Source organism: Podarcis pityusensis, assembly GCF_964106645.2.
Source record: "Podarcis pityusensis genome assembly, chromosome: 1".
Classification (NCBI taxonomy): Eukaryota; Metazoa; Chordata; class Lepidosauria; order Squamata; family Lacertidae; genus Podarcis; species Podarcis pityusensis.
The window spans coordinates 91926746-92070924 of record NC_138028.1 but is presented as its reverse complement, the minus strand read 5'-3'; the positions used below and the strand labels follow the sequence as shown (position 1 = coordinate 92070924).

The following is a 144179-nucleotide window of genomic DNA, read 5'->3' as shown; positions in this document are numbered from 1 at the left end:
AAGTGATGACTGCACATTTATTCATTTGAACGCACACATAAACAAATAATATGGAAAGCCCCCCCCCCCATTGACTTAAAATTTTGATAAAGTACCGGCTCATGATTCTCAATAAATAGAAACTGAAGCAGTTTCCCACATTTTTATTCCACTGCTCAGTATCTAAGACAGGGGTGGGAAAGCTGTGATATTGTTGGACTGCAACTCCTAGCATCCCTGATCACTGGCCATGCTGGTGGGAGCTGATGTGAGTTGGAATCTGACAACATCTGGAAGGCTGCAGGTTCCCCATCTCTGATCTTGTTGTTCAGAATCATGCCTAAATCTAGCACCAGCACTGCTGGATTAAACCCTGTGGAGGACCCAAGGCAGTCAAAATCTGAGGGGGGGGCACTCTAGTGGGATAACATTGAACTAAGAAAGCTTGATTGTAAGTTTATTTCAAGATCAAATCAATATTATTTTGATCCGTTGTCACGGGGTCCCTAAAAGGCATGGGGCTCATAGGCTGGTGCCTACTCTGCCTATTTGGTAATCTGGCACTGAAGACCAGGAAGAGACAATTTAGAGGTCCTTCTGGAACCTGTGGCTTTATGAAATCCTCACCTGCATCTTAGGAAAAGGGTAACATCCCACAGTGGAAATATACTTTGGAAGAACAGGGAAGCAAAATGGCACAAAGAACAAACTCCTCTACCATTTGCCGACTTTGATCTGGCATTGGACATGAAACCCTCTGACCTGATAAGTTGCAAATGTCCACTTACACCAATCTAGTCCGTACATTATGAAGAGATGCAATTTGCTGGAAGATAAAGCACATGAAAGAGACACTGTAAACAACCCAGGAGGTGCCTTTGGAAGTGCTTGGAGCACCCCAAGGAGACTGGCTCATGGGCTGAGCGACGCTACAACAACGTATGCCCTATTTCCTTTAGACATTACACTGGCATGAATGTTGATATTCCAGCAAGGACATAATGAGCCTCTTTTTAAAAATAAAGAAATCAAGTTGAAGGTGAAGCTCATTTTAATAATGTAATATATTCTGAGGGATTTATAGAGCGTGAATATCTCAGTAATAATATTCAACACATTAATCAAATGCTGGTCTATCCTCCCAAGGCCATGTACAGCAGATCCCTCAGGCTGACATCAGCCACTGCTCTGCCCCAAGCAGGGATGCAACTAGCAAGTTTTGTGTCCGTGGAAAGCTGCCAATTGTGTACCCACCCATCTCCCACAAACTTGCTTCACTCGCATTCAGAAATGTGGAGAAATTATATAATTTAGAGAAATTTAATTATATCTATTAAAAGTGGAGAAATAATATATATACTATAGGTTCAAGAAGTTAGAAGTATTTTTTAAATTTGAAAGAAATCATAGGATGCCTCTTTGAGGTCCTGAGCAGAACTGGATTTCGCCCTCAAATTCTACAACACCTCTGAAGTTACTAAGCCAGCAGTAGTGAAAATAAAAATAGCCAGTCCAAGTTACAAGACATAATTTCACAGCAGAGCAATGAAAAGACACACATTTCAGCCCTTCAGTCAGATGAAGGACACCTGGAACAGGTAGGTCTTGCATAAATAATGGAAAGCTTTCATTAAAATGGAGCAATTAGAATATGCGGCAGTAGAAGATAATTAGAAAGAACCATGGAAGGGAAGCTGATGAATAAATGTATTGTTTTTTCTTGAATAATTTGTAAATATTATAATTTATATAAAAATTTTAAAAAACCAAACCAAAGTACTGGAAAGCAATAGCTTTCCAGGTGTCTGATGGTATCGAGTTCCAGTGCTGCTGGGCCACCACCTCAAGCCTGCCAACTTCACTGACCTAAATAGCAGGCAAATGAGGAGGACATTCATTGTTGATCTTAATATGCAAGCAGGTTGGTATGGATTCAGTCTTTCAAATAGTTGACACCCAAGTCTCTTAAGGCTTGACAGGTTAAAACCAGCACTTTGAATTGGGCTCAGAATATGTGGGTAGAAATTTTGCAAGGCCCTGAGGCTTTGGCTGCAACGACATCTTCAGGATAAGGGTTTGGCAGGAAATCAGTTAGGGAGGGCATTAAGGCTTCCTCCCTCCATGATCCTGATCCAGATCACCCCTCTGGTGCTATTTTAAAATAGGGAGGGGGAATCAGCAGCCCACTCTATGTCATTGGACTCTAACTACCCTTCTCTCCAACTGCTGATTAAACTGGCTGTAGTTAGCAGGAGTTTAAGTCCAACAACATCTGGGGGGGCATGTTCTTCATCCCTGTCTATTTGTTCTTAAACATGAGAGACAATTACATGTTTACTGTCTGATTTAGCCTGATGCTGCATCTTTCTGAAACATCGCTGAAAGATAAAGGAATTACTATTTCAAAGGAGCAACCAAGCCTCACTAGCCTAGGCTCTTAAGAGTCTAGTTATCATTTAACTGACAGATCGGGGAGCAGGATTTGACCTGAAAAAATGTAGAACCACCCTATTCTGATCCTTTGCTTGAGAGCTTATTTGTCAGCAATGTAAGAACTGCTGTTTTGAGCCCTCTGAACAGAATCAGCACTGATGTGGGTTGATGGTGGTGTTTTGCTCGTGTCCCTTTGATACCGTTTTGCTTCTGAGTGGTTGAAAGAGACAGGGCGTATGCAAAAGCGCTGACTGGGCGATATGGAAAACACCTCCGCAGTGGCATTAAAAGCAAAGCTAAAGTCACAGTGCCAACCGTAATGAAAGAGTCTCCTTGTTAACTGTAGATCTGTTTGACAGGATGTCCATCCCATGGCAACATGATCAGTCACTTGGAAGATGAGGTTATAATTGTAAATCCTCCCCTCTAGCGGCAATCTCTTTCTCTTCCGAGAACGTATTGGCTTGTTTGGTAGTAATAAATGACTTTCAGTTCTTGGAAAGTTTTGTGGTGAAAAGGAAATGGAAAAGAACAAGGCCTATAGCCAATGTGGTGTAGTGGATGGAGAGCTGGACTAGGACCTGGGAGACCAGAATTTGAATCCCCCACTCAATCATGAAATCATTGAGTGATATTGGGCCAGTCACTGCCTCTCAACCTAATCTACCACACAGGTTTGTTGTGGGGATTAAATGGGGATGTGGAGTGCTCTGTATACCATCTTGAGCTCCTTGCAGAAAGGCGGGGATATAATAGGTAGGAAGGAAGGAAGGAAGGAAGGAAGGAAGGAAGGAAGGAAGGAAGGAAGGAATATGCTGAAATGGCCTTGGGTTCCCAAAACAATGGGACACCCAGAAAACACAGGTGTATGAGAATCACCATTTATTAATCCTTTTTACAGCGTAATCCATTACATGTCCACAATGAGTTCAAAGGAACTTACTGCCCAATGAATGAGAATAGGATGACATCTACACCATACATTTAATACACTTTTAACACACATTTAAAGTACATCACTTCCCCCCAGAGAATCATGGGAATTGTAGTTAACCCCTCAGAGAGCTACAATTCCCAGCCCCCTTAATAAACGGCTGTTCCCTGGGTTCTTTGTGACCTAGGATTGTAGCCCTAGTTGCATTCAGCCCTTTGTTCAAGGAGTTCAGGGCATTAGACATGGATATATATCTGATTTTATCTTCATGCCATCCCTGAATGGTAGGTCAAAAATAGAGATTAGATGGCCTAAGGTGGCCATCTGTACTACTTGACAGAATCCAGTCCTTTGTTTAAAGGGCTGTCGGAGTCCAGTTTAAAGATATGGAACCATAATAAGGACAGCAGGGACTTCGAAGTTTCTCAACTTCAACACCGAACATTGGGACAGCTGACTGGGGAAAAAATGAGCTATTGTACATTTACCAAACGGCAAAATGCAGGTCTTAATAAATTTGCTGATTAGCTAAGGAGTGACCATGTATTTTTAGCACAGATGGGAGGGGGTGGATTGGGACTTGTGAGAATAATAGTATTTCCTCCTTTATAAAAAAAAGTAAAATATTTTTCTCATGCATAGGTAACACATGAAGGCAATTGTAGGCGATTATTACCAGCCTTTTATGATCCAATGACTTTGCCTTAATTTGTCACATATCTGGGAAATATTGAAACAACAGCATTTGCCATTTCTGAAGAGGGGGGAAAAAAGAGCAACGTGGAATGTATAAATCATCAAAGTAATAAATTTTCTTCTGAGGATCAGTTTAAATCAAGAACCAAACGTTCAGCTACATCAGCTGGTCCGCATTGATTCCATTTCTAGTGAATGATTCTGCATAGCAGAGTGCATCAGTCAGTCTTTTCAATGCCCTTGTTTTTAAAATCCTGCACTAAACATGAACGCCACCTTATGGAACAAGCACAGCAAGTCACAAATGTACGTTTTAGATTTTACCAGATAGGCTGAGCCAAATCCCAAGTCCTCTTTTTGTTTTGTTTTTCCAAATCACAATCAAATACAAACACACACACACACACTGGCAGACATTGTAAAGTATCCAAAATAAAATTCGGAAACATTTCAAGGACATTTGGGCTAAGTTGCTTCCTGGATGAGTAATGATCGCCCTGAAGTGCAGTTCCCAAAATTGTTGTGTAATCAACATGCAGAAGGCTTCTCAGCCCCTACCAGACGTGATCTATCACTGTTGCATTCAGTGACCCTCAGCTGAAGTGTAGGACAACAACAAGAAGCAACAACCCCAGAGTAATTTGATGTTTGAGTACTTTTCTGGCCAATTGCCACCCTATGAGTATAAGCACTGGTCACAGATATTTCAAGGAAAACAGAGAGAAACATTCTTGGGTGACTTCCACATGAAGGCTTAATACTGCAAATGGGTTGTTTTGATGTCACAAACAGATTGTTGGCAACAGGTTGTTGTTTTTAAACTTATCGGATTTTCCACCAAAAGCATAAATCCTGATTAAATGGGGAAATACAGGATGGTATTTTCAATCCTACAGATGTGGATGCTGCAAAAGGTTTTTAAATTATTTATTTATTTCATCAATGACCAGCAACAAACCCACAATAAACACCTGTCTGGAAGAACCCTAGACTGGAGTAGCCAACTGGCACTCTGCAAACCAGATCCAGCCCTGAACATATGTGATGCAGCCCAACCTCATTCTAAATCTAACAGGTGGCAATTAAAAGTGTCCCTAGGGAGTATCATACATAAGGAAAACTAACGTGAGTATGAGTTATTACAACACATGGATTGTCTGCTGCTTTAGTGTGGCTTAGCTCCTATGACTTTTGTAGGTAATGCATCAGTTATACCTGAGCACATGCTTTGCATAGCTGTAAAACCCTGGCTGCTAAGTCGTGGCCATTCAGTTGGTGTTTTAAAATACCGTTGCACACTATCCCAATTTCCTTCAGGAACCAGTGTTGCATACTACCCCAATCTCCAAGCAGTGCAAGATTCCACGGGTTCCAGCATTTACCCAGGGTTTGTCCTTCCTTTTGGAATGAGGCACAGTGGGGAGTGTGGTGTCTCTATGATATATGGTTTATTTACACATATATACAACCTGAGCCTATGATGGATTCAAACAGAAATCGAATATTTCTCTCCCTCTCCAGCTTGCTGCTTTATCTGATGGGGGGGGGTCCCCACCCATCTGGTATATAGCACAATCCCTTTGATCCTTTGTTATTGGTCCATCACCCAGGAGGGTAGCCAGGCTTGATTAGCTTTTAGCACTTGCTGAATCAAGAGATTAGTAGTGCCTAGCATCCATCTTAACATCCCAAGCAGTGATTAAATTCTAACACTGACTGGATCCAGGAATTTAGGGAGGTTAGCACTCCCAAACTCATAACAATACAGATGTGACAAACTGGGAAGTACTTTCAGGTAGGGATGGGTGAACTTGTCAATTTCAGTTGACAAAGGAATTTCCCCTAACTCAATGCGTTTCTGTATTGTTTTTTGCTAGTAAATGCATCTTAACGCACACATTACCCTATAGATGCATTGCTTGACTGCAGAACGGCTTTGCAAAAATTGGAAATGTGAATGTTGAAGGTTGGCTGTTTTCCAGGTTGCTTATTGTTTCCCTCAGTGTGAATTAGGTAGGTTCATCTTTCAATGTGCGCCTTAATAATGGGTTGCTACTGCCACCTTCATGATCTCCTAACTATTGACAATGAAGGGCACTCTAATGCTATACCACAACAAAAGGGGGACACACACAAAAATAAATCCCTAGAATATTTGTGACATGAAAACTTACAAGATTTCAGCAGGACATTATGGGGCATGCAATGACTGGCAATGTAGCAGTATTTTCACCCCAAAACTGCAGGAAATACGAACGATATTGAAAGTGGGATCACGTATAACTGCCCCGACACCATGATGAGCACAAATAATCAAGAATGCACAATAAAAAAGACATATGGAGCAGCCCAGGGTCCTTGGCAGATATAGCGAAAAGTGGGTTGCTATTATTATTTATTTAATTTATATACTGCCCTTCATCTGAGGATCACAGGGCACTTTACAGTATAAAAACACAAAAATACATAACATAATAGCAAACAAAACAACAACCTCCTTGTACACAGTTTGAAAGGCCATAGAGTATTTAATTAGCCAAAGGTCTGCGAGAAGAGGAATGTTTTGCCTGGCACCTAAACAGGTGCCAGGTGAGCCTTCCTGGGGAGTAATAGGTAAAGGTAAGGGACCCCTGACCGTTAGGTCCAGTCATGGCCGACTCTGGGGTTGAGGCGCTCATCTCGCTTTATTGGCCGAGGGAGCCGGCGTACAGCTTCCGGATCATGTGGCCAGCATGACTAAGCTGCTTCTGGCAAACCAGAGCAGCGCACGGAAATGCTGTTTACCTTCCGGCCAGAGCGGTACCTATTTATCTACTTGCACTTTGACATTCCTTCAAACTACTAGGTTGGCAGGAGCAGGGACCGAGCAACGGGAGCTCACCCCGTCATGGGGATTTGAACCGCCAACCTTCTGATCGGCAAGTCCTAGGCTCTGTGGTTTAACCCACAGCACCACCCGCATCCTTCCTGGGGAGAGCATTCCACAAATGCAGAGCCACTGCAGAAAAGATATGTTCTTGTGTAACCGCCCTCTAAACGTCTTGCAGAAGAGGCACACGAAGCAGGGCCTCAGATGAGAGATGGTCTGTGAGGTATTGTGCTCCCAAGCCGTTTAAGGCTTTGTAAGCTCAAAGGTTTTATAGGGTTGAGGGTTTGGATTCCATTAAAACACATCAGCTTCCCAACCACCAACAAGCTGAAGTGATCTCCAATAAAAATGAAATCGGGATATTACAACAGACAGACAAGGTGTCAGATAGAGTTCTATTTAATGCATCACTTGTGTTTGTAACTTCATTACCAGCCATATCTGTGGTTCCGCAGATGCTGCATTGCTCTTTCTTACACAGCTGCAGTTCTTTGTCTCCATGAGCCCCCCTCAGGCCTCAGTCGTAAGCACCATTACCAGGGAATAAATCCCTAAATAAGCATCATGGAATTCAAACGTGTTTAGAAGGATCATGCTGCACATCCAAAGAAAAAAGAAAAAGCTAGCCAAAGTTTCTCCAACTATAACTGGTGATCAGCTGACCCTATTGAACCATTTAGCAATGTCAGTACAAAATTTGTATTACTCCAGACACAGTACATTCTTTTACTGCAGAATATTCCAGAAAATGGAATGTACATTCTGCTCCCACCGCTTGCCAAGTTATCGCTCCTGCATTTCAGCGCTGGTGCGCACCTTTCTGCCAAAATTTAAATAATCCCCAACAAGCCACTTCAATTCCCAACTGTTTCTCTCCCCAGCAAGGTTTCTTATACATGGGAACTGGCGTGGGAGGGCTATAGTGACAGCAGGATGCCAAAACTTTTATGACACAGTTGTGATGAATGCCACAGTTACTCCAGTCACAAAACAAAGGGCAAGGGCACAGGGCTCATAAACATCAGTATGTGTGTACATCAAACTCAGAAGTGCACCTTGTTTGATCTTAACCCTTACAAGGGAAGGTCATGATGGAAATTTTAAAAGCTTTACAAATTTAAAAGGATCTAATTGGAGAGGCACACAGACAAGCTGTCATGATTGTTGGGTTGCCATATTTCAAAAAGTGAAAATCCGGACACAAAACATGTTGAGCTTTTTAGGCAAAGTTGTTTTTCCAGACATTTAAGTGATTTCCACCAGGACACTGTTTCCGACAGCCGAATCCTGACAATTCTGGACGTATGACAACCCTATGTAAACTGCCCTTGAGAGTTTCATGTGCAATGTGATGTGTATGGACAAATATGTGGACACGTATGTCCTATGCTTTGATTCATTATATACCGTATTTTTCGCTCTATAACACGCACCCAACCATAACACGCACGTAGTTTTTAGAGGAGGAAAATCCGTAGGCATGCCACCCGTAGGCATTCCCTCCATAACACGCACAGACATTTCCCCTTACTTTTTAGGAGGAAAAAAGTGAGTGTTATGGTGCAAAAAATACGGTACATATTTTTAAAAACCTCTTATGGATAAGGCATCACATCAGAACAGGCTACGGTCAGTATCTGATTGTGCCAGTGTGACCCAGTACAGAAATCATACCAAGCATTTTCAGCACTAGCACCTGAGACAGATTAGAATTCATGAGAACTATTGGGTGTTTAAGGAAGAAGCTGAAATGCAATGATTCAGCCCTACAAGCATCCTGCATTTCATGCAAAATGTGTGTGGATTCTTCACATCTCTACTAGACAATTATTGCGTAATGTTCTATATCTGTACTCCGTGTGGCTTACTTCCACATACGCAATACAAAATGATGCTTTATTTATTTTAGATATCTGCATGCGGAAAGAGCTTTTGTGGGTTATATTAATGCCTTTGATTCATATTTCATATCATATGCAGTAGCATTGTATTCTAGCAGAATCATCTGAGGGATCCTCTCCATTATTTTCCAATAACCAAGGCTTATTTGCAAATAGGTGGTGTATTGAAGACACCTCTCTAGAGAAGTGTAAGGAATTCAGCAGATTAAGCTGTGCAGAGACATCCAGCAGGTGGCACCATTTTATTATTTTCAATCCTCTGGTGTGTAGAGTTTGGAAATTAGAATCATAGAATAGTAGAGCTGGAAAGGCCCATGAGGGTCACCTAGTCCAACCCCCTGCAATGCAGGAATCTTTTGCCCAATGTGGGGCTTGAACCCATGACCCTGAGATGAAGAGTCTCATGCCCTAACAACTGATGGCTGTATTCTAAGTTAAGTATACAATTACAGATAGGTAGCCGTGTTGGTCTGCCATAGTCAAAATAAAAAAATCCTTCCAGTAGCACCTTTAAGACCAACTAAGTTAGTTCTTGGTATGAGCTTTCGTGTGCAAGCACACTTCTTCAGATACACTGAAACAGAAGTTGCCAGATCCTTCTATATAGTGAGAAGGTGTTGCAAGGGAGATCCTTCTATATAGTGAGAATGAGTTGCAAGGGAGAACACTTCAATCTCCCAGGACATTCTATACAAGATCTCAAAGTAGCTGTTTTACTACAAAGGAATTTCAGAAATAGACTGGAAAGAGAAGCTGCTGAATTGCAACTCATTACCAAACTTAAAACCATGGAGAGACCTGGTTTGAACAAAGACATTGGATTCTTATCCCATTATACATGACTAAGCCATTTCTCACCTTCTCACCCCTTGCCTTTTCCTGTAAGACCTATTACAGTCGTTAAGAGTCGTCAGCAGGCTCATCTCAGCTATCTGCCAATCTCCCATTCCCACCACCCTTCTGAGTAATACCCCTCCCCACCTTCTCACTATATAGAAGGATCTGGCAACTTCTGTTTCAGTGTATCTGAAGAAGTGTGCTTGCACACGAAAGCTCATACCAAGAACTAACTTAGTTGGTCTTAAAGGTGCTACTGGAAGGATTTTTTTATTTTAAGTATACAATGCATAGGTCAGGGGTAAATGTTTATATACTGCAGCAAACAGCCTGCAGACTGTTCACCTTCTGTGTAAATGATAACAGGACAGATTGTCTTATGTTAAGTGGCTGCTTAAACAACTGGAAGCATAAGGAAGCAAATATCTAATTAAAGAAATAAGCAGCTAATGTTTCTCAGGGATCATTTAAGGGATTAAAGCTCTCTCCGCAAGGCTATTCCCGTCTCCATTTAATAGATGGAAATTAGATAGTGTACCTTTGTCAGTGGAGGGGCAGGGGGAGATGTTATCATGTCATTTGTAAAATGCTTTCAGTGTTCATGCAGAGAACACCTATGAGATGTTGAAGCCAACCCTGTCATTATGAGGAAAGAGGTATTTGAGTATTCCTTTTCCAAGCAATACAGAGAGAGAGAGAGAGAGAGAGAGAGAGAGAGAGCGCATGTTGGGGGAGCCTAAAGAAGGTTATGTGACAGAGGAGCAAGATTTTGCTGGTGTTAGCATGAGACCACAGTGGAATCTACACACATATAAAAAACATTCTGAAAATGCTTTTTTTTAAAGATGTGTTTTTAAAAATGCATTGAATTTTCCATTAGGCTCACCATCGTCATCTAGTGTCACATTGTATATTGCGCTAAAAACACACTTAAAATGTTTTATTTGCAGCTGTATAGCCGAGTGCCACATTTCTTGAACTAGCGGCAAACACACAGGTTTAATAACAGACTTACGTCTTTTGTTGTGGCATATGATTTCTTGCTGTCACATATTCATTCACTTTACACTAGATTATATTTCAGATAGATACCTTCCTCCCTTGAAAGTCAGGAAGCAAAACGAATGCCTGCTTTGTACCATCCATTTATGTGCTGTGGTTTTCGGTCAGTCAACTCAAGCCACACTGACTGCCAACCACGTCAGCCTGTGGTAAGGTGGATGTGCTGATGTCACTGGCTCAGACTGAAGTCAGACCATGTCGGCTTTGGGCACGCCACCAGAAACCCCGTGCTTCTTGAGTGCTTGTGGGGGGCTGCCAAAAAGCTAAATGACAGTTAACATGGCTATGAAGTCAGTATTGCCAGCTTAAACAGCTATGTGAACAGGCCCTTAATTTAATTCTTGGCCTGCTACATTTGAAGTAGATTTAGAATCCCCATGCAGGCAGCCTCTTTTGCTTACCAACCACAGCAAGAGGCCCAAACCAAAAGCCAACCCCATGTAGCTATTCCACCAACACTACCGCAAGACGATTTGTTTGGGTGTCCCCTTAAGAAACAAGGAGGACTGGTTTCACAAGCTTCTGCTCACTAGGCCTGGCTGGCCAGTCATCAAACCCAGCTCCTGCCAAGTCAGGTGGCAAGGCCAGTTGGCATGAACTAGGCCAACCTCAAGAGAAGCTAGGAAACATTAGCACGGTCCCCTTTTGTTCAGGCAGAGGCAGTGGTTTGCTGGTGCACATTTGGACTAGTAGGGTGGAAGGCAGTAGATGGTGCCAGAGCCAATGATAGGCATAAGCAAATAATTCTAACTTTGTCCGCATCATCCTTCCTGCTGAATTGTACAAGGACAACACTAAGGAGGAGGAAGCTAACAGGCAGTGGCACTTACAGGACTGGTTGAATATAAGAAGGCAGACAGGTGAGGGCAGGTTGAGGCTGGTAGGGCAGCACACCATTTGCCCTAATAGAACAGCCGCCACTGGGCAGAGATCAAGGCTGAACAGGAAGCTTTTCTAGTAACACCTAGATCATGGGTAGGCAATCCGGCCCAATCGCCTTCTAAATCCGGCCTGCAGTCGGTCTGGGAATCAGCGTGTTTTTACATGAGTAGAATGTGTCCTTTTATTTAAAATGCATCTCTGGGTTATTTGTGGGGCATAGGAATTCGTTCATTTTTTTCCTCCAAAATATAGTCCAGCCCCCCACAAGATCTGAGGGACAGTGGACTGGCCCCCTGCTGAAAAAGTTTGCTGACCCCTGACCTAGATCTTTTCAGCAACAGCTGTTTTATTATATCATATTTTATTGTATACTTTGGTCTCATAGGGATGGGGTGAAATTTGATTCAGTTCATATTTAAAGGGAAACCTTCCTAATTCACACTTTCCAAAACAAATACGAGCTGAAACAGGGCCTTCCTTCAAAATTCTCCAAATCTTGCAATGCAGTTCTCCTGTAACGTATTATGTACAAAAATACAAATACTGAGGTAAAGTGTGTATAAAAATGTATATATCCGTGAAAAGAACATGCAAAAATGCATTCTATTGGAGGAAATTGTTTTGCAAAATAGCATACAAAAATGGCACTAAAATGCTGGTGAATTTTCTTTACCTTTAAAAAAAAAAATCAGACTGAAATGAAATGTGGAGAACTGAACGTAACACTGAAACAATGAGAAACTGAGAAAAACCAAAATTGACAGATTCATCCATCCTAAGTTGGATGAAAGGTGGTTTAGAAAGCTTTAAAATAACTTTCGGGGGGGGGGGTACCACAGGACCTGTCTTCATCCATTATTGTCCAAATAAGTTATCCGCATACTGTGCTGTACTTCTGCCAAAGCTTGTTGACAGCACATAGGCCAAATCTCTGCCCGACAATTCTCTAAGTCCCAGATTCAGCAGCAGCTCCTCACACCAAGTTGCCAAGTTAATATATTTTGGTTCAGTTTGCTCACAAAGACCATGGACATGAAGTAAAATGGCTGCCTCTACACAGACAGTTGCTGACTCACCCATTGCATATCTGTTACATGCTTTTCTTTTGAGTGCTATGTTTTGAGAGGGAAGCATGTCAGCTCCTTGGGTATCTAAAGCTCTTACAGTCAAGCTGAAAGACTCCGGTGTGGTGTGACAATTATTTTTGTGCCTTGCTCAGCTCCTCAACCCTATAAATAGACCGAAAGACTTATTAAAAAGTTAACAAGTTTCACTCTCGGGGAGTTCAATATTCACCTGTGAGTTGGTGTTTCATCATCACCAGCAAGTGAGTCAAAGGAGAAAAGCCAGCACTCAGGGGATAGAGAAATTCAAAGAGTTCAACAAAGCCTTTGTAGAAAAAACAAAATATTCAAATTCATAGTTTGGGGTGTTTTTTAAAAAAAATTCCCAGAAGGTTTATGACATCCTGTCCAGATGGTACTCTCTAAATTGAGAACAATCTGGTTAGAAACATTCTATAAACATCTCATTTGCCGAAATGAGGAAGCACACCCTTGTCAATACATGATCCCTCAACAAATCGCTCATATTTTGCTTGGCTGATTAGAGCAGAAGGCAAACAAAATGTAGCCCAGCGCTGACAGTTGGGAAGGGAAGTTGTCTACTCCTCCAAAGTCCCTGTCCAGATGTGCCCTGGTTATAGAAGTAAAGAAATGAAGGGGACTTTGTAGGGCATCTAGTACAGCCCCCTGTTCACAGGAAATCCAGAGCTAGAACATCTGCAAGAAATGGCTGTACAATCTCTGTTTGGGATCCCATCAGCCGCCCCCCCAACATACTTAGGTAATGAATCTCATTGCCCAGCTGCTCTTACCTCTAATAAGTTTCTCCTAAAGTTCAACCAACATCTACCCTCCTGTAACTTAAGAACATTCTATATTTCCTTGCCCCTTAGAGTAGCAGAGAACAAGTATTTGCCTTGTTATGTGTGACAGTTCCTCAGGTATTTGAAGATTATTTTGACCACAGTCCCCATTGTCTCTTTTTCAGGCTATGGAAATGACGGCTTTATTCATGCAGTCCAAAATCACACCAGCCTTTTTTGCCGCTTTATCACATCTTGTTCTTCGGCTTATGATCAACAGCAATCCTAAGATCCTTGTCACATGTACTGCTGCCAAACTAGGTATTCCCTACAATACACATGTGCATTTATATTTTACTTTGTCATGCAGAACCTCGCATTTGTCTCTGTTGAATTTCCTTTTTGTGTGTGTATTGAGACCAGAATTACATGGTCATTTTGAGTTTTATTCCTCACTTCATTGTTGCTATCCCTATCAACTATAGATTGCCTTCAACCACTCGTCTAAGTAATTGATCAAAAAGGTTAACGAGTATTGAACAGCACCTGCAGCACCCCACTCAAAATTTCCCTCCACTTTAATTAGAAACCATTGATGAACACTCTGTGACTATGGTTTTCCAACCAACTCTTAATCCACCTGACTCATTTATTATCATGCCTGCTTTTCACCAGTTTGCTCGCCAAAAACTGTATAACAGGGGACTTTTGTGAAATGGCAAAGTACATCCATAGCATCCCCACAATCCACTAAACTGGTAACCCAATCACAAAAAGAAATATTATTAATCTAGAAAGATTATTGAAAAATCCATTTTGACTTCTACTAAACATTATCCAGATACTTACATACTGACTCTTATAATACCGTATGTTCTAGGGTGTTCCTTGTGGAAGTTGTCAGGAAGGCATGGCAGAAATGTGTTGGTGATTGCATGCTAAGTGGCATGGTCAGCCCCATATGGCACAATATGGCACCCTCTCCCAGGGGTCACCCATCCCTGCCCTAAGCTATCCTGCTGCACTCCAGTATGGTGGAGAATCCTGTCAGTGTTCACCTACAACCTGGTCAGCTTCCAAAGATAGAATGGAGAGTGCCATCTTGTCCTTCAACTCAGGTGGCCAAAAGTCTGAGGCCACCTTTGAAGGGCTGTGCTATTGGGAAATGAAGAGGGAAGGCAGGTTTGGGGAGATCCATGCCAACAGGGAGGACCCATGCAGATGGGCATCCTCACATGTGAATTAGGAACTTCCTATTAGCAGCAGGTATGCAGCGCCACAAACCCTCCTGTTCATTTCAGCCAGCTGTGTGGTAGCCCTACGGGAAGACCAGGACAACATCATAGTTGAGTTCAGGGAGACAGAAAGGAGGGTCCAAGACAGCATCAGCAGTGTGGGGCTTCAGCAGTTGCCAAATAATGATGCCTGCTGCTACTGGTCAAGAGGGGAAATCCTGACTCAACTGTTGGTTTATTTGAATATCTGAGATGGTAGTGGTGGTTGCTGAGTTTTTAAAATTTTGGGTGAGTGTTTTGTTTTTGTTTTTTGCAACGCTAGCTCCTTGGAGGAAGGGTGGAATGCAAAATGTAACAAACAAATCCTTAAGAGGAGAGCAGGTGCAGTTCAGCAGACAGAGTGTTATTACTATACCAGAGAGAGCAGGATTTTAATCACTGCTCAGTTATGGGCTCAGTGGAATTGCCTCTCACAACTCAATGCCCTCCCCCCATTAAAACGGAAGTGATGATGATCTACTCAGAGGGAAAAGAGTGCTGTGACTTGGGACTGAAATGGCATTCCTGTCCGCCATTTCAAGCAGTGCTTAAACCTGTCTGTTTCATATTGCCAACAGAGTTGTGGTGCTATTAACAAGTGCCAATGCCAACTATATCATCCCTGCAAAGCTCACCACAAAATATATTTCTAAAAAAAATTTGCATCACCTTTTAGTAGAGATTTGCTGTTTGTTATATAGAAAGAGCACTAGAGTAAGGGTAGAACAAAAATGAAAGAATAGCAGTCCCTGCTCAGTGTCTCTCTCCCCTTTTTGTGTGTGTGTGTGTATACACACACACACACACAGACAGACACACACACATGCAGGAGACAGTGTGAATGCATTCCAAACAGTGGAGGCTGGTTTCTTAGGGCAAATGGACACTGCACCTCCAACCTAAGTCTGCCGTCAGTCAACCCCACCTGTCTGCCTACTTTCTTACAACCTGCCTAGGGGGTGGCACTGCCTGTGGCAGCTTCCTCCTCCTTAGTCTCAGTATTGTTCCTTGTTGAACTCACAAAACTAGAATTAGTTGCCTTTGCCTCTCGTTGGCTCTTGCCTCTACCTACTGTTTGGGGTCCCTACCTTCCACCTTGCCAATCCCAATGGGCACCAGCCTCCACCGGTTCCTAAGCATCTTAAGAGAATAGAGCATGACAGACGTGAAGGGCCATAGCTCAGTGGCACAGCACCTGCTATTTCACAAATATATGCATTTTCATGTACATTTTACCCCTAGTATATGTGTTTTTGTACACATCACTTGGCTGCAGTACTGCCTTGCAAATTTCAGAGAACTGTGAATTTCAAAGGATGGCTGTTTCGATTCATGCACTGTTTTGGAAAGGGGAAATTAGTACCTTTAAATGTGAACTGAATCACATTTCTCCCCCACCCCTAGAAACCTGTGGGCAGTTAACCCACTTACATGAACAGCTTGCTTCCAAATATTCTAGCTTTTAAGAGTGTCTGTGGTATAACAAAATGAAGTTTAAGTCAACAGTCTGGGCCTTCAAGACACAGTTTTGAAACAAGGATATCCTTGAAGGGTGTGGTGAAAATGCAATATAATAATGACTATTCATTTTCTAAACCTCTTTGTGTGCTGAATTCAGCAAGGATCCTGCTTCAGGCTTTGGTCTGCTGAGGATTTCCACTAATTCTAGTGTTCATATATATATGTTTGGTTTGAAAGCATAATATAAGTGTCCAAAAAAGCTTCCTTTGTTTAAGGGCAGAGCATCTGTGTTTTCCCCTAGGGTTTCAATTACCTATAAGCCTATTTACTTTATCTGAACCTGTTTTTCTTCCATATGCTCTGACACTTGCAAAAGAAACTAAATATAACCAGTATGATAGAATGGTCAGGCTGTCAGGTTAGTACTGGGAAACCATGAAGCTCATTGGGTGAGCTAGGGCCAGTCACTTTTCAACCTAACCTACCTCACAGAGCTGTTTTGAGGGTAACATTGAGGGTGAGGGAGAATCGTATGTGTTGCTTTGCACTCCTTTGAGGAAAGGTAGGATATAAATGTAGTATATGTTACATATGTTTTTGAAAATGGATCTATTTTAAAATGCAAGTGTTCCTGAGAGAATGCAAATTAAACATATTTATGCACTTAAAACTAATAATCTGCCTGTCGCCTTAGCTGGTTTTGTGACACAAAAAAGAATCAGTCTTTCCACAAATGTGGAGAATCAGCTGGTTGCCTATCATTCTTTCAAAAGTAGCTTTCTTTTACTGCTAGGGATGGGAGAAGAAATTGCTCCCCAGATTGACCTAGGGAACACATAGGCAGGGCCAGTCTTGAGGCAGTAAGTAGCACAAAGCATCCATATATTAGCTGTGCTGCCTGCTGCCAAGTGTGTGGTTGTGCAACTGCATTTGGAGGATTTTAAAATCTGGTAGAGCAAGCTACTTGGCATATAAAAGTGAAACCAGAGGTTCATAAGAAGAATATTTGTTCATGGGATTACCTCTCTGCAGCAGAGGAAACTGAGGAGACAATAGAGGTTAGGAGAAAATAACAGAAAGATGTCAAACAAGTCTTTTTCCAAATCCCAAATTAAATATTTGAAATAATGGGGCAGGGGCAAGTTAAAACATGAGGCAAACCTCATGCGAAACAGGAGAAAAACAAATACAGGTAGGAAAGGTGGACAGATGCATTTATTACCCTCTGCCCTCCAGACTAAAACAAAATATATGATTCTAGGTAAAAGCTCTCTGATACAATTTATAATCTGCATAATGAAAGGAATCTCTCTCTTACACTAAAAAATGATAATGATGTGAGAAATAAACATCACTGAGTGCACTGGGACTCACTCCTAAGCGTGCAGAAGACTGCAGGAGAAACAATTATTTCTATTGAAATAAAGTTACCTTTTTGTGTAGAGAAAGGTTTCATACAGAGAAACTGAATCTTTGTCACTCCATCTGCAAGTGTCATGCTCGGGTGTTTGGAAAAAGCTAACAGTGGCAGGAACCAATGTTGTTTTTATTGCTGCATATGCTTTTGATAACTTCAGGAGCATGCATGGATTCCCTATACAGTGGTACCTCGGGTTACATACGCTTCAGGTTACAGACTCCGCTAACCCAGAAATAGTACCTCGGATTAATAACTTTGCTTCAGGATGAGAACAGAAATTGTGCTCCGGTGGCGCGGCAGCAGCGGGAGGCTCCATTAGCTAAAGTGGTACTTCAGGTTGAGAACAGTTTCAGGTTAAGAACGGACCTCCGGAACGAATTAAGTACTTAACCCGAGGTACCACTGTATTACACAGAGAAATTGTAAAACAGTGGAGCTAAATGGCAATGCCATCTGATTTTTCTACACTTCAGCCAGATGTATACAGGATACCGTATTTTTCGCTCTATAGGACGCACTTTTCTCCCTCCAAAAATGAAGGGGAAATGTGTGTGCGTCCTATGGGGCGAATGCAGGCTTTCACTGAAGCCTGGAGAGCGAGAGGGGTCGGTGCGCACTGACCCCTCTCGCTCTCCAGGCTTCAGGAGAGCCCCAGCGCCAGCCCCACAAGGTCGGGGGACAGCAGGGAGGCGGAACGCCGCCATCCCGCTGCCTCCCGAAGTGGTTTGGAGGCTGACGGCGGGGAGACCCCGCTGTCCCCGGACCTGATCTGAAGGCGGGCGGCGGGGAGAAGAGCGCTTCTCCTCGCTGCCTGCCCCGCAAGCTCCGGGGACAGCGGGGAGGCGCAGCGCGTCTCCCCGCTGTCCCCGGACCTGATCTGAAGGCGGGCGGCGGGGAGAAGAGCGCTTCTCCCCGCTGCCTGCCCCGCAAGCTCCGGGGACAGCGGGGAGGCGCAGCGCGTCTTCCCGCTGTCCCCGGACCTGGTCTGAAGGCGGGCGGCGGGGAGAAGAGCGCTTCTCCCCACTGCCTGCCCCGCAAGCTCCAGGGACAGCTGGGAGGCGCAGCGCGTCTTCCCACTGTCCCCGGACCTGGTCTGAAGGCGGACTGCGGGGAGAAGAGCGCTTCTCCCTGCTGCCGGCCCCACAAGTGCCTGGGGGGGAAATAAAATTTTTTTTCTTTATTTCCCCCCCCAAAAAACTTGATGCGGCCTATGGGCCGGTGCGTCCTATGGTGCGAAAAATACGGTAAATATACTGACCATGCAAAATGGTAGAAATTGGCAATGGGGACTTCATTTCTCTCTCATGTTCCCAGTAAATGTAACATTAGTATAGCGAAGCTAATAAGATCACCAGTTATCACTGTTGTGGCCAATTACATGGTCATTTGAAGTGACAGACCATGCGCTTCCAACTATCACTATTCTCAGCTCCCCTCACAACCCAAAATATTGATCTGCATATATTGGCAACCTCGGGATAGCACTTTCATGCATCTAATAAAGTGAGCTCTACTTCACAGCTACCAATGCCACAAGTAAATTTGTTAGTGCCACAACATATTTTTTGTGAGGTGGATCGACTGACACTTGTATGGAATGCGGTATTTCCATGCAATGCTGGCACAGGGAGACCTGCTCTGATGCATCAGGCTGCTAGTGTGCCCAGACCAGTCTTCTTCTTCTTCTTGTTCTATCTATGTTAGGTTATTCATCATCCCATCATAATCAATAGAAGCTTTGTTCATGGCTTTTGTAGGAAAATGCATTCCTTTTATTGGCTCAGCTTGCACAGATAGATATGCAAGGCTTCAAGCATCTCTGAGCTCCTCAAAAAGACTTTAAAACCTGAATGGTGACTAGAATTAGTAAGCAATTGCAGTGGTATAAGGATGCAGTTGGACACTGGCTGGGTGGGGCTACTGCTGAACTCAGTACAGTACTTGCCAGCCAAGAATATTGCAACAGGAGGAGGACATTGATGGCAGTGGGAATCTGGATTATTATTTTTTCCATTCACTGTGCTTTAATTCACTTATTCTCTTCATTTCAAACTTGTGACCTTGAATTTGGAAAGAACTTTGATGTCCCCTTTGATGTTTCCATGCGGATCACTCTCCTTTTTTATAACAAACCAAAACATTGTGATGCTGAGTTTGGAAACATTTTATGAGATGCTTGTTCCTACAGATATCTGTGTATTTCACCCACTTGTTAAGTAATTAAGTGGCCAGCCCCTGTCGCTTCAAATGTATGATCAGAAACAGGGATGGGCAACACAGGACCTAGAAACCGTGAGTCACCTTCCCATTTTGGCAGGCTTGTAGGTGGATGCAAATCCTCAGAGACTTATTTTTCCAGACCTTGCTTCTGTCAGCAGAACCCTAAATCATACAACAAGCAAAAATAAGGAAGACAAGGAAGTGTGAGACATATTTATTAAGAGAGGGCGGGATAGCTCAGTACACTTAATCTCAGAGTCATGGGTTCAAGCACCACATTGGGCAAAAGATTTCTGCATTGCAGTGAGGTGATCCTCGTGATCCGTTCCAACTCTACAATTCTGTGATCTAATCTAATCATTTGTGTAATTATTGTGGGTCCAATTTTTCCCCCTTAAGGCAGAATAAATTATAGAATGGTCCAGCAGCCAGCATTTACTATAATGAACATCCATATATGCAAAACAGTAATGCCACATACACAATTTCCAGGGAGTTTCCAGGGAGGTCTCCAGAAGCTCAGCAGATTATTTGTCAATCTGACATGAATTGCAAGAGAGGAGGAGGATTAAACAAACAAACACTTAGAATACTTCTTGCCAGTTAAGCAATCCTTCAATAACCAGCCTATTGTTTTCCCCCTCCTCCTTTTTAAATATATGCTGTGGCTACTGTATTATTCAGAAGCACTAGAGCTAGATGGTGCATTACTAAACAAGATTATCTACTACCGTCAAGAAAGTTTCTTTGGGCAGGCCTAAAGCGGGAACCAGAGTATCTAACATGTTATTATCACACACACCCAGAGCAAAAGCTAATGTTTTTCTGACGGATAACAATTACCTTGTATCTTTTGGAAACTTGACTGAGCCGTTTTTCACTCTAAGCAACTATGCTCTCCTTATAAAAACTTTACATCTTCCACTTAATTCATTTGTATAATATTAGCGGTCATGCAAAAACTCACATTTGTATACAGTTCACTTTGTATAAAGACAGAATCCAGCCATATCTATTGTAAGAAGCAGACTGTAACAAGCACAAGAGACAGGCAGTTTTGAATTAAAGAAGAAACAAGTGTATTAGCATGTTCATTTAATGTATGCAACTATATATAGGATGCTCTTTATTCCAGTTTATGCTGCATCATCCACTTCTCTCTGTAACATGTTCAAATTGACACAGGTAATAGCTCATTTCATTCAGACCACCAGTAGGACATATCAGCCGTCTTGTAAACATGACAAGGTACTCCTCTATTCCACCATTCTGGACTTGCTTAGGGAAGATATTCAATTTTATGGTGCTTCCAGTACTGTCAGTATTTTGGGATTCAAGCACATACTAGAACTTTAGGTTTGTGCAATTAAAGCAAACTAAAGTTCTCTGTTTCCCTGGCACAACAAAATCCACTTTTCTAAAAACAAAACAAAACCCAACTTTCTTGCAGTTCTGAAAGTGATGGGGATATTAATGGAAAAGTGTTGGATGAATGATTACCAGGAACACGTGTAAACATCCCGCAAGCTAATCATGCCAAACGCTCACTGTGGTCTAACCACACTGCCAACAAATCAGAATAAATGCTCAGTGAAGACTGGAGATGGTCTCACCACTACCTAAGCTGTGCACAAACAAATCAGGGTGGAGGGGCTCTTAGACTACTTCTTATAACCTCAAAAACTGTCCATCTACCCACATGTAGTATGTTGTCCTGAACGTATCTTATATAATCCAGTTTTTAAACATTTATACAATTCATTTTTCAAAGTAAAAAAAGAATCATTTTTAATAAGAAGCAGAACTTCCAATGTTAATGCAGCAGTGCAACAACACTCAGAGCATAGGAGAAGGCAAGCTGTTCAGAGACAAGTGCCACGTTTTATTTTCTATAGGAAGGCCATTCTGTGGATAGGCAACAGGTGGGGGGCAGTATTGTGCCTAATTTTTTAAGTGAAGAGAAAAAAGGAAGAGGAAAGAGGGCAAGGGACACAGTTTCCACATTCTGTCGTTCTTGGGCTTTCTGCTCTGTGTTGAAGCTAACTTCTCTTGGACTTCTATAAACAACTGAGAAGTCTTAGATTGCTATGCCCTCCTGTCTATCTGCAGTTGTTCGAGCAGGTAAAAAAGGATTTTTTCCAGAAAAGTGTCCAATTCCACACCTGCTTTGGCTGTCTCAATCTGCTATGGCTATGCTATCAGAGAAAACAAGCATACTGGCAATAAGCAGCATCAAGGCATCCCATGGCTGTTTGCCTTTGAAAGACACCAGTTAAGAAGACAAATGTCTATTAACTGACATACTATAACCAATTCCATTAAAGCAGCTTAGAAGGTTACTCCTAATTGCCAAATAGAAGCAATGCTATACATCAACAATACATTATTTACTTAGGTGCCTTTCTTCATCCATAGCCACTTTTGTGTGATATGATCACAAAGCTGTGGGCTGTGTGTAGATGAAGCAAGCAGATAGGTAGAGTGGATCCAATTTCTTGGGATTTTCCTAGGCAATTGACACCTAGTGTGTCAGTTGTAAGGAACATTCCCAAATAATGTTCACTGTTTGTAAGAAATTGTACCACCAATGAAGTAGATTCCACATAGATGGATGTGAAGCAAACTTGGAATGACAAGACCAAAGTGTTCCCACTAATCACTAAAGAGAGAGGCAGCATCTTCAATAATGAGAAATGTGTCAGCTTTTGCTTTAATGTTCCTTATATCATAATGCAACCCTCCATGTACTGTGCATTCCAAACTCTCCTGCTAACATGATCAAGAGTTCACAGAAGGCATTTTCTCATTTTGCTCATGGTTTTACTTTAGATCAGGTATGGGATACCTCCAGCCTGTGGGAAAAATTAGGCCTGCCAGCAGTCCCAATTTGGCTCACAAGGCCATTTTCTCCTAGCCATTTTTTCCTGGGGTAAACAGAAGATAAAATATAAGCGTGTGCAAGATTTACATGTGACAGCTAAAAAGCCATTGTATACCATGGTTAGCAAGTCTGACTTGGTATGCCTCTACCAGAGGTATGCCACATCTAGATTTCTTACAATACTCAAATATAGAACAATAGTTTTCTGGGCTTATTTTAATGTTATGTTCTTCAAGGTCCAAGATGGCAAATTTGCCAAAGTTCTCCTGAACAATAGGTGCTGTCCTTGCAACCCACTCAAGAGATTGAAATAATGTCTCATGCATTCTTCTACAGTAGATTTTATCAGGGCATTAGAGAATGTATAATTTATCCTCTTATGAGGCAATCCTGGTCCTTGAAGAAACTAATTATTACCAAACAGATGACAACATTCAGATATTTTGACATATTCCTCAGTCTTGCTATGGTAGATAGTTTCAAGCTTAATAACTGGTTCTACTGAGGCAGTGAATTTTGTACTTTATATTTTTAATGGTTTGCCCATAACAAACCCTTGATTGATTAAATTATTGCATGCACATTATTGTGCTGTCAAAGTTCAAATAGCTCATGGTTTTACTGCAATCAGGTAATCAGAAACCTTAGTGTATACTCTGTTAGGTTATAAAGAGGAAAGATCCATAGAAATGTTTCAAATAAAAAACAGTAATCAAAAATGAAATGATAAATATTTTAATATTTCTTGAATTCCTATCAAAACTAATACATTGATCTTAACAGAATTTTAATGAAACACATTTGTGTTGCACAGCATTCTACATTCAGCTAGCAAGATGCTGAAGCTATCAGTTAAGCCAAGTTTATTATAAAGGGGAAAAAATCTCTAGTGTGAGAGACTGCAAACTGGGAAACACAAGGAACTTCAAAATGTGTTGCTGTATTGCTCAAAACATTAGATAGTGCCATGTGGCTGTTTGGCAATTTATTTCATAACATTAGCTGTAAGAAATAAAAGCATAATGGGTTTCAACTGTTTGCTTTCTCTTACTTATACATACACATGCAGACACAGGTTCTCAAATGAAACTTCAATCCAAAATGTATAAGCAAGAACTTCCTCCATGTCTAACTTACACATAGTAGTTAGCTGTCTGAAACTTCTAAGTACAGGAGGTAGTAAAGGCTAAACTCTGGATTCAGCTAAAAAGAGTAAGTACCAAACCCAAACATTTGGAAGAGCCATATAAAGTTATGGCAAAAAGAATGCTGATGAACTTGAACCACAACATCAGAAAAATTAAGACAACTTTATTATCAAAGTTGGTAACATTCCTCTGTCTATTATCAGTTCATACGTAGTGCAAAACAAATGCATTTTCATCTTCATCCAGGGAAATGATGTCAACTACCTTCAGTCATCACTGTCACTTCCAGATTCACTCAACTGGAGATCATTCCCTAAAAATTTTAAAAAGTCATGCTATCAACTCCAGATAACATTATTTTCCATGAAGCAGCGAATATCTCCCAGTACATTAGTCTCTTTGGTCTAAACATAAAGCTCCCGTCAAACGGTGAATTCAGGTGCAAATTAAGAGCCATATTTAGAAGAAAACTATTAAGATGAAGCAAATAGCACATTGGGGGAGGCAGTTTTCACCAGGAAATCCACACCCAATACCATAGTCCCCATCTGGATCCTACTTTCTATACCACCAGCTGCTTATTTTTGAGATATATTTTTAAATGGAGAGGAGATCCAACCATAGATCTCTAATGCCCTATGGTCTAAATTCTTTATGCATCTTCCATGACCTCTGCATTATGCACATGGGCCACATAAATCTCATCTTTCAACAAACATTATCCAGCTTGGAAAGCTGTATTTTATTTTTTTATTGGAAGCGTTAGAGCAAAAAAAGTTGCAGGAAATTTAACTGAATGGCAATAGAGATCACAGAAGTTAGGGTGGTTGTATCTAGTAAAGTAGTTCTGTTAGCACAAATATTTCCTTTTGCCACATGGAAACTCCCCTCCCCCTAATCCGCTCCAGGGGGTGGGGTGGGGGAACACCAATAACAGATTTAGGAGGCATTGAAGGGTAGAGAGGGAGCAGAAGTTCCTCACTTTGTCATGAGGAACAAAGGTGCAGAACCACAAATGAAAGAGGTATGGAATCTGTGGCCCTCCAGAAGTTGCTGGACTTCAACTCCCACCAGCCCAAGCCAGCATGGCCAATGGTTAGGGATGATGAGAGTTGTTAGATACCCCTACTGTACATAACACAGTTTTATTAGTGAATCTGATCTGGCCCTGTTGATTGGGCATTTTATTGCATTGAGAGTTAGGCCATACTGCACTAAACACTTAAGCAACTCCTTTTGAGATGTCTGAATGTCTCCAGAACAAATTACTGGTTTTTAATTCCACTGTATACAACTCAGCAGCAGTCAGTATCATCTATGACATTGTAAACTGCATAAGCTTTAATTTACCATAATCAGTGGTCAAAACAGCTTTTATCCCAGCTTCTGATCTAAACCTCAGTAGGTCAAACCCTCTTTACACAGACAAAGCTTAAGTTACATGAGAAAGTTATAAAAGTGTGTGGTTTCCTTTTAGATTCCTCAAGTATGAATCTCACAAGCTTCTCTGCTTCATGTACCGGTACTTACGCAGTGTGTTCATCAAGTGGCCAGGGCCCTCTCGACTTCTGTGATATCCAGCATCTACATCTGGGAAGGCTCGCTGTGAGACAGTCATCATCGAAGGCTGTAGGTGTGGCATTGACAGAGGAAGGGGTGGCTTTGTCTCTTCATCTTCTGAATCACTAGAACTATTTTCACTGCTTGATGAAGAGGATGAACTCTTAGAGTCAGATGAGCTATCAGAGCTACTCATCTGCTCTATAACTTTAGCTTCTGCTTTTAGCTCTGAAAATAAGATTTAAGTGGAAGGGAAAATAATTTAAGAACTAACTTCATTACTTACATGATCACAATATTAAATTTTAAGAAAATAAATAAACTCAGAGTAGTATTTGAGAGTGACCTCAAGACAGTAAGCAAAGGAACGGTATTTATCCGTCAGTGTGGTATAATAGAATCATAGAATCATAGAGTTGGAAGAGACCACAAGGGCCATCGAGTCCAACCCCCTGCCAAGCAGGAAACACCATCAGAGCACTCCTGACATATGGTTGTCAAGCCTCTGCTTAAAAACCTCCAAAGAAGGAGACTCCACCACACTCCTTGGCAGCAAATTCCACTGTCAAACAGCTCTTACTGTCAGGAAGTTCTTCCTAATGTTTAGGTGGAATCTTCTTTCTTGTAGTTTGCATCCATTGCTCCGTGTCCGCTTCTCTGGAGCAGCAGAAAACAACCTTTCTCCCTCCTCTATGTGACATCCTTTTATATATTTGAACATGGCTATCATATCACCCCTTAACCTCCTCTTCTCCAGGCTAAACATGCCCAGCTCCCTTTGCCGTTCCTCATAAGGAATCGTTTCCAGGCCTTTGACCATTTTGGTTGCCCTCCTCTGGACACGTTCCAGTTTGTCAGTGTCCTTCTTGAACTGTGGTGCCCAGAACTGGACACAGTACTCCAGGTGAGGTCTGACCAGAGCAGAATACAGTGGCACTATTACTTCCCTTGATCTAGATGCTATACTCCTATTGATGCAGCCCAGAATTGCATTGGCTTTTTTAGCTGCCGCGTCACACTGTTGGCTCATGTCAAGTTTGTGGTCAACCAAGACTCCTAGATCCTTTTCACATGTACTGCTCTCAAGCCAGGTGTCACCCATCTTGTTTTTGTGCCTCTCATTTTTTCTGCCCAAGTGCAATACTTTACATTTCTCCCTGTTAAAATTCATCTTGTTTGTTTTTGCCCAGTTCTCTAATCTGTCAAGGTCGTTTTGAAGTGTGATCCTGTCCTCTGGGGTGTTAGCCACCCCTCCCAGTTTGGTGTCATCTGCAAATTTGATCAGGATGCCCTTGAGTCCATCATCCAAGTCGTTGATAAAGATGTTGAATAAGACCAGGCCCAAGACAGAACCCTGTGGCACCCCACTAGTCACTCTTCTCCAGGATGAAGAGGAACCATTGATGAGCACCCTTTGGGTTCGGTTAGTCAGCCAGTTACAAATCCACTGAGTGGTAGCATAGTCAAGACCGCATTTTACCAGCTTCTTTACAAGAATATAATGGGGCACCTTGTCAAATGCCTTGCTGAAATCAAGGTAGGCTACATCCACTGCGCTCCCTTCATCTACCAGGCTTGTAATTCTGTCAAAAAACGAGATCAGGTTAGTCTGACATGACTTATTTTTCAGAAATCCATGCTGACTATTGGTGATCACAGCATTCCTTTCTAGGTGCTCACAGACTGTTTGCTTAATGATCTGCTCCAGAATCTTCCCTGGTATTGATGTCAGACTGACTGGGCGGTAATTATTTGGGTCCTCTCTTTTCCCCTTTTTGAAAATAGGGACAACATTTGCCCTCCTCCAGTCTGTCGGGACTTCGCCTGTTCTCCAGGAATTCTCCAAGATGACTGCCAGTGCTTCTGAGATCACATCTGCCAGTTCTTTTAATACTCTTGGATGCAGTTCATCTGGCCCTGGAGACTTGAATACATCTAGACTAGCCAAGTATTCTTGTACTATCTCCTTAGTTATTCTGGGCTGTGTTTCCTCTGCTGAATCATTTGCTCCAAATTCTTCAGGTCGGGCATTGTTTTCTTTATCGGAGAAGACTGAGGCAAAGAAGGCATTGAGGAGTTCAGCCCTTTCTGTGTCCCCTGTTTGCATTTCACCATCTTCTCCTCTGAGTGACCCCACTGTTTCTTCGTTCTTCCTTTTGCTACGAACATACCCATAAAAGCCTTTTTTGTTGCTTTTAACCTCTCTAGCAAGCATGAGTTCATTCTGTGCTTTAGCTTTTCTGACTTTGTGTCTACACGTGCTGGCTATTTGTTTGAATTCCTCTTTGGTGGTTTCCCCCCTTTTCCATTTTTTGTACACATCCTTTTTTAATCTTAACTCAGTTAAAAGTTATTTAGATAGCCACCCTGGCTTCTTTAGGCACCTTCCATGTTTCCGTCTCATTGGTATAGACAGTGTTGAAGCCAGGGTGAAATCCTTACTCAAGAAAGAAGAAGCAGAGAGGTCTCAACTGCAGAAAAAAGGAAGGGAAGAAAATTTCCAGCTGCACAGGAAACATTTATTTGATCTCAGCATGTTTAGAATTTAATTCTTCCTCAGGGGCATTCTTGAACTACAAGTTTAAATCCTGGTCTCCTCTCAGGAGGATTGAAATTGGTTTCAATTGGTTGTTCAACTGAGGAAGTACTCCATTCAAAGCACATTGGGCTCAATAAATAATTGCCTGCACACCTCGAAGTTTCTTTACTTCAACAATCACTGAATGCCTTGATGTCACCATCTCTCAGCCTCACTCCACATAGTAACTTAAACTATAAAATAGGAGCACAATGTATGCCTCCTGGAAAGACAAACAGAATAATCAATTCTGATAATCAATATTCTACTCCTTAGGTATAAAGGTAACCTTCCCAAACTAGGCAGAGGGTAGGGAGGAGAAGAAGGCGATAAATTTAATTGCCAGACTTCCCAGACTGCTGTATCACAACATCATTAGACAACAGGTATTAGTCTAGCAGCCCTAAAAATTTAATCAAATTAAGGCCACAGCAGCTGCCACTTTTATGTGCCACTTTTATCAAGGGTGAGTTGCTTATGTGACAGCTGATTTCTGCCACCAGCCACATGCTGATCCTTAGTCAACTTCTCCCACCACCACAACCAGTGTTTTTTCAAGCTGTTACAACAATAGGCAAAAAAACCATTCTAGGCTCAGTGTCTGCTTGGTGGCTTCCATGTAGCTAGCTCATTCCATGGCATCAAATACGAAAGATAGCATAGCCTCAGAAAAAAATACAGCCAACACAGGCTCACATAGTGGTGGAAATGCACCCGTAAGATATCTAATGTCTCTCAGTATTTGCTTTATAAAGCCCTTACATTTTTTTATGGACATAGCTAAATAAGGTATAATTAGAAATACTAAAAGAGGGTTTACAGAATATCAGATTTTAACATACGATATTAATGTTAAAAAAAAAATTGCCAACACTTGGACATTAATTGTTCTCAGAGCAAAATTCAGCACTGCTAATTTATAGAGATATTGATATTAGAACTTAAAGAAGTAAAGGACCCATGGTAAGACATCATGACAGATCCTGAACCAGTCCCAAATCCAGTGTTGTAGTCCTCCTGTACTGTGTTATAGTCATTCCAAACAGAAGTGCTACAGCACTCCTGTTTGGGGCTTACTGTTTAGCCAGCATAATTATTATTATTTGTAAGTGCATTTTTGCACACAAAGCAACTTGCTCAGTAATGCTACTGTTCCCATGCTTCCGTCATGGGCCCTAGCACAAAAGCAAGTTTCTCGACGGGAAACTATCAGGTAACACAATGCTTTATGCATAATGATGCGGCTGCTAGAATGTGGGAAAACAGCTTTGGGATTTTGTGAGTCACTCAGAACAAGTTTTAAACCAAACTAACCAACCCTTCTAGAAGAGTCTCTCAGATTTCATGTGCCCTTGAACACCCTCCCCTGCAGAACTGGCTACTTTTTAGCAACTGTTCAAGGAAAGAAATGACAGAATTTTCTCATTATAGTTACAAAGAAACACCTGCATGAGAAATTCCATTTTTTGCACTGTGTACTCAAGGATTCAGTCCTCGTTATCAATAAACAGAGCAACCATCTGCCAGCATTAATTCAACATGTAACATCTTCCTTTCCGGCTGCTTGCCCCAACTTTTCAGCAGGAAGTTCAGCTGGCCAAATGAACACAGTATGACATTCTACTAAGTTACTTTTAAGCCACCAGAAGCATTTATTTAGAGTGACTGCATGCAGAATAAGGTATTACCCATAATCCTTTCCTCATGGTGCACATTAGATTTTAAGGCAGCCATGTATTGCCAGTTATCTGGTCACCCAAGGCTCTGAAAGGTGTACCTAAGCAACCAGGATACTTTTTAAATTTGTAAAGTTTTTAGGTTAATGCTCTAAAAGAATCTTGCCCTCAGGGTTATGAAGGAAATCTTATAAAATATATGACTAAGCTTGCCTTAAACAACATATAGCAAAATGATGTAATCGGCAGGTTCACCTTGGGTAAGGAAATGAGACCATTTCAAGCAATTAAGGGAAGAAGACAAGGATGGGGACCTAATGATATATGTAAGCTGTCAGCAATCATTGGACTAAGATGGAAGGAAGACCCAAATGATAGACCAACACTAACAGAACAGTACACTGTTGTCATTAGCATTTTTATGTCATACCATACTACTTTTTCTAGTGGTAGCTGGGATGGTAGAGATAAATAAAGTCAGAGCAGGGGATTTGTAGCCAGTTCTATGTGGAACAAACAATGGCTGAACATTTTCAGTATCTTAGGTCTGAACAGCCCATCAGCGATAACACAAAACATTAATATTTGCTCTAGTTACCCATCCCACAAGGACTTCTGTCACACTTCTTTCCACTCATATGTCTTTGTTTTTTCAAGGGATGGGCTGTCCATTTATGATTGTGAAACCACTTTTATTTGAATGTATTCATCCATAAAGAGAGCGAAGCCTTATTTAAGCAAGCCTTGATAGTCGCTAAAATACAAGACTGCAAATGCTTCTGATACCTCTTCACACAAATAGTTTAGTTAACAACTATTGAACTGGAAGCATGTAGTATTAAAACTATTTGCATGCTCTCAATAGATGGCCAGACACTCGATCTAATAGAACCATACAATTGGAAGGGACCATGAGAGTCATCTAGTCCAACCTCCTGCATTGCAAGAATGTTTGTCCAACATGGGGCTTGAGCCCATGACCCCGAGGTTAAAAGTCTCATGCTCTACTGGCTGAGCTATCCATGATGGTTGTAGAGTAAGTAACCCCCTTTCTTCCCAAGTCAACGCAGAAATGAAGCAAGCTGATGGAAGAGGAACAGAGCAATCCATCCTTCACCAGCCCATTGCATTTGGTTGCTGGACACACAGGAGGCAAAACTTCAACCTGGGCATCCATTGACAAGCTAGTGGTGAAGATAAGGAGTAATCCATTTCTTTGCTTCCAGCCTGCTGCACTTCTATGCTGGATGTGGAGGAGGTGAAACCCCTTCCTGTGCTCAGGACATAAACCAAACAGCTGGTGGAGGAGGTAGGCAGTACTTCAAACCTCTTCTGCCAGCCTTCTGCATTTCTAGTCTGCAAATATTTTTACTGGCCTGCTTTTTATTCCTAAGAGAAGCTGGAAAAGGAATGGACAGTTCTAACTATCCTCCACCATCTTCTGTGTAAAAAGCAGAAGAGTAAAAACTTTTGAAGGCTACCATATTTAAAGGGCTAATTCAAAAGCTAACTGTGCCACTTTTGTTGTGAAAGAGACATGGCATTGGCTGGTTGGAGCCTGGTATTCATTACTTCAAGACAATATAGGGTTAGAAAAACTGCAGCACAAGCATATTTCTCGCTGAGGTGGTAAATCTATGTATGGGCTGTACCACTTCAGACTACAAAGGATTGGCTCCTGTAGTTGAATCCTCCTCCATAGAAAAAACGATTCCTTCACATAGAAAACTGGAATGTTAGGGAACAGCTAGGTTAGAACCTTCCCACCATTATGCATTCCTCTACATGCTGGGGCAGGGAGTGAGAGGGAAGCATTCAGTCATGTGAGCTGCAAAGACTAGACAAGCTTACCACATAAATGAAAATTAGGTCATGGACTCCAACCTCAAAACCTTCAAACTACAGAATAATTTAAGACTCTGAACAATATGAGATTCAATTACAACTTACCTCTTTCAATATCATCCATAGGAGAAGGTGGTGGAGACATCTTCTCTTTTGGTGGAGAACATTTAACACTATTTGGAATCTTATTTGCATTTCGAATTAGCTGTTGCTGTTGCCCAATACGAGACTGGACCTTACTGCTTCCTTCACCTCTGTATGAAAGGGTTGAAAAACAAAGTTGTATCTGTGAATTCTATAAAGCCATTTCTTTTGTTTCCAAGTAGTTTTAGAAGAACTGATTTTTCACCACTTTTGATGGATAATACGAAAGCTCTTATGTGCAGTACTTAACAAATGCTAAGTCTGTGCAGGTTCCAGTGAAATGTTCTCCAAACACCACCCCAAAAATGCAAACAAATTGAACTGGGTGATGATATCCAATGTTACTTTCTGAGTTGAAATCAATAGGCTTACGGAACTAGGTCACAAGACAAACCAGGAGTAGTAAATCAAGAACTTTGGTTACAGATTCTGGCTTGTCTGGAGTGAGACAAGCCACAATCCCTAGTTTCAACTTATTGTCAAATCAAACTATGGCTTAACCCCAGGTAGTATGATAGCAACAGGGCAGGGGGAGGAGTGCGGCAGCCGTGATCTTCATTCTGGGAACTCACACATATGCATGCTTGTGTAAAGCCATGGTTTGGCTTAGTGTTACATGTGAACTGGGTCATTGCTTCAGTCTCTTTCTTAAAAGAAAGTAGCAGTCAGTTTTTCTTTTTCCTAATTTAGACAAAATTGCTTTTACTATGGAATTTTCATAATGAGTAAGAAAACAAGAGTGTTTCCAATTTTCCACCCACCTGGTTTTCTTCACAGTGATATTGCTACTAAGTTTCTCTAGTCTACATTCTCCAGTGTCATGGTTAATTATCAAGATGCATTCTTTTTGGTATGGCTTCTTGGAACCTTTGAAAACTGTTACTGGTGGAGTAGAACCCTATTTTAAATCAAAAGAAAATTACTCCTACTACAAGCACTTCTAGAACTGCTTTTTTAAAGAGTCTATTTCATGATTTAAAATCCTGCACTTTTCACAACACACTGTGCTAACAGCATGTATTTCATTATTATAAGAAGGCAGAGAATGAAGCCAGTTTTGCTACAGTGATTTTGCAGGACTCCAAGATTTATTACAAAATGTGGTCTCAATATGAAAATGGATTGACTTTTCATTGACCAAGTGGCTTTTTTTTCTTTTTTAGTTCTTTCAAGGTTCCTCTCAATATGCTGAATTCCATCCAGTTGAAAGCTGACTCATTCTCCTAACCTGTCATATAACCAAATAAAATTTCAACCAACTCCTTTATTAACATATTCTATCAATTATGAAGCGGTAATAAAAAAGCAAGTGCTTGTTGGCACCAGTAACCATCAATCACCACCAACAAAGATTGAACTATACTCCCTTCATCTTTTGTTCTTAAAATCTATACCAGAATATGGGGAAAGGGAAACTATCACAGAACACTGTGCTTATTGTTGTCAGGGTTGCATACAGCCTTTTCCCAATCCATTTTGATCACTTTAACACAACCATTTGAGCTTTCTAGCCTGCCAATTATTTACTGAGGATATTTTTGGCATATTTAAGAAAATGAACATTAAGCTATCTCATAATAAGTTTCACAACATAGCCTCAAAAAAGTCACTCCTATCAGAGAATTGCAAACATCTCTCATGAAACAAAGACTATAAACACCACAAAATTGTTTTTGGCCAAATACTAGTGTGAATAAGAGAAATAATTAATGGAAAATGAAGAACAGGTCAGGGAGGTGAGAAGGCTTTTTTTCCACATAAATATGACCATGCAGCTTACAACATAACAGCAAAAATATGTATCAATACATCAGGGGTAGAGAGACTCCAGCCCGCAGAACTAATCAGGCTCTGTATGGGTCCCAGTTTGGTCTGTGAAGCTGTTCCTCCCACCTGTCCCATGACAGGCATCCTACTGTCAGAGGCAGTATGCTGTACCCAGTTACTGTACTGGGAATCACAAATGGGCAGGTATGGATGTGGTTCAAAAGAAACAACAAGGAACTGAAAGTAATCCTCAGATTGTTCCTTTGCAAGCAGGGTTCATCGACAGAGAAACCTACTGGGATCAGTTGCCCTAGAAAGGTCTCCATCAAGAACTCCCTAGTGCCGTCTGGGAGGCAAAGCATTTTGCAAGCAAGGATGTTATTGTGCCATCAGATGATTGGCAGGTGGATGGCTCTACCTATGTGTCAAAGCTACCCAAAGTGTGTGTGGCAGGGTTGAAGGAGATAAGAATCAATAAAGTGAACAGTACAGATATGCCTTCCTCAGTGTTGAACTCTGATTGGCTGTGCCTTCCAAATGTATGACCATTGCATTTTAATGAAGTGAAATGATGATGATGATTTATAACCCACCCAGGTGGACTTCCCCATCCACCCAGTAAATATGTGAAGTAGAATACATTGGTTTAACACCGGCACAACCATAGCATATGTTATTGCCACATCCTTCATGTATTTACAAAAGAGTGCCACAGTTTAAGAATTAGCTAGACTCCTCCCCTCAAACGGAACAGAAAATCTCACCTCAATATTTGGCAGAGTTATTGTCACCTGTTCGCCTTTACCAACTTCAAGATCTCCTTCACAAGATGTATCAATGGATGCTGGTTTGAAATCATCTAAGTAAAAAAAGTTACAGTTACATATATTAGGTCATGTTTTTCACTACTCCCTTAATCAGTGATCCTGTCACAAGGCGAAGGTGAGGGTGCTGGATCATTCTGTTCATCTCTTCTCTAATGCTGGTTTGTCTGCCACATTCAGTTACATTATTATCCAAAAGACTGCAAAATGTGCACAGACCAAAAGGTTTTCTTAATACCTATCATAGATTCACCACACGTAGGAGCTGTACAAATTCACCAAGATATGCTGAATGATTTTTAAATAGAGCACTGAAATTTACTTGCACCTAATTTTCAAGAGAAAATAATGGAAAACTAAGGTTCATGAACTTTCAGACCTAAAGACAAATATTGCCCAAGCACAAATGAAATTACCCCCAATCCTTGTAACAAGTAGAACTCTCAATAGTTACATATATAGTGATTTTAATCCTTCTACTGAAACACAGTAATGCTCTAAAAGATTAAGTTTCAGCTTTATTTTCTATTTTTTAGCCTTCTGCATTCTATTATTGTCCAAAGAAACAGGATCTACCAAGAGTTTCTGACTTACCATAGGCATTAGTAAAATAAAATATTGAATTTGCTGACACCCAGTTAGGTCAGGACAATCTGACACATAACTTTTCTTTCTTTCTTTCTTTCTTTCTTTCTTTCTTTCTTTCTTTGCTTGCTTTAAAAACATACTGCTTTCTTGAAATATTTCAAAATAGTATACTAAAAATACACTTGTTACTGCCAGTTTGGTCTTGATCCTGTTAACTAAGCCTGTTAATTATTGACACTGTAACAAAGTGTTTAAGTTTTAAATAAATAGATCTCAAACTTCCACATGGCTAGGAACTAGCTTCAACTCCAAATTAACAGGTCTTTTTTAAAGCCAATTCAAACCCATACACTACTATTCTGAATTCCCAAGGGAGTAAACACCATCACCATTGGGCTTGCTTCCAAATAAGCATGTAAAAGATTGCAGTGTAAATGCAGCCATGTTTTAATGAGTTGCTAAGATCTCCTTTTGGCATTGTGTTTGTAATACTTATATTATAGGTTGCATGTATTACCCTGAGCTCCATTGGAAGAGTGATACTTAAATTCATTAAAAGCCACAAATGCATGAAATATTTAGATATTTGAAAGCTAAATGTTGCCTACATCTAGTGAGCATGGAAGCCATGATTTCTGAGAGTGAGTGCCTTGCTTTTGCTCCTCTGTGAAGTTAGAAGAGTTCATGAGCATGAGATACATATATACATCACCTACAAAAAGAAGTGCATGGCTTTGTTTTATATTCCCTAGCTGCAATACCTTAAACAGTCTCTTGCCTTAATTTTAAAAAAATCAAACTCACAATAACCTATAGTTATGCTCATCTTTATATCATTGCTGTGGTAGAGACTGTTGTTGGGCAATATCTAGGCACTCTACTCATCCCCTATGCCTCCTCTCCCCAAACACACCAAAATACCTCAGATCTCCCCATTTCCATGCAGACCTTCTAATTAGATTTGACAGGTCACCTTTGGTTTTCTTCGTCGCTTTTAAGAACACAATGGGTTCTTAAAGTTCACTGGATGTCACTGGATGCTGAATTTAATATTTCTGATAGGTTTAAAAGTATGGAGCTTTATCATATTGAGCAAATAAAGGCATTTTTTAAAAAAGCCTTATTCCTTTCTTGAACTCTTACAATGTCAAACAGTGACAGCTTCTTTCCCTCAATTTGTTCGTGGTATTTGCGGAAACAATCCCCCCCCCAAAAAAAAAATCCCCGCAGCAAGTCCAAAGTGCCCGTCGCTTCCAAAATTTCTGACTTAGCTCTAGATGAAGCACTTTGGTTCCTTTCCAGATGCCAACCTTCCTGCTTCCAACATAATAGCAGTGATGACGACGGCGATTAGCAAGTTACCACCCATCATTGTTACATATACACCAGCTATGAGGTTGTCGGGCGTTCACTTACGAGGCAGCCATCTCTCCTCACCCAAACTCTTCCCCACCTCGCGACGCCAACCTGGACGGGCTCGAGGCGCCCGCCTGCCTCCCTCCCTGCCTGCCTGCCTGGCAGCCCCTGCTGCTTCCCAGCCAGTGGCTCCACTCCACTCTCCTCACTCACAGCGCACGGTGTGGAAGGCGCAGCGCGGCTGCCTCTCGAAGCTCTCGCCCAGCAGTAGGGCGCGCTCCTTGCAGTCAAAGATCGGCGGGGCCGCCCCGTTCATCCCCGAGCCGCCCGCTCCTGCCTCTCTCCTCTCTCTCTCTCTCTCTCACCGACCAACGCACAACGGAGCCGCTCCACTTCTGCCGCTGCCAGGCTAAACCACCCCTCTTCGCCCTGCCGAGGGGAGGGGGCGGGGCCAAACCGCGCTCTCCTCCCAGAGGCCGCGCCCCGCCTCCTCCTCAGCGGCTGATCGAGTTTGGTAGCACCAACCCCGCCCCCCGCGCCTTTCCTCAGAGGGAAGCGGCGCCGCGCTGGGAGCTTCAACGCCTCTCTATTGGCTGCAGCTTCGCACCTTAGTCACGCCCACCGTAAGCGTCCGACGCTAGTGACAGCGGGGTGAGGGGATGCTGCCCGCCTGTTGCCGCGCCTCCTGGAGTTCGAGCGAGGCGTTAGGGAGGGAGCATATGCAAATAAGGACGGGGGGCGGTTGGCCAAGCGCGTGCCGGCGGGACAGTTGCAGCTTCCTCGCGCCCAGGTTCGCGTTCCTATTGGGCAGGAGCCCTCGTGACCTCAGCCGTGAAACTGGCCGTGTGAGTAAGAGAACCGCATTAGTCCTTCCGGTTGTGGAAGGAGGCGCTTGGATGAGGGGGCTGGTAATAGTCGGGGTGTCCGCGGGAGCGTGAAGTTTGAGGGTAATGGGCGGAGGGTGAGGCTGTTCCTTGTGAACAATCTGGTAAAGGGCGCAGTGTTTGAGAGGCCTTCTTAACAACCCGTGAAAGGTTTCGGGAGGATCAAACCTCAGGTTTGTGCTTGGGACTCGGAACGGTGCCCTGAACATGCACACTGACTTCTCTTCTGCCATGTGAATCATCCAGGGTGATGCATCTTCACAAGGCCGGTAGTTGAACTATGGCATCCACTACCGCGTCACTTAGTGATAGTTGCCAACTCGGACAAGCTACAAAAGGGAATTAGACAAATGCACGGAGGATAAGGCGCTCAGTTGCTGCTGGTCATGACAGCTGTCCACTCTGAGGTGGTATGTCTCTGAATTATAGTTGCTGAGGAACATGGGTGTAGCCAGTATTGGGGGGGGGGGAGACTGATCTGATTGGTCAGTTAATTAAGTATTTCTATTGGTTTACTTGATCTGAGGGGGGTAGCCGCTCCCCCCCCCACCTCTGCTTGGCTACACCCATGCTGGGGAACATGAATAGGAGTGTGTTCCTGACCTGCTTGGGCTTCTCAGAGGTAACCAACTTCAGGCGCAGAGGCTGCCAATGGCAAGGGAGGCAGCAGTTGGACACCTTGGTCTTGCTTCAGCTGACAGTTCCCCCTCTCTGAAGCTGCCCATGGCTGTCTTCGAAGCTAAGACAAGGAGAAGCAGGATTCTCTCCATTGTGCTTAGATCAAGCTTCATGGCCTTGATTATTGCTTGCTGTAGTGCAGATATGCAGGGCTTTGGATAACAGAAAGTCAAAAGGGGAGGGCTGTTCAACATACAGAATCATTCCATTCTTCAAACAAATTCTAGTGGACAGAGACATTGGGATATCCAAGGAAACAGGTGGAACAAGGGTGAGCGAAGGTGTAGGAGCTGGGAACTACTTTGGTGAATAGGCACAGAGGTGGATTAGAAAAGGAAAGAGCATTGGGGGCCTGACTTGGAAGCATTATGAGTGGATTGCTCTATGTCTTCCTGTGTTGCAAGGGGTTGGACTAGCTGACCCTTTGGTCCCTTCCAGCTCCACAATTCCGATTCTGTAGATCATTTGGAAGCATAATGTACCTACTATGCATATGAAATAATCCTTTGTAAGTCCCCTCAGGAGGATGCATTATTTATCTTAAATAAATAAATCTGGTTAGCCACTTTAGGAACAGATGGGCCATTGGTTTTATCCAGCAGCTTCTTCTTAAGTTGTATTTACATGCATAGATTTTCAGGTTCAATCCTGACTCATTACAAAAAAAACCAACAACCCTAAAGGGTTTTTGTCATCAGTAGACAATGCTGAGCTAAATGCAGTCTGATGCTGAGCTAAGGATCTGACTGCATAAAGCAGCTTCCTACATTTGCCCATTCTTCCCTTTTGGAAATGTGGGGCGGAGGCTGAGCTGAACTTTGTACTTGAAACAGCAGCAAGCTGTGAATGTGTGCATCAATTTTCATTATGGTCCATAAGTCTTTCTGTATCACAGTGTTTTGTTTCCCTTGACACTTGTGTCCTGTTTGTGTGTTCATTCATGTGATTTATGGTCATGTGCAGTGGGACTGTGCCTGCACCTGTTCTCACTCCACTGCTGCTCATGCATAGAAGGGAGAGTGCTCTATGTGTCAAATGAGTTCCCTTGTGATGTGGATTCCTCATTGCACAGAGTTCCATATCATAGGAGAAGCCTATGTGTACATATCTCGCTCTTCTGTACAGCACTGTTCCCTAGCATGTGGGCTTGGGAACTATCGCTATACTCTTGATCATTAATCATTTGAGAAGGGAAATGCACAAATGTGGAGGGGGTGACATCAAAATGGGGTTTGTAGTAAAACTAGACTAGAACCAGTGTGGCATAATGCTTTGAGTGCTGGAGTATGACCTGGGAGACAAGGATTCAAATCCCCACTGAGCCATGAAGCCCAGTGGGTGAACTTGGGCCAATCACTCCTTCTTAGCCTAACCTACCTCACAGGACTGTTGTAAAGATGAAATGGGGCAAAGGAGAACCATGTACAGCACCTTGAGCTCACTGGAAGAAAAAGGTGGTATATGAATGTAATAAATAAATAGTTTACTGTGTATTGAAAATGCATGCCAGTTGCCATTCCAGTGCCCCAGCACGTTGTGTTGCATTTTTCATTTTCTTTTCCCTTTGAAACAGGTGTGGGAGTTAAGCTGGTACTGAAAGAAGAAACAGAGAGTTGTCCCCTGGGCAATGTATACTACATTTCATTCTGATACCTTGGTGTTCAACAGTGTTACTTCACTGCAAACAAATTTTCATAAAGAATACTCAGCCATCTAGTAGTTGTTAAATGAAAAGTCTCACATCAGTCATATATGGCCAGAGTAGCAGATATTTCTCAAGTGTCCTAGATATTTTCTCTGATCACAAATATTTATACCCAATTGTTTCCCAAGCTATGATTCTCCCCTCTACCAACTCTGGATAGCCATAAAATCATGAAGTGCCTTTTTTTTTTTTTTTAACTTTGTGGGCTTTTTGTTTGCTTTCTTCTGTTTAATAATTTCCAGCTATAGCCCGCTAGGAATCAGTCAATGGGACCAACTAAGCTGGTATTTGTAAAGTGAGTAGTTTGCCACCTTCCAGTTTGTCCCAGTTTTGACAAGCACCGCAGTCACCTACTAATAACAGCTCCATATGACTTAATAAAGGTATGAGGAACTGGCTCCTACAGTCAGACCAATGATCCATCTAGGCCAGGTCTGTTTACTGTTATTGGCAACAGCTCTGCAGGGTATCTGGCAAAAGTGTTTCAAACAGATTTATTTGAAATCAACTAACTGGCAGTGCCAGGGAGTGGGCCTGGGGCTTTGGGCTAAGATGTCAATTATTAAACTATGTTTTCTAGCTTAGCTGTGGAAAACACATGATGTCATTTAGAGTAGAAGAGGCATATTCTGTGAATCTGCTATTAAAATTTGTTTGTCTTTGGAACACATCCTCCTATGGTTACCTAGTGTGGATTTTATCATACATCATCTTTATTAGATGCATCTGTTTTGTTGAACTGTTTTTTATTTATCTGTTCACTTCCTATAAAACATCAGTGCTCTCTTCCATAGCTGAAGTCAAATGTTTTGTCTCTTTTCTTCTTTTATTTTAAAATATAGTTGGCTTGGATGAAATGAAGCCATTATCAGTGGATTCCAGAATATTGTCCCTGGCTTCCCAGGCTACTGAAAGCCCTGATCAGGATGTCCCTGTGCTGCTGCTGAAGTTAAAAGGTAAATAGGTTGAGTTCTTTCAGACCTGTGATGAAATAGTTTCAAGTGTTGAGATTCTTATACCATAAATAAAATTGTTTTTCACTACTCGTTAAACTCTATCTGAACTATTGAGATTCACTATTCTACAAAGGTCCGTATAGTTAAAGCCATGGTTTTCCCAGTAGTGATGTATGGAAGTGAGAGCTGGACCATAAAGAAGGCTGATCGCCAAAGAATTGATGCTTTTGAATTATGGTGCTGGAGGAGACTCTTGAGAGTCCCATGGACTGCAAGAAGATCAAACCTATCCATTCTTAAGGAAATCAGCCCTGAGTGCTCACTGGAAGGACAGATCGGGAAGCTGAGGCTCCAATACTTTGGCCACCTCATGAGAAGAGAAGACTCCCTGGAAAAGACCCTGATGTTGGGAAAGATTGAGGGCACAAGAAGAAGGGGACGACAGAGGACAAGATGGTTGGACAGCGTTCTCAAAGCTACAAACATGAGTCTGACCAAACTGTGGGAGGCAGTGGAAGATAGGAGTGCCTGGCGTGCTCTGGTCCATGGGGTCACGAAGAGTCGGACACGACTAAACGACTAAACAAAATTCTACAAAGTCTATATGTGCATATTTTATATTTTCTGCAAGTCTTTCCAAATATAATTATTGATTTGAGGCCAACAGAGGAAAAAGAACTCATCTATAGGAGATGGTTAGTTTCTTTTCTGTCCTTTTTCAATACGGCAGCTGTATAAATGATATTGCTGTTTGACAGGGGTCATGGAGTTCCTCGAGATCTTGTTAGAGGGTGATATAACAGAGTATATGTGTTTATAGAAACAATCTCTCTCTCTCCATGAATATATAAACTTTTCTCTCCCTGCCTTCCACTGCCTGTCATTGGAAATGTGTGTACCCAGCGCATAAGAGACTATATGCAAACTAAGCCAATTTTAACGAGTGTATCTAATTTGCATTATTTTTAACACTGTGCAAGGAATAGAATGTTGAAAGGCAAAAGTAGGGAAATAGAACCAAAGAGGTGCTGTGCCACAAGAACTAGAATTAAGGATGAAGGGAAGAACTGGGAGCTGTATGTATGTTTGTTATGTTTGAGCTAGAATGGGACTTCTGTGCAGGCTTGCGTAGAGCTTCCTGAGGCCTGGGGTGGGAGTCTTAGAATAAAGGTTTTGGCATGACATTGTAAGTCCAGCAGGCCCCTAGCAGGGTCCCCTGACACCTTGGCCCTCTGAGGCCTGGGACAATTGTACCGGGTTACACCCCCCCCCCCCGCATGGGCCTGTTTCTGTGTTCTTAAAATCTCTATGGTAAGAGTTGCTCCTACTTACAGGCAAGTCTTATATACGTTCTGGAGAGAGACTGCTGATGAACTGCAGCAGCATAATAGCTAGAGGAACTGTCAGTTGCTAGAGGGCTACTTTCTAGTAAAGGAAGTCTTTGTGGCCAGAGTCTAGTAATTCTACTGGTGCAAAACAAGGAAGTCGTCTATAAGCCACCTTATTTTTCATCATACTTGCATCTCCACCGTTTCTTAATTCTCCTTTGCACCATCCCACTGACTTATTTGCCCATCTTTTTCTATCCATCTATAATGTATTCTGTAAGCGTTCTACGCATGAATCGTCTGGTTTGTTTGTTCTATAGATTTCCTAGCTGGCAATTGCCTCTGTATCAGTGTTGCAGTAACGACAAGATGGTAGTTGGGCTTCCACATTGTCTCATGCTCACTTAATCTTTCTTGATATTATACTCCCTTTCAGCGTAGAAGGATACTTGAGTGTCACATGCTGTAATTGAGAAAGTATAATTTTGTCACCCAAGCTTCTGGTCCATCTGTTTCGGTTTATTTTTCTTCCCTAGATATTTTAAATAGTGCACCGCCTGGCAGCAAAGAATTAAAAAAAATTAAACAAGACTTGTACTACTACGATCTGGTTCAATACTGCACATTAGTCCTTAAGCAAGATTACACAAGAGTGCTTGGAGGCTGGACTACTGCTGCCCAGATAGCAGAGATACTAAGGTAAACTCTTCCTTGGTTACACAGCTTTTATTCCTGAATTGCCTCTAGCCCACCCTTCTTGAAATCATTGTGTTACTGTGTATTAGCCTGGGTGTATTACTGCATTACCTGCAAATTGCTAAAATGTATGTGTGTTTATTTTCTCAGCCAGTGTTGTGTGGGCCTTGAGGTAAAAGAAGAACCAGAGGAGTTTTACAATAAGCTACTTCCTTCTGTAGCAGACAATCTCCTCTTCTTGGGAAGGCGCCTGCAAGCACGATTCATCCGAGCTATCAAGGTATTCAGGCTGAACAGCTTAAGGTTGTGTAGTGGAACTGTTTTGTAACTTCTTGACATGTTAACATGCTGAATAGTTGATTTATTCAGGCAGTCTTCCCCTGCCCTGCCCCCCAACTCCAGGCGCCTTGCATACCAAATGCCAAGGGCATATCTTCTGTGGAATCAGGACTCAGAACAACTATATTACAGCAGGAAGCTTTGGCCTATTATGATATTGTTTGATGCCATGGTTGACAGCAAGGGATACCGAAATTTTGGATCAGCTCCAGTAAAAATTAAATCACTAATAGTTTATTGAACTTAAAAAAAAATTCAAGCAGGATTATGACATGCCTCCAGGACAAATATTGTGGTGTAGATGCTTTCTTAAAGCAGCATTTCAAAAAGTTGAACTAAATGTTGAAAGATTTAATTCACAGCATTCCAAAAAGGTTGGTGGATTTGATGAATCAGATTATAGTAGTAGCATTACTGACCCATGGAACCAGCTGGTTTTCCAGTAGAAAAAGTGTTTTAAGTTTTTAAAAGCTGCATCTGTCCACTAATGGTGATTGGCAAAGGAGTTCCCAGACCTCAGACTGATGAAGTTTGGATGGAGGCAGTTTCAGAATTAACTATCCTGCTCAGCAAGTATATAACTTCAGAATAAGTTGCTTTCAAAGTAATGTTTCAGGAATTATAATCTTAATTTTTTGCTTTTTTGTGAAGGATGAAGAGAGGAATGAATTTTTACACTGTTTCAGAACAGTAACTGATGCCATCTGCTGGCTGTGTGGTGGATTCATTCAGCTAACAGCAAATGGTAAGGGAAGAAAGATCTGAAAGATCATTACTATAGCTGCATAGCGGTTTCTGATTAAATATTTCCCTCTTTTGTTTGTAGATAACTGTTGTGTTTTTCCTTGGTAAAACTACAAATTCATGGCTATTGCTTCATGGCTTGAGTTTTCTTCCTGTTTTTCACCCTAGTGCTTCAGAACAGACACTTCCAGCAACTGCTGATGACGGACGATGTTGAAACTTCAACCATAATGATGTCTGTGTTGCAGAATATTTTAAGAGTCAATAGGTAACTGATATACCTTAATTTAAACATTTCCCTTAATATATCTTAAAGTTTATCATACAGTGCTAATCACTTCTCTGAATTTATTTACATGAGTAAGAGATACTGCCAGGAGTAGAGAGTTAAAGGCACAGTAAAAGCTCCAGAAGAATGACAGGTGGTTTCCTAGTGGCTGTTTTAGTTCAAGATAACCACATAAATATCATCCGTAGAACTTCATGATCGTTCATAGGAGACGTCCAGGATTCTTAAAGCAAAGACCTTTTTGAGCAGTTTATTGTGCATTAATTACCCTTTGATGGTAGAGTGTTCTCACATCATTTTCAGGATTATGCTTTTATTATGGGAGTTTCCCATTTCTTTCCCATTCAAGGCAGTCCATCTATTATTCCCTCTAGCTAGCAGGTGACATTGCTGTGCTGAATGCAAATGTGTGCCAAGGCCCTCTACTGGGTGTTTTTGTAATATGTTAGTGATAAGTGACAAACTCTTCCATTCCATTAACTGCTGCATATGTTGCATGACCTCCTGCTATAACAGTATCATTTTTTGACTTAAGCAGAGATACCATATAGATTCATACACCTTAAGGGGTCCTTTCTGTCTGCACCAAATGGTTACGATTCCAAATTTAGAAGGAATGCTTTATAATGCATTACCTCAAGAGGCAGGCGACTTTTAATATTGTCGAACCAACAGCCATATCCTCTTCTCTCTGGAGGACCATCTATCAGTTCAGCTTGTTTTTATTAATTTTATTGTGTGCATTTATTTATTAAATATTGTATCCTGCCTTTCTTGTACAGAGAACCTCTCAGAGTGGTCCACTCAGAGCAGTTTAGAACACTTGAATATACAGTGGTATCTTGGTTGTAGAACTTAATCCATTCCAGAGGTCCATCCAACTCCCGAAACGTTTGAAAACCAAGGCACGGCTTCCGATTGGCTGCAGGAGCTTCCTGCACTCAAGTGGAAGCCACGTCAGACGTTCACCTTCCGAAAAACTGGAACACTTCAGGTTTTTGGCATTCGGGAGCCAATTTGTTCATCAACTAAGCCGTTTGAGAACCAAGGTTCCACTGTAGTAGCTTATAATCTCAATATAATGAAAGCCAGTACAACCAGAGTCAACCCAAGCAAAACTTCTTCTGTGTGATCCATTTTGATTACTTGTCAATACTATTAAGAGAAATCCCTTTTACAACCTTTAAGCAGCACTACAGTTGTATTTTAAAGTTACTAAAGGGTTTGGTGCAATACTTGCTAGCTACTGTAATCTGCTTACCTTCCCCTCCCGTCTGGCACCATTGAAGAGACTCCAGTATCATTCCATCTTTTTTCTTGTTATGTCAGTGCTGTGTTACTTCAAGTTGCTGAAAAGTCCCTGCACTGCATTTTAGATGAGCTTGTTTACAAGCTTTCGTCTTCCATCAATCCTGTCATAGGAAATGCAGCTATAAAGCTGTTACTCTTGATTGCACAGTCTGATGCCCAACTTGTGACAACATTCGCTACCCGCTACAAAGGTTTGTTACTCTGTTTCTCAGACTTGGGAAGAATTTTGTAGTAACGCTGGCACTGATTAGCCCTTCAGGGTCAAGGCCCACTATAATTCCAAAAGCAAAGGTATACTTTGTACAGCCTAGAACTTGTGTATCAATTCTAAAAGGTATTGAATGTGAAAACTTAAAGTTCCATACATGGATGTCAGTGGGACTTGCTCTCAGATAAGCATAAATCCTATTGGTTGGATCCAGAATTGAATGGGACCTAGGTTCATGTAACATAATGTGGATCCAACTCTATGCTTGGTACAAACCTTTTCACAAAATAACTGCATCTGATGTTGCACTACTTTTACTGCACAGGAAAGGCAATAGGCACATTTGCCAATAATGCTAATCCCTACATTGTATGATGTAACATTATAAGCTTGAGCCTCCGCACGGCCGTGTAAAGGCTTGAGTTCAACTAGTCTTCCCCTCTCACCTTCTGTAAGGCTAGAAGAATAAAACAGAATTTGGTTTCACTTAATGGCTTGTCATTAACACAAAAACCAGGAGTCCAGGTTTAAAATAAACTAAGTTGTTAACAAGCCTGCTTTGTAACTCATGGTTTTAAGTCGGCTTCTTTTACATTGACTAGAGTTTATTTAACACCAGGATTCCTGGTTTGTACATAAGGACAAGCCAGGAATTGGCTAAAGTGAAACTTAATCATCATTATTCCTCCTCCCAGCCATTTAGGGGGATGGTCTAGTGCTTGAGTCTAATGCTTCATGTGGGCTCCTTTATGCTCAGGTATATAGTGCTAAACCAACAGTGGGGAAGCTGGAGTCCAACATCATCTGGATGGCCACAATGCCCATCATTTTTGACCGTTAATCACACTGACTGAAATAGATGAGTGTTGGAACCAAACAACGTCTGGAGGGCTTCAGGCTCCCCGTCCCTGTGCTAAACTGGTGTAATGTTACATGTAAACACTGACAATGTCATCTATAAAGTTAAGCCAACATGAAATTGATTAGCGAAGCTAGCCCATGAAACTGACAAGCAACAAAGTAAGTTTTTATTCTGCATTGCCATTCGATTGAGCTGGTACCTGGGCTCCTTACAGCATGTATAGATTAATTCCAGGTGCCTCTTGTGACATCTGAGAGCAACTACTTCTGGGTAAACATAGTGCACTCCCTCCAAATTTTCCAAAAGTGAATGCCATAAGCTGCCATTCCGCCACCGATTACCAATGCCAAGTTTGTTCAGTCAATACAATTGTCTTGGTAGGTTCTTTATTAAACCAGGACAGCATACTTGAGCTGTCATTATATATGAAATTGGTTTTTTCCTGCATGGTACTAATTGCATTGAGTATTTTACCATTTTTAATATGATTTTTCTTCAAAATAAATGGCCTAGAAAGTTGTAGCACTATTGCAACCATTTCAATATTGCATTTTATGGCATGTCTGTACATGTTTTATGTGTACATTTGAAAATACTCTGTACCATTGGGACAAATGCATTTGCCAGTGTGCATTATACTAGTTCATACACCAGAAGGCCCATGGTTAGCTTGTTTTCCAGCTGAAGGGAAATCTGGCTTTCCCCTCACTTTGCAGGTGCAAACACCTTTAGTTGTATCAACACTTCATTCTTTTCACCATTCATGTTTTTGTGAGGAAAATTCATGCTACTGCCTGCTTTGGCATGTACAACTATAATTTTCCAGTGTCTGCAGGATAAGCAAACTAACTGTGCTTCTTATAAAGCAGCATATTTATCTTGATGTGTCTCACTGATTAAGGACTACAAAGCCTTCTAAGCAAGCAGTGGACTGGCAAAGGATTTGACAGGAACCTCAATCAGCTTTTGGACTTGCTGTGCTCAGAAAATTACAAGGCTGTCAAAACACAGGTGTGGTGGAAATCCTACTGAGTTCTGTATGTGGTGGAAGTAGCTTGTACTTAAAGTTTCATCAGTATATTACTGTGTATTTCAGTGCCTCCAACCAACATCTATTCACAATATGTTATAGGTACAATAGATCAATTAACACAGAAACACCTCTAAGAGTTTATAAATCTCATACACACACATGCACACACACACACACACACACACCCTCTTTTATTGCAGCTTTCAAATACAAAAATAATACATTGTCAATTAAATCATTAAAACAGTGCATGAAAACACATAAACAGTCACTTTAATGACACATCACCGTATAAGTAGGTATGATTAAAAACACAGTGGAATAAGAGTCTTTGCTGCCATTGTTAAAACTGGGAGAAAGGGAGCCAACAGACATTTACCAGAAATGAGTCCAGGTGCCAGCACTGAGAAGGTCCACTCTGTGTTCCCCACCTCAGAAGCTGGTAATGCACTACTGAAGGTGGGAGAAGATGAAATAGGGTCTCACATGTTGAACACAGTGCACAGGTAACTTCATATAGGAGGAAGCACTACTCCAGATAACCTGGTCCTAAGCTGTTTAGCTCTTTAGAGGTAATAAACAACATTTTGAATTGTGCTCTCAAATGAATTTGAAGCCAGTGCAAATGGACAAGAGCTAGTGTAATAAGTTCTGAAAAGCAAGCACTAGAAACCACTTGGCTGCTGAATTTTGTCCCTGTCAGTTTCTAAACACTCTTCCCCACAATCCCCGCAGCAGTGCAGTCTCGATGTGAGCAGGGCATGAGTGACACTGGCCTGATCAGCATGGCCCAGGAAAAGGTGCAGCTGGCACACAAGCTAAAGCTAAGCAAATGGATCTTTTCCCAATTCATCAGTGAATATTGAGGTGCAGGGGGATTTTCAGGTTGTCACTTGACAACTCTGAGAGTGCGAAATGGACACTGGTGGTTGAGGAGGGGATCAAACCTTTCTCAAAGGACTTGAACTGTGGTTTTTGTTATTTTTAAAGCGGTTGTTAGCTGTTTAAATTGTATGTTGCCTTGAGATGATTGTGTGCATTGTTCCGTTGGGCAGGCTGATAATGCTTGCATATTCAGAACATTTCTAATGGTTGTTAAAAAATGAATTCTTGTTTTCATTTAGATCATGTAAACTTGAGGTTTTGTATTACCTGGAAAGAGGCAGATTAGTTTGAATTCACGCAGGAATTGTTCTGGCAAATAATAGTATGACATTGTCCACCCCACCACCGAAGAATAGTTTAAATTGACATGGGGCAGGGGGGAGATGCAAAGCATTAAAGTTGTATTAATATTGTCACTGTGCTCAATGGGGAAATGAGCATAATCCTCAGACCCAGGGAGTACTCAAGGGTACGCAGTACCAGCTTCTTTTTGTTGTTGTTAAAAAGTGTCGTACTTACTGTAACAACTCATGGTGAGTACCGGCACCTGTTTTTCCTAGATAAAAAACACTGCTCTGACTTGTTTATTTCAGAGACTACATCAAGCAGCTTGCTTAATCCAAGCAGCATGGAGGGGATTTCAAACACGAAAAAGATTAAAGCAGCTTCCAAAAACAGTAACAATCTTGCAGAGAAATTTCAGGTAAAGCAAGACCTTTGGTTTATTACAAACCTGTGGATGCAAACAGATGGTTATGTGATGGAGCCCTTCTTCCTCCCACTCCCTTGTCCGTTCTCCCATTCCTTTCTCTTTTCTTTCCTTATAGAAGAAAAAAGAAAGTGGTGAGGTGATTGCAAAGGCAGATCATGGGGCAGCTTTCTCTTCTGGTCTCACCCAGCACCTGCATGTGGCCTCTACAGGTCACTGTGACCCTCATCCCTTTGTGCAGTTTCTCCAATAACATGCTTGCTGATCTGTGGAACTTCTCGACCTATGCTAGAGATTAGGTTTTTGAAGTTCCCTAATACTTACATTCTTTCCCTCTCATAATATTGTGTTGGCCAGGAATGTTGCTGTGAAAATATGTTAAGCAGCATGCAAATTTCTTGGTGCTACGTTAGCTAATTGATTGCAGAAGTATAGAGGGGTTTGCTGTATAATAAAATGCATTTTAAAAAGGTATCTTAACGGGCACATGTTTGGAAAATCCAGTAGAGGGCAGACTTCGCATGTAATGGGTTTCCAGATTTCGGCGCAATCTTTTGTTCCAATCAGAATTTCAGGCTTCACCGCTAAGCATCCAGGCCATGATTTAAAGTATGTTTGTGCATACCACTACATGTGCATCTTGAGACTATTGGGGTACATGTTCCCACCTGCATGATAAATGCAGACCTGTTTAAATGTAGAATACTCTGCCCCCTGTAATTTCTAAAACTTTGTTGTTGTAGAGCTAAAAGAAAACAGGAGTTGCAAGGTTTAAAAAAGCAGAAAGAAGAGGAGGAACTCCGCCAACAATTGCAGCTTCGGAGACAGAGAGCCATGAGGCTGTTCCATGAACGACAGCTTACGCTACTGGAAATAGTTCATCCAGGTATGGTTATTATAGTAGCATGAAGGGCGTTTTCCATGCAGAAACAAATTTCCCATATTCTTTCTTGTTAGCTGAAAACTTCTATTCATACTCTGTTTCCTAAGACTTAGTATTTGAGGCACAAGATGCCATTTCCTTAAATGGCCAAGTATTTTTTCAAGGATGTATCAGCATCTTTCCCTTGGGCCCCTTTAGGACTTATGGGGAGATAGTGGTAATGTATACTTAGAACAAGTTGATGGGAGAAATGAATGTAATTCGATTCTCATTCAGTAAATGTGTGAATCATTTCTTTGCCATAGGTTTATGTGCTTTCTCCCCCACTCATTCTCTGTTTCCTTCATTTTGGAAGGTAACAACTGTACTGGAACATCCTTAATATCAAAGCCTGGGGCAGGATAGCCATCCACTTCGTTTCCCTGAGCAATTTCTTCTACCTATTTCTTTCAGTATTGACTATTGCGGCCCCTTGTCAGGAATGCAATTCTACGCTTGGATCTGAACTGCTCATTGAATGTGAATAGTTTAATTTCCCCAGAGGAACTCTATGTGAATAATTTCCTCTTGGACTTTGGTACAGGGTCTCATCTGTGTAGCAGCTGGACCACAAATCTCCATCCTTACCAAAATGTCCTCAAACGTATCTGGATGTTGGTTTAGAAAAAGGTCTGCTTCTGCTGTTTGAGCTGAATTTTTTTGAAACCAGCTGGCTTGTGTTGAGTCTCCCATGAAACCCAAGCATATTCAGAAATTTGCCTCCTTTATCTCCTAGGTCAGGTAGATAAGCATATGCATGAAATGGAGGAGAAGTCAGCCATAACTATCCAAAGATACTGGAGAGCATTTAGGGAAAGGAGAAATTTTCATCATCAAAAGAAGTCTCTTAAGCAGTATAAAGCAGCTGTCCTCATTCAGAGAGTGGTGAGTATGCAACCAAGTGCTGCCATGGCATAAAATTTACCCAAACAGTTAACATTCATGTTTTAATTCAAAGCTTCCAGTATAGTCTACTATAAGCAGCTGCTTTAAAAATTAAGCTGGAGCATTAGTCTTCAGAATCTTCATAGCAAAAATTTGCAAAAATCTAAACAACCCTTTTAAAAACCTGTTACAAGAAGCTGTCAAAGACTTGAGACCATAGTGCTGAATATTACCCTAGAAAACCATTTCTAGCTTCATCATCCCCCCCGCCGCCGCCCCCTGGCCAATCCTTCCTACCAATTTATAAAATTATTCTTTAATTTGATGACATTGTGGAGGCCAAGTTCTTATTTGAAGCTGCACTTGCAGAACCACATTCTCCAGCTAAATTGAGCCTTGCCGAGTTGTATCTGCCTGAAGAAAAAAAATCAAATGGAGAAACATGCATATTTCTCAGTGGTTTAGCTTTCATCGTAACTCAGCAGAAAGGAGGGTGCTGGACTAGATACTCAAGTAACAGATCTGAGCTTAAAGGTTTGTATTCATTTCCATGTTGACAGAGCACTGAATTAAGAGTCACTCTTGTTTTATTGTTTTTTTATAGCAAGAATACTGTAATAATGTTTTAGTTTAAATGGAATACAAGATACTATTTGTTCATGAATTATTGTGTGTGTGTGTGTGTGTGTGTGTGTGGATTCCCAAGCTAACCAGAAGGACATCAAGAAACTATACTGCTGTAAAAATTCTGACTGTATAAATACATTGCGTTACTTGAATACTTTTGTTTCCGCAGGTGCTTAAGTTCTTGGAAAAGCGAAGGAAAAGGAAAGCTTATTCTCTCTTGAAACAGTCCAAGCACCTCTCTGATGAACAGAGGCTATCCTTGCAACAAAAAGTGAATGACTACATCAAACTGCACCCGGTACATCATCATTCCTCCTTTGGCTAGGGCACCTTTTAATATTGGTTTGTTGGCCAAGGAATGCTTACAGACATGCTGGGGAACCCTGCATGTTGCCAGGGAGTCTAGGCACACTTTCAGTTTACATATGGCATGTTCACACATGACATTATTTTAGCCTTGACCATCCGCAAAGCTCTCATTGGAGCTGTGCATGACAGAAGAAGACAGGTAACGGTGAAGACAGGTAAAAGCTGCCTTTTAGGGAAGTATCAGTGCCACATCTCTGACTCCTCACTGAAGGACCCTGTAACTTCCAAGGAACCTGGGTAACCTAGGATCACAGTTTGAAAACCACATCCATAGAACAACAGGAATGTTTTGCCCCTAATCACTACTTTGACAGGAGCCACAATACAGCATTGGCAGTTAGATAACTGCAATAACTCAGTGGGGAGGGGGAAATCTGTTGCCTCCTATCCTAATTGCAACTGCTTTTTTAATTCCACACAAACTCATGAACTAGTGAGTCTGTTTCGTTTCCATAAATGACAAAACATTTTCCACTTATCAAATGGTTGCATGGGTGCTCATACATATATGCACACACCCTTTATGGTACTGATATTAAAGTGTTTAAGGAAAGCTTTAAAAAGTAGGTGTTCCTGATCAGAGAAATATTACCTTCATAGGAGAACCTTAATTGGGGGGCCCTGAGGAAGATAGTTGTCAACAGGAATGCAGTTGGGCTTTTTATTTTTTCACAAGGACTGCCAGTATGTTTACAGATTTATTTTTTTTAGTATTTTGCTTGTATTGCTTTCATATGTTGCTGGTCAATGGTGGTGCTGCTGCTGCTGCAAGCAACTGCAGCCAGGAGGTGCCTATGAGACCTGTGTGCATACCTGTTGCAGCAGTACCAGTTTTGCTGTTAGCTTTCCCCCCCAAAAAACCCATTTTTTTTAAGTCTACGAAACTACTTTGACAAGAGACCCTTATTGTAGAGAGAGAAATTGATGGGTAGTAGAGGTAATGAAGGCTCTAAAATATCACTTGCCAAATCTTGAAAAGTTAATATCAGTACACAGCCTTTACCTAGAGTTCCATGCTGTTTACCTAACGTAAACTCTGAATATATCAGAAATATACTGGTCCCTCTTTATTTGGTCTGTGAAACAAGGTATTGGGTGTTGCTTGGTGCTTTCCCCCCTCCCTTTCCCCCATTAATATAATAATAGGAATTTGCTTCTTCCTGAATCCTAATTAGGAAACTAAATTTATTCAGTGATAGATCGATGGCTTCAGGGAGGAAACACAGGAAGCCGCACAGTTATTAGATTTACAAGTACCCAAGAAATGCAAATGTTGTGCTGTAGACATCCACAAAGGTTTGAAGCTGATAACCGCTAACAGTGACAGGCACTATCATTTTTCTCCAGGCTTCTGAAATGTCACAAGAAATGAGCAGGGAACTTCATCATCAAGCTCAGGAAAAGCTGGCCCAGTATTTGTTGAAAAGAAGCCAGGATCGCAAAGCAGAGCAGCATAGAGAGGCATTGCTCGCCCAAGTCCACACGGATGTGGAGCAGCTAATGAGTATGTGTCTACCTCATCATCACCATTATTTTAGCCTGGCTCTGATTTTCTTCCCATATTGTGGTAAATGTTGATGAAAGTGAGTGTCGGGGCTGATTCATGCTAATAGTAGACACCACAGCACTCATCCAGAGATAATATTTGGTTGTGTGACTCATGAGCCATGTAGCCTGTTGATTCCATGGCAATTTTGGTCTTGTTCCCCTTTAAGATGTTAATGCTGAGAGCATTTGTGTAAAGGTGCTTTAGGAAACTTTACAGAAATCTTCCACTTGCTGTGTGGGCAGTAACCCTCTACCGTATCAAAAAACGAAACAAAATGAAGTTCAGTATGCTGGGGTTCTTCTTTTATTGCCCTTTGCCATTGTGAGCTATATGTGGCATGTACCTTCCCAGCATGTTTGAGATTTGGTTTTTAATTGTAGTGCCCAGAAGATGGATTCACTGAATTATAAATAGAAGAATCGGGTTATAAAAATGAAAGGGATAAACCCACTTTATCTGGCCCATGAAAGGACTCAAAATAATGGAAAATGGAATAAATATAGCCCCAAGATGATCAACCTTGTATTTTAAGAAAAAAAGTAATTATGATTCTTTTGCTCCGTTTGTCACAGGTGCTCCAAGTCTAACAGAATCCACTACGAAAGATCTGAATATATTTATGAGTAGATCAGTTCCTGTAGTAGCCAAAGCCAAACAGTCCCACAGCACCATGTTGAAATATACACGGTGGCCATGGTGGAAGAAGCTGGAAGAAGACTTCTTAGAGGAAGAGGCTGTCTCAGAAGATCTGAATGCTGAAGTGGGAACTTTGTTCATTGGTGGCAGCAAAACATAATCTAGAATGAACAAGATTATAGTCTGGACTATGTCTTCTGTGAAAAAAGGAAGCAAGCAGTCCATCCAATGCTGTCCAAATGATTTGATTTTTTCAAAATATTTAGTTAATAAAATGAGTTTGTACTTATGCAATATATCTATATATAGCTGTTATCAAGTTCCTGTTTTACAGATTTTGACCTCTAACCAGAATATCTAAATTTTACCATTCAGATGACTTGGTAATCATTACAAATCACATTTTAAATATTTGTGAAATTCAGTTGGATTGTTAAAAAAAAAGTGGGATTTTGAAATTAATTTTGTGGGGAGTTAGCTGTGTGTATGTATAGGCTAGGAAATAGAACCTCGGAGCTCTGGGAGGAAGCAAGGGTCAACAGAGAGAATCTTCAGTCCCCTTATGACTTAGAGCATTTTTTTCAGCTTGAGGTCCATATTCCTTTTCTAGGTAGCCTTCCAAGGGTCAGATGCCAATGGTGTGTGGAGCCAGATGCAAAAGTGTGTGAGGCGACCAATGCCAGCTTTAGCTCTGCACAGTAAGCTAAAGCACCCATCTCTATCTTGCATCTAGACAAGCAAGAGCAATCATCAGAGTTCAAGAGGTCATTCCAGCCAGGCAAAAGCATTCAGGTGCAAAGCAGGGCCAGTGTGGGGGGTGTGGCCTGCAGAGAAGGGGGTGTAGCCTAGAGAGAGTGCAAAGAGCCCAATAGAGAGCTGCATTTGGCTTGCCCCTGACTGAGGTTCCCCACGCTTGACTTACAATGTCATCCCAAACCCATTCTGCTTTGAGTCTTCTGATTAACCAATTTGTACATGTTTTATCTTCTTTAGATGTGCTATGAAATTTATTTTTCTGTTTTAATGAATTAGCATTATTATTAGGTTAGTTTGTCTGAGAAAAGTGGTATTAAATAGTTTGAGAAACTAATGGAGGAATCCTTATGAGATCCTGCCTCTGATTGCATTTTAAATTATAGGCCTAGACTCTCATGATCAGAAGCGTTTCTCAAGCATTACAAAAATGGCCAGACTTTCAACTACCAGGCGTTTTGCATGGCATAAGCTATATTCTCTTCCCTCATTTAGAACTTTTCTAGGGCTAGCTGATCTACTGAATCTTTTTTTTTAAAAAAATGATGTTTATTGAGAATTTTAAAGTTACAAAGAAGAAAGAAAAGACAAGAAAAAGAGAGAAAGAAGTAGATAAACATGACAATTAAACAATACAGATCAATAAAAACCAAAGTAAAAAAAAACAAATAACAAAACACAATGCATCTAAATAAAAAAACAACAAAAACAAACATTTAAAAAACAAGTCTAATATTCCCAAATCCTTAACTTTCATTAACTTATTTCAATGACCTCCTCACACCTCCCTTTTTTGTATTCTAGTTGTTAATTATCTCAGCAAATCCTTTCCATCTTTCACAATATTCTGTCATTTAAATTACCTTAATCTATTTTAACCTTATCTTACCCTAAAAAACCCTAAAACTTAAAACTTAAATCTTATATATACCAAATTCTTTTAACCATAACATATTCTTACATAATTCTTTTTAACATTTCTGCTAAAGCCAAATAATTTCATTCCAACATTTTTCTAATATTAATTTTACAATACTTTTCTAAATAAATTTTGAAACTTTCTTCCAATCTTCATCCATCGTCTCTTCTTCCTGGTCTCGGGTTTTGTCAATCCTTTCTCGTCCATCTAATCCATCAACCTGGTGCTCTTATGTCCGAGGCTCTTAAGTCTTTTCCATGTCCCTTCTGCAGGTCTTCTTGTTTATACCTGCCCTTTACTTTGTCTTTTGTTGATCTTTTTCTTATTTTATTTCCTTTCTCATTGGGGGGTAGGTCTCGGGAGGACTCCAATCCAAAAGTATCTCCATCTCTCCTCAGCAGATCAGCCCATTCCCTACAGTCCCATTCCCCACAGTCAACACTGTAATCCAGAAAGTATTTAAAAACATGTTTCAAAGTCTTTCCAAAATTAAGAGCTCTCACAACTCCAGACCCCCCCTGGTTCACTTCAGATTCAAACTTCAAGAACAGTGGCTTATACTCCTGCAAGGCCTTGGATCTCTCCATTTGTGTTATTTGAGGTTCAACAGCAACCTCCTCCATTTTCTTCTGCACTTGCACTTGCCCTATCAAAACGGAATCCTGGGCTGGTTCCTGAATGGTTTCTATATGGGTATTCGCCGTTTGTCCAAAGTTTTTAACTGCAACAGTCATCAAATCCATCTTCTCATGCATCTGCTCCAGCAAAGCACTTGCCTTGCAAAAAGCAAGCACCAAGACATCTTGTAAACACATTTCCCCCCCCCCCCAAGGTTAGAGTCTGGTCTCACGATCCTAATCATACAGCTGTGAGGTCCCCAGATCAGCTCCGGCCACAAATTAACAGGCTTCCTCTAGAGGAGACAGTTTCTATTCGTATCCATCTTTTAAAAGCAGGCCCAACAAAGAAAAGTTACTTTCACTTTTCAAATACTTTGTTTCTTTTGATTGCAAGAAGCAACATTGGAGTCAATTTATTTCTCTCTCTCTCTTTTTTTTCTACTATCTGTCAAAAGACGTTCCGTTCACAGTCGATGAACTTCCCCATAAATTTCTGTCTCTGACACCCCGTTCCCAGGTTTGAGACGGTGGAAAATTTATCTTTCTTTACTCTCTCTCCTGCAGGCTTAAACAGTCAAAAATCCCCCTCTTTTCTCCTGCTTCCAAGAGGGGTTTCGGTGGTGATGAATGAAGGAAATTTAGAACTTTATATACGACTTTCCAGACTTTAGCTTACAAAGTTTTTGCTTCAATCTATTTACAAAAAAACGGGAGGCGGACTTCCTGTTTAGAACCTTCCCGTTTCGGTGCCAAATTAAAATATTTCTTAATACTTAATCCAATTTTCCGTTCTACTCACGGGTACTTGTTTAGAGTCCAATTGTCCACAGGAAAAAAGTCAGCGCTCTCCGGCAACGGCTGTGCGGCTTCACTCCATAAAAGTAGCGGTTGATTCAAAACACCGCGCCACTCACCCCACGTCGCTTCGGACCCCTGAAAAAGGGTTTCCCTGCGAGTAGGGGAGGCGCTCCTGGTGTCAGCCGAATCCCACGTTCCCAGGCTTCCTCTGCCTGGGATTTTTAAAGGGTCTCCGCCTTCGCCGCGGCGGCAAGACCTGATTTTCACGGAGCGGGTTCCTCTCGGTCAGAGGAACTCCGCCATTGCTGATGGCGCTGTCCCGGAAGTCTCCAGCTGATCTACTGAATCTTACTGATAGGTTCCATGTGCTGTTGCTTTATGCAGTGCTCAACATGCTCAGAGTAGACCCACTACTTACTTGAGTAATTGTAGTCTATTGATTTTAGGAGGTCTGCTCTCTGTATTGTATAGTTGGGTAGCTACCCCTGTTAACCTACAGTCTCTCTGGTGCCACTGTAGAATCTTTAAGGAATTTACAGAATAAGCTCATGGAGACAAATTGGATTCTAAACATGATTTCTCACCTCTAACATAGAGTGGCTGGGAAATACACCTCTCTTCCATCAATGTTCTTTTCTTTGTATTATTAAAGGATAGTAAATTGTTACAAATAAGTCCCTTTTTAACAGACCAAGACAAGACCAAGGACTCAGCTATACAGCCGCAAATAAAAGGTTTTAAGTGTGTTTTAAGTGCAATATAGTGGTACCTCTGGATACAAACAGGATCCGTTCCGGAGCCCTGTTTGCATCCTGAAGTAAACGTAAGACGCGACTGCATGTGTACGCAGGTCGTGTTTCGCCGCTTCCGCACATGCGCGTGACATCATTTTCAGCGTCTGTGCATGCGCGAGCGGCGAAACCCAGAAGTAATGCACTCCGTTACTTCCGGGTCGCCGTGGAGCACAACCCGAAAATATCCCAAAGCTATTTCAACCCGAGGTGTAACTGTATACAATGTGACAATAGATGGTGATGGTGAGCCTTATGGAAAATTCAATGTATTTTTAAAATGCTTTTTAAAAAAGCATTTTCAGAACATTTTTTATATGTGTGTAGATTCCACCCAAGTTTAAGATTTGATGCATAACATTTGTTACTACATTGGGACATCACCGCAGCTAATGTCATGAAACACAGAGGTGTGGCAGTGATATGATGACACTGGCAGTGCAGGGGTAATGCATCAGTACAATGAAATATTTCTAAATTGTATACCTATTGAGAGAGGGTAGCTTTTTATCTCCAGCAAATCCGTAGCTTAGTTACCACCTTAAAGTGGAACTGTGTCAAACTTTGGGCTTTCTTCTATATAATGGACTTATTCCCCACCACTTCATATTCTAGGCACAGAGTGAATCAGCAATGCTCATTAAAAACAGTGCAGCAATGTGTTCCAAGAGCAGCTTGGAAACAGCTTTGAAGAGCCTAGAGTTTTCCTGCTTCTAGGACATGTGAAAACATTTCAGGAGCTGCTCCTGACTTTGCCCTCGAGGCTCTCTCTGTCTCCATACTGTGTGCAATACCTTTTGCACTGGACTTCCTTGCTTTATGAATTTTTACTGCAGTGCAGTGCTCTATACCCAACTCTTCATAATTATCCTCATTATAGCATCTTTTTTATCACAGGGAGATGTTCACAAAGGTGTCCTGCATAATGCATTTCCTCTAAAGAAATGACCCCCCGGCCTGTGTTAAATAGCTGGTGAATTATAGAGCTGTCTCACCAAAAGTCCATTCATTGTCATGCTAATGGCCTCTGCCACTTACCACCATTGAACTAGATTATGAACTCCCCCTTTGTAATATGCAGTTTCCTAGATAATAGGATTTCCATTTTTAACCCCCATTTTCAATGGCTGATTAAAAGTATCTAAGTGTCAGTGGAGTTCGCCATACAAGACTATTTATCATCAGCATAAACATGGTTCTACTTCTCTCCAGGGCTGTGTGGTCTCTACTACCATTTTATCTTGGGATTCTGCTCCTGTAAGATACCTCTTTTAATGGCTGAAAACAGCTTTCTGCTACCAGCCAGAGGGCTGGGTCAGGGTTGGTTTACTTACGTTTAAGTACAAACACATTGGCTTTTGAGCTCTACAAACCTCCCAGTACAGAATTTCAACCATATTTCCATCATTCAATGTATGTATTTTGGGGCTCTATTCATGCACACCATTTAAATGTTGAAATTTTTAATTGATTTGAGTGGGATTCTAAATTTAATCTTAATGAGTGGTCCCCTGTGAGAGAATAGATATCATTGTAAACAATCTATATACAGATCTCTGTCCAAGCAATCAATGTTTTATCTGTTATTTATTTGCAAGAAAACCACTGTTGAGGTTCCATCATATCACAAAACAATTTTGAAGTCACCTCATTTTTCCATTAAATGCTGTTTGCTGCTTCAGAAAGACTATCTTTTGAGAAAGCCGTATTTAGGCCAGAGACCTATTATTAACATGCAGTTTGTAATACACAGTTTTTACTATAATGTCAAAGTTACTTTCTTGGTCCTTGTCTTAAAGAAGCAGTGAGGAACCTATGACCATATTTGGTCTGTAACTTATTTCATCAGATCTGCAGCAATATGCATTTTTTGGGCTGCTTAGTCACCCAGTTTTTGGTTGTCTGCTACAGTTGCCTAGCCTTATATGATAGGATGCATTGATGCCATTGTTATTTTAGTGACACTTTTAGAAGTCACATTATAATACGCCTTTTTCTAGCAGGAACTGTGAGAAAGCCACCCAAGTCCAGAAAGAGTGAGGCTAACCAAAGAGGAGTGGAATATAGATTAAAAGATAAATGAGATTGTGCCCCTTTCTCACTCTGCATTAACTCGAAGTAATAATTTATCACTTTCCCAGTTCTGAAGTCACAAATCATCAATGTGAATTAAGAATCGTAGATTTGCCTGTAACCTAGTATGAATCAGGGAGGGCAGATTTCCTGTTTGGGTTTGGAGTAAAAATAATGCAAGAACGAATAATTGGCAAATATTACATGATCTGGAGAAGGCCCTGGACCAGTGTATGGGTGTAGTGGTTGGCTAGATGAGCTGTAATAAACCATGTCTGAATCCTGGCAAGATGGAGGCTCTGTGAGTGAGAGGTTCCCAGGTCCAATAAATCAGTAGCTTGTCTGTCCTTTATGGGGTTCCACTCCCTGAAAGATCAGGTACATTGTTTGGAGTTGGTCCTACATCCAGCTTTGCCGCTGAACGTACAGATGTCCTTAGTGGTTAGGAGTGCCTTTTATGGTTGCTCCTGGACTGGGATAGCTTCACTACAGCTGCCCATGCAACTGTTGAATTACTGCAATGTGTTTTATGTGGGGCTACCCTTGAGGTTGGTTCAGAGGCTGCAGCTAATGCAGAAGGTGGTGGCTACACTGCCTGTGGGGGCAAACTACCACCAGCATATAACACCTTGTTTGCAGAATTTGCATGGGCTGTCAATCACCTACCAGGCCGAGTTTAGGGTTCTGGTACTGACATCTAAGCCCTTATACAGCTCAGGCCCAGACTGCTTGAGAGACCACCTTATCCTTTAAACACCCAGTCTTTGGGAGAGCTGGTCCTGCAAGTTCCAAAAATATGAGAAACACATCCCACATTAACTCAGAGCAGGGCTTTCAACGTGGCTGCCCCTGTGGTGTGAAATAGCATTACACAAGTGCCACTGTCTGTACTTTCCAGAAGGGAATGAAGACATTTTTGTTCCAACAGGTTTTTCCAGCTGGGTGAAAAGGCCTCTCTGCCATCCATGTTGACTTTGTATTTCGTCTTCAATTATTTTTTTTTCTGTTTTCAAAAACCATTTTTAGCTTCTTTTTGTGATGTTCGTAAATAATCTTGGTGCACACGTTAAAAGTTATTCATAAATTATCAACAATAACAGCAGCAATAATAAGGATTTATTTGAGGGTCCTCGTGCAGAGGTCACTCAAGGAGCCCATCAGAGGCCAAGAAAGTTCAGAGCAGAGGCTCTGTCATCTCCGATGCATTCACCTCAGACTAGCACACATTCTGTGAGGGAAGGGAATAAGCCTGCTGTCCAAACTGGCCCATGAGGCCATTTTAGATTTATTGTACAATTCTGGAGTTTTGATGAATTGAAACAATTTGTTGAATCACATCCCATCCTACCTCCCACCTTCAGATAATACTGCTTGGCTGGGGCAATGTTGTTACAGTTGAAGGAGTGAACCTCTGAAGGATACAAATTAAGAGAAATAACAAATAACAGCCATTCATCTGCACACAGTGCCTCAAGCGACAAAACGGCCACAGAACACATTTGGAAAATTCATCTCGATAAGTGTGGGAAGCAAAAGAGTCCTATACGTCACAGGTTCCTACAATGGAGAACCATCACTTTAAACAAACAGGTAGATTATTGTCCCTGAATAAGCAGAATCCTGACATCATCTAGTCATTTGCTCCTGGTACTGTACTTCCTTCCTAATAAACCCTGTTTCCCACCTTAATTCAGACCTCCAGTAACTAGAGATCTGTGGTGACAAAGGGCTCCCTGAAAAGCAAAGTTAGCACAGGCAGCAGCTTATTTTAACATATCTCAGTGGGCTGTCAAAACTGATGTCAGTAGGTTCCAAGCCCAAAAGATCCTTTCTCAGCTATTGTGTGAATAAATGCACAAAGCTTACTGAGAAACTGCTGGTGTTTTTCTTCTTCCAGGAAACAGAATTAGGTGTATTTATATATATTCAAAGAAATGAAGGATAGATTAGATGTTGTGATAACTGCCTTTGCACTGACAGCAAACTGGACAAGTCACATTGCTCCATTAAAAAATATATTCTGTTTTCAACAGGTGTTTAACACATGCTGTTCTGACACTAATCCATCTCGAGTCTTGTAAATGGGGTAGAATGGATGCATAAATAAAATATTCCTCTTACTGGGCAACAGTGCCTTGTTTTTGATCAGCCCTGTAGTAAATCAGGCATTATAAAATACAATGTTTTAAAAACACAGTATCATCTTACTCCCAGGGTCAAAGAAAGTACTGTATAGTGCTATCAATTGAGAAACAACACTTGGGTCAGGATCGGTCAAAAGACTATGCAAAGAGCTGCATGTGCAGATTTTTTGTGGAGATTACGACACTAAGAATCAGAATTGTAGAGTTGGAAGGAACCCCAATGGTCATCTAGTTCAACCCCCTGCAGAAATGACAGCTAAAGAATCTCTGACAGATGGTCATTCAACCACTATTTAAAAACCTGCAATGAAGAAGAGGCTACTACCTTCCAAGGTAGTCCAGGCCACTGTCAAACAGCTAAACAAACTTCTTTTGTTTAGTCAGAATTTGTACCCTATTTGGGGATTACATTGCTCTGCATGGCCTATTATGAACCTATTGCGAACCGCCCTGTGATCTTTGGATGAAGGGCAGTACACAAACTTAATATAGTAATAATAATTACGCTATATTCAGGTATATTGGTTTTTTTTGCAGAACTGGAAGCTCAGCTGATATGGAAAATCGGACTAAACCTTGACCTAACTCTAACCTGTAGGCAATTCTCTTCACTGAATGTCAGCTCATTCGGTCCCTCATGAAAATCCCATATGACCTTGGCCCTTTGGGACTCCCAAGTCCCAAAACCATTCATAAACAGCAGTGGTAGCACCTTCAACTTTGAGAATCATAACAAAGAGTCTTGTGGCACCTTAAAAGACTCACAAATTTATTCTGGCGTCGCCACAAGCTTTTTGTAGACCATTTTCTGTAACCCATGAATACTTATCCTCTTGCCACCGTCAATTTGTTGAAGTCTCTGAGGTGCCACGAGACTTGTTCCTCGTTCCCCGCTGCAGCAGACCAACACAGCCCCTCCTCTGGAAATATTCAAGAATGGCATTCTCTGCGCGAGATAAGATCTCCCTAAATCTTTTGTCTGGCGTTATCTCCGTGGACATAAACCTGCTTCCGGGGGGGGGGGATGCGTTGGGAGTGAAAGGAGCATTTTGCTCAGAGAAGCCCCTTTCTGGCAACCTTGCCCTCCCCTTGCCTTGGAAGCACCCGCTTCGCCCTCTGGAGCAGCAGCTTCGTGGGATCCCAGCAGGTGCATCCCTCACGCTCGCCTACGACACGCCCCGGCGAAGAAGCTCCTTCCCAGGCCCGGCCCCTTTCGTCTCTTTTGCATATATGCCGCAGCTACCCAATCAGCGCGGGCGCTGCTCCTCTCGCGCGCGCCTCTCGCCGGGGGTTGCTGTGGCGACGGACTAAACCAGAGGCTGCCCGCCAGCCTGCAACAAGCTCGGCTGGGGAGGAGGAGGGAGGAGGAGGAGAAGGGGGAAGAGGAGGGCTCGCTTATCAGCCGCGCAAGGTGCTGCAGCGGCTGGAGCCGAAGACGGAGAGCGGGCGCAAGAAAAGCGGCGAGGCGAAACATCCTAGTCGAAGCGCTCCAGGTAAAGGAACTGTGAGGCTCAGCAGGAGACGGCAGGGGAACAAAAGCCGCGTGTGTAGAGCTGGGGGGGGGGGTGCAAGGCGAGAAAGGGGTGAGGGGAACTTGGCAAAATGGAAGCGGGGTAGATTGTGGCGTGGATGGGCGCTCCTTCCCCGTTTGGGGTTGTGGTCGTTGTCTTTATTTTGTGTGTGTGTGTGTGTGTGTGTGCAGCTTCCTTCCTTGCCTCTATTGTGCGCGCACTGCACACAATCAATAAGGCGCATCCCGGCTCTTGCGGATTCCCCCCCCCTCCCCACCTCGCAAAGCGACGGTGTTTGGTGCGTGAAGGTTTGCAGATCAAAAAACGGCATTAAAGTTGGGGACGGAGTTTCTTGCGAAGGGGGGGGGGCGAGGAAGCTGAAGTGGCAGAGGGGTTGGTGGGGCTGGGTTGTGGAGGAAGGCGTGAAGGCGAAGAAACTTCCCACTTGGGCTTGAAGGCTGTTGGTCGAGTGCTTTTGCAGGGTTAAGTTCTGTATGCAGATATTCACGGTTTTGTGCCCGTTGTGTGAAGGTGCCTGATTTATTTTAATTTGTAATAATAATAATAATAATAGGCTACACCAGAGAACTGTGCATGGGGCTCTTTGGAGTTCCGGCTATCCATGGTGGTTTATGGGACTGCGGTGTTCTGGAAAAAAGAACACAACCATTTAAAATAAGGGCCACCGTGTGTAAAAGGAAGGGGTGCCTCAGAACCAAAGCTGCAGCAACCACTTGTCAGTTGGGGATTCCACAATCATGCACCGGTTGTTTCTTCTTGACTCTGCCATGGTTTTAAGAATGATTTCTGGGAAAGAAAAAGCTGCCACCTTGCATAAACCACACATTTAGTATTCAATTTAAGAGTCTCCTTGAGTTACTTCTCAGAACGTTTTTCTTTCTCCTTACAAATTAGCATCCATTTCTCCTTTCCATGTGATTGTATCTCCATATTTTATGTACTTATAGCTTAATTTATTATTATTATTATTATTATTTAGAAATCCTCATTCTGCCATACCTTGTCTGGTAGGGATTTCATTAGTGGGGCTAGTTGTCATAAGAAGACAGATTTGTGGAAGTTTGGGGGTGATTAAAGGAATAGCTTTGTTCAGAAAGACTGCGTGGAAGGAATTGGTTTCCAAAGCAAACCTGGCTATACTGACCCAAGCTTGCAGGGCTGTAGCATAGGCTTTGCTACAAAGGCAAATGGCTGCGTAGAGTGAAAGGGAGAGCTACAAGAGGTTAGTGAGCAGGCAGTGCCTTCTCTTATTTGCCTGTGTTCTGGTCATCCCTCACCCCCTTGAAATAGCAAGTCAAGAACATCATTAAATAAATAGAAACCACATCTTACATTATCAGAGGATCTGCTCTGGTACACAGACCCAATCCTTTTGCTACTAGGTCTGTTACCTGCCAAACAGCCAGCCAGAGCTGCATCCATATCGGAATTGTCACATTGCAGAGGCAAGGCATTGCTTCCAAAATGCATTAACTCCTTTCCTGGCTGTGTCTGATGCTCAACAGACTGTTCCTACAATCTGGGGACGACTCACCATGCCTTTTTGTTGTACCTATTGTCCTCTTATTAATAATGATTTCTAACATTAATGATAGGATGAATGAAAGTATGAATTTTTAAAAAACGTCCTAGAGGTAAAACGAAGATACTATACAAAGGATGAATTTTCACCACCCTGTGGAAATTTGCATGCAAGGGTTGTTTAAGTACATGATCATCCATACTGCACTCACCAATGCAAAAAGCACTGTTTCTGTTGGATATATTGAAAAATAGGATTTCCCTGCTTTTATAAAGATTTGAGGGAAATCCAAACACTTTCCAGTCTATTATTGAGATAGCTCAGCATCTGTAGTAGGCAAAAATGCTAAGCGTTCTCAGAGCAGTGGGGCAGAAAATGCGTACATTTCTGGATGATTGTTTCCCCATCTGGGATAGCTGATTTCATACTTCTTGTAACGGGAGTTTAAGTGTTTTTTTTTAAAAAAAAAAAAGAAAGAAAAGAGAGCTGCTTAGCATCTCACCCTTTGAATCAGGAGGATGTGACTCATTTTTCCTTTCACCACTCTGATTCATAATATATTCCCCTCTTTCTTTTATACATATGGATTTGAAGCCCCAGAAGGCATTGGCAAGGTCATCTGTTTGAATGCTTGTGGGGAGTTATTTCATTGGATTATTGGAAAATGTCAAGTATAAATAGAATTCCAACGTGAATCTATAAATAACCAGCCAAAGCCAAATCTACACCTCTTCAATTATAATTACACAGCAGAAATTTAATTCACAATTGTTCCTAAAGGCTTGGGTGTTTTTTGCATTTATTTGCTGTGGCACTCATAGAAGAGGGGAACAAAAAGTCGAGGAGAGCCTAAATTCAAATATCACATCAAAAATGGACTTGTGGGGGTGATTTGGAGGCAAGTCCTAGATTCTCACCTTCACTGCATCATTTGTTGCATAGGAATCACTCAGCCTTGCCTACCTCATGGGGTTGTGGTGAGCCCTGTGAAAGACTTGGCATGGTAAAATGCCCTATAAGCAGCGTTAGTAACAACTTCAATAACAATCATGCTTTGTACCAGTTGTATCTTTGTTGATGCTGCTTTTAGATATATAACACAATGCATGGCACAGGATAGCGAGAGGTTGTTCTCTGGATGGGCATTGCACTTGCGTAGAGCTCAGCTGTTGTTCCCAATGCAGGTACCATAGCTCAGTGAGAGCACATGCTTGGCATGCAGAAGGTCCCAAGTTAAATCCTTGGCATCTCCAATTGGAAGAATTTGGTAGCAGATGATGTGAAAGACCCTTTCACTTGTGTCAGATGATAGCAATGAGGTCATCCTTGGTAGCTGTGCCCCCCTTTTTTTTACCAAGAATGAGCACCTTGTAAAGTTAAACTTTACATGCCCCCCAAATAATTACTACAATGTCCTATGTGCGTTCTACAGAACGGGGATGCAGCCTTGCAGGTGTTGAGGCTGCAAATCCAAGGCCGACAGGCATTGTGGTATCTCTGCATTAGCCTCTGTTATTGCCATTTCCACTGCTTCTAAACTGCGGGTGTAGGGAATGTGCACATGAAAATGGCATGGGCAAGCTCACATCATGTCATCCTTCTGAAAGAATTGTATATCTCTTATTTCTGGGTCTGACCTGGGTCTCTGTTTACGTGGCATTCCATATTCTGCACTCTTTGAGAACCTGGAAGCTGAAGCTGTTATTTTTTAGCACAGGCCAGCACAAATACAAGTTTGCATGCCAATTATAAGATGTGAACACAATTTTCTAATAATACAGTGGTACCCCAGCTTACAAACACCTCGGGTTACAAACACTTTGTGTTGCAGACTCCGCTAACCCAGAAGTAGTACCTCAGGTTAAGAACTTTGCCCCAGTATGAGAACAGAAATTGTGCAGCGGCGGCAGTGGGAAGCCCCATTAGCTAAAGTGGTACCTCAGGTTAAGAACGGTTTCAGGTTAAGAACGGGCCTCCGGAACGAATTAAGTTCGTAACCAGAGGTACCACTGTACTTGGTCTGCTGTGGAGCTTTTAGGACCATTGGTTTTAATGTGGCTTGCTGACAGGGGCATCTCACATACAGATGGAAGTGGGAAGTGCAATATGCATGCTGGAGGAAGCATATGCTGATGTAGGAAAAACATGCTAAGATCTTTTCCCCGAAGCAAAGTGATGGGAAACTCAGAAATCAACATAGTTACTCAAAGGTGGGAAATGTTAATGTGAATGAGATGCACAGAATGTTTGAAAGAAGAGTGATTCAGAGCAAGCCAAGCTAAAGAGTTTGCCACCTTATAAAGCATAACTGGATGACTAATTTATGCAGATAAGAAGAGGTGGGTTACCAGTTATTGGGGCCATAGACTAAACATTATTCTGTACCCCTCAACTTTTATGCCCGGTTCAGATGCAAACCCTGGTTTGCCACCAAGCCATATAACCAAAGCCATCAGTGGATATAATGATATTGAGGACATTTTGCAGGTTTTCATCATTCTTAAAGCTGTACTTTAGAAAAGCGAAAACAAACCCCCATAAGTATGATCAACATGGCTACAACAGATGCATATATTCTGGTCTGAGAGTATTGGAGAGAGACCTTCACTGTGTCCCACTCCTGAAGAATATCTATCTGATTATGTGTTCATCTACTCTTCTAAAAATGTGCGGGGGGGGGGGGGGCGGAGGCGGATTTGTAGCTTTATTTGGTTGTGTGTGTGTGAAATTGCCTAGACTATTAATTGCTTGTAATCTGGTTTGAATTTCCTATTGCCTTTTAATTATGCAGCCCAAGAGGAAATGGCTGTAATTAGGAATACACCGAACAGGCTTCTTACACCCTTCAATGAGGCTTTTGCCTTCCTACATGTGTTGGTAAAGTTATCAAGCTACTGATGCTAGATCAACTCTTCATACGATCAAGAATTGCAGTAAGGGGGCAATAGGTTTTATTATGCAGCAGAGATGATCGTTGATACACAGTCTCAATGGAAAGATTTTGATTGCTAGGGTCTGACTACCATATATGGAGTTGGAATGAAATCTTTCTCCAGATCTGTTTCTTTGGAAAACTTGTAATTTCCCTTAATTTCTTAACCTTGTAACACCTGTATTAGTTTTTAATTCTCACCTAAATAAAAGCTTCTTTCCCAGGACTAGTATCAGCTTTGGGGATAGGGACAGTTTCTGCAGACTGTGGCACACAGGGAAAAGGGTTTGTTTTATTATTATTATTATTAAGGAAAAAACCCTACTCATGCACAGTGGTATTGATTCTTTCCCCAACCTAATTTTCAAAGTCTTTAATATTTGCATGCTAAATCTTATATGCATTTAACGTCGTATATATTTTGGCCTTGGGTCAGGTTGCTCTGCAGGCAGTTTTCTGCAGTAACACACTGTAGTGTGCATTGTAGAGGTTGACTTTTGAGGAACAAGAACTTTCATGGGCCCATCTTTGGGGGAAACAAATGAATAGCTGACGTCTGTTACATTGTGCAAGCCTATGGTTTTCTATTAATCCTTTTTTTAAAAAAAAATTCTCATTGATTCCAAAGATCAGGTGACCATTGTCTTAAATATACATGAAATCACTAATGGCAACAGGTCAGCACAAATAGGGGGAAACAAGAAAAAAAGGTACAGAAATATGCGAAACAAGTTTTGTCAGTTCTTTTTTGTGTTCAAGCCTGTGAAAGGTGATTAAAAACAAACAAACAAACAAGCTCCTTTAATGACAATTCCATATGCCCATTGTATGTTGGGGGAAGACCTACTTAATCATATAGTTGCACATTTTATAGCAGTAAATCAAATGATGTGCATCAAAACATTATATATATATATATATATATATATATATATATGTAACTGAAAAGGTGTTATTAAGTTGAAAAGGACCGCAAGGGTCACCTCTGATGAAGGACGTTCCACTACTTTTCAAGCCAGCCTGCCCTATGGTTGAAAAACTGATCCTTTTGGAAAGGTATTTCTAAGGTTTTGTAAATCCTGTGCCTTGAAATTTGAATCAGTTGGTTTGGGTCCTACCACCTGGAGCAGGGGTCAGCAAACTTTTTCAGCAGGGGGCCGGTCCACTGTCCCTCAGACCTTGTGGGGGGCTGAACTATATTTTTTTTTTTGGCGGGGGAATGAACGAATTCCTATGCCCCACAAATAACCCAGAGATGCATTTTAAATAAAAGCATTTTCCAGTTTGTTGATACCCTTTTAAAACTTTGGTGCCCAGAACTGGTGTCCTAGGTGAGAATGGAACAAAGCAGAATAGAGTGATACCGTTACTTCTCACGATCTGGACCCTATAATTATCTTAAAGGAACATTTCCATTTTTACTGTGAAACAAGTCTCACTGAGTTAAATGATACTTACTTCCTAGTAGGTATTTTATGTAGACAGTTGTGTCAAATCAACAGATGCATGTCAGCTTTCTGATGGAAAGCTAGGCAAATAATTACACAAATTCTAATTAATGTATATTCACAAAACTATACAGTGTTTAAGAAAATATTAATTTTGGTCATGATGAAGTCATTGCAAACCATTCAGTTATTTTGTTACATTAATACATAGGGCATGTAAAGCTGACATATATTTTAATCTGTAATTTTAGTTTATTATGTATACTTATAATCTATGCTTTTAACTGTTGATTTTATTCATTCTGCTTTTTAAACTTGTTTTTAACATTTTTTGGTAACCGTCTTAATGTGTGTATTTTATATATGTGAATTGCTGAGAGGTTTTCTTCAGAGCTAAGTTATATTCAAATTTTATTAAACAACTAAATAAAATTAAGTTAATAAAATACTGTATAATATAATAGAAATTGCATGCACAGGAACAATAAAATATATTGGCAGTCTTTTCTAGTGCTCAGATTTGTAAACCTTTCCTAGTGTGAATTTCACTAGGTCTTGCCTTCACAATGATCTGGTTCAGATGTAATGTTAGACTTGGCTTAGCATTACATCAGTGAGCCTTGGGCTTGTGTGCCCCCCTTCCCCTGCCTCTTCTCTGATGAAGCCACTTGTAAAACATGAAACCACAGTTTAGATTACGTCTGAAAGAGGCCAGCATGGTCTATCAGAATAAATCACCTATGTCCTCATTGAATTTTTTCTGGAGGCAAAGGCACTACCTGATGGTACTTTTTGCCACTCAGGTAGTTTAAAGACTATGGTTTAATATGAAGCCAGCAATATATTTGCCTGCAGAATCACCTGTGGGTAGCAAAGTCAATGTTTAGTGCAAAGTGATGCACGTTGGGGCAAAAATCCCTAACTTCCCATATATGCTCATGAGAACTGACCTGGCTTTGACTGACCAGGAAAGAGATCTGGGGGTTGTGGTGGATGGCACAATGAAAATGTTGACCCAGTGTGTTGTAGCTGTGAAAAAGGCAAGTTTCACATTAGGGATAATTAGAAAAGGGATTGCAAAATGAAACTGCCGTTATCATGTCTATGGCGCAGCTGCGCTTGGTGTACTGTGCTCTGTTCTGCTGGCCACGCCTGAAAAAGGACATCGTAGAGCTAGGAAAAGGTGGAGAAAAAGGCAACCAAAATGATCAAGCAGCTACAGCAGGCATAGGCAAACTCCGGCCCTCCAAATGTTTGGGACTACAATTCTCATCATCCCTAGCTAACAGGACCAGTGGTCAGGGATGATGGGAATTGTAGTCCCAAACATCTGGAGGGCCGGAGTTTGCCTATGCCTGAGCTAGAGCAACTACGCTGCGAGGGAATATTACAGTGTTTGGGGCTTTTGGATAAAATGGTGTGTAGCTGGTGAGGGCATAATACAGGTGTATAAAGTTATGAATAGTGTTGAGAGAGTGGATAGAAGCCAGTTTCTCCCCTCTTTCTTGATATCACCCATTGAAGCTAAATGTTAGGAGATGCAGAACTGACAGAAGGAAGTGTTTAAACTCTGGAATTCAGTGCCGCAAGATGTAGAGATGGCTATAAAAGTAGATTAGACATGGAGGATAAGGATATGAATGGCTACTAGTCAAGATGCCTGTGTACTGCCTCCAGCCTCAGAGTATGCCTCTGAGTACCAGTCGCTGGGGCCACATGTGGGAGAGAATGCTACTGCACTCAGGTCCTACTTGTGGGCTTCCCATGAGCATCGAATTGGCTGCTTTGAGAACAGGATTCTGGGCTGGATGAGCCTTTCGCTTATCCAGCAGAGGCTCTTATCATTCTGTAAGCTGTAAACTGCATAATAACATTTTTAAAGACAGAAATGGTGTTCACATCAGGAGCAGGGATTGGAACTGACAAACAAAGTCCAAAAGCCACTTGAGCTTTCCCCCCCCCCCTCAATAAAAGTATTGGCAATCACTTGCGTATGTTAGTTAAGGTCACAGTTTTGCAGGCCAGGTTGTTGTTTCATTTAGGGCTGAGTGGCTTTCTGGAAAAGGATACTGCTTGGGGGCCTTCATCAGGGTGCTGCAGTTGCAGCTTCCTGTCACATCCGATTAATTCTGTGCCCTGTTATCATTCACTTAGCCTGTGATGCTAATGCAACATGATGGACTCATATTATTGACTGGATTATTTTATTTACAGTCCCATAATTTAGTTAATTGAAATGGAGCGTCTGATTATGAAACCATGGAGTATTTTCTTTCCTCCTCCTCTTCCTAAAGCATTTACGCCCTCTGTCCTTGCAAAGCCCAGAAGACTTTACAATGATGTGTTTTGGCAACTGAGGCTACAGTCTTGTACCAACTTACCTGGAAGCAAGCCCCGCTGAATGCAATGGGACATACTTCAGAGCTGACGTATATAGGATTGCACTGTGAGCGAATTTAATTAAAATATTAATGGTGCGCTCTAAAACTAGTTTATACACCTGTGCCCTTTTTTCTGAGGGAGGAACTCAGCAGTGGCAGGAGCTCTTCCATGGAAAGGGGTTGGGCAGGTGAAATCTTCTGAGCAGAAGTGAAATGTTATCACATTTGTGGGAATTAGAGTCCGCTCTGTCATTAGACAGAGTGAGGTAGTTGCCTCAGGTGACAGATAGTTTGGGGAAGCAAGAAGTGGTGGCAAATTGTGGAGGGCTGATCTGTGTGTGCAACGCAAGCTGCTCAGCACCAACTGAGCTATCCTGGGTGTGGTGTAGAATGCTGTCTCAATGCCAGTGTTGACATAAGAGTCAACCTCTAATGTGTTTGGCCTCAAGTGGCAAACTATCTTGGGCAGCCCCTTAGACTAGATCTAGCTCATTTAGAATGAGCTAGTGCTACGCTGGCATTTTATTTTTGTTTGGAAGTGCCCATCAGGACCAGCTCAAAACATATTGCTGCCTGAGGCAAAATACAAGAAGAAAGCTGACTGGGCTGGCAGTTACCTTTTTTTACTTCAGTACTGGCAATAGGCCAGTGTCACACACCACACCAAAGAGAAGCAGACTAGTTTAAAAGGTGCAGGATCGACTGTGTGCCATATACAACTCTGCTTTCAAACAGAGGAACTTGTGGCTGGGGGCTGCCGCTGATAAGTCCTCAAGCATCTGCTGCCTGGTGTGATCACTTCACTCTGGCTAATGGTAGGGTTGGCCCTGGTACCTTTTCCTGCTAAAAGAGGTTTCTGGTGCCCTTTCCATCTCAGGTTTCTGCCACTGTGTCTTCAGATACTCTGTACTAGGAAAACCCAATTGCTGGGTGTAGTTGTACACAGATGTTGCTAAATTTGCATAATGCCATAAAAATCACACACATAATTTGTAAAATTTATTACAACAACCAAGCAGTCTGAATGTTATTCTGGCTCCCTATAACCTGTAGCGGTACCTGCAAAGATCCCATCGGTCAGCTTGCCTTTGGCAGATGCTGCCAATGCATATTACGGTAGTTTCTCTGTGCAAAAACAAAGCTATGTGTTTTCTTTGATAACAAACATATTGAAATTCTTAGGATGCCAAAATCCATGTTGCCTGCCACATTATGTCTTCCTGTAAGTCTTTGGTTGCGTAGTAAGACTTGGGCTGTGACAGTGCAATACTCCATCTAAGGGTATCATTTCATAATCACAAACTCAGCTACTGCAGAAACAGTGCACTGAAATATAAAACCTGAAGTTGAAGACAGTTTGTTAAAGGGTGTGTAAAATGATTTTATGAGGTCCAGAACTTATACAGTTTTCTCCCAGTTTGGCATTTTCCCAAACTGAGTACCTTTACTGAGTGACAGTTGACTTGCCCAACCTTTGCCTTTTGAAATCAATACAAGACATAATAACAGCCCTCCTAATGAATGCTGATGCCTATAGTACCTTACTTGACTTGTAAAGGATTTTCAGTGAGTAATTTTGGTAAAGCATCATCTTCTGAATGAGCAATTTGTTTACTTAACAGAGCACGCAGATTCTTATGTCTTAGCAACGCTTGGGGCGTATCTCACAAAGAGCTCCTACACTCCTGATTTGCTGTTTTAGTATTGATGTGGAAGTGCCAGGAGAGCAAAAATCCCCCATACACAGGACTGACACATTGTGCTGACTTTGCTCCTCTGTCTGTACAGAGCACCTGCTGTGCAAGCCCTGCGCTGACAGACAGATGCATGCATGACTGCAGTGCAGATGAGTGGAATATTGGTAAATGCTGAACACAGGCATAGCATTGGTGCTGAGGGGTTTGGGTCAATTCCGAGGAGAAACACACAGAGAGATGCCATTAGATGTGAAATTTATTAACTACTGTATTACTTGGGAATTGTCAGTTGTGTTAATGGGATTGCGTTTAAATGATTTACACTTAGAGCAAAGCATTTGAGATCCTGTTAGGATCTCCAGGTATACTAGGATCGTGTCCCGAGGATATTGGTTATAAAAGAAAAAAGATTTCAGGAAAGGTTGTTTGTGGAACGTGACGCCATCATCACATTGGTTGCTAAGTAAGTACCTGGTGATTGGAACAAACCCAGGTAGCAGAAAAGCTTCCGGTGTTGTCAAACACTGATCAACAGCTGGTCAACAGATTAGCACAGTGAATTCATAGCCCTTCGGGACTGAAGGCCTTCCCATACCAAATGCTGGTTGACCTTGAATCCTGTGAAGGGGTGGCCCACACGTTTGTCATGAGCATCACTGATCATTCCATCCAGTGCCCATGTTCAGCACCAAGACAGGAAAACAGCACCTAAACCATCAAGTCATCAATTCCATGGAGAGTGTGTTACGAGACACTCTACTTTCTGTGGACATTGGTATAGTGGGGAGTGAAGTGATCTCTTCCATGTCCGTTCATTCTTGTCTGGCAGGATAGGCATGGCTATTTAGTGCACGATTCATTGTGATGAAACCTTCTCTGCCTGTCGAAGGAACCAACTCTGCATGAAAACGGTGCAAAGCACTGCTGAAATTGTCTCTCTCACTGTGTCTGTTTGCAGTTGGGAAGGTTATAACATTATTAAAATACATTAGCTTTAGCAAAGCTCCTTGCTTGTCTCAGTAACATTGCCTTAATGTTTGTCTTGGCTTTGGTACGTAAGAGGGTTTTTCTTTTTTTTAAAAAAATCCCCTCATTATTACCTTTATAGACATTTAATTTTTATCAAGAGCTGGAACCAAAATCTCTAGATTCCAAATGACTCTGTAAGAGAGCCCTCAGGATCCTGTAATTCTTCAAAGAATCCTACAGAGTTCAGTGGCCTTTCACGCTCACTTTGCATGAATCTGCACTATTTTGGCTTGCAGCTTTGTTAGAGTTCTGGGTAACAGCTCGGTACTGGGTTGTGGTTTTTTTGAAGTTTCTTCAAGCAGCACTAATGCAGAAAGCTGACATTTTCTGTGTGGAAGAAGCTTAAGATTTTGAGCATTGCAGCCCTCAAGCGAAGGCTGCCTGAAGGCACTTTACTATGGTGGTTCTCCACACTGGAAGCATAATAATTAAAAGTCATTTACTTCAATGTATTGGCCCAAATATGGGCAGTGCCTCCATGATAGCAGATGTAGGGAATGTGCAGTGGTGGTACAGATATATTTAAAGACTAGCACAGTACACTGTAGCTCAGTAGCTTAAGCCTAGCATGCTTACCAGGTTTTTGCCCTTGGGACTGTGAGTTTAACCCCTTTGATCTCCCTTGCTTTCCTTAGGTGCCATAAACCACTGTTATTACACTACGATTAAAAGCACGTTATATTCCTACATGTAGAAAATGAGTATATCAGGGTAAAGACTGACTTCGACATCTGTAGCAGGGATTTTTAATATGGGATAGCATTCAGTTGCATTCAGTTTTATCATAATATGATGTATTTGCCTAGGGGACCTCTAAAACATTGTTCTTTGGCCTGTGACTCCACGTTCCAGTCCCTGAGGCTCCGACCCCTTAGGCTCAGGGATGATTCTCAGAAGACCTGCACTATACACTTAAAGCAGTGTCATACCACTTTAAACAGTCATGGCTTTCCCCCAAAGAATCATGGGAAGTGTAGTTTGTTAAGGGTGCTGAGAGTTGCTCGGAGACCCCGTTCCCTTCACAGAGGTACAATTCCCAGAGTAGTTTAACGATCAGTCCCTTGTCCCAGGGAACTCTGGAAAAACAGGGGCAATTGGTGCTTCAAAGGGAAGCATCACCTGGTGTCAGGTGACTGACAATGGGTGGTTCTGCCTACCTGCCAGAAAAAAAGTTCCCTACCCCTGGGCTAAGTGGTCATCCAAAAAGGTAAGGGGAAGTGGTCCCTTCTGGTCTTCATGTAATATGAGCACAGTTTTTAAACAGTGGAAAGAAAGCACAGTGAAATATAGGGACATTGCATTGGATGCCAGTACGTTTACGTAGTTTCAACCCTATGGGCAGCATTCAAACAGGGATACTGGAAGGATTAGGAACTATTTCCTAACAACTGCCCATGACTCTTCAGCTTAGCAAATGTCACACATTTGAAAACCATGAGTGTATATGAAGGAGTGACCAAGTAATATTTTGAATATAGGCTGCTCAAAAATCAATGCTTGTTGGACTGTTCTGTCTGTGTGAGGAATACGTATTATCTTTCTCCTAGAGTCCAGAGTTTAAAATGACAGAGTAATTTACCCTTCACATTTAAAACAAAGCTTTGTTTCTAAAACGAAAGGGAGCTATCATGGGTGGGTTTTCAAAATTACTGTTTCCAAATAGTTCTCTTACGGACTTGACTCCCATTTGCACCTGATGCTCTATCAGCACCAAAGACCAGTTTCTGCTTGGCTTGCTTATATGCACAGCCATCTTTGAGAGCCATTTTGATACTTGAAACCCTACCATCATTATTTAACAACTGACAATAAAATCTGCATTTTTACACAGGTACATAGCTAATCAGCTTTTTATAAGGGAAATAGCACCTATGGTGTATTGCCGGGATAGGGCCCTTAGATGTTGTTGGACTCCTTACATTTGTCCCTATTGAATTTCATTCTGTTAATTTGGGCCCAGTTCTTCAATCTGTTAAGGCCATCTTGAATCCCCATTCTGTCTTCTGTGGCATTAGCTACCCCTCCCAGTTTGGCGTCATCTGCAAATTTCATGAGCACCCCCCTCACTTCCTTCATCCAAGTCGTCGTATCTAAAGGTGTTGAACAGCAGCAGGCCCAGACAGAACCCTGCAGCACCCCACTGGTCACTTTTTCTAAGGATGATGAGGAACCATTATAGTGAGCACTCTGGGTTTGGTCAGTCAACCAGCTACAAACCCGCCTAACAGTTACCTTGCCCAGCCCACATTTTACCAACTTCTCCGCAATAATATCTTGGGGGACTTTGTCAAGATACACTGCATTTGTTCTGTGAAGAAGTTGTTTGGCTGTTGCTTGTGTTCAGTGTAGCTGATCAGCGAAGGAAAAATGCCAGTGTGAACACATTCAGGGAGCTGAATAAAGAGGACAGGCCACAAGCACTGAAGAAAACTTTTGTATGCACTGTTCTGGCAAATAACTCCTGGCAGGAGAGGAATGAAGGGTTTTTTAAAGTGTCCTTGTATAAGTGCCTGACCATGCAAAAGCAGGCCATTCACTGCTCTGGGTATGTTGAGTAGGGGAGGATAGGAGGATAAGATCAAAATACGGGAAACTTGTTGCCTAACTGGAAGGTTGCTGGAATTGCTTAATTTTGGCTGTGGTGTCTGGAACGGAAAGCTGACTGCTTGTATTCATAGGCAATGCTATCCTAAAGCTTTGGAGCAACAGGTGAAGGAAAATAATGATTAAAGTACAATTAAAGGCAATTAAAATAAATAAAATAAATAAAATATAAGAAGATCTCACTAGGCCTCACAGTAGGACACAATATTGGTGCTGGAATGGTAGAGAGGAGGGAGAAGCTTAGCAAGAGTGAAGGATGAAGCCAGATATGCTAGTGCTATAAATCAGAGATGGCCAGTTTTTGTATTCTTGGGGACCACAATGATCTGAGAGCCAGAAATGTACTTTGTTACACTTACGCAATTTAACTTTCAGTGATGTGGGGTAATTTCCTGGAAACCATTTTTCCATTTCATAAGCTCATTAGTAACAATGAATTGATGCTAAACTAGAAGAATGGTTGTCAGTTGGGTTTGCGAAAATAAACTTTAGTGTGTCAATGGTTTTCAATGTCTTCCCCACTACCTTAAATTTAAACAATGTAAGGGAAGGGCATGCTATCGTCTTTATTTTTACAAGCATTCCAATGAACAATACTACACAATATAATATTTAAACCACATTAAGTGTGCTTTAATTCCTCCCCCTTTCAAATATTTTAGGTCAAATACTTGTGTATTGGGGGAAAAATGAACATGTGGCACTTTTTTTACAAGAAAAAAACCTTGTTTATTAAATATAAGTAAAATAGACATGCTAAATTAGCTCACACTATGGCATCAGAAAAAAATCACAATGCAAATTACCCTATGCAAATTCAAAACTTTCCAGAAATCTCATATCACTGCCCTCAACACACAGTCAAAGTCAAGCAGCACCACTTGGAACAGGCCCACCCAACTTATCATACAAAATGGGCTGCATGGAACACATGGAGTACACAGTGCCCTGTTGCATGTGTGGAGGGGGGGGGGGAGAAAGCAAGCTCAAAATTTGACAACTGCTCCCCACCCTTGCCTTGCCTTCCCAAAGCTGGCTAAGCAATGCACTAGGCGTTGGGATGGAGGCGTGAAGCTCTTGGGGGAATGTGCCTTAAAAGTGACGTGTTAGTCATGAGAAATGTACCAGGTGGTTCTTTTATTACAGAAAAACTAATTGAGGAAAAAATTAGCATCCCATAGCTGATAAATGCGGTGCTAAATAATAGTAGTGGAAAGACAACAAGCTGAAGAAGGAAAAAAACTGATGAAGTTGACTCTTTATGGTTGCAACTATATGGATTTTTGGGTGGCATTAATTCTCAATGTGTTTGTAAGTCAGATATTATCATTGCATATAATAATAACATATATCATGGTTAATTAGAATGATCAGCCTCTGGAAAAAAAATCTATATCTCATGTCATGAATTATGCAAAAGCATGCTTTAAAAAATAACGGTAATGAAGTACTTGTATATTGATGCTTATCCCATACAATATTTATTAACAAGTGTTTAGCTGCACTGACGTCAAAGGGGAAACTTTGGAGATAGGAATACAGAATATAGGATAAGAGTTAAGACACGGACCTGCAAAACAGATTAGAGAAGATCACTTGACCTTTGGAAAGCAAAAACAATTCATTTTGGATAGCAGAAACTACTTCATATTAACTCGGATGATTGCAAATGGCAACCTGTTTTTAAAAAATGCAATTACAGCCTCACCACAAAAGAACATTATAGTGCCTTTTAAACCAATTGTTCCCAAATACTTATTAGGAATCATCAGTAAATGACATAATTTTGCTTTCAGTGCACATAATGGAAGTCCCCCTGGAAGTGATGGGACTTGACAATGTTCCACTGTTCCCAGAGAGAACTGTATGGCACAAAATGGCCGTCCTCGGTGTTTACATTGAAAGCAAGGTGGCAAGGAGTCCTGTGCACTAGCTGCATAGACTTTGGTTGGCTGGGTTGTATCCAGTTCTTTTTGTGTGTGATGATATTCACCCCCAGCATTGGTTGTATACAGCAAAGTCATCCAGAAATTACTTCCAAAATACAGTGGTATCTCGGGTTACATACGCTTCAGGTTACATACGCTTCAGGTTACAGACTCCACTAACCCAGAAATAGTACCTGGGGTTAAGAACTTTGCTTCAGGATGAGAACAGAAATCGGGCTCCGGCGCCACGGCAGCAGCAGGAGGTCCCATTAGCTAAAGTGGTGCTTCAGGTTAAGAACAGTTTCAGGTTAAGAACGGACCTCCGGAACGAATTAAGTACTTAACCCGAGGTAGGGACGCGGGTGGCGCTGTGGGTAAAAGCCTCAGCGCCTAGGACTTGCCGATCGAAAGGTCGGCGGTTCGAATCCCCGCGGTGGGGTGCGCTCCTGTCGCTCGGTCCCAGCGCCTGCCAACCTAGCAGTTCGAAAGCACCCCCGGGTGCAAGTAGATAAATAGGGATCGCTTACTGGCGGGAAGGTAAACAGCGTTTCCGTGTGCTGCTCTGGTGCCGGTTCGCCAGAGCAGCTTCGTCACGCTGGCCACGTGACCCGGAAGTGTCTGCGGACAGCGCTGGCTCCCGGCCTCTAGAGTGAGATGAGCGCACAACCCTAGAGTCTGTCAAGACTGGCCCGTACGGGCAGGGGTACCTTTACCTTACCACTGTAGTAGGGTACGTAGAATCTTCACATGACAGGGAGAAATGCATCCCTTCGTCACCTGTACCTCAGTTCGGTTATTTTGCAAAACAGAACAAACTGCTCCTCACCCACGAAGCATCCACGTGGTTGCCACCAGGCTGGTCTTCTGTTAGCCCTCATATGCTCTCATTAAGCATCTGCTACTTCCACAGCTGTCCCTTAGCAACACTGTTTCCCTGCTAAGAACTGCCTGATTTGCTAGGCATGGGGTGCCACCCACTGTGAACGAGGATCTATAGCCCGTGGCCTGCAAGGTGCTACCCCTCGCTGAGTAGGAGAAAGTTCTGAATCCAGCTGAGCTGTTTCAGGGTGTTGCCTGGTGCAGAAGCTGGAGGTTAGGCGATTCACACCAACAACAAGCAGAGTTTTGAAAAGGCACCCATCTCTTCCACTGTCCATAAGAAGGTTGTGCTACAGGAAACCGTTCTTAACCTGAGGTACCACTTTAGTTAATGGGGCCTCCCACTGCCACCGTGCCGCCGGCGTGCGATTTCTGTTCTCATCCTGAGGTAAAGTTCTTAACCTGAGGTACTACTTCCAGGTTAGTGGAGTCTGTAACCCGAAGTGTTTGTAATCCGAGGTGTTTGTAACCCAAGATACCACTGTATTCTACTTGTTGGACTCCAGCTCCCATCATCCTTGGAAGTTGTAATCTAATGACTTTTGGAAGCTACCACATTAAGGATGGAATCTTTTCCTTTTTTGAAATTCAGGTGCTTGAAGGTAAAGTAACCATTTTCTTTGCGTTCCCTTCCCAGGTCCCACTTGGCTTGCTTGGGGTGGCTCAACAGGCTGTTGTCATTTGTTGCTCATTTTAACAACTTGCACAGTCTGCTGCCTTGTCCTGAAGTAGCGTCTAGGCAGGTATAGGTTTCATCCCAGGTGATGTTGGCTGTGGGCACGTTACCATCTCAAAATGCAGCTGGGGTGTTCTTTTTCTCCATTTGGCTCAAAGCTGGTTTGAGGGAAAACATATCAGAATGCAATTTTTCATACGAAATGGCAGGATAGCTACAGGATAACGTTGCATGTACACCACTTCCCAAACCAGTGGTGGGAGTGCACTGGATACAGAATAAATGGGAGTGTGTACACTGCTGTTCTTTCTGGTTCCTCAGCCACAGATCAATGCCAGCTTCAGAGAAAGCAGTAATTCTCCAACACTGCAAGAAGCTTCAACAAAAGTCTGAGGCACTGACCAGTAGGACAGTTGTTAAACAAGAGAGCTTTGTTCTTTAGAACAGTTGCTTATTAACACACTTTCAAGGCCTCAAGCTCCTCTGGGAAGCTGCTCTACCAGCCCAAGTAAGTCTCAAGCACTAGGTTCTTCTGTGATCATTTAACGCACATGAAAAACATACAACCATGCTTACTTGTGAAATATATTTTCAATGCAGGTTCTATAATTATATATTTAAGGAATATTCGGATTGTTCGTTCTTTCCAGGCTCCAGCCAGCTGATTAACAGGAGGTTGTAACCTCCTCTTTCACACTGTAAACTCCTTGGTGGCAGGGGCCTGTCCTCCATGCACATCCATGGCACTAAATAAATAAATAGAGTTGAGGTCTATTGACTGCTGAGGTCAGCCAATACAGAAATTCTGACATAACGTAGGGCACATCTAGACAGACTGCTGTTATATTTCATGTGCATTCTGCAACATGTTCTTAACACAATAATAGTGCATTGGTGGTCCCTTTTTTCTGCTTTACAGTGGTACCTCGGGTTAAGTACTTTATTCATTCCAGAGGTCCGTACTTAACCTGAAACTGTACTTAACCTGAAGCACCACTTTAGCTAATGGGGCCTCCTGCTGCTGCTGTGCCGCTGGAGCACGATTTCTATTCTTATCCTGAAGCAAAGTTCTTAACCTGAAGCAGTATTTCTGGGTTAGCGGAGTCTGTAATCTGAAGCGTATGTAACCTGAAGCGTATGTAACCCAAGGTACCACTGTAGTTTGTTCTGCAGTACTTCCCCAATGCTACCACATTATTGCTGTCCCAGAGGGGACTACAGTACAACAAATGCAAGCCAAAAATAAACAAGAATATTTGTGGAATACAAAGTTAAAGGCTTTCAGCAGGAAGTTACAATGGGATAGGCACTGACTGGGAGTGAAGCAATCTGACTGCCCTCAAAAGTCTGCTGGCACAAACAGTACAGAAAGCAGGGCTTCTCTGACTGACTGTGACTTTCTAGTGGGTCTTTCAGACTGCGCTCTCTTCCAAGCCCTTCCTGGAAATGCTGGGGATTGGGACCTTCTGCATGCAGAGCAAATACTCTGCCACTGAACCATGGCCTTTCACACTTTAGGAGCAGAAGAGTTTCTCTCTCAAGACTTTGACCAGTCGTAAATAAATTTATCTCTGTGCTGTTTTTGTCTCCCTGTTTTCCTGTTGCTGGATCTGCCATTGCCTTGTGTCATTTTTAGGCTGAAGTTTGGGTTTTCTTCGACGTTGATTTGAAAGCCAAAGTTTAAGACCTGGTAGAGGGAAGGGTAAAATTCCACCCCCCCCCCATAATGAGTATATAAATAAGAGTGATTTCGCTATACATCAAGTGTTGACGGTGTGGTAAAATATGTAATAAAGGTGGTCATCTGTTACCACATAGGGTGAAGAATATATTGGAGGATGTGGTATGAGGTAGATCCAATGAGGAGGACGCACAGCTGCATGGGTGGCTGTATAGCACAGACATAGGCAAACTCGCCCCTCCAGATGTTTTGGGGCTACAACTCCCATCATCCCTAGCTAACAGGACCAGTGGTCAGGGATGATGGGAGTTGTAGTCCCAAAACATCTGCAGGGTCGAGTTTGCCTATGCCTGGTATAGCAGAAAGGAGCCTAATATTAGGCAAAGGTTTGCCCGTCTTTTGCCGAGAGCTGTGAAACAACACTGCAGCCTTTCTGAAATACCAGTGTGGGGAACTCCGCATGTAAATGACCTGAGCTCCTGGAAGATTCTTTCCATGGAATACAAAAGCATCAAGGTTGTGGCGGATGGCAGCAGCCGCTCTAGTCCATGTGCCTAGCAGGCAGGAGTTAACAACTTTGCTGTTACATAGAGGCTTCCTCGCTCCTCCTCCTTTTGTTGTTGTTGCTACTGCTGCTGCTGCCCTTTTCAGCTACAGCACAACAATTAACATAACGAGGTGAACTGATCTCTGCTGAACCTCTCCTGGAATCCATAGAGTTATTCTCAGATTGAATTTGGCCTGTGGATTTTAATTATCATCCAATAGAATAATGGCAAGGGGCAAGAGGACTGTGATGATTGCATATTCTTTTTAATTTGCAGCAACGCTCTGGGTGCAGATTAGCTGTCCCTGCTCCATGTTTACTATTGATCTGCTTTTGCTCTGCCTCTCAGGGGGAGCAGCATACAGTGTGATAAATGGATGGCGGCTTTCACTGCAGCTTTGCTTCAGTCTCTTTGTGGGACGAGACAAAAATCCAGATTCTTCCACTTGGACTGGTGTAATTCTCCTAGCACTGCAGTCAATAAATCTAAAAAGTATTATTTGAGTGTATTCATATATTGTGGAATTTTACCATGTTGTGTTCAAACATGCTCCTGTGAAATAATTTTTAACAACAACAGCACAATTGTTGCACAGTAACTATGCACGTGGTTGGACATGTTTCCCAAATCTGCAAGATGTACAGTGCAATCCTGTTCATGTTTCCTCAGAAGTAAGTCCCACCATGTTCAGTGGAGTGTATTCCCAGCCCAAGACATTCAGAGGATTACACTTGTAAGACTGCTTGATTTTGGGAGACCCTCATCCATGATAACCATTCTCTTTAGCATCACATATATGCATTTGAGAGAGTGGGCAAGGCAGTTCAGCAAATATTTCTTTTTAGAAATCTGATGATTAATGTTCTTTAAAAGTGATTTTTATATTGATATGATATATTGGTGTTACTAAGACGCGTTACGGGTTGCATCATGCTAGCTCCTTGTTTTGTTCACACTGATAGTTTAATATAAATAAAACCTATCTAAAGCTCTGCGTGTACACTGAGTACGTGCAATAAATACATAAATGGAGGAAGTTGTTTCATACCTCCTGGCCACATCCCTATCCACCCCCACCATGTACATTCAGAACCACATTGGCACAGAGCCTACACATGTACAAATCGTACGTTTGTGGGCTTTGTCCACACAACTGTCCTCAAACTGGATTGGGAACTTTCCTTCTCTAGTATTCATTTCATAACTGTTGATCACCTCCTTCTATTATGTTTATGCTTCATCTGCCAGAACCAGTATATACATGGCCCATTGTTCCTCCAGATATCATTAAATTTTGTAATTGCACCATGCCACATCAAATGTAGAGGGAACACCAGTTGCCTCGTGTAAGTGGACAATGATGTAACTGTCACACAGAAGGCCACTCGTATCTTTATTACTATTATCATTATCACAAAATCTGCAGCTTTGGCTTTTCCCCCCTACCCATGGCCATGGGTGCCTTAATTTCTACTATGCACAGAGCAATCACTGCAAATGTAAAATGTTTGTTCTCTCTCTCTTTATAATATGCATATGTGCTGCCCATGTTATCAGTCTGATAAGGGAGATAGAGTGTAAATATATTATTGACTTCTGGTGTTTTGGTTGTTGATTCCATCGTACAACTGACTTTATAATTCAAGGCTTTCTATCCAATTAAAACAGCCTCAGAAATTACAACATTTAAACACCACTGAGACCATTTTATCGCCTGTGATAAATGGGTTTAGTTGTAGCTTTCCCAAAGCTGTTCTGTTTAACCTAAGCCGTGGAAGCATGCACATAGTTGCACCTGAAGCTTGGCTTTTACTCCCCTGTTGCTAATTATCTCCATTCGCTTCTGTCCTTGCAGTCACTTCTTTCTCAGAAGGAATTATTTCCCTCTCCCTATTTGCTTGGTTATTCTCCATTATCATGTTCTCAAAGGTATGAGTTCAAAATCCCATGAACCTTGCTTCCTGTGCCGCATTTTGGGGTTTGTATATCCTGGACTGGAAAAAGTGAAGGGATGATTGGCATCTGTAGTAGAAATTAGAAATTATACAAACACCAAGCTTTGTAAACTTTTGTGCTCCAGGTCTGCACATGTAGGCTGAAACAATGATTTCCCCCTGTCATTTGAGAGATGAAAATTGTCCCTTTGTTTTCCTTTAATAAGCGCTGCTCAGAACATGCTTGTTGTCATGAGGCAAAATGCCCCTGTAAATTTTCAGAGGTTGTTCGTTTTTCATTTGATATACATCTCTGCATGGTGAAACAGATCCAGACAAAGAAAAGTCACTATTAGGGCCTTTCCACACAGTTTGCTGAGCAACAAATGTACACAATTCTTTTATTGCTCAAGCTACTCATTTCCCATTAAGCTGTTGTGGAGATATTCCCAGCATTCTGCTGATTTCAGAGCACCCTTAATGCATCTGGCAGTTGGACTCTTGGGATGGGATGTCTTGGTGAGAAATTGGTGCAATTTGAAAATCTGCTTCAAAACAAAACAAAACAAAACTCTGCGACCTTGTGTGTGGTAGCTGTGAAAGAGGTGAATTCCATTCTAGAAGTCGTTAGAAAGGGGGTTGAAGATAAAAGTGCCAGTATCATAATACATATTTAGGGTGCAGCTGCACTTGGAATACGGTGTACAGTTCTGGTTGCCTCACCTCAAAAAGGATATTGCAGAGTTGGGAAATGTGCAGAAAGGAGCAACTGAAATGACCGAGGGTTTGGAGCTGTTCTGCTGTGAGGAAACGTTGCAACATTTATAATTTTCATTTTAGAAAAAGGGGAGTGTAAAGGGTGGGGGAACATCATAGAGGCGTTTACAGTTGTGCAGGGTGTGGAGAATGTGGACAGTGAAACGTTTTCCCTCGTGTGTCATAGAATTTAGGGTCGTGCAAGTAGATAAATAGGTACCGCTCAGGCGGGAAGGTAAACGGTGTTTCCGTGCGCTGCTCTGGTTCTCCAGAAGCGGCTTAGTCATGCTGGCCACATGATCCGGAAGCTGTACGCCGGCTCCCTCGGCCAGTAAAATGAGATGAGTGCCGCAACTCCAGAGTCGTCCGCGACTGGACCTAATGGTCAGGGGTCCCTTTACCTTTTTTAATGAAACTGAGTGTTGGGAGATTAAGGATGGCTATGTTCTACTTCCACTGTTGGAGGCAATAAGCCTCTGAATACTGAGAACTGCAAGTGAGGAGAGTGTTGTTGTACTTATATCCTGCTTGTTTCAAGTTTCCCATAGGCATCTCCTTGTTCACTGTGAGACGTGGATGCTGACTAGTTGGGCATTTGACCTGCATCCATTCTTAGCTTGAAGGTGCTTAATCATTTCCTGGCCAGCCACCTTTTCCTGCTGAAGCTTCTCCACCAAGTTGCTTTTACTCTTGCCAGACCTGGGTCTTGTCCCTGCAGTGGTGCAAAAGTGGCTAGGGGGAGGGGAGAAGAACCCCCCCCCCCAAAAATGGCTAACAGAGGAAGGGTTAAGCACCTACTTATTTCATACCTTCTCTGCCTCAAATTATTCCATTTTGAGAGCACTTGGCAATAGGTTGCACCTGCCCTTCCTAAAAATTAAATCAATTATTTTAACCAATTGCTTCTTTTACAAATTTCCTTTTCCCTAAAAATGCTTTAAATTTAGGATGCTATGCACTTGCCTTCTCAAGCGCTGGAGTGCACTTTGCTGACACTTTATTAAATGTGGCAAACAGGAGTAAGGTATCTTCCCATCACAAAGTATTCTCTTCATATTATGTACATAATGGGATACAGGCTGTAAGAGACTTGTGGAGGGAGGCTACCATGTGGAACTGTTGTAATATAACTGGGGCATATATTTATTGCTTATGAGAGAGAAAGAGAGAGAGAGAGAGAGAGAGAGAGAGAAATGCTTCAGTGAATAAGTTTACAGTGCTTCCATCCCCCCTTCAATGCACCACATGGTGGGATACATTTATAAGGGCATGAAACCATTGGGGAAACTACAGAGATTTTCATCTTGTTTTGACATTTCTCTATAAGACTCAATCACTTATATTACAAGTGAAGTAAAATTTTGTACAGTCTTTAGATTTGTTAAAATTGTAGACCTTTCAGTTGCAAAACTTGTCTAATTTTGTTGCTGAAATTTTAGTTCGGGGAATACTTTAAAAAAATAATAATCCTAGCCACTAGCTCTCCATTTCAAGGAGGGTGGGTACCTGATCTTTCAATATGTGTAGATTCTAGGCACATTTGCAAAGGGTTTATAGAAACCAGCTGTGATATCCATAAGACAACTTTCCATTCCATGTACCATGACAAACTCCCCTCCTTGCTCATATTAGCTCGTACTAATTTATTTCTCTTGCACTGTAATGTGTTAGCTGAATAACCCTCTGAGAGAATTGCTTTCCAGAACACTCCCCCCAAACAACTCATTTTTTTATACACAAGCTGAACTTCCTTTTAACAGTGTCATCATTAGTCCTCAGTACTCGAAGAAAAGTCTTAAGTCACTTTGTGTTGTTGCTTTTCCTTTCATGATCAAAAATGTCTGCCTTTTCCAAACTATAAGCCCCTCTGATCATTTCATTATGCCCAGTTGCTCATGATTTGAGGGATGGCGCCTTATTGCTCAGAGGACACGCTGTAAATTATTGATGACTTCCTCTTAGGGGGAAGAAACACCAATTAAATTGTATAAACAGTAGCATTACATCATGGTTGTATATGACTGATGGGAAGTTCATTGTCTGGTAAACAGGCACAAACACTATGTAAGAAAGATACACTAAGGGGCTTACATCACTATGGATCACTGAGGAGGAATGTTTTCACTTATTGAGAAAATAGAAAGAGAAGAAGTAGGCATCACTTATTGAATTCCTAATCTTCTCATAGTACTCATTATGAGTAAAGAAGATATGTTTCATTTCTGTACTTTGTAAAAGTATTGAGTCACCAAGTTGCTGACATCATACTTTCCTCCCATCGCCTAACAGATGTTGCTGAAGTCCAGGTGTCATTGTCTCTAACCGTTGGCTGCGGTGGCTGGGGCTGATAGAAGCTGACTGCAGGTTCCCCATCCCTGATCTAAATGCTACACTAACCTTTTAATTCAGTTCAAAGTAGGTATCAGGAACCTGGTGCTGTCCAGATGTTCCTGGACTACAGCTCCCATCACTCCTGACTATTGGGATACTGGCTGGGGCTGATGGAAATTGGAGTCCAACATTTAGATGACCACAGATTCCCACCCCTGAGCTAAAGACTTGTCCTTTAATTCCATTTTTAAAGTTATAACCTTGATCCATAGCTTTTTCCAGCTTGGAATAGATTACAATGTTTAGAAAATGCACATGATACACCTTGGTGAGTGTGTCACAAATCTGAATGGTCTCACACATTTTTAAAATGTGCTGCTTATAGACAGTGGACATGTTGGAGGAACATTATCCCCAACGTGTTGACTTCCATGTGCAGCGATTTTTTTGTGTTTGTGTTTTTAAAATGAGAGCATTCAAATGTTCATTTCCACCAGAAATTGCCTGGAGGTGTGTAATTTTGAAGCAGTTTACCAAAGCAGCAACGATGGTGTATTGGTAGAGGGAATTTGTTGATCTTGGCTCACCGTTTGTGGTTTGTTTGGGGGGAACAAACCATAAGCGCTAGTTGTTCTGTAATACTAAGCCACTGCTCTGGCTTGTATTCTTCTGGCACAGTATACGGAGGAGAGGGCAGGTGAGCAATGGTTTGTTTCAGACTATGGCTTACCTTTAATTGTCAACTTGGCCACTGCCAGGTGTGGGAGCTCATCATTCTCTGTTAGGAATCCCTAGCCACTTTCCGTATTATCAGACTACAATTTCCAAGCTTACCTGGGAGAGGGAATGACTGTTAAAGCCAAAATGAATTTTATAGCATAGATGTATCTAAACCAAATATTCTGTTGGTATATAATAACATATCCACTGAAAACCTGGTCTTTTATCATGCCTGTTGATACGTTAGAGCAACATCCAATATCTTTGTAGACTTCTTTCTTTTATGTAAGTTGGTTTTGGACATGAGGCAGCCTGGCATAGTTTCTTGAAGTGGTGACTTGCTGAGCTCTTATTACCACAGCAGCTGATGATGATAAGCAGTGAATTATTTAGGAACCGGTTGAACTCCTCATTAAATTTAATAAGCCCAGAGTTTTCCACAGTGCCCTTTCAGGCAGGCTAGGACCACTAGCCGAGGCACCAAGAGGTTCATTTGCCAAATGCTGTTGTGGGCTTTTCATGGAAAGGGGTAAGGGATTGTAACTTAGCCATAGATAAACAAGATGCAGACCACACCACCACCACTACTACAGAGCTCTAATGAACACTGGTGGTGATCACAATGTGTCTAACTTAGCTTGATCTAAAAGTTAGCACAGGGAGTTCTTTTAAATTAATAGCATCATTCTGGGCTAAAACTGCAGCTAGCATAATCGGATACAACTTCCCTGAAGTCAGTATAACTTTTTTTTATTAATGGCATTTGTATGTTCTCTGGGTGTTCTCTGGGTGGCTCACAATATATATTGCATTTGCTTTTTACATATTAAATAAAACATACAACCGTTAAAACAAGGTGTGTGTGGGAGACACACACTACGTAAGTACAACAAAACAGAACTCGTCACACCACCCAAAGTAAAAACAGACTTTGAAAAATGGAAGCCCAGATTATCTAAGTTGGTTAAAAGGTCTGCCCAAACAGAAGGTTCTCCAGACCACAACAGCCTTTTCAGGTGAACCTCCCAGGGAAGGCTCTTCCATAATAAAGGTGCCATTCACTGTTATGCTATTTATTTAGACGCTTTGCTTATGCTGGTCTGTGACCGTAATAAGGTAAATTCATTCAAATTCAGGTGCCATTACTGCAAAGGCCAACTCCCTATGAGTTACTGACCTCACTGTTTGGCAGGGGTACCCAGAATAGGTCTATGGAAGAGGACTTTAAAGTTCAAGTAGATGCACGAAGAGGAAGGCAAACTTTCAGTTAGCCTGATCCCAAGCTGTTTGTGCAGCTGGCAGTCCTACTTAGTTCAGGCACTTCCTCTGGAGCAGGAAGAGCTGCTGTTTCTCACAGGACAAGTAATGTGCAATTGCATATTATCAGCAAACTGAATCTCTTCTCTTAGCATGACATTCCTCAGGGGCCCCCATATTTATTGTTCACAAAGTGAGCTGCAGATTGCATCTCTGAGGGATGCTACATTTTAAGCATCTCTGGGATGATGAATAGCTATCCATCACCACTGATTGACTCTCATCTTGTGCCTATGACACTGGCAGTTGTGGTCATACCCTGCAATGTCTCTCATCTGCTGAAACAGCAACCCATGCTCAATAGTATTGAATGTGCTGTGAGGTCTGCTGTAACCACAGTTGCCATCGGTCCTTAGTCTGAAATCATTAGCAAATAAATCATTTGCTATCCCGACAAGTGCCACATCTATCCCACAGGAGGATTGGAGCCCAGGAAAATGTTTTTGGAATCTGTTTCATTTTTATTTAATTTACATCCCACCCCTTTCATCAGTTACTGATCCCAGTCTGGGTGCTGGTGCAAGAGTATTGCTGCAGCTTTCTCAGCAAGTTCCCCTAAAAATGTGAGGTTAGGCCAGAATAGAGACTGGATGATATTTTGTACGTACTGCAATGTTGTGTTTGTTAGGATATTTCCGTTCCACCTTAAAGGGAGCAGGCTTTGTGAGTCACAGAGTCTGCGTATTTCCTGTTTTCACAGGATGTTTCTGTTGTGTCTTTTGTTTTCTCTCTCTGTGTCAGAGACACTGAAGCAGGCAGTCATGTTTTTCTTTGTTCTGATCAACGCTGAATAAAACTTGTAAATAATGCTCTCCTGAGTGCGACTTTTGCTGTGCATTATCTGCTGACAGAGCGTGCATTGAGTTCTGGAATGTGGCAGGCTATTTCTGGAGCTCATGTCGCTAATTGCTGATACTGCGTGCCTACGGGAGATCAACGGACGTCCGGACACGGCTTGGGGGCCATGATGGACTTTGTCTCCCTGGCAGTATCCCAACAATGTTAAGGTGTCTTTCAGAGGAGGCAACTTCCTGCAGAACTACTAAAGCACTCCTGGGGTCCTGAGCAACTTTGGGTGACACAGCAGAAGAACATGGGAGAAAAAGGATAATGGGCACACACAAAAATGGGGGGCAGGAATGCAAGAATCAAGAGGAGGAGAAGCTCCTGTGCCCCTCTGCATGTACATTTAGCATGGTGCATGCCTGCCTCACTTTGGGAAACACTGTTCTGCAAAAAGCTTTGAATGGATGCAATTGGGCAGTGACCCCCTGCCCCAAACTCTTGAGAATAAAGTTCACATTGCAACTAAGCTGAGACGAACCTTCAGAAAAATAATGTTAAGCACTTAATATATTACGTTTTGCAAATGCCTTGCAGAATTGCTGCCAAGGATACCTATGCATGTAGGCTCTTACACTGTACAAACATTGCACCCAGCTTGTGGATGTCAGGCAGGACTGCCATGCCCAGTGGGCAGCGAGGGCACAATTCTGATCCTACACACAATGCATGGGGTCTGTGTACTTGGAGCCTTGTCTGAACTTCCCTTTTCTTTTCACTGTGTGAAGATAAACTCTTTCAAAGCTGCATGGTAGCTCGAATGACCACCTGAAAGCTGATACCTAAGAGATGAAACTCTCACATTGATTTTCCCCTTGGGCAGTCTTTGTTCAAATTCACCACTGGATAACACTATTTGACAAAAGAGCAATGTCTGTAGCAAGGTTTCACAATACACTGAGAACAATGCTTGGATTCATTGCAAGGGGACAAACAAGGCAAACAATGACTATATTTGGTACCGCTATGGATAGCGGTTCAAAATCAAATATTACATAGTAAGCCATTTTTAAGTCAGAATAGCTGATGATAAGCAGTAGACCAAGGCTGCAAACCTGTGCACAGGGCTCATGCGCACTTGCTTGATCAGTATATTGATCATATTATGTACTGATTAATTCCCCAGAGCCCAATAGCTTTTCTCATTGTTCTGTGTCTGTACCTTGAGAAAATCTGATTTTACCTGCTGAACTGGATCTTACCAGATGTGTGGGAAATCCGAAGAGAGACTTTGCTTAACTGAGCTTCAATTTAGTGGGTAAGATCAGATTTTTGCATGGCACAGCCATGGATGGAAGAAGAAAAGCTCTCGGACCCATGGAAATTAATTGGTACACAGTAAGATCAAAATGTGGGTCAAGAGAAAGTTTGGATGAGCCCACAGTCAGATGAAACCAAGGGGAGTTAAGAAGCCTAAGGTTGCAATCCTAAACACACGTTCCAAGGAAGAAATGGGGTTTACTTCTGAGTAAATACATGCCTTGGGTTGTATTGTAATTGTTGGCACCCCAAGGCTGCAAAACTAAGTATGCTTACCAGGAAGTGAGGGCTCATGGTCCCATATTTACTGCTGCATTGGAACAAACGTCAATTGGGTTTTCTGCGGATTGTTGTTTTTTCCAACTCAGCAGTAAACAGCGGGTTTTCACAGGGAAAGCAGTGGGACAAAATAATAACCTCTCGGACCTGTGCCTAGAAATCACGGGACAAATGGGGGGGTATTGGGATGAACAGAAGTATGGATGAACCCTAAATCCTGTTTAGGTCAATGGGATTTGCTGCTCAAAATTCCTACGTAGGAGCAGGCTGTTCATGTTGATATAGCAGCTCTTTATCCATGCTTTACATACACCATGTGAGCTGTGAATTGATGTTGAAGCTATTTATTTATTTATCTGTCCATAACCACCATATGGGACGCGGGTTGCGCTGTGGGTTAAACCGCAGAGCCTAGGACTTGCCGATTAGAAGGTCGGCAGTTCGAATTCCCGTAACAGGGTGAGTTCCCATTGCTCAGTCCTTGCTCCTGCCAACCTAGCAGTTTGAAAGCACGTCAAAGTGCAAGTAGATAAATAGGTAGCCCTCTGGCGGGAAGTTAAACGGCGTTTCCGTGCGCTGCTCTGGTTTGCCAGAAGCAGCTTAGTCATGCTGGCCACATGACCAGGAAGCTGTACGCCGGCTCCCTCGGCCAATAAAGCGAGATGAGCGCCACAACCCCAGAGTCGGTCATGACTGGACCTAATGGTCAGGGGTCCCTTTACCTTTACCTTTATCCACCATATGCCATCTGTGCGCATAGTTCTTCCCAGAGTTTCGCAACCAAAGAAAAGACAGACCCCTGCTCTGAGTAGGTTACATTCTGCATTTTGGCAGGGGGGCAGCCGAGGAGTGGGTGGGAAAGGAGAGGCAAGGTAACAAGAGATGAGTCTTGGCAAATGCAGTTACACCTGCTTGTGGTGGCAATCCTCTGCATGCTTACCTGGCGTAAGTGCCACTGTTGCCGTGTGCACACTATACCCCCAAAGCGCTCCCCCCTGCAAAGAATTATGAGCACAGTAGTTTATGTCTTACAATTGCAACCTGTAGCAAATTACAGTGCCCAGAATTCTTTGAGCCCGGGGGGCGGGATTGTTCTTCGACTGAGCTTTGAAGGTATAGTGTGTGCGTAGACTGTGTTCAGCTGGACTTAATCCCTTGGCTGATGTGTAACAGGAGGGAAGCATTAAGCTCTGTTTCAGCTGGAGCGGGATTAAGCAGGGAGCGGATCTCGGCAGCTCACACTGTTTTCTTGTTTCTCATTTCGAATCGTGGTTTGAAACCATCACATTGCATGTGGGAAAACTGAGATAAATTGGGCCCAACTAGACATGATACTAATCAGATGGTTAGCCCTGGTGTGCATGGTTCTTTATAAAAGCAAAACAAAAATAACTAGCATGGGAAGCATGAGGGTGAGCTGGAAAAGGACCCTAGTAAGGGTCAGGATTTAAGCTTTTCTACCTTCCATGGACCCAGTTGGATTCCCATCCCTTAGCCCTTCCATTCCCCAGGAGGAGAAGCTCTTACTGCCACTTTCATCCCATTCTGAGTAGCAAGTATGGGGTGTGTGGTCTGGTTCTGATTGTGACCACGGCAGGGGATAGATGGACCCCTGACCTAATCCAGCAAGCTCTTAAGTTCTTACAATCACAGCCGCAGCATGATGACTATAAGAAGCAGAAAGAGTACAGTACTCTTTTCGGTGCCTACTTAAAAACATTTTTGTTTAGGCTAGCCTATCTAGACACTTAATATGTTGATGTTTTTAAATCTTTTTTGCTGATCATTTTAATTGTTTTTAATGTTTTTAACTGTTTTACTGATAATATTTCTTGTAGACCACTTAAGAGGCTTTCTTACAATCACGCAGTATATAAATCTTGTTAAATAAAATAAATAAAAAGAAAGAGGGAGTGTAGAAATCTGTGCTTAAGTCTTGGCAGGCAGGGGGAATGCTGTGGGCTTGAGAAAATTTAAGTATTTGGCACAAAACATTTAGACAAGTAGCCACATTGAGTGTGAGCCTTCAGTACCAATCAGTGATTTCCTCCTGAACACTGTTAGGAGTTTGGGGTGGGCTGGGAAGTTGAGACCCTTCTAACCCTGGACCCAGCAAGTGTTAAAATATAAGCCAGGCTAGCTTCCTGATGAGGTGATTGCCTGGGTGATGGGCCAGTAAGAGAACAAATGAAAGGGGGCTCTGTGCAAGATGACAAATGGGTGGAACAACAAATGGGTGGGGGCCCACCCTTAACTCACAGATCGTTGGAAGGACAAAGCCTGCGTTTAGAGTTGAGTTTGTAGTGATATGAGCCAGAAGCAAAGCAGCAAGCTAGAAAGCAAGAGAGGCAGCAATGGTTCATTTCTCTGTCAATCCAAGGCTGTGGCTATGGGAGAAACAAGACCCTTTGGGGGTATGCACCCCTCCATTGTAGGCTCAGACTGCCTATATGTGTAAATAAACCATATGTCCTAAAGACACCACAGTCTCCTCTGTGCCTTATTCTTAAAAGAAACAAAGACCCTGGGTTTGTTCCACAAACCTGGAACCCTTGGGATCTTGCACCACTCAGAGATTGGGGTGATGTGCAACAATATTTAACCTACCAGTGGTGTGTCTCTGGCTTCCATTCCAATGGAAAAATATCATCAGGGAGAGTCAAAGTGGAGCAGCTCACCTGCAGACCTGACAATGGGGATCTTTTTGGATGAATTTCTCAAAGACAGACCTTGCAGAAGGGGCTTTGCCATTAGGGGAGTTTTTATAGGCTGGCCTCTGGGAGCAGCCCATGGAAGGTGAAATATAGTCATGTCTTCAGCAATCAGTGATATCAGTAGATCCTTATAAAGGAAATGTAGGAGGAGGAGGAGGTCGGGTGAAAGGAGATGCTGGCTCATATGGCTGAACCTTTAATTAGAAAAGGCTCGCCTGTTTTATTAGATTTTTGTCATCTGTATGGAGGTATGAGTGAGAGCTGAATGTGTAAGAGCTGGCTCATTTTCTTAAAAAAAAATCTTAGACTTTCATAGAGATTTGAAATGACAAGGACTATGCTGAAAGAAAAGAGGTTTGGAGATTAAATGGGAATTTTAAGAAAATACAGGGATGGGCAACTTGCAGCCCTCTAGACGCCGATGGGCTCAGATCAGCTTCAGCCAGTGGGTGGGGACAACATCCCTGGAGGGACCTGTAGTCCAGCAACAACTGTGATATATAAAGTTAACATGACGGGGGTGGGGAGCGATGCCCTCCAACCCAGCTTCCACTTTTACCTACCCTCATAATGTCATTGTGCTTAGGATGTTGGGCATCCTTTTCATGAGAGAGCATACCTTATTCCGTGGCTGGACACCACAGAGATCTCCCCACAAGGTTTTAATTGTCCGGTGGTGAGTTTATAAGCAGTTTATGCGTGGCGAGGGATGGCTGTCTGTACCTGTGTTAGGTGTGAGATGAACCTATGCCAGTCTAATCTCACCAGGTGTCATACCATCTTTGCCCTTTTTGCTGTACCATCTTAGGGTCAGTCAGGTCTCTCCTCCTACATACCTGATCCAAACTCAAGAGCTATGGAAACCTGCCTAGACCTGTGCAACCCCAGTTGTTACGTATTTGCCTTCCAAGATATTTGTTCCAAACATATTTGATGCCAAGAAGCAATTAGGCATCTTATTTGGTAGCAACTTCTAAAGGCCAAATGACATATTACATGCGGCCATGTGTATCCATTATTTAACTATGTTTTTCTTTTTTAAAAAGATTGAATGTAGTCTTCATGCCAGTAAATCTCAGAATAGGAGTTTAGGGTCAGGAACAGAAGGACTTTGTAACTCTTTCCCTCCTGGCTGTTTTATTCCAAATTTTCCCCAGCTGCTTTTTACCCCATGGAGGAAAAGATAAGCCATGCATAGTTTTCCCTATAAAACAGAAAAGGGAAAAAGATATCTTGCTTTCAGTTTTGAGTCCAGAAACAACTAGAGCAAAAAAGTTAAGAAACGTCTTGTTCCCTTGCCTAAAACACACAATTTTTGAGGCTAGTGTCAGTTAAAACAAAAAGAAAAAGATACACGGATACATATAATGTATCATTTGATCCCAACATTATGATTTAAAGGTCAACTCATTTGAAATATTTCAAGATAAAAGCAAATGGATTGTGCCCATTTTTTATATTGTTTGCCAAGAAAAGCCCTAGTGGTCATTATATTGCTTGCCTCCTTAAATTGTGCTTCCTCTTTTGCACAGTTGCTTGTACAGTGGTACCTCAGTTTACAAACACCTTGGGTTACAAACACTTTGGGTTACAGACTCCGCTAACCTGGAAGTAGTACCTCGGGTTAATAAGTTTACCTAAGGATGAGAACAGAAATCGCGCGGCAGCGGTGCAGCAGCAGCAGGGGGGCCCATTAGCTAAAGTGGTTAAGAACGGTTTCAGGTTAAGAATGGACCTCAGAATGAATTAAGTTCATATCCAGAGGTACCACTGTATTGTGCCATAAAGCATATTGTAGTAAGCCTCCACATCAGCCAAAGAGCTGCTGTGAAATTCCACGTGCTTTCCCCACGTATGTGAGGAAATAGATGGGCTTGAATGTCACTCTGCTCTGTGGAGGGGAAAGCTGGAAGATGGATTGCGCTGGCTTTCATCCATCCATCTGTTCATCTGGCAGGCCTAATGTTCAGTTCCTCGTTGTCCCAGTTGCCTTAAATAATGCTGACCTACAGGATATGGGATGACAAAGGTCATGCAACTCATTTTCCCCTTGCCTTCCTTAAGTGATCATTAAGTTCTCTGAGACATCGTAACTACACATAGTGGTGACAGCCGGATGGTATTTACAAACAAGGTAAAATCTCTCTCTGATGTATAAAGGTTAAGTTAGGAGCTGCTTCATACACAGGGTTCATCTGCTCAGTTATTTGCCTGTGGTATCCATGCACAGAGCTGTGCTTTAAAACAAAACCACTGTCTAGTATTTTGCACTAGGGAATGCTGAATTCTCTGACAAATTGTGCCAGTTAATATTCATAAGGGTACTTGCCAATTTTGTGTTTGCCAACTGTAGAGGGGAACAAGGATCTATGAAGGACACCGCAATCCTGAGATGTTTGCTTTTATATCTCCTACAGTGGTACTCTGCAACAGCCACTGAGCAGAGGCCAAGCAGGAGTGGTACCCACACAGTAGCAGTCAGTATGGTGGGACAGAGCCTCCTTTCTGACACAGGCACCGCTACGGTGTATCTGGACAGGGATGGGGTTGGGCAGGGTTACCCACTCTGGTCCCATCCAGGTGTAAAAACCGTGTTTATGGAAGACAATCTTACTCGGCTACAAGTGATCGCCAAAGAAGAAGATCCAGATGTACTCTAGTGATGCTGGTGCTGAAAGGGCAGCTCTGTTCCACCACAGCAATAATGACATTGGTTCCTACATTAAGGATGTAGGAGATGTTGATAAGTAGCAGTGGAGTCAGGGAGTGGTTGGTCAGCTGCAATCAGAAGTGGAAGGTGCTGCACCAGCAACATCCTATACCTGACACCTGCATCTTGCTATGCTGTTACTGGGTGGGCACCTATTGAGCTCAGAGCCAGCCTCTCTCTGTTTCTGTTGCTGCGTCTCAGCCCCCACCTGTAAGAACATGCTGCTTCCCTAAATCCCCGTGGCCAAGTACTACTTCCCCCCTCACCTCACCAGCTGCATCTCCCATTGTATCAGGTAAAGGTAAAAAGTATGTCCAGGTCGCCCATCTGGCAGCTATTACACAATCTTGACCAGTGATGTAAGAAGGCATTAGATTCCATCCCACCCTGTATTCTCGTAACACTCAGCATTGTTTCTGTTCCACTGCAGTTCATCTTCCGACAAAAACTACATTATTTATCTTGCTGTCCATTATGGTGAAATGTTACATAATTAATTATGCTATTCCTCATCATTCATTTCAATTCAGAAGAAACCCAGTGTAAATTGGGGGGGAGGAAAGTCATAAATTACGTAGCATTACATACTGTTTGTGGACTGAAACCAACAACTGCAGTGGAGACCTTTCCAAACATTTTAGAGCTTTTTGCTCTGATGGTTCAGGGAGATTTTTTTTAGGAGCCAGACAGTCTATACAATGGTAGATAACGTCGGCAGCCAGCTCCCACAATCTTATTGCTGAATTAAAAGGGTGTCTGAATATGTAACCGCAAACAGTGATATCTCTGGAAAACTGAAGGGCAATTTAACATTGGTTAGCTTTGTGGTCAACTCTGAAAGCAGACTTAGGCCATCTATCTTAAGGTTCCCTACATGAGTAAGTAGCTCATTATGCTTAAGTTTCCAAGTAAGAAAGATCACAAGCCTTCTGAGTTCTGGCTCACATGAGCAATTCTCGCTTTACCCAGCAGTGGAGTCATGGAGTTTTTAATTAAATCATGAAGCTAAATAAAATAATAGGAGAGCCGCAGAGCAAAGGGACTCTTGCAATTCCTATTACTCGTTTAGTTCATTGCCTTTGCTCATTCCAAACAATGCCATTCATCACCATTCAGGCAAAAATTACAGTTTGATTGCAGCAGAAGGCAGTTGTTGTGTGGAGCAAAGGGATCCTGTGTTTAGAACTGCTTCTGACACTGCAAAAAGGAGCAAGTCTACTTTCTATTTTTTCTACTAGTTTTCCACCTTTTCATACAACATGAACTAGGTGCAGAGTTCTAAAACAGTATTTTAATATTCTTTTGGAAGCCACCCAGAGTGGCTGGGGAAACCCAGCCAGATGGGCGGGGTATAAATAATAAATTATTATTATTATTATTATTAAACCTTCAGAAATGTTATTGTAAGTGCTCACAAGTGCCAAGAGGGAAGCTTAGTTCTTGGTTGTACCCTTGTAGGCAGGAGCTCCCATGACTGAGATCGCCTCCAGTTGACTGTCACTATATTTTGCAGGAGAGATTAAAACACAAGCTAGAAATTTAGGTTTGCGCAATTAATGGGGATTAAAGTGCTCTGTCGTCCTGGTGCAACAAATCCATCTTAAAACAACACAAGACTTTTTGCAGTTCGGAAAGTAGAACTGTGTGATGAATGAAGATTAATGGGAAGATGTGTAACTACCACACAACAAATCAAAAGGATGATGAATGCTCATTGTTGCATAATCTCCCTGCTCAAATTGAGCGCTCAGATGAAGACAGAGCATATTCTAACTGCTGTGCAAGCTTCATACCATCAAATTGGGATGAACGCTCAATAGACAGGTAGTCTGGAGGAGTGCTGAGTGTTTCCTGCATACAGAAAACTAGATGTTAGAGAGGAGGAGTCTAGCCTGGCGTTTACCCTGACAGACTAGTTTTCAGCATGCAGGAGTTTTATTTATTATTTATTTACAGTGCTGAGGAACATTCTGTCATGGGAGCTCTACCGGTAGTCTAAAGTACAACCCAAACACACAGTTTTTCCTGTCAGAAAAGGACTGTTGAAATTGAAAAAGCAGTACGTTATTGGGGAGTTTTTTTCTTGGAGATTGCACTGAATCAGCCTGCTCCATCCTATGGCTGCCAATAATTTTTTACTCTTTGCTGTGTGATGTAATGGTATCACAAAGCAGTGTGGGTGTGGTTACTGCAATGCAGCCTCTCATTTATAAGGCAGATGTTTTCATAGGTCCTGATCCAGGAGATCCTTTGCACATAAATCTGCATGTTAAGGAACTTTTGAATAGCTGCTGCAGAACCCTCACATCTCACAGAAGATTCTGAGGTGCCTCAGACTTCAGCACAGCAGCTCATTGTACAGCAACCTGTGCCAACCTGGCGCCCTCCACTAATTTTGGACTACGACTCCCATCAGCCCTTGATCGCCGTAGAAGAAGATACTAGTGGACAAATTTCTTTCCCATTCTCGGTGTCAGAGGAACACTTTAATAAGGACCTTTGTTTTGCTTGTGATTGATGAATTTTTCTCCGCTAGTTAATTGCAGATGGTGAGGTTTTGGAGTGTCATACAATGGGGGGGGGGGGGGGAATATTAAAGCAACTTGACTGCACCATGTATCCCAGCAATAAAAGTGCACCCATAGATTTTGGAAATGATATCCTCTGAGGAAAAGCCTTTGATTTTGTAGGATATGAGCAGCTTTGCTAGTGAAGGGATGTTGTCAGACAGCTTTCCATCCTCACTAGCCGGCCCTCTTCCTTCCCCATCCCCTGCCAATAAGTGTGTAGAATCTATTCTTTTCCATTCTCTTGCTGGATCTGAAAAGAATAGGCTTTTGCCTCTATTCTCTTTTACCTGCTGTAGGCCTAGCCATTGAATTCAGAGATAACCCGGCTCTGTGCTGTGAATTTGAAAAAGTTTCTTTTGTGGCATGTCTTTATGGAAGGCTACGATAACTGCCCTCTGATGGACGAGCATGGAAAGCAATACTGGCTTAGCATTTGGCAGAATCGAAGCGGATTCCCCTGTCCTCTTCAGATGCAGGGTTTTTCCATCTCTTGGATCTGACTGCTTCTGAATTTGCATTCAGAGAGAGTGCCACTGCTACGAGGGCGACAGCGAAATGGAAGATGTGTCCAATATAAATTGCTTCCCTTTCTATTGCTGCTCTTTTTATTAATTTCCATGCTGGCTGATTTTATAGCTTTCTGAGCCTTTTATTTCCTTTTTCTCGAAGGACATTTCTAACTATGGAACCTTGTTTCTGATTTCTTTTAAAGGAGCATTCTAGCATTCTGCTGCCATGGCTGAAAGCACAGGAATAAAACAGCCCCCATATATTGGAAAAGAATATTGCAGAACTAGCTTTGTGCCTGCCAGTATGTGATGCAATTGCATCAAAAACGTGGGGAAGGGTTGTACTGAAGGAGACCCGGCCAGGCCCAAGTATATTTGTGCTCCCCTTTGGCAGGAACCCAACCCACCCTCGAGCTTTTAAAGCATTCATCAATGCACATTTATCTCTCTGCAGCATGAAGGGATGGGCATGCATGGATGGGCCATATCACAAGTTGAATACCATGAGCAGAACTTTTACAAATGAAGTGTGTTAGCTTCTGAGTGACTCTTCTGTGAACAGAAGGGCTCCTATCAATCTCTTGGGACTGAGTCCAGTGGAGGCTCCTGCTGGAGGAAGGAGAGGAGAAGGCAGAGTGTTCATTGATTCCCATTGCACCAGGTCTCCTCCAACCCTCAACCCTCCACAGCAAATATACAGGAGGTACAATGGGAAGGAGGAACCAGCAAAAATCACCCAATGCCTTTCTTCCAGCAGGTGTGTCCTCAGAGGAGTCTTGTTCGTGAGAACGCTGGATCCAGTGTAATGTTTTACGTTAGAGTGGGTCCACACATTCGGGTGTCAGTTATTAACTAGTACGTATTCAGTAAACAAGTGTAGAGAAATCACGTGCATGTGTGCATGCATGTGTGATGCAGTCCACTCCACTCAGGGCTGTCTTATGCATATGCGGTGCTGGGGTGCAAAGATCTGCCCGGCGGCCCCCCCCCGGCTGCCCAGTCCCAGGAGGGCAGAGCCGGCTGGCTGCCTCAGTGTCTTACTGGCTTGGTTGCCCCTGAACTCGTGGCGCAGAGCCACCCTCAGCAGAACAACCTGCTGCAGTGCTCCAACCGACGGGCTCTCGGCCTGGTGCCCCTGAGAGCCCGGCGCCCGGGTGCCCTGCACCCCTAGTGCCTAAGGGTAAGATGGCCCTGAATCCACTGTTTGCTTAAGGCTGGGTTCCACACCTCTTTTTGAATCAGGCAGTTTGAGTGCTGGGTTCTTTCAGCATTACTGTTGGGCAGCAATGGGGAATCTCTGGTTCACCAGGCCATTTTGTCCAACTTCCCAAGCAATACCCACCACACTACATCTGTGGGCGGGTAAAGATGTGGCTCTCTGTCAAAAGCAGAATTTGAAGGCGCTGCTGATCAGCTCATGAGTGTGTTCAAAGGCACAGCAGAAATTTGCAAGCCCTGTGCCTTTTAATCCTCACCATAGACCCCGTGGCATAGGAAGTGACAAGAAAAAAGTTGCAGCTACAGAAGTGGCAACCAGATACCTCTCATCCTGGGACTTGGCTGCTATTAGGTTGTGTGATACTTGTGTTTTAAGTATCCCTCAAGACTTAGAGCTCGCTCAATCCAAAACCAATATCTGCTGGGATGAGGGAGTTTGAATTCGGCATATCTTGTGCTCAGCCAGTGGAACTTGCGCCGGTTGTCTATCATAAGGGATAAACTGCAAGAGCATTAGAGAAAAGTGGATTAAATAAATCAATAAAATAAGTATTAGCCACTGTGGGGGAACCTTTGGCCCTCCAGATGTTACTGAATGACAATTACCATCAGCCCCTGCAGGCATGGCCGATAGCCAGCTGTGATGGGAGTTGTAGTTCAGCAATATTTGGAGGGCCATAGATTGCCTCACACCTGTTTTACTAGTATGCGCATGCACACACCCCATGTGCGTACCTGACTGTTTCCCATGCCCTCTGTCACAATCCCTTTTCTATACCTACATGTTTGGACATTTGCTGAGTGATACCCTTTTTAAAAAAATGACAAAAGTAAGCTAAAAGGCAGGGAGTATCATCAAAGGAGTTTAGTTAGTCCTTTCAATCCATCTGTGTGCAAATACTGGCCTTTCCCAAAGGGTCCCTGGCTTTTATGATGGCTTCGCTGGAACTTCCCTCTATCTAAAGTCTGTGGGTCAATACAGTGGTACCTCAGGTTAAAAACTTAATTCGTTCTGGAGGTCTGTTCTTAACCTGAAACTGTTCTTAACCTGAGGTACCACTTTAGCTAATGGGGCCTCCCGCTGCCACCGGAGCACGATTTCTGTTCTCATCCTGAAGCAAAGTTCTTAACCCGAGGTACTATTTCTGGGTTAGTGGAGTCTGTAACTTGAAGCATCTGTAACCTGAGGTACCACTGTAATGTCATAGCAACAAGAAGTCATTAAGTGGGACACTGCCTATGGGGAAACCCAATTCTGCCAAGTCTCGGGCTCCTGTTTCAGAAATCCTGAGCTCTTCTGCTCCGTGAAAGATCCTAAAGTCCATCAGCTGTCATAAAGTAACCGTGCAGCCCATTTCACAGAGCCATGCTGCTTAACTGAGGGTTGTTTTCCCCCTTTCTCTCTCCTCAGTTCAGGCTCAGGTTTAGGGTGCTCAGTTCCCAAAACAGGCACAGCCACCTTTACACGTAATGCTTGCCAAAGCAGATAAAAAGCTGTAAGTTTTTCGGAACAGTGCAGAGCTGGGCAATGTGCCACAAAATATGGTTCCTCCAGAATAATTTCATTCAAAACGTTTTCATGTTTAAAAGTAAAATTATGTTCTAATTAGGAGGCAGGACACTTGTAAAGGTTAGGCAGGATGACAGAATAAAATTACAATGCATGTCTTGCTGCTCCATTTAATTTCTTGCTCCTGATCTTAATTAGGGAAGGCTGTTTTCACTGGCCACGTTACTGGGGGTGATTCCTAGGATCTGGCATAGGAGGCTGCCAGCTGGCATGCCCTCCTGCCAGGAACCCCAGATCAGGCAAAGGGCACGTGGCTTTTTTCCTTCCTGCAACATCCTCAGTCACCAGGACAGGAGGCAGAGTTCGCAGTGAGAGTCAAGACTGCATGGTGGTTGCTGTGGGGCATCCTGCTAGCAGCTTCCTTTCCTTATATGGTAAAAATGGCAAAAGAGGAAACAGGGGGAAGGACTCTTCCTCCCCTCTCTCTCTCTCTCCTCTTCCCTCCCGTTTCTAGACCAATCTTATCAGGCCACACCAGTGACATATAGATTTAAATGAACCAATTGCAACTCTCCTTTTTCAACAATAGGTTTCTCCTGCCATCTGTACGGCAGACACATGGATGGGGAAATACGCGTTGTCAAGAGGCAGTGACTAGCTAGCTAGCAACACAGTGTTCTAGGAATTGTGCCCCTTGTGCATTTCACAGCTCTGGCCCCACAAAGTCAACCAATGGGCTTCATAGATAAATGGGGATTTGATCCTTTTTGACCGGTTCCTAGTCCAGTGCTCTAACCACTGCACCATGCTGGCAACCACACTTCTCTCCCCCCTAAAAAAAATCCTAATAGTAAGCTGAAGGGTGTGTGTGATTTTCATCAGGACTGTAGCATGCATGTGGATGTTTTCCCCATGCCTGGTGTGTGTGTGTGTGGAGGAAGGAGAGTTATTGGGAAGGGAAGAGCAAAACCTCCCAGCACTGCAGGCTTGATAAAAATGCGCTTGCACACTCACTCATACACAAAATTTTACTATTCATTTTCTTTTTTTAAACCACACATGGTTTCTAATAATACCGTTAAAGTAGCATCTAATTTACTCTTTTTAATTTCATGCATCAGCAAAACCCTTAAAAGCTTATCTTCACTGTCATACCAGTGTTTAATAGACTTTGGGAGTGAAGATCAGTAGGGGAACGGGCTTGCACAATTCTTGATTTGTGTTACCTTGATATTTGTGTGCTGCTTTTTCTAACAACCAAGCTGAGTCCAAAGCAGTTCGAAACAGTAACCAATCCTTAACCAAATAAAAAGCAGCATTTTGATCACAATAATCAAATCAGCATATACGGTAACATATTATAAATAAAGAATAACAATTCAATAAAAGCAAATTTAGTTCTACAAAAATCTGGCACTTGCCTGCATTTCTGTCATTTTTTGTTATGGTCAATTTTACCCACAGATAATGTCCAAAATAGATCTTTTTCCATTTTTAATTTTTTTTCTCCTTCTGAAGAATTTTTTTATTATTATTACATATTTCAACACAATAATTTTAACAAAAATACATCATCAAGCCAGATTTTTTCATAGTTGTTTTTATATAAGTTTATATTCCTTGATGTTAACCAAATCCCTAGATACAGTGGTGCCTCGCAAGACGAAATTAATTCGTTCCGCGAGTTTTTTCGTCTAGCGAATTTTTCATCTTGCGAAGCACGAAATCCCATAGGAATGCATTGAAATTCAATTAATGCGTTCCTATGGTCAAAAAAAGTCCAAACAAAGCCAAATTTGGTACAACAAGAGTTTATTACGTGCTCTTTAAAGTCACACAACTGTAAAGAGCATTTCAAAAATTAAAGGAACAATAAATTAAGTTTCTAAACATGACAGAAAAACATTTAAAAATCAACAAAGTGTACAGTACATTTTCTAAGACTCTGGGGGACAACTCGAAAAAGGTTCCTCTTCCACTCTTTGCTTCTTGCTGAAGAACCCCCTCCTCAACTGTTCCCCCAGCCACCCACCACACAGAAATTCAAATCCAGAATTTTTTTTAAAAAACAGCAGAGTGGCCCAATGGTCACAGAAAATCATAAAAATGCAGAAAAAAAAACACAAGCTTCCAGATTCTTGCAAACCCCTCCCCAACACCAAGTCCTTGAATTCCAAACACCCCAACCCAAAATCCAAAAACCCCCCAAAAAGTTTTAAAAGTTTAACTTACCAAATGGCTGCAAAAGAAGTTTTGGAAAAGCTTCAAAAATCACCAAAGTCTTCAGAAACCTCAAAAAAGGCTACCACACCGAGTTCTATGAGTTGCTCCTCGAAGTCAAGTCGCAACTGTATTAACGGTGTTAAGAAAAAGGAAACAAACTTGCAACACGTTTTCGTTTTTCGTCTTGCGAAGCAAGCCCATAGGGAAAATCGTCTTGCGAAGCAGCTCAAAAAACGCAAAACCCTTTCATCTAGCGAGTTTTTCGTCTTGCGAGGCATTCGTCTTGCGGGGCACCACTGTACTTAACCTTCCTTCTGAAGACTTTGGAGAGCTTGCAGCTTTGAAGTAATAGCAAAATCTATCCCCACCAAAAGCAGTTGGGTGGATGGGGTTAGTCTGGGAAAATCCAAGAAAAGTTTCTTCCAGTAAAATGTTCAGCCTTACTTTTGGGTATTTTTTTTAGGAAAAGGGTTAGGTGGATAGCGAAAGATGCACCCATTTGTGCATTGAGAGGAAGACCTGGGATCTGGCTCTGGGGTCAGTCATAGCATTAAGGTTGCCAGATTTTCTGCCAAGGTTGTGGGGGGGGGGGAGTGTAAACTTAGCTGGCTCTGTTCATGCACCCATGCCTGAAATGCCTTTTCTTGAGTCACAGATGCAGAGAGCTTAAGCAGACTTAATTTGTAGGGCAATTTGGATTGTATCAATGATGCTATTGCCAAGGGCACTGATCTGTGGCACATCTCCCAGGTAAACTGCTTAAGATAGAAAAATACAAGAATGCTGGTGAGTTCTTCATTTCATTAAATTAAACAGCAGCATGCTGATAGAGGTAATCAAATTTTGTGATTATTTTACGATATGCCCATTGCAATTTAAACAAATCCATTGCCCAACTTGTCAGAAGGTCTTTTTGTGCAAACAAGCTCCCTTGCATGAGAGACGTTTTGGGGAGACTCGGAAGGACTAAATTATATGTGACGTAAAGCACTTAATTTGGTGTGGTATGTATATTTAAAAAAACCAAAATAAAACCCAACAGCAACAACTGTAAATCATAGCTACCAAAAAAGGGCAGAATAAGAATCGCAACTGCAGAACCCTCTTCCCCACACCATAGTCCCAATAAAAAAATCACCCCCTGAAGCTGCTATTTGCAGTTGTTAAAAGATATACACCAGAGGTAGCTGAATTGATGCCCTCCAGATGGTGTTGGATCACAACTGTCATCAGCCTGAGACAGCATGGGCAGTGATTAGGAATTATGGAAGCTATAGTCCAACGGCATCAGGAGGACACCACATTGGCTACTCTTTATATGTTCTATGCCAAGCTGTGCTTTTAATGTCACATTTAGTTTGTCCCTAAGGATGGTAGGGTACCACTTTACCTCATATTTCACCACACATCTGCCACTTATCATTGGTTTTTAAAAAAATCTGTAACAGAATGGTACAGGTGACCACGTTCACCCCAGAACAGTTTGACTATCTGTACAGAGTTTTTTTAAATAACTGCCACAATGTTGGGGTCTCTTACCAAGGGTAATGGAACAGTGCTTAATTCTTAAATTATAGGCAACATATAGGTTCTGCGCAGTAAATGGGAACTGGATTGGGAATTGGGCTCTTTTATAATTGTTTACTGGTGAGTCTGGCAGTTAGACATTGTGCTAAATATGCTCTTTGCTCACTCCCAGAGACAAACTAATATAGTAGAATGATCCATGGCTTTTCTGCTAGTTTGGTTATGAGACTCCTTTTATGTTCTCAAATATCTGATTACTGGAAACTATACTGAATAATAGGTGATGGGTGGATTGCTGTTCAGTTGCTGACCGGAAGGTTGGGTGCAAGCTACCATCCACTCATCTTAGGGACTTGGATCTAGATTTCTTTTCTTCTCCTGAAGCTAATCAGTTGTATATGGCACAGTATACATACACATTGCATTGCATCAGCAGGTATGGTAGAATTAGAAGTTATTAATAAATATCCAGTTTGCTTATACCCGTGGATGTTAACTAAAATCCATACATGATGGTAAATAAAATGACATTTTAAAATATTTTATATTTGCTCACTTAGAAATCTGCATGATTGCCATTTTACTGATAGTATATCAGCAGAATCCTGATAAGTCTCAGCTTTAGAATGAAATACTAAAGGCCAGGGTGGGGTGAGGGGCTGAATGTGATCGAACTGCTTAATCCAGTGCCCTGCTAGGCACTCAGACTGGCAGTAAGCAGTTTTGCACTCATCAGCCGTTTTCTGTTTTTGTTTTTATTTTAAAAACTTGATTTCCCTCCCATTGTAAACAAGTGGAAAGGATTTAACCATGCCAGCTTGGGGGCATTTGGGGGGACTGTTAAGGTGCTAGTTTCTTCAGATCCAAACCTTACCCTGGTTCACCCCAGCAAACTCCCAAATACTCCCTCCTGGTGCAAGAGTGCAACTGTTTTGCAGACTTGTTGTCCCATTCAGTCTTTCTGAAAAGCTTTGGGGTCAGGCACAACCAAAGCACAGGCCAAACCTCTGTCCGAAATGGTGCCTCATTCCCAGCAAAGAAACAAGCTGCTCAAGTAAAATTCAGATGGCGTTACAATGCTTGGATATGGGCGATGCCAGAACCCTGCTGCCTGCTAACCACCCAGGGATGTCTTTGGAGCTGAGACAATGTCCCTCCTACTGATGTTGAGCATGCTGGAGACTTTGCATGTCAACCGAGAAGCAGTGCTTACCAGAAGTGAAGACTTGGAACTACTGGAGAACTTGCTATCCAAATGGCACAGTCATCTTGCCTGCTTTATCTGCAATAAAAAGCTAACAGTATCCCCAAAGTGATGTCTGAGAAATGAAAGTCTCATGATGCTGATCCAAAGGTTACAGCCTCCATATGGAGGCTGCCTGAAACCACTCTTCTGCGATGTTGCGCCACAAGAGGGCTGTGAGCCAGGCTGGTGTTTGGAGCCTGAATGCTTTGGAGGTTATTTTAAGGACTGGTTGCACCCATATAGAACCTGCTCATGCCATAGGATCTGCCTCAGAGGTGCTATTGCTCTGGTTCACCATTAAAGAAGATCAAGCTGTTGGGTACCATGGACAGGGCCTTTTTAGTGATGCGCCTGCATCTCTGGAATTGCTTTTTAAAAAAATGTTTTGTAGCCCCTCTTAGGTGGTTCTTAAATGGACTCCAAAGGCCTTTTAATTTCGTTGAGCATCTTTTGGCTTCTTGCTGCTTGCTCTTTACTTATAAAATCTCATTAAAGGTTACATAAGGCTCCTTACAATCCTCTGCCTACCTGCATTGCTGGTGGTCCTGTCTGTCTGTCTATCTATTGATTGATTGATTGATTGATTGATTGATCAATCAATCCACCCACCATGAAGCAATGTTTTCACTCACCTTGTGCTGTGATTCACATGGAGCTGTGTTATTCAATGGGTTCAACAGCATGCATTTGTAAATGCACATTGGATCATTGATGTCAACCAGTTCCATGTGTATCATACGATGGCATGACCAAAATTAGTTTGGGGTGGCGGCTGTTGTCTGCCTAGGAGGGGGAGATGCATTAGGAGATATGCTTCACTCTGTATAACTTCTGTTTCTTGATATCAGATACTTTAAAACATATGTGCTCTCTCTGCTAGATATATAGGTTAAATATCTAGGAGAAGGGCCATAAAATTGAGGGCTCCCTGCTGGATGCTCTTAAGTGATGCTGTCCCACTGCCAATTTACTGCTGAGATTTGAGAAGCATCAATTGTGGGAATTAGAGAGGTACGAGACCAGGCACACTTTATCTGCCCGCTGCTAGCCAATGCTGCAGCAAAGCCAGCTGCTCTGGCCTCTGCTCCTTACATTCTGCTCCCCAGAGTCATGTTTGGCATTATGTCACAAGGTGCTTTGTTCTCTACTAATTGGGAGCTATTATTCCAGGAAGTAGATGATAGAGGGAGGTGCAGGGTAATGTGCCGTGGAACTGCTCCCTGCCCCCCAGTCCCTTGGGCCAGTGCCGCATTTAACCATGTGGAATGCAAGAAGGGAGCAGGCAGAGGTGTCAACTGAAGTGGAAAAATGCAAGCAAAGCAGTTTTCTCCCAGGCATGGAGTCAACCATCTCCTCTTTGACAATCTAAGGAACCCGCTCTCCAGAATCAAAATGCTATGTTAGCTAATCCCTACAGGAGCAGAGTGAACAACCTGTGCTGCAGTTTTTTAATTTTTGCCATTGCTTTGAGATGTGCCTATTATCATTGGGCGCCTGACATACCAGTTTAGCTCAGGTCTGTGGTGATTTTGTAGGCTGCCTTGCTCCTTTTATAAGTCCTTTCCAATTTGTGCTGAAATATTTCTCTCTCTCCCCCCCCCCACCTCTCTCTTCCTGTCTTGTTTGTCTGTTTTCATCCTCCTGATGTTCCCACTAATTCTAATAAAGCTGGGCCAGGCAGGCAAGCAGGAGGCAGACTTGGGAGGAAATAATTTATTCCAGTGAGGCATAATCCTCTAAATATGTCAGATTCTTTGCTGTGGTGCGGGTGGGGAGGGATTTTGAATAGAATAGAAGATGGGCAGCAGCTTTATGAGCCAGCTAAATACAGTACAGTGTCACTGGAATGGAAGTCATTTAAATCTGTTTCAGTGATTTTGGTGCTGGTGGTGTCAAATCTGTCCTGTACTAGGTTCAAGGGGAGATGGGGAAGAAATAATGGTCTGTGGGCAGGAGTCCTGTTGCTTGCCGAGTGCTTGTCAAAGAACAGTGCGTTTGTGAGGTGTGTGTGTGTGTGTTTTTTAAACAATTTTTGAGTCAGGCGAATTAGCAAATGTTATGTAAGCAATGAGATTTGTTTCTCCCAGGAGTCACGTGGATTGGTGTAGCAAAAAACTCTGACTGGTGTCCACAGAGGCTTATCAGCTTCGGCTAAGCTATAGGACTCATTCAAACCTTCAGTTTCTTAATATTAGTATTCCGTTTATACCCCACCTTTGTTCCAAGGAGCCCAGAGTGAAATACATGGTTCTCATCTTCCCCATTTTACTCTCAGAACAACCCTGTGAGATAAGTTAGGCTGAGAGGCTGTGTCTGGTCCAAGGTCACCCAATGAGCTTCATGGCTGGGTAGGGATTTGAACCTCAGTTATCTCAGGCCTTGATACAGTCATATTGCAAATTAGCCCAGGCACAATTGCATCCCATGTGAGAAGCTTACAGAAGCTGGGACATGATCTGCTGTGAAAGGGTTCTTAAAATCTGAAATCTGGGGAGATGAAGTGACATAAGAGGTCTGCATGCACATATCTACACCACTTGAATTACCCTCATTTGATGGATCACAGCTAAATGTGCGAACTGATTCAACTGAAAAGAAAATTTAGGTGACCTTTCATCTTCAGTGTTCTGAAAGTTCTCTTGTGTGATGACTCATTCAGGCATGGAGATTGGCTCCAAATGTGGTCCAGTGAGGAACATGAGCTCCAAAGTGCATGGGCAAGAGACGTCTGCAAGGCAGTTTGTAAGAAGCCAGGTAGTATTCTTAAGCTCCTCAACAGTCTGTAAGTTATTAGTGATTAGCCTTGGAACTGTACCACAGCAACAGCAGGTATTCAGCAGCTTTTACAAATTTATTGTCAACTGTCCTTGATATTCAAAGCACAAATCACACAGCAAGCCTTGCCACATCTAAACATATCCAGGCAACTTCTTAGGAAGTGAAGAAGCCCTCATACAGGTGGTTCTTTTCTGGACCTTCTGGTTAGATGGGGGTTCCTAGCTGGTGTCTAAGCTCTCAGCCCCCTTCTGAATTCTATTTCCATTGCTTGGTTTAGGATGAAGCCCTTTTTTTCTTCGTTTTTCATTTTATACGCACACAAACATAAAACTTACACGTTTACTACTAAATGCAACAATGATGAGAAAAAAGGCCTTTCCCTTGCAAGCTCATTATATTGTAAACTCTCCAAATGCAATTCATCTGACAGACTGGTGCGGTTTTTTGTCAGGTGTATTCTGCAACATGTCACTGACACAGCAATAGTGCATTAGTAGTGGATTTATATTGAACCTTCCACACATCAATCCCCTGTCCAGCTCTATATGCTTCCCCAATGTTATTGCATTATTGCTGCCTGGAGGGGCACTGTAGCACAACAGTCTGGTTTCATGATTAATTTTGATTGATTTTACCTACTGTATGCTTTTTGGAACGTGTATGTATACGGCTTCGAAAGCTTGGTGATTAAGTGGTGTAAAAATAGCGGAAATAAATAAAAGCAGGACAAAGATAAAATAAAATAAACCAGGACATTTTTTTGTATAAAAAGTTGTAGGATTTCAGCAGGAAAGTTATGGGACATGCTGTGACTGGGAACAAAGCAGTATTTCCACCCCAAATCTTTTTCAGGTGCAAACAATGTTAAAAGTGGGATCATGTATAATGGCTTGATATCACAACGAGCACACAAATAATCATGAATGCACCATCAACATGACATCTGGCGTAGCCAAGAATCTCAAATTTATATCAGCAACTAAAAGGCTTAAAATAGTTCCAAACTATATTTCTGTTCCATTTGATTGGTAAAGAGCAGGGCTTTTTTTCAACGGAACTGAGTTCCAGCACCTTTCAGGTGGGTGCCAGTGCCATTATAAGAGAAGGAGGGAGGCATTCATGGTGCCTCTTCCTATACCTCTTCCTCTTCCTGTACCTCTTTTCCTAGAAAAATAGCACTGATAAAGAACAACCAAGTTTTCTCAAAGTGTTATTTTCTGATGTCTTCCTTCTTTTAATCATAACATCGCAGTAAGCTCAGTGAGGTAATGTGCCATGTTTATTAAACCACTCTTCTTCAGTTGGCATTATCTGAGTACGCTCACAGTACACTGAGTTGTTGTCAGCTTCTTCCTTTTTTGCTGTACTTAGCAGGTTTCTTTTCCAATTACAATGTTCTGGGTGTATAACATTTTTAAGATACCCTAGAAGAATTTGCAACAGACTCACTGGTTTTTTATATAAAAAATCATATTTTGCATAATATTAACAATTTCCCCTCATAAACTTCTGATTTTCTTTCCACCTAGGTACACACATATAGCCTGCTTTATGTTTTCAGCATGTCTTGCTGACATTTGGATAGATTTTTGTGAGGTGGTGCAGAGTCAAATGCCATCAGCATGACTTCTTATTAAAAATTACTTTTATATTTACACAAAGTGATATGCCAAATTATTTGAAGACAAAGAACAGCAGGATAAATTGGACATTTATAAAGTTTTTCAGACCTGGTATAAGCTCGGGGGGTGGGGAGTGTAGATTTTCTGTTTGGTTTCAGACTGAATGCTGATAGTGCTGCAGCTGTGTTAAGCATCTATTAGCAAATCACTGTGACAATACCAACATGCCAATTCACATAGTCCCAGGAGCATTATTTTAACGTAGTGGGAAAAATGAACACACATATGCATAAGTGCAAGTGTGTATCTATTATTATTTTTAAAAATAAATTTAAGTCAGAGAGACCATATGTACTGACTCACTGACATATCTAGCACTTGGCTTGCTGGTGTGTCTTTAGTTTGCACAGCACCAGGTTCACACTGTGGGAGAAGAACTCACAGCGACTGCTTCAGTAGCTGCAATTTGCTGGGAGTAATTTCCATTGAATCTATAGAATCGTACTATGAAACTTCTTCACTGGCAGATTCATACCTCCCTCTATGCCAGTGCTGCTCTGTGGTGAGCCATCTTTGTTCTCTGCTAAACGTTCACCTCTCGTGCTGTCTTTATTCTGTCTTTCCTGGCAGATCAAGTTGTACCCTTTGATCACACAAGAAATGCTTCTTTGCCGTTACCTGCAGCCTTCCCCAGAGAGAACAGCAGAGGAGAAATAATTAAAGCATGAAGAAAATCAGGCGTCTCAAAACAAGCCCTCCTAGGCTCGGAGAGGACCAGGTGAGGTGGTGAGCAGATAAGAGAAAATAACTTGGGGAAAACATGGACATGCAAACTGGGGATGCTCTGCAAGGCTTTACATTATTATATTATTTGGGGGGGGGGAATCATATGCAGGTGTAAGTACTCTAGTACAAAATCCATATACATCAGAAAGAGCCCGTGTGGGGTAGTGGTTCATGTAGTGGGCTTGCTTGTAAGAAATGCACATTCACACGTTTAGCCACAGTGAAGTCTCCACAGAGAGAAGTTTTAAGGTAGAAAATGAAATAATACACTGCATGCTTCCATGAGGTTCCTGGGGTGATGCTGAGAGAATAATTTCCCCACTCCTCAATCTACCTTTTCACTAACCATGTGAGGTAGGCTAGGCTGAGAGACAGTGATTGGCCTCAGGTCACCCAGTGAGCTTTATGACCAAGTGGGGATTTGAACCGTGGTCTCCAAGGTCGTAGTCCAACACTCTAACCACTACACCACACCACACAGAGCATGCTGAACAGCTGTAAAGTCGGAGGTAGTGGGTGAGCTTCACTTTTGGTTACTTCTGTGATCGTTGGCTGCCCGTCTTCTCTTTGGATGCTGTGTCTCTTCTGTAAGCTCCCTTTTCTTCTTTGCATCACCAGGTGTTCTCCATCCGCACGTGCTCTCACAGTGGAGATGTGCCTGCTCGTTGATGTGAGCACCCAGATAGCACAGCCCCGCTGTCTGTGGCTAGGACTCCTGAACAGCATCTGAGCAGTCCGACAACTCCTTCCTCCTCTTGCCCTCTTCCTTCAAAAAGCATCAGCCTGTTAGATTGTCCGCGTCAATTTGCTATGACATACATCAGCGTTGATGAGAGGCAGGAACACTGTCGGGTAATTTTGAGCTGCCAGAATAATCAGCTGTATGCACAACATGGCTTAAAGGATTTCTCAGTTAGCAGCATGCATCCACTGAAGAACTTGGACGCTCGCATTTTTACTGGGGACTTTAATCCTGTGAGCAAAGCAGGCAGCACTGCAGGGGCACATCTGTATCGAAGTGTGGAGAATCTACACTGGGCCACGGGGGCTGAGCCGCATTGCCATCCCCGCTACGAAAATGTAGACAAAGAATTTGTTGTCCGTTACAAAGGCACAGCTCATTGGTCAAAGTGTTCTGCGGAAGGTACTCCATCCCCCAGCTCACCTGAATGCTGCCGACACTTCCCTCTCACGTTGGACAGAATTCCACCTGCAGCGCGAGACGTCACCCTTCCTCCTTGTGCCAAAGTGCCTCCGTGGCTTTTCTCCTCCGTCGACGGGGATGCCAAAAAAACCCTAAAGGAAAAACTTCGAATTCACAGTAGTAAAGCTGCAGAGATCTGCAAGCCTCTCAGACCTCAGGTTTCCTTGAATGACCTGGTTCCAAGGGAATGCTCTGAATGCCGGGCGTGCCAGCAATATAAGAACGGTTGTTCGGTGAACTGTTGCACCATATTTGTGCAGCATGCCACCCTCACTCACGGGCCATGGACAGCTCTGGGGAGTCATCGGCCTTGCTTTTCTCGCCGACTAACAAACCCAGAAGACATCAAGCAAGAAGCTCGGAGAAGGTTGCAGATCAGGAGACAGAACAGCTCTCCCAACTTGACTCTCCATTGTGCCAGTGATGGCCAGGACATGGTCAAGTCGCAAACGACTGGATCCTTAAAGGGATATGAGGGGGAAGGAGACACCAAAAGGATTTTGGAGCTGAGCAAAAAAGGGGACTTCAAAGAGAGACTCTACATTCCAACTTTTGAAGAGTTCAAGCGGATGAGAATCAAGGAGACATGTTTTCTCGGTGGCAGCGGTGACGTGACAAAAGATGTGAAGGAAGGAACCCAAAAGTTGGAAGAAAAAAGAAATCAGAACCCTTGTTCAGGTGCCCAGCAAATTCTTGCCAAAGAAACAGTTGCAACGATAGATTATTATGATGATGTGTTTCATGAAAATACCCAGAGCACTTCTGGCATTGTTGGCTATCAAGATAATTCATCTACATGGGACAGGAGCTTCTGCCTGATGAACATGCCTATGGCTAGGGACAAGCGCTATGAAGTGCCAACTTCAGATAGAATCCCGGTCCCCATTTGTTCGAGTCCAATTCCAAGACCACCTCTACAGTCTGCTGCAGCCCTTAGGGAGGAGGGACGGAAAACTTTTGCTGAAGGGGAGACTCAGGGATTGAATGCAAGACAACTAAGCGAAGTCCTCCACCATGCTGGACAGCCAGTGGTGCCTGAAAACCAGTCTTCTTGCTGCCCATTGCTATTAGAAGCGACAGATATATCCAGCTATGGAGCTAAACTGCAGAAAATGAAGGATGAATTTATAGGCTCTGCACTGGACCTCATTAAGAAGAGGTAACCAACTCTGTTAGAGTTCTTGAGAGCAATTTCAGTTTTCGGGTACTTATAAATGCACTTTCAAATTTAGCTGCATTAAGTAATTTATAGAATTTCCTTGCTGAATCAGTATGCTGCAGAGGTGTAATAATTTGCACAGACACTTACGCCATTAATAGCTTTCCCCCTTTTGACCTGTGGGGAGTTCCTTTCTTTGAGGTATCAGGCAGCTGTAGGGAAAGAGACAGTGTTGGGGCTGTGTTAATTTGTGCAGACATTTTCCCATATGCCACTTTGGGAGAACTGATGAAGCTGGGGCTTTTAACTAACTGCTATATCTGATGTCAGGAAGGAGTTTGCCTAACAATCTAGAAGGGTAGTCTGGGGATTGTGGAGAGGTGGGGACTCCCTCTGCCCCGTGGGGGGTGTTTGCTCTGTTCCTTGAGGCACTGAAATGACTGGTCCTCCTTGTTCATTGACACACATCTAGATCTTCACAGGGAGGGTTAATTATTGACTCTGGGCAGAAGGTTGGAGGAAATGTCAATCATGTGAATGGAGGTGACACAAAACATAATATTAAAGTATGTGACCACTTGAAAACTGACTTTCAGGTGACTTGGGCAAATAATTCAAAAAATGCTGCCTAATATATTGGTAGATTTCCTGCAGTGTGTATTTGGGGCAACCTACAACATAAATCCTATGAAGGATAGTTTCCATGATGAGTTCAAGGCAGAGACTGAATTCCCTTGTTGGAACAATAAGCTTAGGATTCACTATTTTTAGGGTCATACGGGGTGACTAAATGGAACCCTTATTGGTTTATATATAAAGATTTATGCTCTGCTCTATCACATCTACATTCACATATCATGATAAGTCAGATTTTCTGGCAGATTGTGGTTTATTGTAAATGAGCAGCATGCTCAATCACTCCCACCTCATTCCCCCCAGGCAGGATGAACAAACCAGGAAGTCTTGGCTTCCCATTACATCCAAGCTAGGAATCATGACTTGTTGCTCCCTAACAAGTCCACATGTCATAGGCCAACAACTATGGCTTAAATGGCTTAAAGTTTGCTTGTAATCATGGTTTGTTTGTTTGTTTGTTTGTTTGTTACGGATCAACAAACCATGAACCCTGATTCAGATAAACTAGGAAGCCACAAACCATGAACCCTGATTCAGGTATACTAGGAAGCCAAGGCTTCCTAGTTTATCTTTCTGGTGCTAGAAGGGGAAAGAAGCAGTTAACAATAAACCAGAAAATCTGGTTTATCGATGTGCAAACATGAAGCAATACAAAATTTGAAAATTAAAGTAACAAACAAGAATGAGAACAAGAAAACTATAAATGCAACAGAAAATACATAATATACAGCCTGGTGAAACCCATCAGAGCAGCAAAAGTCAATGAAAGGGGTATTCAAACATTAAAAACCACACAGGAGCTTGGAGACTGAGAAAATGCAGCCCTTTGGTCTAAAAAAATTGAGGCACTCTTGTCTGATCTACATAGAGATTCCATTGTCCCAAGTGCAGAAAAACGCCTCCTCCTGCTCAGGTGAGCCAGCCTCTGCTCTTGTATCATAGAATCATAGAGTTGGAAGAGACCACAAGGGCCATCGAGTCCAACCCCCTGCCAAGCAGGAAACACCATCAGAGCACTCCTGACATATGGTTGTCAAGCCTCTGCTTAAAGACCTCCAAAGAAGGAGACTCCACCACACTCCTTGGCAGCAAATTCCACTGTCGAACAGCTCTTACTGTTAGGAAGTTCTTCCTAATGTTTAGGTGGAATCTTCTTTCTTGTAGTTTGGATCCATTGCTCCGTGTCTGCTTCTCTGGAGCAGCAGAAAACAACCTTTCTTCCTCCTCTATGTGACATCCTTTTATATATTTGAACATGGCTATCATATCACCCCTTAACCTCCTCTTCTCCAGGCTAAACATGCCCAGCTCCCTTAGCCGTTCCTCATAAGGCATCGTTTCCAGGCCTTTGACCATTTTGGTTGCCCTCCTCTGGGCACGTTCCAGTTTGTCAGTGTCCTTCTTGAACTGTGGTGCCCAGAACTGGACACAGTACTCCAGGTGAGGTCTGACCAGAGCAGAATACAGTGGCACTATTACTTCCCTTGAAGTAATGTAAGCCATGGGTTCTGCAAGTATGGGACTGAGATCCATCGCATAGTGTTATTTTCTTTTGTTCACAACATCCCTTTTGCCAGGCAGGGTCATAGTAATAGATGGACTTTATCAAGCTCAGTTTGCTTACATTCAGAGCTTTCTGAAATTGATTCATTGCTATGAAAAGCACAATGGTCATTTCAACCAGTTGCCAAGCTTCTCATGACTTTGAGTCAAAAGCTTATGAGACCAAACAGTTTCCCTTTGAAATTGTAAAACTGAGAGCCATTATTTGCTCAAAACCCAGCTGTCATTTTCTTCCAGAGCTTTAGCAATCTCATGGAGGATCTTGTTTTGACGATGGGAGTTTCTGGCTCAGCGGTGGGGTGTCACTAGATTTGAAAGGCAACATATTCTCAGAATTTGGCAGTGAAATGACAGGGTTGCAAGCCTTAGGTTCACTTCAGCAACATGTGGCGCTGAGGCTGCTTGAAATTGGGTCCTTGTGGCAGTTGCTCCATGGGGCCAGGTATTCATGTGCCTTGTCTTGCCGTGTGGATTTCCCCCATGCCGCATGATTTGACCCAGTGCTTGTTGTAAGAAAACCTCAGTAATATGAATAACATGGGGAGATCTGGTGTGAGGCCAGTCCGAAGGTGAGCTGCTGCATACAGTCAATTGTTTACATGGAGCAGCATCCTTTCAGCCCATAAAATCATAAGAAGAGCACTGCTGGATCAGACCAAAGGTCCATTTGGTCCAGCATCCTGTTACCACAGTGCCTACCCAGATGCCTACAAGAAGCCCACAAGCAGGACATGAGCGCAATAGCACTTATGCTGTCCAGCAACTGGTAGTGAGAGGCATACTGGAGGTAATATAGCCTTCATAACTAATGGGCATTGATACCCTTTTCATCCATGACAATTTTATCATTTCAGATTAAGTTAGCATTCATTCATGTGAAGTGGAAGACTTCCTGGGTTATTCTTGTCATTGGCTTCTTAAGATTCTGCTGGAATTTTGTGCGTGTGTTTGAATTACATGCAACACATCTGCCCTTTATTTCTGAAATTTCTTCCAAATGTAATTTACTCAGCACATTTATAAGCAGCTTAATGTTTTAATTCTGAGCCTCTAATTTGTAGTGTTTTATCTTCATGAAATAATCTAAAGCCTGTCATGAATTGTAGAGCATTTATTTTTACTTGAGCAAAAAAGAAATGGTTGAAAGCATGATTGAAAGGAGATCCTGATTTATTACCTGTTTTACCTTTTGATTGTGAATTGTGTTTACCAGGCTTTCTGAGGAATTTGACTTCTGAAGACAGAGAAAGATGAAAACCTAGGGCATTATTAATAGTCAAGTCAGTGAATGGGCAGGAAATCAGATCATCCAGTATATAAGGAATTAAATAAAGACAGGTAAAAATTTTACGATGACAGAGAAAGGAGTTAAGGAAATAAAAGTCCCAAGGTTAAAAAAATAAAAAATAAAAATATTTGGATTTGAGCATATTAAAGTGCATGAAGTTGCTGGGCAAAATATTGTTTTCTTTCAAGGTCAAAACAGCAGCCAATGTCAAGGATGATATGGGGGAAGTGAGAAGAGGAAAAATTCAGCCATAACAGAAAGGCCCAGCTTGTAGAGTAGAGGAAGGAATGCTAGATGACAGGGTGCCTCAAGATTGAAGTATTGCTCAGTTATTTAAGAGGTGGATAAAGATGGTTCCATAATAAAATCAAAGATGAAGTTGGACCATTTGGGATCTGCAGCAGTGAGGTACTAAATAGGGTGGAGCCTTGGGAACAATTTTTTTTCAGTGAAGCAGGCAAATGGACTACCCTTCTCCAAAAACTGAAGCCAGTTACCATGTCTAGCAGAAACAAAAGCAACACCCGCCTCATATACTGATCATCCTAGCTTCATTCGAATTAGGCACATCTCTGATTGAACCACCTCAGCCACAAATAGTTGCAGTACCATTATGTACATTTCTCCCCCATCCAGAAATCTTCCATTACATTAATTCCTTGCTCTAATACCATATGGAAGAACTACTCTCACCTGGGAGAAAGAGATAGAATAGATGCAAAAACAGTCGGCCAAGAGGCAGTTGAGAGGATATATATCATGAGAACTAATGTACAGATAAGAGCACTCCAGTATCCAATAAATATGGAACTGTGTGTATATGATTTCTTGAATATAAACAGAAATAACTTCCTACAAAGGAAAATTCCCAGTAGTTTTAATATAATTTGCCATTTTGCATATCGCCTGAAATACCTACTGTACTCTCTCTTTCTCTGGAAAACTGAGGTGGTGTTCACAGTTCTGTTTATTCTGCATCTAGTGTACTTCCACAGCTGGTTTGCGAAGCAGGGCACACAGAATATTAGGCACATCTAAATCCTGTAAACAGCTTCCCCGCCAAGTGCCACCCAAAACATGCCAAACTCCACCACAATCGCTCCCTCCAAACCTCCTTTCTCAAACTTAACTCAAAGGTTGGTGCAAAAGCTCATGAGATTGCAGTTGCAAAGGCTCCTGGGTTTGCTAGCCATTTTTTTCTGCTCTTTTCACACCATTTTTGTAGTTCTTGTGTCTTTTAGGACTGCTTTTGCCTTTTTCTTGCCTTTTTGAAGTTTAAATCTATCTATTGTTTCCCTGCACTGAGCATATACATGGCCACGCGAGAATCGAACATGCATAAGCGGGGAGATACTTTTACTGCATTTTGATGCCCTTCCTTCCAAACTAGCTTCAGTTGAGAAATAGAACAAGCTAGCTGCATTCTAAGCTGGGAATTTGTCCACAGTGTGTATAATATTGTGGGGCAGAAAGCGCTGTCATCCCAGTTAGGCAGAGCCATAGAGTTGGAGAACACTGAACTGGCATGGACTCCAACCTCCCTTTTCTTCCCCACAAGGCAGGATTATCCATGCACCAGCTCCTTACAGATCAATTCAGAACACTGTGCCACAAGCTGAAAGCAGGAGTGAATAAGTCACACACCCCTGAGCTGTCTTCATATCAGATAATACCAAGTGATTCATGAAAGTGAGCCAAGCCACATGAATAATATGTATACAGATATTATCCAATGTCACTATCCAGAGTTGGTATAGTTACTCTGTTGTTGTTTTGTTAAATGATGTATTTTTTTTATTTTAAAAATGCTATATGAAGCAGCATAGTAACCAAAGATTCACTGTATATTTGTGAGAAAATGTGTGATGGGCCACACAGGGAATATTTATTTTAAAAGATGTATTTTGTGTTTTTGTATGAAGGGTTGCCTAGAGGGCAACTATCTAGAATGGTATACAGTTCTTTAACACAGGCAGAAGGAAGGATACTACAGTCTCCTGATGATTCACAAGATCCCCAAATGCAGTATATCAAATAAGCAAAGCATGCATTTTTGTATGTGATTGACACCTGGAAATCTTAAACCCCTTCACCCATTCATAATTGTGTGCCGAGTGTAGTGAACACTTCAAGTGAGCTACATAAATGCTAAATATTATCTCTGTTTCTGCCACCGCTAATCCTGTATATGTGGGTGTGACTAGGTTTTGTCCTCTCTCCTGTCCCTCGGGGCTTGGATATACAGTTTCCTCATCATTTATGAATGAGAAATTATTCATGGTATCTGATAATTTAGGGGAGCACTTTCTTTCTGATGACAGAACAGAAAGTTGTCTCCTATCTTAGTGCAAATAAAACAACTAAGAGGGACGAGAAGCTTAAAGATTTCATGCACTTTAGATGCTGCTTTTATACAGAAATATTAAGGGGGGGCAACCCTTTAAATTTACAAACATGTTTCATTAAAAAAATCACACACACAACCCTATTATCCACTGCATCAGCAGAAGTCCGTTTATGGAATGGCATATGTAAGAGAAAGAAGATATGAGGTACTTTTGACTTCACAAGGTAGAAGACCTGTAGAATAATACACTGTAGCTTTAAAGATGCATTTTCCTCTCAACCCCTGGAGTTGGCTCTGGACTGCTGTTTGTGCAGAACATTAATTGGGGTGGTGTCCCTTTTTCCACAGCTGCAGTGGCGAAGCTACCCCTGAGCCCCCTTCCAAAGGATTTTGTGAACTTAAGAAGGATGACCTCACTTTTGTGGAGGACTCGCATCAACCCACCGTGAGTTGCGTGGCCTGGGGCAGAAAGGGGTTTCAGAAGTGTTGGGTCAGGGAGCTGTAACTTTACTTGCTATGACAGCTCTCAGCTATTCTGTACCCCTGTCACTAATACTCTTCTGGCTCTCCTCTCCATGCCCTTTCCTCCCTCCCTTCTTCTACCTCTCTCCCCTCTCTCTCTTTCCTGTTTTCCTGCACCCCATCTCACCCTTCCTGCTTCTGGGTGGCTGCGAGGAACAAGCCAATGAATGAAGATACCTAAGGCACATCAACACTACCGTGCAAATCCAGCTAAAGTTACATGTGACTAAGGGCCCCTCCAGACTGGTGCATTTTGGAGGTGTATTCCATAACGTGTCATTCATGCAGTAATAGTGCAATCATGTTGGATCGACGCTGGACTGTCCACACATTATTCTCATAGCTGTCAACGTTCCCCTTTTTTAAGGGAAATTCCTTTATTCCAAATAGTATTCCTGGCAAGAAAAGGGAAAAGTTGACAGCTATGATTATTCTGCTTTATCAGTTGTTCTGCAAATGTTTCCCCAGTGTTACTGCATGATTCCTGTCTGGAGGGATAATCTTGCTCTGTAGCAAAACAAATGCAGGACAAAACAAAAAACCTGAGACATTTGCCATATGAAAAGTTATAGGGTTGCAGCAGGAAACTACAGGACATGCACCAATTGAAAAGTATGTTCACATCAGAACGATGACAGGTGGAAACGACTGAAAGCGGGATTGTGGATAACCGCCCCGATACCAGCATGAATATGAATCATCACATGTGCGCAATAAGAAGGATATCTGGAGTGGCCCAAAGTACCGTTGAAAGCAATGGAACTGGTGATTAACTTTCTCCATTGCTTTCAATAGGACCTGTTCACATAGCTGGATCGGGCCCACAATATTTTAAAATTGGTCTGAGAGTTGTTTTATTATCCTAGCTTCACCCAAGTGGAGCTTTGGGTGAACCACAGCTGCGTGAGGTGCTCAGAGTAATCTGTGTAGATCCTTCACGGAAAAGTGTTTCTTGATCGCTTGGTCATGACCCACAACAATGAAAGCAGCTGGAAAGTGGTTTAACTATGTAGTATAGACATAAAGTTCCAGCCTTCAGAAAGGCATGGGGAGGAATGCCCGTTTCATCCTCAGTCAAGCATTTACAAATCCAAATCATTGGGTTTGGATTGCAAACAGTGGTGGCTGGGGAAAGAGAGCTGTTGCCATCTTAATTGGAGTAAAGCTGCTGCTGCGATACACTGTCCACATATGGTTGCCCATCCTGCCAACTCTCCCATACAGCCCGATAAAATAGACATGTTGCTTGCTGACACACACCCCAATATTAAACTATGTGCATATTTAAACAGCTGCACACAGATTTCATGAACATGTGTTTAATGTAACACTAACAGCTCATATTTTGCTTCCTTTCTTGAGTGAGGGTGTTGCCCCCCCCCCCGAAAGATATGAGGAGAAACAACGGTTTTAGAGGTAGTGGGTGCTGGGTGTCGGATTTGGCCATGTATATTTAAGTATCTTCAAGGGATGCGGGTGGCACTGTGGGTTAAACCACAGAACCTAGGACTTGCCGATCAGAAGGTTGGCGGTTCGAATCCCCGCGACGGGGTGAGCTCCCGTTGCTCAGTCCCAGCTCCTGCCAACCCAGCAGTTCGAAAGCATGTCAAAGTGCAAGTAGATAAATAGGTACCGCTCCGGCGGGAAGGTAAACTGCATTTCCGTGCACTGCTCTGGTTCGCCAGCAGAGGCTTAGTCATGCTGGCCACATACCCGGAAGCTGTACGCCGGCTCCCTCGGCCAATAAAGCAAGATGAGCACCACAACCCCAGAGTCGGCCACGACTGGACCTAATGGACAGGGGTCCCTTGACCTTTACCTTATTTAAGTAGCTCATATATTGTTTAGTAGAAACTTCTCCCCACAACCACCCCTTGCTTTCCTTCCAGAGCTCCAGCCCCAACTGCCGCCGATCAAGTTCTGACATCTCCTACGAAACTTCAGACTGCACCAAAGCTCAACGGGAGTGTCGACTGCGGCCTCATTTCAGTGATCCGATGCCAACAGATGCTGTGAAGAGGAAACAACTGGAGCTGAAGATCGCTGCAGCAGCACGGCAGCATGCCCAGAAGCGCCGGCAAGAGAGAGACTCCAGTATGCCCCCCTTGCCTTTTGCTTTGTGTGTGATTTGCAGGGTCTGTCCATGTCACTCATAGTTCTGGGTGTGTTTTGACATTAGGTTAGCAGTCATCATTCAGAGAGATAGCCTCCAAACATCTCCCACTCAACAGCCGTAGATTATGTTTGCAGCCAGCTGTAGCCTCTTATTCCAGGGTTCCTCCAGAGGAGAGGGAATACAATAGCAGCTCCTCCTCCAGTGTGCTCTCTGTCTGTACAATTCATAGCAACAGCCAATAGCCTGGATTGGGCCCATACAGGACCAAACTGGCTCCTGGCAAATGCAGGAAAGGGGGTATGCAAAGGTAAGGCAGTGTCATGAGCTAAGCTTCAATCTAGTGCTTTCTTTGACTTCATGCATGATATAGCGAAAGGTGAGTAGAACCTGGAACAATTGTTCTGCAAGTATACTGAGCAGATGGAGCCGTCAATAGGTGGCTTCCGCTTGTTGTTTGCATACTTCATTAGGACAGGCTTGTTCCTTCCAATACACCTGAGCCAAATTCCAAATGAGAGCGTCCTTCTCTAGCTGTTGAATTAAAGAGAGAAATGTAACTCAGAAGCGGAATATGTTCTTTGCATACTGTCAAGTAGACCTGCTAGCTTGTGGCCCACGAGACTAAACACAGTTGTGCATTGTGGCCCACCAGGAGTTTGATAAACCTCTACTTTTGGGGGGCTGCAAATATATAGAAGCACCTAGCAAATATTTGGGTTGGTGGGTCACAAGTTGTCTAGGTCTATTTTAAAGGATCTCAGCAGGCAAGGCTGAGGAAACCTTGACCAATGAAAGATGGACAATTTAACCAGTACAATACAAGGAGGGTTTCTGTCTTGTTTTTTTAATGACCTGCTACTGTGCCTTTAAGAGCATGCTTAGCCATCAGGTCAAGCTTTTCTTAGCATGAAGAAAAAGAAAATCTTTATGTATGTATGAAAATGCCAGAATGTAGCAACATATTATTAAGAACTAGGTTCTCCCTGTCTCTGTATTCAGGTACTTTGCAGAATCCTTCCTGGTCACAAGGAGAAAAACAAAACAAAACAGGACAAGCTTTTTACTGTTGGATGAACAGGGCTGAGGAACAAAACAATGGGAAGGTTCTACAAATAGATTTATTTTATTTTCCCCCCCACTCAGGCCCAGTGCTGACGAAAGCCAACCTCAACTACAGCAGCAACGTTGATGAGAACCACGGCATTCTGGGCGGCTCCTTTCGTTCCAAACACCGCTGGAGCAACGTCAGCAGTCTCAGCGCCGACAGCGGCATTGTGGGCGGGAGTGACGAGAGGGACAGTGCCGATGCCAGCAGTGGAGGGGTGCCAAGGATGAGGTCAGCTGAGATGGAGCGGGCGGACAGCGGCATCAGCCAGGTGCTGAGTAGGAAGTGGAGGAGCAAGGCGTCGGAGACGCTGGCATCTCTGCAGGCATGGGAGGCCCACCAGCCTTGCACCGACTGTGGGGGGAGACACTTCCCGCTGGAGACGGATGTCCAGAACCAGAACAAGAGGCGGGCTGTCCTCTGCGAGAAGTGCCTGAAGTGCCGGACGGAGCGGAAGGAGTCGGTGCTGGAGTTTGTCAACACTGAAACCAGCTACGGGGAGGACCTGCGCATCATCAAGGAAGAGTTCTACCTCCCCATGCAAGCTGCTGGCCTGCTAACACAGGACCAGCTGCTGGTGGTTTTCGGCAACATACAGGAGCTCATTGACCTCAACGAAAACTTCCTGGAGTACCTTCAGGAAGAGATTGAGCAGGCCTTTGAGCAGGTAGCGTGTGCGTGTGTGGTCTCAGATTTCTTCTCCCTTTCCCTGTGCAGTTATAATGACCTACTTTTGCCACTGTAGCTTTGTTACTATGACACTCAAAGGTTGTGCCACTCATTAGAAAGGCACATTGCCTAATGAGCAGGTAAGGGAATTGAGAATGGGTCTGCCTCTGTCTGACTCATTTTTTTTTTTTTTTTAAAGCAATTTATTAGGTTTTACAATAAAAATAAACATAGTAAACAATATAACATTGATCTTAACATATTTTCACATTTTCTTTGGACTTCCTCACATCTCCCGCTCCCACTTTCATCGTTGTAACATTTTGTCAGCAATTTATCATCTTATTTAAATTCTTATATCCCTTCTATATTTCATAATCTTATAATTCTCAGAAGGAGCTAAATTTCACAGTCTTACTTATTTTCTTAAAAACTTCTAAATTTAGTGGTGCTCAGTTATTTTGATCTAGCATCTTATTTAGCATTCACTCAAATTGCAATACTTTTGTAAATAGTTCTTAAATTTCTTCCAGTCCTCCTCAATCCTCTCTTCTCCCAGGTCACGGATTCTGCCGGTCATTTCAGCCAGTTCCATGTAGTCTATCAGTTGTATCTGCCATTCTTCCAGTGTGGGTAGATCTTGAGTTTTCCAATGTTTTGCGAGAAGTATCCTTGCTGCTGTTGTTGCATACATAAAAAATGTCTGGTCCTTCTTTGCCACCCCTTGGCCGACAATACCCAAAAGGAAAGCCTCTGGTTTCTTAGTGAAGGTATATTTAAATACCTTTTTCAGTTCATTATAAATCATTTCCCAGAACGCCTTCACTTTAGGGCAAGTCCACCAGAGGTGGAAGAACGTTCCCTCACACTCTTTGCATTTCCAACACTTATTATCAGACAGGTGGTAAATTTTGGCAAGTTTGACTGGGGTCATATACCATCTATAAATCATTTTCATTACATTTTCTTTCAGAGCGTTACATGCAGTAAATTTCAATCCATTACTCCACAACCTCTCCCAGTCCTCAAACATGATATTATGCCCAATGTCCTGTGCCCACCTTATCATAGCCGATTTAACCGTTTCGTCTTGTGTATTCCATTTCAACAGCAAGTTATACATCCTTGAAAGTACCTTAATCTTTGGTTCTAGCAATTCTGTTTCTAATTTCGATTTCTCCACCTGGAACCCTAGTTTCTTATCATTTTTAAAAACTTCTTTAATCTGAGCGTAATGTAACCAATCTCGCACTTTGTCTTTCATTTTCTCCAAACTCTGCAATTTCCAATTGTCTCCATCCTTTTCTAGTATTTCCCAATATTTTGGCCATTTAGCCTCCATATTGGGTCTTTTTCGGGCCTTGGCTTCCAAAGGTGAAAGCCACCTTGGTGTTTTATTTTCCAGCAAGTCTTTATATTTTGTCCAGACATTAAACAATGATTTTCTGACAATATGGTTCTTAAAGGCCTTATTTGCTTTAACCTTGTCATACCATAAATATGCATGCCATCCAAAGGCATTGTTAAACCCTTCCAAATCTAACACATCAGTGTCTTCAAGAAGTAGCCAGTCTTTTAGCCAGCAGAACGCTGCGGCTTCATAGTACAACTTTAAGTCTGGCAGGGCAAAGCCCCCTCTTTGTTTTGCATCGGTTAATATCTTAAACTTAATTCTGGGCTTTTTGCCCTGCCAGACAAACTTAGAAATGTCTCTCTGCCACTTCTGAAAGCACTCCGTTTTGTCCAAAACCTGAAGTGTTTGAAATAAAAACAACATCCTTGGCAATACATTCATCTTGATAGCAGCAATTCGGCCTAACAAAGAAAGTTTCAATTTTGACCAACTATCTAAGTCTCTCTTAATTTCTGTCCAGCATTTTTCATAATTGTCCTTAAATAGACTTAGATTTTTTACTGTTATGTTTACCCCTAGGTATTTTACTTTTTTAACCACATTAAGTTCCGTCTCATTCTGAAACCGTTCTGACTCTGTATCAGTCAAATTTTTCCCCAAAACCTTAGTTTTCTGTTTATTTAGTTTAAATCCAGCCACCCGACCAAAGTCATTAATCAGTTGTAATACTCTTTTCGTACTGGGCTCTGGCTTCTGCAAGGTCAAAACCAGGTCATCTGCGAAAGCTTTTAATTTATATTGTTTCTGACCGACCTGAATTCCTTCCACCAACCGATCCCCTCTAATCATGTTCAATAGCACTTCCAGAACCGAAATGAATAACAAAGGGGAGATAGGGCAACCTTGTCGTGTCCCTTTTTCAATTTTAAACTCTTCTGTAACCACATTATTAACTATCGGTTTAGCTTTCTGTTCTGAATATATCGCCTCAATCCCATTCTCAAAACCCCGTCCCACTCCCATCTCTTTTAAATTTCCCATCATAAATTTCCAGGAGATATTGTCAAAGGCCTTCTCCGCGTCTATAAAAATTAAAACTGCTTTTGTATTTATGTCTGTTTGCAAAAGTTCCAAAATGTCAATAATGTTCCTTGTATTAGCAAACAGATGTCTACCTGGGAGAAAGCCGGCCTGGTCCTTATGAATTACTTCATTTAAAACTTTTTTAAATCTATTTGCCAAAATGTCTGCAAATATTTTGTAATCCACATTTAAAAGAGAGATGGGACGGTAGTTCTTAAGTTGTGTCTTTTCAGCTTCCGACTTTGGTATTAATGTGATGAACGCTTCCTTCCAAGACTCTGGTGCCCTCTTCCCCTCCATAATTTCATTGCTGACCTCCATCAAAGGTTGTATCAAATAGTCTTTTAATGTCTTATAGTACTTGGAGGTCAGCCCATCTGGTCCTGGAGATTTGCCAAGTTGCATGTTCTGGATGGCTTGTTCGATCTCCTGTTGTGTTATTTTAGAATTCAGGATTGTCCTATTTTCTTGTGACAATTTAGATAGTCCGTTTTTTGCCAAAAATTGTTTAATCTCAACATCGTCTTGCGGCCCTTGGGTGTATAATTTTTTGAAGTATCTCTGGAAACACTTTCTGATATCCACTGGATTCTGGATGTTTTTTCCATCAACCTCTAAGTTTGTAACAGTATTTAATCTTTGTCTTCTCTTCAACTGCCAAGCTAGCAGTTTTCCACATTTATTCGCCGACTCAAACGTTTTTTGTTTCATTAATTTAACCTTCCATTCAATTTCCTGATTTATCAATTTAGAATATTGTGTTTGATAAAGTTTAATTTCTCTCAGAGTTGGCTGTGACTTCGGATTCACTCTTAATTTCTTCTCTAATTCTTTTATTTTATCCAAGATCTTATCTTTTTTCTCATTTTGTGTTCTTTTCTTTACTGCATTCTGTTGTATCAAGAATCCCCTCATTACAGCTTTGCTTCTGTCTGACTCATTTTAGCTGCTGAAATGGGGAAGGGGCCATTGCTGAGTGTAAGAGTATCTGCATTGCGTGTAGGAGGTGCCAGGTTCAGTCCCCACCATCTCCAGGTAGGGCTGGCAGAGATGCTACCAGTCAAAGAAGACAGTACTGAGCTAGTTGGTCTGGCTTGGTATAAGGCAGCTTCCCTGTGCTCTTGTTCCAAAGGGTACCAACTTTTTATTTATTTTTTGTCATTTCAATTGTGTGAGAAAACATCTGCCTCTAGATTAGGGAAGAAGGCCTCAGCTCTGATTGGATGCCCCCAGTCTACCACAAGTCACCTGTGTTTCTTTGTGATTGACAAGATACGTGAATTCAAGACCACTTGGTGAATAAGCATCTCAAAAATCCTTTGTGCCTTGTAGAATCATAGAATCACCTAAGAAAGCCCCCTGCAATGCATGAATCCCTATGCCAACCTCCCCCAGCCTGGTGCCCTCTAGGTGTTGTTGGACTACAGCTCCCATCAGCCCCAGCCAGCATGTCCAATGGTAAGGGGTGATGGGAGTTGTAGTCCAAAACATCTGGCAGGCACCAGGCTGGGGAAGGCTGCCTTACCCCTTGAGTCCCTTTGCCCCATGTGCTCCTGAACAGACCAGTCTGGGGCTAGCTTTATGACATGTGGAATTGCCCCTTTAGCCCTTTCAATTTGCTGTGCAGCGAGGCCTACCATCACTTCGAAATATTACTGCATTTCCATTGGCTGAAGGAAAACAATGCCGGTAGGCAGACGGTTGCGCTAGCACCTCAGCAAAGCGAATGGCATTTACACGCCGCTGTGTATTTATATTATGCCCTGTGCTTTATTAAGGGCTCTGAAAGAAACAAAACACCCTTTTACCATGAAATTAATTTTACAGCAGCATTCAAAGAAGCCCATCTTGCCCACAGGAGAGCAATTAAAAGCGGCTTTGCCTGCCAACAATTGCCGGTGGCCAAGAACAGACGCAAGGCTAGTTAAATCCTTTAAGTGTTATTTGAGCCACACTCCAAACTGGCTCTCTTTCTTGAACGTACTCAAGGTTACTTATAATTTGCTGGAACAGCAGTTCTTGATGGTTCATTATTACAGACTAGCACCCTGTGTATGGCACACGGCTCTGCGCCCTGTTGCTGAACTTTGCAAGTCAAATGTGGGAGAGAGTATTATTTTGAAGGCCGGATAATCGCCTTGGGGAAGGGCCAGAGCTCAGCAGGAGAACACATGCTTTTCATGCAGAAAGTTCCAGGTTCAGTCTCTGACTTAGCCATTTTTAAAAGGGAGGGAAGGGGAAGGATCAGGTAGCAGGTGCAGTGAAAACCCTCTGCCTTAGAGGGCCATCAGAGAAGACAGTACTGGGTATATGGACAAGTAGGCAGGACAGGGATTCTTCCTGGTGTCGGAGGTCATGTTTTATATACAAAGGTTCAAGGTTTGATCTCTGGCATCTCCCAGGTAGGGTTGGAAACGAGTCTTGTGTGAAACCCTTGGGGGTCAGTCCCAGCCAGTCTGGACGAGGGTCAAGGAACCTTTTTCAGTTCAAGGGTTGTATTTCCTCATAGCTGACCTTCCAGGGACTGCATGCTTGTGGTGCGAGCAGGCAAAAGGTTTGTGTCTTTTTAAGCCACGATATAATCATCCAAAATGGGGAAATGTGATAATGCTATCCACTGCGTCAGAGATGTAGTTGAACTTTTTAAGATGCTGGGGAACCAAGGAGGGAAATCAAGGATAATAGAGGAGCTGAGGGATATGACCGAAGGTGTAAAAGAGATCCTGTGAGCCATTTCCAGCTCTGCCAGTCGCAATTTTAAAAATTAATTTAGAACTCAAAATCATATATGCAAAATTTGCATTGCAATACTTCGCAGGAATCTGTGTGCATTCAAATTTTAATGCAGTAAGTTTAAAGGGTTCAGATGTTGAGTGTTCTATTTTGACATATATGGTGTTGAAATTTTGGGGGGAATAGGGTGGTACAGTCTCCAGTTTCAAAACCTCAAAAGTGCAGATTTAATCCATGGAATTCAACTGAAATCCAGTTTAACTTGCAAGGATGCTGCCTGCTAATGGATTTCAGCAAACCATTTAAGTTGGATGGCATGTTTCCTTAATTATGAATGTTTGTTTCTGTTTCAGCAATAGTGTAGTACTCTCTCTCATAACTGAGCCTCTGTGCTACAGCACCTCATGCTGGCAAAAAACAGGGAATGGTCTTGCAATAGTCTTTTGTGAAATACTTTTACCTTTTTTTAATTAGGAATCAAAATGTAACAGATTCTAAAAATATACATCAGTAGAGTAAATCATTAAAAGACATGGAAGGGAATAACAACATGGTTGTCAAGCTGAGATTAATCACTTTTGCATTGTGTTTGCATACACCTTTAATGTTCTACCAGAGTCAGTAGAAAATCATAAGAAGATCCCCGCTAGATCAGGCCAAAGGCCCATCTCACCTACCATCTTGTCCTCACAGTGGCCAGTGAGATGCCTATGGGAAGCTCACAAACAGAAGCTGAGTTTAACAGCATTTTCCTCCCTTGTGATTCCTAGTGACTGGGCTTAGGCCACTGTTTGGAGAATAGATTGCAGAAGTTAGCAGTTCAAGGAAAAAATGTGTAGCACTTTTGCTTGTTTTCAGTGTGGAAAGAGCTTAATTATTCAGAATGCATTCAAGCTGTAGTTCATGGGAAACGTGGCCAAAAGAAACTCACTGTTGAAACAGCTATCATGAGGTGTGTTGCTAACGTGTTGTCCAAGATCAGCTTGTAATTATATTAGCAGTTGCAGTCAAGGTGGTAGGTCTGGGCTGCATATTACCTGGGCAGGGCTGGGACAGGGCAGGCAGGTGATGCGGTCAGTGCTGTGTGGACACCAATCTGTTCCTCCTGCTGGTATGTCCACACAGCCCTGCCTTTGCCGCTGCCCTGACCCACCTCAGCTCCGTAAACTGCAGAGACACCAATGTCACCAGCTCCACTCCAGCACATTCGCCACAATTGAATATTAGGCCGGTGGCTTTTAATGGCCTCTGGTACCTCCACGTCTCTGGCTGATGCATTGCCTTGTGTGTTGTGTGTTGGCAGGGCGATGATGACCTCATGACTGTGTGCATCGGTGAAATATTCCTGGAATTTGTCAATATGCTGCCTGCCTTCCAGACGTACTGCCTCCAGCAGTCATCTTCAGTGAACATGCTCAATGCACTGGAAAAAGAGAAGGAGTTACTCAGGTGAGGAGACCTCTTAATCTTGGGTTGGTGGCAGGACCATTCAGCGCTTGTATGAAGCCCAGCATGGAAGTCTTGTTCTTGACATGACACCGGAAGTCCTGCAGGCCCCTGGTGGAGTCCCCCAGTCATCCTAGCCCTCCAAGACCCAGGGCAAGTGTACCCAGCTGTCCCTGCCCCCTTGCACAGGCCTGGTAGGAAGTATATGCCTTGGGGCACAGACTCCATATCTTTTCCTAAATGTACTGAGCATTTCTGGGTAGGTAATGTATTCAAGAGATTAACTGGGTGTGTGTCGGAGGGGTGTGTGGTCTGGGCTAGTGAGTAAGATATAAATTTGTGGAAATAAATGAATTTGAAATGATTGTACCTAGAGATAATAATGGATGGGGGCAATTGTAAGGGGATTAAATGGATTTGGAGAAAGATCTGTTGGGAAAACGAGAGTAAATTAATTGAAGGGGGGACAGATCTGGAATGGGGTGCAAGATAATTGAACATATTTGGGGTGTCCGGTGAGCTTATTATCTGTAATATTAAAATTCTGAATTTGCATCTGTACATATTAATTCAGATATGCAAAAGTTTGCCTATGAGCCCTTACTTTTAAGTACTTAGCAACACCCCTTGGAGCAAGTATGCTTTGGGAGGGGGTGTTCATCAATGACCAGGCACTTGCACCAGGATACATGGCATCAACTAGAGCTGAGGAGTTTACCAATAAAGGCACATCACCAACTGGGGCTTGCTTTATCAGAACGATAGAAAGGCTGTGCTCATCCACCTGTGACATTCCCAGTATAGTGTCTGAGTGCTCCCTGCACCTCCAACCTCCTCCCCAAATCCGTTCTAGAGGGCTGGGGAAACCCTCAGAACAGATTTAGGGGGTGCACAGAGGACACATAGGACATGGGGAGGGTGAAAACATTCCCTGCACTATTGCAACTAATATGCTAGATACTGCCCTGTGTCTACATTTGCATAAATTTAGTAATATTTAACAGCTAAGATATCAACAGCAAGTCTATTGAACCTTACCTTAGTCATGCATTAAACAAAGCCTGAGAACGGAAAAAAAATAAAAAAATGTTCCTGAGTCTAGCAAATCAAGTAAATGGTTTTGCAGGAAAGCAGTATATATCAATAATATTCTGGGATCTTAAGTCATAATTACTTTGTAAATGTTAATTAATTAAAGATAACAATGCCTAATGTGTATGTACGAACAAGTCTCTCGGTGTAAGCTTTTCTGTTTTCCTGTACCTGTTTACAAAATACGTTCTTTTTTGACCTCCCTGCAGGATTTTCCTCAATGTTTCCCAGAACGACAACACAGCTCTTCGCCGCATGAATCTGCGGTCCTTCCTCATGGCTCCACTGCAGAGAGTCACCAAGTACCCACTTCTGCTGAGCCGCATCATCAAAGCCACCACTGAGTACCACCCAGATCACAGCAGCCTGAGGGAGGCTAAAAGCCGCATTGAGTCCCACCTGGAGCACATAAACATGAAGACCAAGCAGGAAGGGAACTCGTGGACTTTGCGTTCCTTCCGCCAGGACAGCAAGAAGAACAGGGAGGTCATTAACATTGAAATGAGGGAAACCGCTATCAAGACTGTGGGCTGGCTGCGGGAAGAAACCCGCTTTGTGATGGAAGGGCCCTTGCAGCTGGCCCAGCCTCCTGATGGACAGTGGGTCAAAAAGGGCAGCAAGACCTTAAAATTCCAGAACATGCAAGTGCTCCTCATGGTCAACATCCGACGCGCCTCTGAGTCTAGCTTTGAACCCGGAGAGCCAGGGCCTGTGAAAGATGCAGTATTGGTACTGATTAGGGACAAAAACAATGGGAAGTTCAGCTTGCTCAGGGAGCCCTTGAGACTCAGCAACTGTGTGGTCTCTGTGGATCCCGACTGCGACGACACGTTTGAACTCCTTGAGATCAGGCGGGAGTCTTTTGTGTTCCGAGATGGAGACAAGGCACGGACTCACCACTGGTTCAGGCAGATACGGAGGTACTCTCGGGAGCTGGGCTCCTGGAAGAAGCGGCGCAACGCCTTGCCCAACATCATGATAAGCGCATCGCACAATAGGTCATGAAAGGATCGCTGACTGCGAAATGACTTGGCTAAGTAAGCTCAGAAATTTCCTCACGACCTGCTTTGGGTTGAAGATCTCCTTTTCAACAAAAATTGCACCAAGAATGAACTTCACCTGGCCAATTAGCATTGGAGCTATCCGTAACGATGTCATTTTCTACTGAGAATTCATTTGTGACGAGTACCACTTAAATAAGCGTTTCTCAAATTGAAGGAAAAAATGTGCCCCGTTTTTAAGCTTGTTAGATCTTCCATACAACCCAACTTAGAAACCTCATTGGGTGTAGCTACCTGGCTCCTACAACCTTTATGTCTGCTTTGCTCCCAATTGTGTGGTTCCTACACACACAGTTGCTCCCCTACCTCCGCTACTCCTCTTCTCAGCTGCTCCACAGCCCATGGTCTCTAGTTTCAGGTAACCCACAGCAGTCTGTGACTGACCATTCCACCCTTCCCTGTCAGCAAATCCATGAGGTAGACACTCAGATTGTGGGAAATATTGAGCCTCTTTATAGACCTACTTATCAATAAGACTTACAAAATGCTGCCCCCTCTCTTGTAGGTGCCCCACAAACCCTTCTGGAGGCCACATTCCCCATTTTGAGAGGCATTGCCTGATGAGGTGATAAAGTGAGGGCCCCACTGAACTGTCAAAAAGAGGCTGTCATCTTGAGAGGAGGTTGGTGGCTGACCCTCTGCTTAGTGTAACTGACTGAGCTGGTAGCGAAAAGGAAGAGTGTTGTTAGTTTGAAGACTGCCTATTAAGTGTGGAGTGAAAGTTAAGCATGAGCTGTAGGAACATAAGGAGTTAATCTGGCTAGCCAAAATAATCACTTCAGCACAATTTGGCCTAAGGAGAAATCCTCTGGCTCTTAAGAGCCTCCTCTGGCTCTTAAATGGTAAGAGGAGTGAGATCTAGATTCTGGGTAATGGGAATCTTTTGCACATTTTGTAAATAGGTATAACAGTGAAGACAACAAAATGTGTGTTGTCTGTCTGAGGGCAAATAGGCTTTACCCTGTGAAGACTTGCTCAAGGGGGGCAGGGCGGGCCCTTCAGATTTGTGGCCTACTTGGGATGTCTTCCTCTATGGTAATTAGGGGTTATTGGCACCAGATCATGAGGAGCAGGTCTCTAGAGAGAAAATATTGAGCTAATATTGTTAATAATGTGGGGATCAGATAGGAGTGTGAGATGTCTGACACTGCATGATTGTGCTGGGAAAAAGGAATTTTGACCATATATGATAGACTGGTTTCATTGTGCATATATTATAACAGCATTAGGCAACATCCAGTCAAATTTAGAGCAGTATTAACACAATAAAGGAGAATGTTTAGACAGTATAATTAGCCTCATTTCAGCTTGCTCTCCCAGGAAACATTTAATACATCCATCTTTTGTTAGCTTATCAGTTTTCTACTTCTACCCTCATGCCCATGTAGGAACCAGTTTACCGAGTTTTACTTTGCACTGAATGCATGTAACACGTAAATGGAAAAGGAAGCCGAAATATATTCAGAGTTCACTCACAAACATTCCAGAATACCTGTATAATCCTGTGGATAAGCAATACTCTCTCCCTTTACGGATCACTGGATTTGTTTGTAAATGGTTAAAAACCCATTGTAGAAATCCAAGGAATGTCTTAACATCAGAAATCGTTCTGAAATACGCTTCTGTTAACAAGGCTCAATTACCTCTTCTAGTTTGTGATTATTTAAATGATGTAATCTAGTGTATTTCAAAATTTTAATTAAAAAGGAATCTGTTACATTATTGTAGATTAACATAAAATGTTTTAATAATTATGTTTCCTTGCACTTTAATTAACTTCTCTTTTTGTTTTCCATACCAGATCACTCCTATCCTAGTGACACATGAGAATAATAATAAAAAAGAACTCTGTAGAATACTAGAGAACAAAATACGTGGCAGCACTTTTCTATTCTATAGCCGACAGGGAAAAAACTGTAAGAATATCGTTTAGCAAGATTTTCTGCACCAGTTGTGAACCGTTTATCATAGCCTTCCTCCAAAATGGGTGCTGTAGAATTGCAGTGTCTTGAAAGAAGGGGTTTTTGTTAAAATGAAGAAAATATGACACCTGTACACTTAACAAGTTATTGTGAATTACAGGGTGCAAGCTTGTAAGAAACATACAAAACAAAATCACAGAAGCATAATATTAAAGAACAGTGTCTTTTATTTACCCACGTTAACAAAGGAAGAATTTGCTTTTCAATGAACTTTTCCCCCACCCATCCCAAAACGTAACCAGAAAAAGGCAAAGATTTACAAACAAAAGATACTTACAGCCACTAATATTGTAAAGTACAAATATTTTTCTTATCTTTTGGAGGTGATATTTGTCAAAGGGAAAACTTTAGGGCAAGGGGGAAAGCAGATCCTATACAGCACACAATATGAAAAATGCTCAGACAAAACAACACAGTATATTGCAGAAACAAATTTTGCACATATAAATGAGATTCAGAAGATGGATGTTAAATACTAATACAGTGGAGGTAGCACACACATGGAGGTGAAAGAAGAGCGATTTGCACCTGCACCCTACATACAAAAGCTGTGCTCCTATGCACAAAGCAACTCGCCTCCATGTACATGTGTTTAGGATCAAGGTAAGTGTCACCGTTTTTTGTTAAGGCCAAATGCATTCTTTGCTGCATGATGGACTAAGAACGTTATATAAAAAAGGTAAAATACAAAATGAAGGAAATGTGAAACAGGTCACTTAGACTTCAAAGGAACACAGACACCTTCGCCCTGTTACGTAACTACTTACCTCCTTGAAATCTGTGCTCCTCCCCCCACAAAAAATCACCTAAAACATGTTCCAGGATTTGCTTTTTAAAACTTATATATATACTTGGAACATGCCCACAAGCAACTGTTCAGCTTCAATGACTATTTCACGTCTCTTCCCAAATGCAAAAATCAGCATGTTTAAGGATACAAATATATGTGTACTATAATAATGGTGACTATTTGAAAACATATATTCCCAACAATATTTCTACTGAACTGATCATCCTAGTTCTAAACTCTTGATTTTATGCAGCAATCTATCTGGTTTACACAGATGAGCTGAAAATGAATGCTTTTTGACAAGCTGTTTACACATCAGCTGCAGCCAAGTACTGAACTTTTATTTATTACAAAGGAGCCCAGGGCAGCAGTGTGCATAAACTGTGCTACATGTAAATGACGTGGAGATCCAAAAAGGATGAGGCTTGAACAAAGGCTGTGATGCATGGGGAAAATAATCCCCATGCTTGGTTCTGCAGGGATAATGGGATAGCAACAGCTGTAGTTCAGAGATGACAGTTTGCTTGCACCAGGGTGACTTAGGACTCCAAGCAGCGCCTGCTAGAGGGGCTTGGGGGGTGGGGAATGAGTGCTTCTGCTTGGACATACTAAACATTCCATTAGGAAAAAACAACAGTGGTATGCAGCTTTGTGGTTCCTCTAAACTACTGCTGGAGAGCTCAAGTTAAAGCTTCTCCTTCATTGGCAGCAAGACTGAGGTAATGATTGCTTCAGTTCAACAAGCCCTCCTCTATTTCTCCCCACCAGCATTAGCAATTGAGTCCTTGTTGAGCCCTCTGATTGACAGGTCATAAACCACCTCCTCTATCTTCTTGACATCGTACTTGAGGCCATCGTAGCGCTTCCTCAGGGAGTCATTCTTCAGGTTGAGAAGGCGGAATCCGGAATCCAACTCGTTGATAAAAGCAGAGATGCGGAGGGGACGGGCGTAGTCTCCAGCTGTGACACTGTTCACTGCCAACCTAGCCTATGGAAGAAAGCAGAATGGTGCAAGATAAGCAGACATGCACAGACCAAATCGGGTTAGGTAGGCCTTACTGGAGTCCCACAAGAGTATTAGCATCTGAACAGGGTATTCAGCACTTTGTCTTCCTTCCAAAGGATAAATTATACTGGCTTTTAGAGCATATTTGATGAAGAAGCCTCAATCTTGCAAACCTTTACTATTAGTAGAGTAATATGCAACCATAAGCCTCCCTTTGCAGAAAAAGAGCAACTAGCAACTTCATTAAAGAAAGAGCCATGGTATGTAACCTCTAGTTTTGTCCACGCAAGGCCCTGGATATTAGTTTCAGTCCAACTAGGTAAGTCATGCTGCATTAGTTTTAAAACTTCTCAATACTCTTTACTTACCAGCTCACTAGCCAGAGTCAACACCCCAGAGAGGTAATCCTCAATGTCAAGGTGAAAGCCTTTCTCTCTTTCAGATTCAACTGCAAAAAGAATGAACGGATTTGGATTCAACTCTGATAATACAAATCATCAGGGTTAGAAGACTCCAAAATGAAAGGAGTGCCAATTCAGATTAGGCCTTCCTTTTAGGTTAATGGTTAGTTAATTACACTGATCAATTCAAAAACAATTCAAATATAAAATACTAAAAGTGTTCATCCAAAGAAAAGGTAATCTGAAACAGCACAAAGCACCCACGCCCTTCACACAGGATGTATACCCTGGTAGCCACCAAAGTTCCAACATCAGTGCTGCTGTCCAAATGCCTGGGAGAATAAAAATGTCTTCACCTAGTGCCTGAAAGAGGACAAAGCCAGTGTCAGGTGAGTTTCCCTGGGGAGAGTATCCTATAACTGAGGTTACCACTGAAAAGGCCCATTCCCTCATTGCCACTCTCTGACATCTCTCGGTGGGTGCACACAGAGAAGTACTTCGGATGTTAATCTCAGACTCTAGGAAGGATTGTAGGGTTACATATCTTAGCACCAAATCCAAAGCACAGTGGCCGACCACATTATTTACATGCAGAAGGTCCCAGGTTCAGTCCCTAGCATCTCTAGTTAAAAGGATTTTCAGGTAGCAGGGCTCATGGGGAAAACCTCTGCCCAAGATCCTCATGAGTAGCTGCCATTTAGAGTCCACACTGCTGGAGTAGAGCTGTAATCCTAAACATTTAGTAAGCCTCACTGAATACAAGTGTGGCTTCTTCAAAGTAAATAAGAATGTATAGAAGCTTCATACAATTAATGTGTACACCTAATCTTCCCACATTCCCCTGTCTTTCACTGTGGACTTTCTACCTTTCCAGGGAGCCTGCAACTCTGCCAACTCATAGCTCTCGAGCAGTGCATATATGGACTCCTTTTTTTACTAACAGTTACTAATTTTTTCAGTTAAAAAAGGAACCTTGGCAGAGCTGAAGCAGAGGTCTAGTCTCTATTTCAACGTCAAACTACGTCAAAAGGTTTTAGAAGGAAAGCTAAGTGACATGTAGAAGCTTTCTGACGTGCCAATTTAGGTTAACATTTTACTGAATTTCCTAGACAGGGAGCCTTGCTAAAGCCAAAAGTCATTGTGTTTAAGTGGAAAAACAATTCCTTACTTCCAAGTATTTCTGTAGCAGCTTCCCGAGTCACTAAGGTTTCTGTCTCCAAGTAGACAACAAATGCTGCTAAGAACACCAAACGTTGTAACACAAATCTCCAATGTTCATTAAATCTGCATGGGGGGGAAAGAGAAAGTGATTCCTGGCACTTTAAACAGAAGACTCCTGCTGGATCTGACAAAATGCCCATCTAGTCCTAAATCCTATCCTTGTGGTGGTACAATAGCATCCGCCCCACTTGTGATTCCTAGCAACTGGTATGCTGAAGCATGCTGCCTCCAACAGTGGAAATAAATCATAGCCATCCATATTAAAATGATTGGTTTAAAATTCCTCAGTAACAAATGTAACTTTCTATATGGAAAAAAGAATAAAATATTATTAAAAAGACCACAAAAGGCAGGAGGAAAGTGGACATTTACTAACCTGTAATATTGATCTGCAGGGAACTTGTTTTTCAGAGAGGCCAACTGTGTTCTAACAGTACCAAAGTGTTCACGAGCCTTCTGACACTTCTTTGGTACTGAAATTAAAAACAAACAGCACTTAACCTTGAAAACAAAGGCTAGTTATTGGTTTTTGAGTTTCTTTAAAGAATACACCCTTTAGGCATAGAACCATGAGCAAAGACAATACTGTGATACTTTAAAGAAACAGGTTTCTTATTTATTTGCTATCTATACCTCCCTCTGAAGAACACTGGGTTGTTTACAACATAAAAACACAAACGTACGCACTATAATAATGAACAACCACCCCAACAGCATTTATATATTTATTAATTTTCTATTAAGTTTGATTCACTGGATCCATCCATAGGACACCACAATCCTATGCATCAAAACTAAGTTCCATTAAGTTCAATGGGGCTTATTCCTAGCTAAGTGGATACAGGAATGAAGCCTAAGTTAGTCATGGTTTAATCCCACTGAAATAAGTTCATAATGACAGGAGTGGTTCAGCTGCAGCAATAGGTGCCTGGAAGAAGTCACTGTCATTTACAGGGAAAGACTAGGTGGGTGGGTGAGTTACGGTTCTGTGGATGCACTGGCAGAGGCAATCCAGGGCTCCTGCTAGCTAGCTCGTCTGTACAGCCCTGACCTTCACACCACCTACCCCTTCCCACCCTCGAAGTAAATGGCAGTGACTCTGCTGTGGGAATGTTATTGCAGCCGCTCTGCTCTACTGGGAGATTCATTCCTGCAACTGGGTAAGCTGTCAGATGAGTAGAGGTGTGGAAGCAAATGTACTAGCACTGCCCACCCCCAATCCCCATGAATTGGAGGGTGGCAGTTTGAAGCAGGAAGCCTGCTTCTACTTGTTTAGGCTCCCCACACCTGGAGTGAACAGAAGGTAAATTGTGACTGAATAGTAATTCTCTGGGTTATCTGAAGCAGATCAGCAAGGATTTCTTGCTCAGATGTGTTTAACACTTGCAACAACAAAATGACCCACTAAATTGTACTGCTGAAATGGGGAGGGAGTGGATTATTGTGTGGAAAGACTGTGTGCTTTGCTCAGTTCTGGCCTTTAAAAAAATTCCAGGCTCTGAATTCTTTCATCCTAATCATATGTCTTTTGCACCAGGCTCTGCTCAAGCAGAGTAGAACCCACAAGCTGCCCTGCCCTGTCTGAAACGATATAGAAACCAGACTTTTTTTAAGATTTCACAGCTGAATGAGTCTTTGTTTACTAGTTAAGTGCCCAATAATGAAACAGTCAAATTTAGTGTTATAATCTATTGTACGTGATTCACTTTCCTGCATTTCCAATTCACAAAGAAACTGGAATAGAAAAATGTTTTTCACAAAACACATAACCATTTCACTTTTACGTTACTGAGTGGCATCTTTTATCCTCATCTTCTGTAACCATCCTTTATGCATGTAAACATGTTTGTGACCTTTTTTTCCCAATAGGCAAAGAATGACCTACTGTCCTGAAATCCAGGCCCCTGGTGGACTCCTTGTAGCACTGTAAGAATTTCCCGGGCTGTTTGCTCCAGAATTTGAACAACTTTCCTGATCTCCTGTAAACAACAATAAAATACTCAGAACATGATGGTACAGAAAAATATGCAATGTGTTAACACAAAGCTGCTGTTCAATTTTGGCCGTCTTTCTCTCTAGTAAATTTCTAGACCTCTGGTTCCTAATTGGGGGGTCCATGGACCCCAGGGAGTCCCAGTAATCCACCTGGGAGATCTATGGCACCATTCACGTAACAAAAACTACCATAGAGATATCAAACTTTTTAAAAGTAGTGGGTCCATAGCTTGGTTTTTGAAAAACGGGGTCTGCACTACTTAGCTAACTAATGGTTATCTATGAGGCAATTAGGTTGTTACTATGATTCTGTTCATCATACTGCTACTTGTGATGGGTCAGTATCCCATAGTGGATCACACCTTGACCCAAGATGGGTGGAAGTGCTTGCAATCATCACTGGTGGTTGTTGTTGTTTCTTTGTTCAGCTTTGACAAAGAATAGGCGCAAAGGAAAACAAGATCTTTAACGGTGGTGGTGCAGGACGGAAAATTTCAGCCGATGCGATTTCTCTCACACTTAGAGTAACAAGCAGCAACAACTAAATTTCCCTCTCCTGGGCCGTTATGTAAATGTTACAGGAGCCACAAAAGAGACACATAGGGCGGTTTTGGGTTTACGTGATAGAAATGGGTCCCATGTTTCAGGCATGCAGTTGTTAAAAGGTTGGCTCCCGCGGTTTGGAAGGTAGGAAAACCAAGGCTCTAGTCCCCGTGATCCGAGGAGCGGCGAAAGGGGTGGGCAGGAAAGGGATCCCCCTTTCGAGCTTTGGCGAAGCGTCCGTGGTCCTCGCACCGGCGCGACCCTCTCTTACCTCGCGGATATCCTGGTCGGCCGTGAGCACCCCTTGCAAAGCGATGAACATCTCGCTGACGGACATGGCGACGCCGCCGAGGAGAAGCTGCGAGTCGGGCGGGCTGCGGGCACAGCGCTCTGGGCACTCCCACCACTCTCCGTGCCGCCAAAGGGACGGGTCCTTCCACACTGCCGTCGCGGGGCTGCCCCGCTCGCTGCCTGACAGAAAAACGCACCGCTCTCGTGCGTGTCCCAGCCCCAGCCCCTAGGCGTCGTTCTTCGCAGGGCACTCAGCCCCACGCTGGCTTCCATGGGGGCAAGTAGGCGTGGGCAGAGGCAGCTGCACAGCCTAAGTGGAGAGATTAAACGGCTCCAAGGTGCTTACTCGTCGTCTTGGCAACATTTTACATATCGCTTTCTACCTGGGGGGAGCCGTATAAACAGGGCAGTTCTACGGGGCGGGGGGGGGGGCTTAAGATGCTGCCTTAAGTCGAGTCAGGCTCTTGGACCACCTATCCAGGATTTCAGGCCGGAGTGCTTAAAAAAAAAAGGCCTACCGGGGGATGCCGGGAATTGAACGTGGGACCATGCGCGCGCAAGGTGGGTGGCTCTAGCAACGAAGCCGTAGCTGGACAGCTGAGCCTGTCCAGCTTTACACAGAAGTAGGTCCCACAGTGCTGGGTGGCGCTTGCAATATTCCCCATTGCAAAGGAAAAGCGATGCAAGGGTGGGTAGCTTTTGAGTTCAGCCCCTTCAGGCTGCAATTCCTATACATGTTGACCTGGTATTATATAGCTCAGTGGCAGTAACTTTGCTGTTTAAACTGCCGCTTGAGCCTCCGTTATTAGTGGTAATATATCGCCACGAAAAGCACCCGAAGCTAAATGACCACGTTAGGACACGCTGTTTTAAGACAAACCAAACCTGGATTGCAGAACAACAAACCTGGGTCCCCGCTTCCCATCCCCTAAGCAGCTCTAACCCTT

General features: G+C 42.4%; 4 protein-coding genes across 8 annotated transcripts; 2 read left to right on the top strand and 2 right to left on the bottom strand.

Moving 5' to 3' along the window:
• Window positions 1–23435: 23435 nt before the first annotated feature.
• EAF2 (ELL associated factor 2) lies at window positions 23436–36681 on the bottom strand. The gene is made up of 6 exons (XM_081009094.1): window positions 36416–36681; window positions 34199–34293; window positions 32429–32565; window positions 31629–31777; window positions 25395–25652; window positions 23436–24177 (listed from the first exon to the last, which is right to left on the bottom strand). The coding sequence occupies exons 1-6, from the start codon at window positions 36516–36518 to the stop codon at window positions 24131–24133; spliced, it is 789 nt and encodes a 262-aa protein (XP_080865220.1). The 5' UTR covers window positions 36519–36681; the 3' UTR covers window positions 23436–24130.
• A 138-nt stretch (window positions 36682–36819) lies between these two features.
• Window positions 36820–54121, top strand: IQCB1 (IQ motif containing B1). 4 transcript variants are annotated; one of them, XM_081007376.1, is made up of 14 exons: window positions 36820–37047; window positions 40312–40425; window positions 42290–42452; window positions 42600–42729; window positions 43440–43533; window positions 43701–43800; window positions 45151–45323; window positions 47104–47213; window positions 48714–48823; window positions 49573–49715; window positions 50488–50636; window positions 51433–51561; window positions 52980–53136; window positions 53754–54121. In XM_081007376.1, exons 2-14 carry the CDS (start codon window positions 40326–40328, stop codon window positions 53975–53977), a joined length of 1782 nt encoding a protein of 593 aa, XP_080863502.1. In that variant the 5' UTR covers window positions 36820–37047; window positions 40312–40325; the 3' UTR covers window positions 53978–54121. The 4 variants fall into 4 exon arrangements, with proteins under 4 accessions (XP_080863502.1, XP_080863501.1, XP_080863503.1 ...); XM_081007375.1 differs by lacking the exon at window positions 36820–37047 and adding an exon at window positions 37079–37259; XM_081007377.1 differs by lacking the exon at window positions 36820–37047 and adding an exon at window positions 37567–38035.
• Window positions 54122–63254: 9133 nt separating this feature from the next.
• LOC308477442 (uncharacterized protein) lies at window positions 63255–137079 on the top strand. Of its 2 annotated transcripts, none has more exons than XM_081006011.1 (8): window positions 63255–63408; window positions 113524–113617; window positions 114244–115988; window positions 122171–122267; window positions 124234–124438; window positions 125604–126232; window positions 132708–132853; window positions 134152–137079. In XM_081006011.1, the coding sequence occupies exons 3-8, from the start codon at window positions 114436–114438 to the stop codon at window positions 134945–134947; spliced, it is 3426 nt and encodes a 1141-aa protein (XP_080862137.1). In that variant the 5' UTR covers window positions 63255–63408; window positions 113524–113617; window positions 114244–114435; the 3' UTR covers window positions 134948–137079. The 2 variants fall into 2 exon arrangements, with proteins under 2 accessions (XP_080862137.1, XP_080862136.1); XM_081006010.1 differs by having other exon boundaries at window positions 63264–63408; window positions 113470–113617.
• A 55-nt stretch (window positions 137080–137134) lies between these two features.
• On the bottom strand, window positions 137135–143380 carry TSN (translin). Its single transcript, XM_081009143.1, has 6 exons — window positions 143213–143380; window positions 142289–142382; window positions 140780–140876; window positions 140351–140466; window positions 139150–139229; window positions 137135–138763 (listed from the first exon to the last, which is right to left on the bottom strand). The coding sequence occupies exons 1-6, from the start codon at window positions 143276–143278 to the stop codon at window positions 138527–138529; spliced, it is 690 nt and encodes a 229-aa protein (XP_080865269.1). The 5' UTR covers window positions 143279–143380; the 3' UTR covers window positions 137135–138526.
• Window positions 143381–144179: the final 799 nt, after the last annotated feature.

Bases quoted from the DNA above. Each gene is read 5' to 3' on its own strand.
- EAF2 (XM_081009094.1), bottom strand. From the start codon at position 36,518: ATGAACGGGGCGGCCCCGCCGATCTTTGACTGCAAGGAGCGCGCCCTA. The intron at 25,653-31,628 runs GTAAGTTGTAAT...TCTTATTTTCAG, and splicing joins TATGGATGATATTGAAAGAG to AGCTAAAAGCAGAAGCTAAA. The intron at 24,178-25,394 runs GTAAGTACCGGT...TAAAATTTTTAG, and splicing joins CCACTTGATGAACACACTGC to GGAATGATCTCCAGTTGAGT.
- IQCB1 (XM_081007374.1), top strand. From the start codon at position 39,167: ATGGGGCAAAGGAGAACCATGTACAGCACCTTGAGCTCACTGGAAGAA. The intron at 43,534-43,700 runs GTAAGGGAAGAA...TTTTCACCCTAG, and splicing joins CATTCAGCTAACAGCAAATG to TGCTTCAGAACAGACACTTC. The intron at 47,214-48,713 runs GTGTGGTGGAAA...TGTTTATTTCAG, and splicing joins ACAAGGCTGTCAAAACACAG to AGACTACATCAAGCAGCTTG.
- LOC308477442 (XM_081006011.1), top strand. From the start codon at position 114,436: ATGACATACATCAGCGTTGATGAGAGGCAGGAACACTGTCGGGTAATT. The intron at 115,989-122,170 runs GTAACCAACTCT...CTTTTTCCACAG, and splicing joins CTGGACCTCATTAAGAAGAG to CTGCAGTGGCGAAGCTACCC. The intron at 124,439-125,603 runs GTATGCCCCCCT...CCCCCCACTCAG, and splicing joins CCGGCAAGAGAGAGACTCCA to GCCCAGTGCTGACGAAAGCC.
- TSN (XM_081009143.1), bottom strand. From the start codon at position 143,278: ATGTCCGTCAGCGAGATGTTCATCGCTTTGCAAGGGGTGCTCACGGCC. The intron at 142,383-143,212 runs GTAAGAGAGGGT...TGTTGTTTACAG, and splicing joins CCGACCAGGATATCCGCGAG to GAGATCAGGAAAGTTGTTCA. The intron at 140,467-140,779 runs GTTAGTAAATGT...CCCCCCATGCAG, and splicing joins CCTGCAGATCAATATTACAG to ATTTAATGAACATTGGAGAT.